General features: G+C 44.5%; 7 protein-coding genes and 1 non-coding gene across 18 annotated transcripts in view; 3 read left to right on the top strand and 5 right to left on the bottom strand.

The window, feature by feature from the left end:
* Nucleotides 1–30222: 30222 nt before the first annotated feature.
* Nucleotides 30223–42389, bottom strand: LOC128301424 (proton-coupled amino acid transporter-like protein pathetic). Its single transcript, XM_053037889.1, has 4 exons — nucleotides 42231–42389; nucleotides 32313–33325; nucleotides 32083–32239; nucleotides 30223–32019 (listed from the first exon to the last, which is right to left on the bottom strand). The coding sequence occupies exons 1-4, from the start codon at nucleotides 42282–42284 to the stop codon at nucleotides 31759–31761; spliced, it is 1485 nt and encodes a 494-aa protein (XP_052893849.1). The 5' UTR covers nucleotides 42285–42389; the 3' UTR covers nucleotides 30223–31758.
* Nucleotides 42390–53981: 11592 nt separating this feature from the next.
* LOC128301093 (proton-coupled amino acid transporter-like protein CG1139) lies at nucleotides 53982–68353 on the top strand. Its single transcript, XM_053037414.1, has 8 exons — nucleotides 53982–55149; nucleotides 65825–65892; nucleotides 65980–66378; nucleotides 66455–66623; nucleotides 66716–66907; nucleotides 66974–67152; nucleotides 67227–67402; nucleotides 67471–68353. The coding sequence occupies exons 2-8, from the start codon at nucleotides 65834–65836 to the stop codon at nucleotides 67722–67724; spliced, it is 1428 nt and encodes a 475-aa protein (XP_052893374.1). The 5' UTR covers nucleotides 53982–55149; nucleotides 65825–65833; the 3' UTR covers nucleotides 67725–68353.
* A 2832-nt stretch (nucleotides 68354–71185) lies between these two features.
* LOC128301159 (proton-coupled amino acid transporter-like protein CG1139) lies at nucleotides 71186–79023 on the top strand. 4 transcript variants are annotated; one of them, XM_053037504.1, is made up of 9 exons: nucleotides 71186–71255; nucleotides 75721–75925; nucleotides 76017–76289; nucleotides 76365–76449; nucleotides 76527–76668; nucleotides 76732–76862; nucleotides 76933–77111; nucleotides 77194–77369; nucleotides 77436–79023. In XM_053037504.1, exons 2-9 carry the CDS (start codon nucleotides 75789–75791, stop codon nucleotides 77675–77677), a joined length of 1365 nt encoding a protein of 454 aa, XP_052893464.1. In that variant the 5' UTR covers nucleotides 71186–71255; nucleotides 75721–75788; the 3' UTR covers nucleotides 77678–79023. The 4 variants fall into 4 exon arrangements, with proteins under 4 accessions (XP_052893464.1, XP_052893465.1, XP_052893463.1 ...); XM_053037505.1 differs by lacking the exon at nucleotides 71186–71255 and adding an exon at nucleotides 71420–71432; XM_053037503.1 differs by lacking the exon at nucleotides 71186–71255 and adding an exon at nucleotides 73592–73720.
* Nucleotides 79024–79262: 239 nt separating this feature from the next.
* On the bottom strand, nucleotides 79263–95656 carry LOC128301157 (nocturnin). 8 transcript variants are annotated; one of them, XM_053037497.1, is made up of 7 exons: nucleotides 94971–95656; nucleotides 83002–83160; nucleotides 80700–80932; nucleotides 80542–80625; nucleotides 80314–80435; nucleotides 79529–80248; nucleotides 79263–79454 (listed from the first exon to the last, which is right to left on the bottom strand). In XM_053037497.1, exons 2-7 carry the CDS (start codon nucleotides 83070–83072, stop codon nucleotides 79284–79286), a joined length of 1401 nt encoding a protein of 466 aa, XP_052893457.1. In that variant the 5' UTR covers nucleotides 83073–83160; nucleotides 94971–95656; the 3' UTR covers nucleotides 79263–79283. The 8 variants fall into 8 exon arrangements, with proteins under 8 accessions (XP_052893457.1, XP_052893461.1, XP_052893458.1 ...); XM_053037501.1 differs by lacking the exons at nucleotides 83002–83160; nucleotides 94971–95656 and adding an exon at nucleotides 89032–89163 and having other exon boundaries at nucleotides 79529–79703; nucleotides 79779–80248; nucleotides 80542–80607; XM_053037498.1 differs by lacking the exon at nucleotides 94971–95656 and adding an exon at nucleotides 89032–89099.
* Trnap-agg (transfer RNA proline (anticodon AGG)) lies at nucleotides 88199–88270 on the bottom strand. The gene has a single exon. It is a non-coding gene; the product is annotated as a tRNA-Pro (tRNA).
* Nucleotides 95657–96124: 468 nt separating the features above from the next.
* On the bottom strand, nucleotides 96125–97613 carry LOC128302496 (m-AAA protease-interacting protein 1, mitochondrial). Its single transcript, XM_053039331.1, has 3 exons — nucleotides 97185–97613; nucleotides 96812–97107; nucleotides 96125–96745 (listed from the first exon to the last, which is right to left on the bottom strand). Exons 1-3 carry the CDS (start codon nucleotides 97611–97613, stop codon nucleotides 96610–96612), a joined length of 861 nt encoding a protein of 286 aa, XP_052895291.1. The 3' UTR covers nucleotides 96125–96609.
* Nucleotides 97614–99909: 2296 nt separating this feature from the next.
* On the bottom strand, nucleotides 99910–115356 carry LOC128302683 (nuclear hormone receptor FTZ-F1-like). The gene is made up of 7 exons (XM_053039547.1): nucleotides 115290–115356; nucleotides 113244–113375; nucleotides 112926–113154; nucleotides 103283–103320; nucleotides 101834–101893; nucleotides 100709–100823; nucleotides 99910–100507 (listed from the first exon to the last, which is right to left on the bottom strand). Exons 1-7 carry the CDS (start codon nucleotides 115354–115356, stop codon nucleotides 99910–99912), a joined length of 1239 nt encoding a protein of 412 aa, XP_052895507.1.
* A 19761-nt stretch (nucleotides 115357–135117) lies between these two features.
* The window catches only part of LOC128304006 (photoreceptor-specific nuclear receptor-like), a 16222-nt gene continuing 7160 nt past the window's right edge, over nucleotides 135118–144179 (top strand). Inside the window, exons 1-5 of the mRNA XM_053041120.1 lie at nucleotides 135118–135184; nucleotides 137087–137218; nucleotides 137308–137536; nucleotides 141805–141908; nucleotides 144157–144179. The exon at nucleotides 144157–144179 is cut by the window's right edge and continues 37 nt beyond it. Of these exons, the coding sequence (XP_052897080.1) occupies nucleotides 135118–135184; nucleotides 137087–137218; nucleotides 137308–137536; nucleotides 141805–141908; nucleotides 144157–144179 (555 nt within the window). The remainder of the gene's footprint in view (nucleotides 135185–137086; nucleotides 137219–137307; nucleotides 137537–141804; nucleotides 141909–144156) is intronic.

The raw sequence follows: 144179 nt of genomic DNA, 5'->3' as shown, positions 1-144179 counted from the left end.
ACAAGATGGCGGACACAAGATGACGGACAAGATGGCGGCCAAGATGGCGAACAAGATGGCGGCCAAGATGTCGGACACAAGATGGCGGACAAGACGGTGGACAAGATGGCGGACACAAGATGGCGGCCAAGATGGCGGACACAAGATGGCGGCCAAGATGGCTGACACAAGATGGCGGCCAAGATGGAGGACAAGATGGCGGACAAGATGGCGGCCAAGATGGCGGACAAGATGGCGGACAAGATGGCCGCCAAGATGGCGGACAAGATGGCGGACAAGATGGCGGACAAGATGGCGGACAAGATGGAGGCCAAGATGGCGGACAAGATGGTGAACAAGATGGCGGACAAAATGGCGGACAAGATGGCGGACAAGATGGCGGCCAAGATGGCGGCCAAGATGGCGGACAAGATGGCGGACAAGATGGCGGACAAGATGGTGGCCAAGATGGCGGACACAAGATGGCGGACCAGATGGAGGACAAAAGATGGAGGACAAGATGGCGGACAAGATGGCGGCCAAGATGGCGGACAAGATGGCGGACACAAGATGACGGACAAGATGGCGGCCAAGATGGCGAACAAGATGGCTGACACAAGATGGCGGCCATGATGGAGGACAAGATGGCGGACAAGATGGCGGCCAAGATGGCGGACAAGATGGCGGCCAAGATGGCGGACAAGATGGCGGACAAGATGGCGGACAAGATGGCGGACAAGATGGAGGCCAAGATGGCGGACAAGATGGTGAACAAGATGGCGGACAAGATGGCGGACAAGATGGCGGACAAGATGGCGGACAAGATGGCGGACAAGATGGCGGCCAAGATGGCGGACAAGATGGCGGACAAGATGGCGGACAAGATGGTGGCCAAGATGGCGGCCAAAATGGAGGACAAGATGGCGGACAAGATGGCGGCCAAGATGGCGGACAAGATGGCGGCCAAGATGGCGGACAAGATGGCGGACACAAGATGACGGACAAGATGGCGGCCAAGATGGCGAACAAGATGGCGGACACAAGATGACGGACAAGATGGCGGCCAAGATGGCGGACAAGATGGCGGCCAAGATGGCGGACAAGATGGCGGACACAAGATGACGGACAAGATGGCGGCCAAGATGGAGGACAAGATGGCGGACAAGATGGCGGCCAAGATGGCGGACAAGATGGCGGCCAAGATGGCGGACAAGATGGCGGACACAAGATGACGGACAAGATGGCGGCCAAGATGGCGAACAAGATGGCGGACAAGATGGCGGACACAAGATGACGGACAAGATGGCGGCCAAGATGGCGAACAAGATGGCTGACACAAGATGGCGGCCAAGATGGCGAACAAGATGGCGGCCAAGATGTCGGACACAAGATGGCGGCCAAGATGGCGGCCAAGATGGAGGACAAGATGGCGGACAAGATGGCGGCCAAGATGGCGGACAAGATGGCGGACAAGATGGCGGCCAAGATGGCGGACAAGATGGCGGACAAGATGGCGGACAAGATGGCGGCCAAGATGGCGAACAAGATGGCGGCCAAGATGTCGGACACAAGATGGCGGACAAGATGGTGGACAAGATGGCGGACACAAGATGGCGGCCAAGATGGCGGCCAAGATGGAGGACAAGATGGCGGACAAGATGGCGGCCAAGATGGCGGACAAGATGGCGGCCAAGATGGCGGACAAGATGGCGGACACAAGATGACGGACAAGATGGCGGCCAAGATGGCGGACAAGATGGCGGCCAAGATGTCGGACACAAGATGGCGGACAAGATGGTGGACAAGATGGCGGACACAAGATGGCGGCCAAGATGGCGGACACAAGATGGCGGCCAAGATGGCTGACACAAGATGGCGGCCAAGATGGAGGACAAGATGGCGGACAAGATGGCGGCCAAGATGGCGGACAAGATGGCGGCCAAGATGGGGGACAAGATGGAGGCCAAGATGGCGGACAAGATGGTGAACAAGATGGCGGACAAAATGGCGGCCAAGATGGCGGACAAGATGGCGGACAAGATGGCGGACAAGATGGCGGACAAGGTGGCGGACAAGATGGGGGCCAAGATGGCGGACAAGATGGCGGACACAAGATGGCGGACAATATGGCGGACAAGATGGCGGACAAGATGGCGGACAAGATGGCGGACAAGATGGCGGACACAAGATGGCGGACAAGATGGAGGACAAAAGATGGTGGCCCAGATGGCGGACACAAGATGGCGGCCAAGATGGCGGCCAAGATGGCGGCCAAGATGGCTGACACAAGATGACGGACAAGATGGCGGCCAAGATGGCGAACAAGATGGCGGCCAAGATGTCGGACACAAGATGGCGGACAAGATTGTGGACAAGATGGCGGACACAAGATGGCGGCCAAGATGGCGGACACAAGATGGCGGCCAAGATGGCTGACACAAGATGGCGGCCAAGATGGAGGACAAGATGGCGGACAAGATGGCGGCCAAGATGGCGGACAAGATGGCGGCCAAGATGGCGGACAAGATGGCGGCCAAGATGGCGGACAAGATGGAGGCCAAGATGGCGGACAAGATGGTGAACAAGATGGCGGACAAAATGGCGGCCAAGATGGCGGACAAGATGGCGGACAAGATGGCGGACAAGATGGCGGACAAGATGGTGGCCAAGATGGCGGACAAGATGGCGGACACAAGATGGCGGACAATATGGCGGACAAGATGGCGGACAAGATGGCGGACAAGATGGCGGACAAGATGGCGGACAAGATGGCGGACAAGATGGTGGCCAAGATGGCGGACACAAGATGGCGGACAATATGGCGGACAAGATGGAGGACAAAAGATGGAGGACAAGATGGCGGACAAGATGGCGGCCAAGATGGCGGACAAGATGGCGGACACAAGATGACGGACAAGATGGCGGCCAAGATGGCGAACAAGATGGCGGCCAAGATATCGGACACAAGATGGCGGACAAGATTGTGGACAAGATGGCGGACACAAGATGGCGGCCAAGATGGCGGCCAAGATGGCGGCCAAGATGGAGGACAAGATGGCGGACAAGATGGCGGCCAAGATGGCGGACAAGATGGCGGACAAGATGGCGGCCAAGATGGCGGACAAGATGGCGGACAAGATGGCGGACAAGATGGCGGACAAGATGGCGGACAAGATGGAGGCCAAGATGGCGGACAAGATGGTGAACAAGATGGCGGACAAAATGGCGGACACAAGATGGCGGCCAAGATGGCGGCCAAGATGGAGGACAAGATGGCGGACAAGATGGCGGCCAAGATGGCGGACAAGATGGCGGACACAAGATGGCGGACAATATGGCGGACAAGATGGCGGACAAGATGGCGGACAAGATGGCGGACAAGATGGCGGACAAGATGGCGGACAAGATGGTGGCCAAGATGGCGGACAAGATGGCGGCCAAGATGGCGGACACAAGATGGCGGCCAAGATGGCTGACACAAGATGGCGGCCAAGATGGAGGACAAGATGGCGGACAAGATGGCGGCCAAGATTACGGACAAGATGGCGGCCAAGATGGCGAACAAGATGGCGGCCAAGATGTCGGACACAAGATGGCGGACAAGATGGTGGACAAGATGGCGGACACAAGATGGCGGCCAAGATGGCGGCCAAGATGGAGGACAAGATGGCGGACAAGATGGCGGCCAAGATGGCGGACACAAGATGGCGGACAATATGGCGGACAAGATGGCGGACAAGATGGCGGACAAGATGGCGGACAAGATGGCGGACAAGATGGCGGACAAGATGGTGGCCAAGATGGCGGACACAAGATGGCGGACAATATGGCGGACAAGATGGAGGACAAAAGATGGAGGACAAGATGGCGGACAAGATGGCGGCCAAGATGGCGGACAAGATGGCGGACACAAGATGACGGACAAGATGGCGGCCAAGATGGCGAACAAGATGGCGGCCAAGATGTCGGACACAAGATGGCGGACAAGATGGTGGACAAGATGGCGGACACAAGATGGCGGCCAAGATGGCGGCCAAGATGGAGGACAAGATGGAGGACAAGATGGCGGCCAAGATGGCGGACAAGATGGCGGACAAGATGGCGGCCAAGATGGCGGACAAGATGGCGGACAAGATGGCGGACAAGATGGCGGACAAGATGGCGGACAAGATGGAGGCCAAGATGGCGGACAAGATGGTGAACAAGATGGCGGACAAAATGGCGGACAAGATGGCGGACAAGATGGCGGACAAGATGGCGGCCAAGATGGTGGACAAGATGGCGGACACAAGATGGCGGACAAGATGGCGGACAAGATGGTGGCCAAGATGGCGGACACAAGATGGCGGACAAGATGGAGGACAAAAGATGGAGGACAAGATGGCGGACAAGATGGCGGACAAGATGGCGGCCAAGATGGCGGACAAGATGGCGGACACAAGATGACGGACAAGATGGCGGCCAAGATGGCGAACAAGATGGCGGCCAAGATGTCGGACACAAGATGGCGGACAAGATGGTGGACAAGATGGCGGACACAAGATGGTGGATAAGATGGCGGCCAAGATGGAGGACAAGATGGCGGACAAGATGGCGGCCAAGATGGCGGACAAGATGACGGCCAAGATGGCGGACAAGATGGCGGACACAAGATGGTGGACAAGATGGCGGCCAAGATGGCGGACAAGATGGCGGACAAGCTGGCGGTCAAGATGGCGGACAAGATGGTGAACAAGATGGCGGACAAGATGGCGGACAAGATGGCTGCCAAGATTGCGGCCAAGATGGCGGACAAGATGGCGGACACAAGATGGCGAACGAGATGGCGGCCAAGATGGCGGACAAGATGGAGGACAAGATGGCGGCCAAGATGGTGGCCAAGATGGCGGACAAGATGGCGGACAAGATGGCGGACAAGATGGTGGCCAAGATGCCGTACAAGATGGCGGACACAAGATGGCGGACAATACGGCAGACAAGATGGCAGATAAGATGTAGGACAAGATGGCGGGCAAGATGGCGGCCAAGATGGCGGACAAGATAGCGGACAAGATGGCGGACAAGATGGCGGACAAGATGGCGGACAAGATGGCGGACAAGATGGCGGACAAGATGGCGGACAAGATGGCGGACAAGATGGCGATCAAGATGGCGGCCAAGATGGCGGACAAGATGGCGGACAAGATGGCGGCCAAGATGGCGGACAAGATGGCGGACAAGCTGGCGGTCAAGATGGCGGACAAGATGGTGGACAAGATGGCGGACAAGATGGCTGCCAAGATGGCGGACAAGATGGTGAACAAGATGGCGGACAAGATGGCGGACAAGATGGCGGACAAGATGGTGGCCAAGATGGCGGACACAAGATGGCGGACACAAGATGGAGGACAAAAGAAGGAGGACAAGATGGCGGACAAGATGGCGGCCAAGATGGCGGACAAGATGGCGGACACAAGATGACGGACAAGATGGCGGCCAAGATGGCGAACAAGATGGCGGCCAAGATGTCGGACACAATATGGCGGACAAGATGGCGGACAAGATGGCGGACAAGATGGCGGACAAGATGGCGGACAAGATGGCGGGCAAGATGGCGGACAAGATGGCGGACAAGATGGCGGACAAGATGGCGGACAAGATGGCGGCCAAGATGGCGGCCAAGATGGCGGCCAAGATGGTGAACAAGATGGCGGACAAAATGGCGGACAATATGGCGGACAAGATGGCGGACAAGATGGCGGACAAGATGGCGGACAAGATGGTGGCCAAGATGGCGGACAAGATGGCGGGCACAAGATGGCGGACAATATGGCGGACAAGATGGCGGACAAGATGGCGGACAAGATGGCGGACAAGATGGCGGACAAGATGGTGGCCAAGATGGCGGACACAAGATGGCGGACAAGATGGAGGACAAAAGAAGGAGGACAAGATGGCGGACAAGATGGCGGCCAAGATGGCGGACAAGATGGCGGACACAAGATGACGGACAAGATGGCGGCCAAGATGGCGAACAAGATGGCGGCCAAGATGTCGGACACAAGATGGCGGACAAGATGGTGGACAAGATGGCGGACACAAGATGGCGGCCAAGATGGCGGACACAAGATGGCGGCCAAGATGGCTGACACAAGATGGCGGCCAAGATGGAGGACAAGATGGCGGACAAGATGGCGGCCAAGATGGCGGACAAGATGGCGGACAAGATGGCCGCCAAGATGGCGGACAAGATGGCGGACAAGATGGCGGACAAGATGGCGGACAAGATGGAGGCCAAGATGGCGGACAAGATGGTGAACAAGATGGCGGACAAAATGGCGGACAAGATGGCGGACAAGATGGCGGCCAAGATGGCGGCCAAGATGGCGGACAAGATGGCGGACAAGATGGCGGACAAGATGGTGGCCAAGATGGCGGACACAAGATGGCGGACAAGATGGAGGACAAAAGATGGAGGACAAGATGGCGGACAAGATGGCGGCCAAGATGGCGGACAAGATGGCGGACACAAGATGACGGACAAGATGGCGGCCAAGATGGCGAACAAGATGGCTGACACAAGATGGCGGCCAAGATGGAGGACAAGATGGCGGACAAGATGGCGGCCAAGATGGCGGACAAGATGGCGGCCAAGATGGCGGACAAGATGGCGGACAAGATGGCGGACAAGATGGCGGACAAGATGGAGGCCAAGATGGCGGACAAGATGGTGAACAAGATGGCGGACAAAATGGCGGACAAGATGGCGGACAAGATGGCGGCCAAGATGGAGGACAAGATGGCGGACAAGATGGCGGCCAAGATGGCGGACAAGATGGCGGACACAAGATGGCGGACAAGATGGCGGACAAGATGGCGGACAAGATGGCGGACAAGATGGCGGACAAGATGGCGGACAAGATGGTGGCCAAGATGGCGGACACAAGATGGCGGACAATATGGCGGACAAGATGGAGGACAAAAGATGGAGGACAAGATGGCGGACAAGATGGCGGCCAAGATGGCGGACAAGATGGCGGACACAAGATGACGGACAAGATGGCGGCCAAGATGGCGAACAAGATGGCGGCCAAGATGTCGGACACAAGATGGCGGACAAGATGGTGGACAAGATGGCGGACACAAGATGGCGGCCAAGATGGCGGCCAAGATGGAGGACAAGATGGCGGACAAGATGGCGGCCAAGATGGCGGACAAGATGGCGGACAAGATGGCGGCCAAGATGGCGGACAAGATGGCGGACAAGATGGCGGACAAGATGGCGGACAAGATGGCGGACAAGATGGCGGACAAGATGCCGGACAAGATGGAGGCCAAGATGGCGGACAAGATGGTGAACAAGATGGCGGACAAAATGGCGGACAAGATGGCGGACAAGATGGCGGACAAGATGGCGGCCAAGATGGTGGACAAGATGGCGGACACAAGATGGCGGACAAGATGGCGGACAAGATGGTGGCCAAGATGGCGGACACAAGATGGCGGACAAGATGGAGGACAAAAGATGGAGGACAAGATGGCGGACAAGATGGCGGCCAAGATGGCGGACAAGATGGCGGACACAAGATGACGGACAAGATGGCGGCCAAGATGGCGAACAAGATGGCGGCCAAGATGTCGGACACAAGATGGCGGACAAGATGGTGGACAAGATGGCGGACACAAGATGGTGGACAAGATGGCGGACAAGATGGCGGCCAAGATAGTTGCCAAGATGGCGGCCAAGATGGCGGACAAGATGGCGGACAAGATGGCGGACAAGATGGCGATCAAGATAGCGGACAAGATGGCGGACACAAGATGGCGGACACAAAATGGTGGACAAGATGGCGGATAAGATGGCGGACAAGATGGCGGACAAGATGATGGCCAAGATGGCGGACAAGATGGTGGACAAGATGGCGGACAAGATGGCGGCCAAGATAGTGGCCAAGATGGCGGCCTAGATGGTGGACAAGATGGCGGACAAGATGGCGGACAAGATGGCGATCAAGATGGTGGCCAAGATGGCGGCCAAGATGGCGGACAAGATGGCGGACAAGATGGCGGACAAGATGGCGGACAAGATGGCGAACAAGATGGTGGCCAAGATGGCGGACAAGATGGCGGACAAGATGGCGGACACAAGATGGCGGACAAGATGGCGGACAAGCTGGCGGTCAAGATGGCGGACAAGATGGTGAACAAGATGGCGGACAAGATGGCGGACAAGATGGCTGCCAAGATTGCGGCCAAGATGGCGGACAAGATGGCGGACACAAGATGGCGGACGAGATGGCGGCCAAGATGGCGGACAAGATGGAGGACAAGATGGCGGCCAAGATGGTGGCCAAGATGGCGGACAAGATGGCGGACAAGATGGCGGACAAGATGGTGGCCAAGATGCCGGACAAGATGGCGGACACAAGATGGCGGACAATACGGCAGACAAGATGGCAGATAAGATGGAGGACAAGATGGCGGGCAAGATGGCGGCCAAGATGGTGGACACAAGATGGCGGACAAGATGGCGGACAAGATGGCGGACAATATGGCGGAAAAGATGGAGGACAATATGGTGGACAAGATGGTGGCCAAGATGGCGGCCAAGATGGAGGACACAAGATGGCGGTCAATATGGCGGCCAAGATGGCGGACAAGATGGTGGCCAAGATGGCGGACAAGATGGCGGCCAAGATGGCGACCAAGATGGCGGCCAAGATGGCGGACAAGATGGTGGCCAAGATGGCAGACACAAGATGGTGGACAATATGGTGGACAAGATGGTGAACAAGATGGCGGACACAAGATGGCGGACAATATGGCGGACAAGATGGCGGACAAGATGGCGGCCAAGATGGCGTACAAGATGGAGGACAAGATGGCGGACAAGATGGTGAACAAGATGGCGGACAAGATGGCTGACACAAGATGGCGGACAATATGGCGGACAAGATGGCGGACAAGATGGAGGACAAGATGGCGGACAAGATGGTGGCCAAGATGGCAGACACAAGATGGTGGACAATATGGTGGACAAGATGGCGGACAAGATGGCGGACAAGATGGCAGGCACAAGATGGCGGACAGTATGGCGGACAAGATGGCGGACAAGATGGAGGAGAAGATGGCGGATAAGATGGCGATCAAAATGGCGGACAAGATGGCGATCAAGATGGCGGCCAAAATGGCGGACAAGATGGAGGACAAGATGGCAGACAAGATGGCGGACACAAGATGGCGGACAATGTGGCGGACATGATGGCGGACAAGATGGAGGCCAAGATGGCGGACAAGATGGTGGACAAGATGGCGGACAAGATGGCGGACAAGATGGCGGACAAGATGGCGGCCAAGATGGCGGACAAGATGGGGGACAAGATGGCGGACAAGATGGCGGACAAGATGGAGAACAAGATGGCGGCCAAGATGGCGGACAAGATGGCGGAAAAGATGGTGGCCAAGATGGCGGCCAAGATGACGGACACAAGATGGCGGACAATATGGTGGACAGGATGGCGGACAACATTTTGGTCCCGATCCGTTCCTGTGAAGACCAGCGTTGCTACCATCAAGCCACCATCCAAGTGCCAATAAGACTGGACTCAATATCCTGATTAATACAAATCTAGGAAGACAAGAAATGATCATTGAATCCACGAAGATAACAGCATAGAAAATGATACCATGTTTTATAGCAACTTATAAAGGTATTTAAAAAGCTGTGAAACTGCTTGATTCGCTGCAATTTTTCATGTTTTTTAGTAAAAGAAATGCGAGAGTGTTTCAGGAGCAGTTGATTTATCTCTGTTGTTTACTTCTCTAAAACATAGTCTGTAGTCATAGGAGTCTGTAGTCAATTCCCAATGGTCAAGATGTCATCGAATGCAAATAGGCAAAATACGTTATATTGCCATAAACTTCAGGAAAACATCTTTTGAATGAAAGGCTCGATTAAATCATAGGCAACAATCGTCAGTTTAAATCAAACCAGCAAAGAGAATTGACTTCCATCATCATATGGATCATTGTACTTCACTGGATATTTCGGGTTTGCGATTGCAGTCCATGTTTCACCAGTTCATGTTTAGGTCCATAAAATTAACAACTTCTACCAATTGGGAAGACAATCCCTTTTTAAACATCTTTAATTTTACGTACACTACGGAATTCTGTTGCATAGCCCTGTAACAGGGCCGATTAGCTAGTTATATAAAATTTGCGTTGTTTGCTTAATGGGATACTCAATGTTAAACAATCCACTAAATAATAAATAAACAAAAAAATCGAAATTCACAACTTAGTAACTCGCTCATTTTGTATTGCAAAACGTATGACGGGTGACTACCCCTCACAATGCATCAGAGAATGAGCGATTTACCGCCAGGATATACAATATGCGGCATATTCACGTGGAGTAATTTGATTTGATGAATTTTCCTCTGCATTCGGCTCCATCTGGGGATCATTCTCATTGATGATCTGTGTTTGTCCCCGTGCTCGATGGTCTCGGCTGTCTTCCTCGGCGACGTATCTTAAACATACCATGAGTCCAACCGGCTTCACCCCGTGGAAACAGGATCTGGTACTGTAGTGGACGCATCATCTGGTTGGTCTCATACACTGGCCTCAAGGATCCTGTTGCATGATGTTGCAGCACAATCTTCCGTGTATCTTCCGTGCTACCGGCGATATCGTCACAAACACACATGACCCACCTCACCTGCAGTCGGTGCGTTGTTTCGGCGCTGGTCAACACCTGGTATACGTGAAAGGAGGCAAAGGCGCAGCTCATCGCGAACAGACATGCGTTCATACGTACGACTGAACATCCATGTTAGGAGATTGTGTGTGATAAATACTCAGGATGCAGGATAGACATTAGCGATTAAGTTCACCACCAACTACTGGTGCTTGAGTGTTTTGTAAAGTTAAGTTAAGATCGAAGAAGTATAACTGAGTGTTGCATGGCGAATATCCCGGAAGCACAGCGAGCGAACCAATTCGATGGCAAAGTGCTCCTTGGATGCTGTAGTTGTAAATTCCACCACGTGCAGCTTCTCGAAGTTGGCGCACGTATGATTGTAGGTCCATTTAGAAGAGTACAGGTACAGTGGTAAATGGTGTTGGTGGTGATATAGCCAGTTCTGATATTAAATTTGAAGATGGTGAAGGCCATGGTCATTGAAGAACATGGTTAGGGACGGCCCAGCGGCGAATCAAACGGTAGGCGGAGTAGACCCCTTCTTACTGCGCTTTTCGCCTTGTCTCATTTCAAGTCCCCTCAATGTCCCCCTTCCCTCCTGCTTCGATTTTAAAATTAGAGGCCCCAACTATAATTCCGCCCTGGGCCTCCAAGGCGATTGATCCTCCACTGAAAACAAGTAATACATTCATAAGAATTATAATAAAACAATAGACAAATAAATCAATAATAAAATATTTATGAGCACAAAAACAAATTGCTTACTTTTTTCCTATAACTATTAAAGCAATAAATTAAATTTATGCACCAATTACTGATAAACCCACTTGGAATTCTAACTCATGCTTGTTCTGCACAAGTTCATTGACGACATCAAATGCTTAAACATTGCTTACATGGTATCACATTTCCGAGAAGATTTGCCAATAAAATGTCACATCTGATGGTGTGCCTCACGCTACATTAAAAACCGATCCTATCAATCACTGTGTACAACATAATTTACAAACAAAAAAACAAAAAAAAAGGCTCAACGGATGGTCGACGATGAACCATCCTCGATGAACTCATCTCCGCACGCCCACGGAACCCATCGACCTAATTACCCGAAACGCCGATGGGAAAACATTGATCGGCCGTAAAAAAGCAGAACACGAAACACGATAAACTAAATTGCCACCTACAAAGGCTGGCTGGCGGTATGGCGTATCATTGGAGATCGGGTTGAAATTAAATTAAATTATCATAACACACAAAGTGATGCCTTTTATCTGCCCGTTTGACGTTTGTGGGCAAAAGTGAGTTTTTACGATGGACGATGCCCATCGTCGGGGTCGCCGTGGTTCGAAGACTCAATTTTTGGACAGGTCGATCACGCTGGGCGGTTGCGCCTCGTTGTCACGGCTGGTAAGGGATTAGGAGAGTCGGTCCCGGGGGTTCTTCTTCTTCTACATAAAAATTGACATTTTATGAGCACACCCACATCCACAGGCTGGAGGACAGCATGCACGGGTCTTTGTTTCCACCAGCGAGGATCGTCAATCGGCGATCACTTGTCAATGAGTGGACCGTGATTGACTTTAATGAAGCGTTTTGGAGATAAAAAAGTGAACTAGCTGACATTTGTTGTTTCGCTGGAGATAAACAGTTGATGGCTTATTTAAAGAATAAACACATATTTTGCTATTCGGACAATGCATGGAACAGAGAGAAAAATCATGAGAGAGATAGGGAGAGAAAGTTGATCTCATTTCGTTATCCTATCAATTTTTTTGTATTTAGCGCCTTTTAACGTTGTTTCAATGCTGTCATTGTATCAATTTATTAGTTAAATAATAAATGTATATAAACAAACTGAATATTCCAAACTGTATGCCTATGGACCCTAACGAATTTTTGATCTTTGTAAAACAATAAATTTACTTTGTAAGGTCCTTATTGAGATGAGTCCTTCTTACGAGGTCTATTTATATTGGTTTCAATTGCACGACCATGGTGATTTGAGCTGAACATTTAATTCGACATTACATTGATCAAGGAATCCGTCGGTTAGGAAGGCTGATGAAGCCAAGCATGTTAAAAATGTATAAGCAGAGTACCATTAGATAGAATAAGGGTTCAAACCCAACCACCCATAGCAATGCTTGAAGCTCTTTTACTTCATTGATTTAATTTTAATAGAATTCAGTATTCGCTGAAGTTTCGTATTTTCGACGATGTTAGAGAATCGACATCCATACTATTCGGGGGGTTCCCAGTAGCTAGATCGCGCAGATCTGCAACCGGATGGTGACACCACAATTACTAATTAATAAAATAAGTTAAGCTCAAATCATAATGCCTCATGTACGTAAATTTTCACAAATCCTCAAGGTTGGTTGTTGGACTACTTTGATGTGTTTTAATGCTCGAAGCTGTATTAACCCAGGAGGATGTAACGGCCTCTTCGCAGAATGTTAAAATATATCTACATCGTGGAATTGAACTTTTCAGTTTCGCTTTCTCGTCTAAACCAGACGGACATAATGTAGATGAGCATTTAACTCGTTACGATTTGATTCTCCGTTCTTTTTTTTGTTCCCATTGTTTTCAATTGTGAGCTAGTATTTAAATATTCGCTTCTTGATTTTCTTCTTCAATAACATTTTATACAAAAAAACGATCTATTTTTAAGAATGCATACGGCCTGGCCGTTCTTCCGACAAGACACGATTAAATTAAAGCTCGAAGGATTCATCCAATTCTTTCGCTTCTTCGCACCTTCATCGAGATAAGAACATAAATTGCCAGGTTTTTGAGAGCACCGTGCTTATTTTTTCTATTGCAGCTCATGAAACGATTTTTTAATTATAAAAACAACGTTAAGACCTCAACTCTTACTTTAACTCAACAATTCATCTAATGTTGTTAAATATCTTTCAAAGCTAAACGAATATTAAATATCTATACAGCATTTAATGGCCAGAGCAATGTAGCTTTCGTTCTGATCTCCAACATAAAAACGACATGTCTCACTTTCCTATCCACCTACAGTAGCACCCGGTGACCACGCAACATTCAGCCACAGATACGTCCTGACTAAAAAGTACGCAGGCGTGTTACAGCTCTCACTCTCATCAGGTGCACGATCGAGGTGTGCTCGTAACGCGACAAGTGCACTACACCCGGATGACGCAGTTTCACGTATCCCACCCAGCTAAATCCGACTCACCCGTGAGTGCGTGATAAGTCGTGGCTATAATTTATGCAAAGCTGTCCCACAGCGTAGAACCACACGCCCCTGATGGGGGCCTAACGGATGGGATTTGCCTTTTTGTTTCGGGGGGGCCCCGGTGTTTTCTTTAGCCACATTGCATAACGTGTTCAGCTGCATGGGTGGAACATTGGATTGGCAAGTACCGGAATCGCAACGGGCTCTCTGCATTCGTCTTTCGGTGGGATATCTGCAGGCATATGTGTACCGTGTGTGTGTGTGTGGCTGGGTGGCACAGTCTTATCTATCACCTCGCAGACACCCAGCACCACGAAAGTGGCCGTTCGGAGTCAATGCACCGCACGATCGATTGCACCGCCGCCAACGCAAACATTCGGACCACGTATCGGACCGCAGGCTGAAACAGACATTGACACCTGTGTGGACAGTGGGATCTGCTGCAGCTCAATCGGTACATGGTTGCGTTGATGTTCTGTTTCGTGTTTCCGCCCTGAGTCGTTTTGGGGAAGGGCGGTTTTTTATTCTCCCCGTCCGTATCAAACTCACTCAGATAGGCGTAGTGGTGTTAGCAATAAGAAGGCAAAACTAGCTGGAACGAAAGCGCTGATAGACACCTAATAAAGTTGTTAAGTCGTTGGCGATGATGATGGCGATGGTGATGGTGATGGCTTTGCAGCGCTGTCTTTCTGCTGCGAAGAAAGTAAAGGAAAGAATCCGAACCGAACCGACGGTTCGATTAGCGACCTCCGGAATCTCGAAACACGTGCCCTCCTTAGTGCCAAGTGTCAATGTGAAATCGTTCAACCCACTATGGTTGAACAAAAATCCCGATAACAAAAAAAAACATCCCCCATGGCAGGAGAAATGAACCCATGGCAGATTCGGAACGGTTCGGACAAATGAAATCATAAATTCGTCACGGGTGGAATTTAATCCGAAATTTATTCCCTTCCCCGTGCCCGATCGGCTCGATGATTCTATTACGTTATCTAAACGCGAACGTGACCACAATGTGTCGATGCGTGATCCGCCTGCCCGTGATGCGTTTTCTTACGGCGTTTTGGTAGGTAATCCCGGTCGGCACGATTGAGCCTGGTGGGTTTTTCTCTAATGGGTACCGAGTTGGCAGATTTCCCCCCAACCGAACTAGCGACGCGGTGGCTCTAATCACAATATCCACGCGGACGTGGAGGAGAAAAAAAACGGGACAAGAATGCTCGTACGGTGTCGAATGGGTTGTGTTTTGTGATGCTTAAATTCCACAGCCGCTCGCACGAGAACCTGTTCGTAATCGTACAACAGGTGGTTTTTCGGACACCTGACCGAGCTGTGTGATGATAGTAAATTTGTCACTTTATAATGCTCTCGCTCTCCTGCTTCTCCTGCTCGATTTGACCGAACAGAGCCCAGCAGAAATTGAATTTATATATTTACATAGCGAGATGAAACGAAAGCTCTCCTTCGGTTCGATATCCTGTCCAGTTTCCAAGCATTTGCCGTTGCTCCAGAGGTGAGCGCTATGTCTTCTTTCCTCTAGCTGGTTGCGCTAGATATTTAAAGTTTTCATCTTCCTTCCTTCGGGGCGCGTAAATTGTGTCAAAAAAAATGCTAACACACGAAACAGCGACGGACAGAGGAAGAAACATTTCCCACACATTTCACGTGGGTGGTTCGAGCGATGGCCTTTTTCGGTGGTCCAGTGGATCGATCGGCGTATGCAAATGTGCAAACCGCATGCTACATCAGGTGAAAGTCGACGCGACACAACAACAAACCAGCAGAATGCATGATTGTGAGCCGATTTTTGGTCGTTTTACCATAATTGCTCGATCGGTTCGATGATCAACCCCTTGGCAATGACGACGGAAGGGAGGGAGGACGTTGGACGAAGATGGAAATGAAAAATAAACAAAACGAATCCTAACAAACCAAACAACACACGTTTGACCACATTAGGGGTGTGAGTTTTTGGAAGCTACCCCAAAACGGGAGTTGCAAAAAAAACCCCCAAGATCGTTTCGCAAATTCGCATTTGGGCTGAATGTTTTGTGCAGTTTTGATAATATTAATGCGATTTGTGTACAATGCTGACTGGGGGTGGGGAAAAGGGGAATTTCTTTTTCGTTTATGTGACCGCGAAACTCATGCTGGGAGGAGGCTCCTATGTTTACCGTTTGCTGCAGCGATTGATAAAACGATGATTCGACGAATGGTTGGGATATCGTTGGGAGCCGGAAATGCTTCGGTGGCCGCTATGATGGCGAAATAAATGGAACACAAACACCAAGTGCAGCGCGAAAGGTCACTGCTACTGTCCATGCAATGGTCCACTTCCTTTTGGGCAAAGGGAAAACAAACAAACTGTCGATGGAAAAATCAATCGATAATCCTGTCGAAAGGGAAACATCGTCAAAAAAAAACAACCCTTGAAAACAAACGCGCCTTGAGGTGGTGCTCTTTGTGTACGGTGAATTTCGTGAAAGGTTAACGTGCTTCTCCCTCACAAACATACGCCTCCTGCGGCACGTCCATCGTGACAACACTTGGCGACGTACATATACCGGAGCCAGAAGAATTGATAACGCTCACACTTTCCTTCCTCCCGGAGGGTAAAGATAACACACGAAGATATTCGATTGCAAATATTTGTCCCCGTTACCTTTAGATGGTTCTTCACACGAAGGCAGTAGGAACAGCAGTCAGTGCCAGCTCAGCCTACCGGCTAGGGGAAAGTCCTGTCCTGACCCTTCAGGCGACAGCCGCTCGTGCGTTCTAAGGTGCTGGCGCGTTCTAACCGCTCAATGGCAGCAAATCAATCATCCGTCAGCACTATGTCAGTGGTATTGCTGCTTGCCGATGCTGCCATCTTCCGACACCGGGCGATGGGGTTGCAAACGCATCTCGGAACGCACCCCCAGAAGCAGCGCGCAACAATAGATGTCTTAGATATCGATGGTCAAAGATCGGATTGGCACCGTCGATCGTGGCGGGATGGCGCGACTGCCAATAGCCGGGTTGTTGGGTCTTATCAGCGAATTTTTATCAACACGTCATCGACGTGGGGGATGGATCGACGGCACGGATGGGTGGACACGAGAAAAAAAGAAGTGGATAAAGAAGACGGAAACTATAAGCGTTCCAACTGCTGGAACGCGGGAGATACATTTTCTCACGGGAATTGGAACTGAGGAACCGAGCGCGCTTTATCAGCGATCCGTCGGTTGGGAAACCGTGGAGGAGTTGTCTAATGGGGGTGTGCTTGCAAAGGATGATGGGTGAGTTGGCGCGATAAGGGACAGAGCAAGGGCGAGGAATTAAACGGCGCCGCACCGTATGTGGTGGAATGTAAATGAACAGAACCTGAGAACTGGCGTGCCGTGCCGCTTATCGATTTGAGGTGATGTTAGTTTTCCCGCGACGTACGGCTTCTGTGTTGATTTGTGACTAACTCGCCGTTCGATATGAAGAAGGAACCGATAGTATCGAGAAGAATAAACCAAGCCATGTTCAACACACTCCAGCCGTTCGCCCAAGGTGAGAAGATCGATTCACCCTCTACATGGGTATCGTGAGAAAATGGTTCGATTTGGTAAACACCGAGCAAGAAAAAAAAACACACTCATACGTTAGCAAACATGATTTTAGGTTGTTTGCGAATGTTATTGGGTGCTCTGAGCATCAACTCAAATTGTGCTTCACATAAATTGGCATTTTAAAAATTCAAATAAATTGGCGTGTTTAAAATATACGCTAATAAAATTGCATTGTATCAGCATTAAGATTTAAAAAATATCTTTCGGAACTACAAACAAGTCTATAACCCAACAGTAACATAACAACAGTTTGGAAATCATGTGCTAGAATGCATAAAAAGAAAATAAAATCATGTTTAAATAAGGTACTACGAATGTTAACAAATGCCCCATTTATGACTAGACTTACAGATCTATATTGTTGAACCGGTCATTAGATGGCTTGGTTCTTAAAATTACAGAATGTACAAGAATCGCGTTATTACATTCAGAACATGAAACAATACGAAACATTTCCTTATGCATTTAATTAGTTTTAGTGTGTTGAGTTAGGCGTAGATTAAGTTTAAGATTAAGATTTATGGAAATGATTGTTAAAAACGTACTAAACTGCAATTATTGAGATAACTCGAAATGGCCTGAAGGTACAAATACTTAAGTAGAAATAGACGTTGAAAAGCAAGAGTGCTGTTTCTCGTGGAACTAAATTTTGTAACTGATCTGGGAAAAAAATAAATCAAACAAAATGGAAAAAAAAATATCTTTCGGAATATTACAGAGATACCGCAAGAACGCGTTGAATGTTGAAGCAATAATCTAATGAATAGCAACTATTTCAAGACAGTGGAGGATCAATCGCCTTGGAGGCCCAGGGCGGAATTATAGTTGGGACCTCTAATTTTAAAATCGATGCAGGAGGGAAGGGGGACATTGAGGGGACTTGAAATGAGACAAGGCGAAAAGCGCAGTAAGAAGGGGCCTACCCCGCCTACGGTTTGATCAGCCGCTGGGCCCTCCCTAACCATGTTCTTCAATGACCATGGCCTTCACCATCTTCGAATTTAATATCGGAACTGGCTATATCACCACCAACACCATTTACCACTGTACCTGTACTCTTCTAAATGGAGCTACAATCATACGTGCGCCAACTTCGAGAAGCTGCACGTGGTGGAATTTACAACTACAGCATCCAAGGAGCACTTTGCCATCGAATTGGTTCGCTCGCTGTGCTTCCGGGATATTCGCCATGCAACACTCTGTTATACTTCTTCGATCTTAACTTAACTTTACAAAACACTCAAGCACCAGTAGTTGGTGGTGGACTTAATCAATATTGTCTGTCCTGCAGCGAGTATTTATCACACGCAATCTCCTAACATGGATGTTCAGTCGTACGTATGAACGCATGTCTGTTCACGATGAGCTGCACCTTTGCCTCCTTTCACGTATACCAGGTATGGACCAGTGCCGGAATAACGCACCGACTGCAGGTGAGGTGGGTCATGTGTGTTTGTGACGATATCGCCGGTAGCACGGAAGATACACGGAAGATTGTGCTGCAACATCATGCAACAGGATCCTTAAGGCCAGTGTATGAGGCCAACCAGATGATGCGTCCACTACAGTACCCGATCCTGTTTCCACGGGGTGAAGCCGGTTGGACTCATGGTATGTTTAAGATACGTCGCCGAGGAAGACAGCCGAGACCATCGAGCACGGGGACAAACACAGATCATCAATGAGAATGATCCCCAGATGGAGCCGAATGCAGAGGAAAATTCATCCAATCAAATTACTCCACGTGAATATGCCGCATATTGTATATCCTGGCGGTAGATCGCTCATTCTCCGATGCATTGTGAGGGGTAGTCACCCGTCATACGTTTTGCAATACATAATGAGCGAGTTACTAAGTTGTGAATTTCGATTTTATTGTTTATTTATTATTTAGTGGATTGTTTAGCATTGTGTATCCCATTAAGCAAACAACGCAAATTTTATTTAATAATAATAGTAATTTGTGTTATGCACAGCCGGTTAGATTTGCATGGCTTTTAGCATTTGAAAACTAAAATCAAGTCAAGTTTTTGTGTTGAAAGACTACCTCCGTGATCATTCGCTAACGTCGATGTTTTAGGCGATGAACAAAAATTAACGGTTGATTTCTGTGGCGAGCTTCTACTTACTGAACTATTTCAACAATTGATTATGTTTTATAGTATTCTTTGATCCATGTTGATTCACTTTGATGATAGGTGCAGGGCCATGAGAGTTGACAAAATGCTGACAAATTTGTCCAATGACCAAATCAACTGGTCAACTGTGAAAACCATTATACCAAAGCCGCGCACAAAATTGTTTTCAGATTTCTGATACCAGGAGAGCATGTTTTTCAAGAGGTGACATATGCAGCCTGGGACAAATTTGCCCAGCATGATTGCTATTGCATACTATTAAACACGTGAGATCGCCGATGCAAGTGAGATGGATGAAATGGGAAGTATTCCTCATCTCTCTCTCAAACTTACCATCGACTGGTACGAAATTCCGTACAAAACCAGCTGTTTTCAAATTTCTGATACCAGGAGAGCATGTTTTTCAAGAGGTGACACCTGGTACCCGCCGAGCAAGATGGCGGTAGATGGCGCGCAACTTCTTATGCAAATCTATGCCAAATAGCCGTCAAATTGTCGTCAAATAGCCGTCCCACGGATCACCACCCACCTCCAACGGGTCACCATCCACCTCCCACGGGTCACCATCCACCTTCCACGGGTCACCACCCACCTCCCACAGGTCACCACCCACCTCCCACGGGTCACCACCCATCTCCCACGGGTCACCACCCACCTCCCACGGGTCACCACTCATCTCCCACGGGTCACCATCCACCTCCCACAAGTCACCACCCAACTCCTAAGGGTCACCACCCACCTCCCACGGGTCACCACCCACCTCCCACGGGTCACCAATCATCTCCCACGGGTCACCACCCACCTCCCACGGGTCACCACCCACCTCCCACGGGTCACCATCCACCTCCCACGAGTCACCATCCACCTCCCACGGGTCACCACCCACCTCCCACGGGTCACCACCCATCTCCAACGGATCACCACCCATCTCCCACAGGTCACCACCCACCTCCCGCGGGTCACCACCCACCTCCCACGGGTCACAACCCATCGCCCACGGGTCACCACCCACCTCCAACGGGTCACCACCCACCTCCCACGGGTCACCCCACCTCCCACGGGTCACCACCCACCTTCAACGGGTCACTACTCACCTCCAACGGGCCACCAATCACCTCCAACGGGTCACCATCCACCACCCGCCATCTTATCCGCCATCTTGTCCGCCATCTTGTGTCCGCCATATTGTCCGCCATCTTGGCCGTCATCTTGTCCGCCATCTTGTGTCCGCCATCTTGTCCACCATCGTGGCTGCCATCTTGTCCACCATCTTGTCCGCCTTCTTGTCCACTATCTTGTGGCCACCATTTGGTCCGCCATCTTGTGTCCGCCATCTTGATCGCCATCTTGTGTCCGCCATCTTGTCCGCCATCTTGGCCGCCATCTTGTGGCCGCCATCTTGTGTCCACCATATTGTCCGCCATCTTGTCCGCCATCTTGGCCGCCATCTTGTCCGCCATCTTGTGTCCGCCATCTTGTGTCCGCCATATTGTCCGCCATCTTGTCCGCCATCTTGGCCACCATCTTGTCCGCCATCTTGTCCGCCATCTTGTGTCCGCCATCTTGTCCACCATCTTGGCCACCATCTTGACCGCCATCTTGTTCGCCATCTTGTCCGCCATTTTGTCCGCCATCTTGTCCGCCATTTTGGAAGCCATCTTGTCCGCCATCTTGGCCGCCATCTTGTCCGCCATCTTGGCCGCCATCTTGTGTCCGCCATATAGCCCGCCATCTTGTCCGCCATCTTGCCCGCCATCTTATGTCCGCCATCTTGTCTGCCGTCTTGGCCGCCATCTTGTTCGCCATCTTGTCCGCCATCTTGTGCGCCGTATTGTCCGCCATCTTGTCCGCTATCTTGTCCGCCATCTTGTCCGCCATCTTGTCCGCCATCTTGTCCGCCATCTTGTGTCCGCCATCTTGTCCGCCATCTTGTCCGCCATCTTGGCCGCCATCTTGTGTCCGCCATCTTGTCCGCCATCTTGGCCGCCATCTTTGCCGGCATCTTGTCCGCCATATTGTCCGCCATCTTGTGTCCGCCATCTTGTCCGCCATCTTGTCCGCCATCTTGGCCGCCATCTTGTGTCCGCAATCTTGTCCGCCATCTTGGCCGCCATCTTTGCCGGCATCTTGTCCGCCATATTGTCCGCCATCTTGTGTCCGCCATCTTGTCCGCCATCTTGTCCGCCATCTTGTCCGCCATCTTGGCCGCCATCTTGTGTCCGCCATCTTGTCCGCCATCTTGGCCGCCATCTTTGCCGGCATCTTGTTCGCCATCTTTGCCGGCATCTTGTTCGCCATGTAGTCCGCCATGTTGTCCGCCATCTTGTCCGCCATCTTGTCCACCATCTTGTCCGCAATTTTGGAAGCCATCTTGTCCGCCATCTTGTCCGCCATATTGTCCGCCATCTTGTGTCCGCCATCTTGTCTGCCATCTTGGCCATCATCTTGTCTAACATCTTGTCCGCCATCTTGGCCGCCATCTTGTGTCCGCCATCTTGGCTGCCATATTGTCCGCCATCTTGGCCGCCATCTTGTGTCCGCCATCTTGTCCGCCGTCTTGGCCACCATCTTGTCCGCCATCTTGTCCGCCATCTTGTGTCCGACTTCTTGTCCGCCATCTTGTCCGCCATCTTGGCCGCCATCTTGTGTCCTCCATCTTGTCCGCCATCTTGTGTCCGCCATCTTGTCCGCCATCTTGTCCGCCATCTTGTCCGCCATCTTGTCCGCCATCTTGTCCGCCATCTTGTCCGCCATCTTGTCCGCCATCTTGTCCGCCATCTTGTCCGCCATCTTGGCCGCCATCTCGTCCGCCATCTTGTTCGCCATATTGTGTCCGCCATCTTGGCTGCCATCTTGTCCGCCATCTTGTCCGCCATCTTGTCCGCCATCTTGCTCGCCATATTGGCCGCCATCTTGTGTCCGCCATCTTGGCAGCCATATTGTCCGCCATCTTGTCCGCCATCTTGTGTCCGCCATATTGTCCGCCGTCTTGGCCGCCATCTTGTGTCCGCCATCTTGTGTCCGCCATCTTGTGTCCGACTTCTTGTCCGCCATCTTGTCCGCCATCTTGGCCGCCATCTTGTCCGCCATCTTGTGTCCTCCATCTTGTCCGCCATCTTGTCCGCCATCTTTGCCGGCATCTTGTCCACCATCTTGGCCGCCATCTTGTCCGCCATCTTGTGTCCGCCATCTTGTCCGCCATCTTGGCCGCCATATTGGCCGCCATCTTGTGTCCGCCATATTGTTAGCCATCTTGTCCACCATCTTGTGTCCGCCATCTTGTCCGCCATCTTGTCCGCCATCTTTTTCGCCATCTTGTGTCCGCCATCTTAGCCGCCATCTTGGGTCCGCCATCTTGTCCGCCATCTTAGCCGCCATCTGGTCCGCCATCTTGTCCACCATCTTGTGCGCCATCTTGTGTCCGCCATTTTGGAAGCCATCTTGTCCGCCATCTTGGCTGCCATCTTGTGTCCGCCATATTGTTAGCCATCATGTCCGCCATCTTGTGTCCGCCATCTTGGCCGCCATCTTGTCCGCCATCTTGTGTCCTCCATATTGTCCGCCATCTTGAACGCCATCTTGTTCGCCATCTCGTGTCCGCCATCTTGGCCGCCATATTGGCCGCCATCTTGTGTCCGCCATCTTGGCCACTAAATTGTCCGCCATCTTGGCCGCCATATTGTCCGCCATCTTGTATCCGACTTCTTGTCCGCCATCTTGTCCGCCATCCTGTGTCCGCCATCTTGTCCGCCATATTGGCCGCCATCTTGTGTCCGCCATATTGTTAGCCATCTTGTCCACCATCTTGTGTCCGCCATCTTGTCCGCCGTCTTGTCCGCCATCTTGTCCGCCATCTTGTCCGCCATCTTGTGTCCGTCATCATGTCCACCATCTTGGCCGCCATCTTGTCCGCCATCTTGGCCGCCATCTTTTGTCCACCATATTGGCCGCCATCTTTGCCGCCATCTTGTTCGCCATCTTGTCCGCCATCTTGTCCGCCATCTTGTCCGCCATCTTGGCCGCCATCTTGGCCGCCATCTTGTCCGCCATCTCGGCCGCCATCTTGTGTCCGCCATCTTGTGTCCGCCATATTGTCCGCCATCTTGTCCGCCATCTTGTCCGCCATCTTGTGTCCGCCATATTAACCGCCATCTTGTCCGCCACCTTGTTGCCGCCATCTTGTCCGCCATCTTGGCCGCCATCTTGTGTCCGCCATCTTGTCCGCCATATTGGCCGAAATCTTGTCCACCATCTTATTCGCCATCTTGTCCGCCATCTTGTGTCCGCCATCTTGTGTCCGCCATCTTGGCCGCCATCTTGTCCGCCATCTTGTCCGCCATCTTGTGTCCGCCATCTTGGCCGCCATCTTGTGTCCGCCATCTTGTGTCCGCCATCTTGTGTCCGCCATCTTGTCCGCCATCTTGTCCGCCATCTTGGCCGCCATCTTGTCCGCCATCTTGGCCGCCATATTGGCCGCCATCTTGTGTCCGCCATCTTGTCCGCCATATTGTCCGCCATCTTGTGTCCGCCATATTGGCCGCCATCTTGTGTCCGCCATCTTGTCCGTCATCTTGTCCGCCATCTCTTCCGCCATCTTGTCCGCCATCTTAATCGCCATTTCGTCCGCCATGTTGGTCGCCATGTTGTGTCCGCCATCTTGTCCGCCATCTTGTCCGCCTAATTGTCCGCCATCTTGGCCGCCATGTTGTCCGCCATCTTGTCCGCCATCTTGTCCGCCATCTTGGCCGCCATCTTGGACGCCATCTTGTCCGCCATCTTGTCAGCCATCTTGTCCGCCGTCTTGGCCGCCATCTTGTCCGCCATATTGTCTGCCATCTTGTGTCCGCCATCTTGTCCGCCATCTTGTCCGCCATCTTGTCCGCCATCTTGTTCGCCATCTTGTCCACCATCTTGTCCGCCATCTTGTCCGCCATCTTGTCCGCCATCTTGTCCGCCATCTTGTGTCCGCCATTTTGGAAGCTATCTTGGCCGCCATCTTGTCCGCCATCTTGTGTCCGCCATCTTGGCCGCCATCTTGGCCGCCATCTTGTCCGCCATATTGTCCGCCATCTTGGGCGCCATCTTGTCTGCTATGTTGGCCGCCATCTTGTCCGCCATCTTGTCCGCCATCTTGGCCGCCATCTTGGCCGCCATCTTGTCCGCCATCTTGTCCGCCATGTTGTCCACCATCTTGTCCGCCATCTTGTCCGCCATCTTGTCCGCCATCTTGGCCGCCATATTGTCCGCCATCTTGTCCGCCATCTTGGCCGCCATATTGTCCGCCATCTTGTGCGCCATCTAGGGGGTGGAGAGGGGAGGGGGATGGAAGATGTTACCTCTTGAACAGCATGCTCTCAGGGTATCGGAAATCTGAAAACAGCTGATTTGTATGAAAAGTTAGTTTATAAACATTGCATACCTTACGGCGAAAAATTGATTGCATAGTTATTGTTTATACATTGCATACCTTACGGCGCAGTACCAGGAGCTACCTCTTCCGTGCATGCTCTCCTGGTACTATACATTCGGAAACTGGTAGTTTTCCAAGAAATGGAATTTCGTAGCAGGTGACGGAAAGTTTGAGTGAGATGAAGGATGCTTTCCGTTTTATTGATATTACGCATTGCGTTGCAAGTTGGTTGCAAAGTTAGTGTATAAACATTGCATACCTTACGGCGCAGTACCAGGAGCTACCTCTTCCGTGCATGCTTTCCTGGTACTATACATTCGTACTATCATAAAGTATTTGGACAGTTTCTCGTGAATTTGAACGTAATTCTTCCCAGTTTTCCAAAGATATTAGGTTCTTAAGCTGGTTCCTACAATCCAGCTTCGAATAAGTAATAATCAAGAAAGACAGATATGGTACGGGAGTTAGTGTTTAAATATTGCATACCTTTCGGCGGTTTTCAATCAAAATTGCAGTACAAGGTGCTACCTCATTCGTGGATGTTCTCTTGGTATCGGCAATCTTAAAATAGCTGGTTTGTATGGAATTTCGTACCAGACGACGGAAAGTTTGAGCGAGATGAAGGATGCTTTCCTTTTCATCCATCTTCCTTACAAGAGCGTTCGCTTTCACGGGTTTGATAGTATGCAATACAATAGTGATGGGCAAATTTATTCCACACTGCCGGTGTCACCTCTTTAAAAACATGCTTTCCTGGTATCGGAAATCTGAAAATAATTGTGTTATTCATCGCCCAAAATATCAACATGAGCGAAACAGGTTTCTAAGAAATTTCTCTGATTGTTACCGTAAAGTAAACCGATTGAAAACTGTTCCTTGGGCGAAAAATCGTAGAAGGCGTTGGACTAATCAGGAATCGTAAATGTACGTAAATCGTAGAAAATGTGACCCAAGTAGTGGCGTTATGGTTCTCCTTAGCGCATACTAACGTTTATATACAGAGTAGCTTAACTATTAGTAGTTTATATATAGAGTAGCTGAGGTGTACGCAAGGGAGCTTTCTTTCCGAGACTTTGCTGGTGTTATTAAATCATGTTTGAAATACACCTCCCTTACATCGATAATGCCGTAGAAAAATTATAGGCCCCCCTTTAAAAATTCCGCCCTGGGCCTCCAAGGCGATTGATCCTTCACTGCGTTGAGATGAATGCAATAACTCCAGAAGAATATACATAGAGAAGGAGATATTCTTTTATAAATGGGAATTAATCATTTCCCTGAGAATGAAAACTAATGAGACTTAACAACCGTTTTAGAAAAAGTATTAAATTTGCTTAAGCTTTATGATAGATAACCTTAATTTTAATTTTTTTCACGCAGATTTTTTTCATTACTTGTTAAAAATGAAATGAAAAATGAAAATTGTTATGTTGTGTATAGAATAAACGAATGTTATACGAATAATGACATTTATTCCAATTCCTGTTATTAATCTCCTATTAATATTTATATCATTTTCGAGTTTCAAGTATGTTGTGCCAACTGCGGAAGGTGTGAAGAACATCAGTCCATTAAAGAGCACACAAATCGAATGATGTGTTTGGCAAACGTTAATCGTACCGTCCCTTAGATGGATGATATGCAAACGGCACGGCTATGTTTGCCAAATATTCCCACGAATCCCAAAGCAAACTGGACCACAGCAAGTGTCAAACTAAACAAAATCCTTTTTCGGACTACTTGTTAAACAAGTGTTAATTAATTTGCCTTCCATCTCTGGGGACAGGCTGACATACCGAGCCGGTGCGTGCCTCGGTTCTTCTGGAAGCTAAATCACGCATCAGTATTCCTATCCTATCTGCCCACGGAATCGATGTTAACCGATCAGATCAGCTATTGACCCCCCCCCCCCCCCCCCCCTTTTCGAAACAAATGCCACACAAGGTTAGGGCGATCTGGAGAGCGTTTGTCATGTTCACACTTTTGCTACGCCAACGCGAAAAAGCACCGAAAGTGGTGATCGAATTTGGGCGCTCTAGACATCTTCCATCCACTGTCCATGTTTGTGCTTCGTGCAGCGTGTGTGTTGTCCGCGCAAGACGAAAGACGGTTCTCACCCACGCGCCTCCATAATCTTCGTAACAGACGGTGACACGCGTTCCCAGTGTGTGGACCACTTTGGGTGTCAGTGTCAATCAAATAAAATCATAATCCCAAACCCCACCCGGTCGGTCCGGTTCGGAACGGTCGATCGAATGAAAATGAGTCTTGAAGAACGATTGTGTCCGATATCGGTGATCGGATATCTTCGCCCCAGCTATCGATCCCGTAACGGTGGGAACTTTCAATCGAATTAGCATCGTTGGGGGACGATTTGGGCTTAGCTTCTTTTGGCACTACGAACCGAGTGTACTATCGTTCCCGATATGGTCTAAAGGACCATACAGTTTGACCGTGGGTAGCAAGGTGTGGACCCGACCGACACGATCAAATAAGATCAAACGATTGATGAGGCTGAGATGAGCGTTCCTAGTCAGTCAGCAGACCGACCGTCTATCACCGCAGGGAAATCATCGCGGGCACAACAGGATCGCGAACTGCAAACAGCGACCAAATGGAAAGCTTCGCCAGTCTCACAACCGCAACCACAACAACCGCCGCCGACGGCTTGTACGATTTCCGTCGCGCTCGTTCGAAGCGTGGCACGGTTGTTCATGAGCATACAAATTGACTCATAAAATTAAACCGATTCGATATACTGGCGGCGTGTGTGGCTTCGAACCGTGCCGGGGATGTGGAAGTGACCATACGGCTGCTAGATCATTGCCAACCGTGTTTTACCGTACGTCTTCACCCGTAGTGATCCCCGCACAGCGGAGGTCTTAACTACTGGAAACCTTTCTGGCCTCCGTGGATCATTCGGTGCTTACTTGACTTATCAAGTAAATTATGATGCATAAATTCGGCATTTAATGAGCTGCTTACATTCGGCGAAATTAACATCATTTTATTTCTCATTCCCGTGGAGTTTGTTGATGAGGTGTTGGAAAAGTTCCAGGGGAGAAATGTTCCAATTTGTTTTTTTTACATGCCATTTACAGTATGGTACAAAGGTTAATGCATATTCCTAAAGGATATACATTCTAATAAAGAAATTCGATGCTTTGATTTTAGAACATAATATAATTTTTAAAGGCAGTTTGTAATCGCTTTTATGGCCATTCCTTTATGTTTTGCTTGTTTGTACAATACAATACAATACAAAATTGATCATGTGACAATCTGCTTAAAGGTATTGCGAATCGCTTGGACAGTAAGGGAAGGAAAGGAAAATAAATTGTACGGGGTTAGTGATAACGTGTTATTGCAGTAGTATAGCAGAAGCGATCGAGAAAGGACGTCTCCATACACGGAGCAATAAAAATATAGAAACGAAGGACACATCGTAAGGGTTGAATATTTTGAATCTTACACAAACATTACTGATATAGTGATATCTTCTTCTTCGGAAAATTAGCTTTTCCTGTACTGCGATTTGAAGTGATTTTATGCTAATTTGACTTGGGAATATATGTGTCGTAGATCAGAGTTTTCTATGCTTATATTTTAAACATAAAACTTCACATGCTGTTTATAAACCAGTTATGCGAGATAACTATAAGTTATGCATATCACCTGCATTCTCGGTTTATACGTTATCTAAGCCATATGCAGTGGCAGAGCTAAAGGTAGGAAGAATAATTCTCATCCGTCGTCTAAACGGGCGCGGCAGAAAGTAGAGTGTGTAAAAAATGTTTTTATAAGCAGAATGTGGTACAAATCCAGAGCTGGTAAATCTCAGGTCCCCAAAAGCGTAGTCACTAATACGCCACTAGAACAATAGCATGCCCATCGGATGGCGGCAGGTGGTGTTGATTGATGGTTTATGCAGGTGTTGAATCATTCTTCAAATGGCTATTATAGTTTAACTGATTATCTCTGCTGACGATTGTGCATCCTGACAGTAGAAGATACAAAAGAGAACCGATACGACAATTGAATGTATCAACGCATGAAGTCGGACGTACCTGAAATTCAAAGAATGCTTAAAAATTATTTTTCTAACCTTTTTGAAGTGGATTTCGAAATTTTCGCATTAAAAAAGTTATAACAGTTTTCCAGTTATTGACTTAATCTGACATTTTCAATAAGGTACTATCAGATTATTGGCGAGGCACGATGATGTGCTTGGTAGCGGCATCGGTTCTACACGACAGTATCTACGCAAAATCTCATCCGAACCGTTTGCTTTCAGAAAATACAGACTAAGGCCTAGCAATTCTAATGAGAAAAACCATATTGCGTTTGTGATTATTTGTGTTTAGTGTAGAATTTTCAAATAATAGCTTCTAATAATTTTGCTCGTTCAAAATGTTTTATTCCTCACATCAAGAGGCAACTGTTTGACATATCCCACATAACATAATAGCGGCTTTATGTTTTTTAGTAGTTAACCGACTGATGCATGTTCTTTTACTGTTAATCATTATTATAGATCTCTTGAAATAGTACTCATTCAACAAAATTTATTTAACATCTTAAGGTCTGGTACAGCGGCTATCAAACACATAGGAAAAGTTAACAAATCTCATGTACAATATTTGGTCAAATTACAGTTTGAAAAAAATGAAGCAGAAATTTCCAATTTCTTAATTAAAAGTAATCAGCTAGACAACGATTTAGCGCAGCTTTGCTACATTTTTTACATCAATCCGACTTATAGATCGATAGATAAAAGCTTTACAACACGTCAACAAATTTCCATAAAAAATGTTTCGCAAACCCGGGAATATGATTGTTGAACAATGTATATTTGTATGGTTGTCTTCCGTTAACGGAATATGTAAATAAACTGAAAAATATGCTTCCAACATATAACGGGCATTTTGGACTTAAACCGCTAAATGCGTTTTGTTCGTTTGTGTTCGAAAAGTCATGTTGCGAACGTGCTCCGGCACAGAGTTGCAGATCAGTTTTTTACACTGACATATAGGTGGCGTTAGTACAGGAGCACTGTCGCAGAGCACATGAATCAATTTGAATTTGATTTTAACGGTTTGTGATTCGGATTAATTTCGGTTTGAATGAAGTTTTCACATTTTCTATTCAAGTTTAGCAGTTTTTTTTATCACTTCTACGATAAGCAATAAGCAGAACTCGATATATTGAACTCAATTTCTGGACATGTAAAAGTCGATATATTTATTGAAGAATAGTCTGATATATTCATTCGGAAAATATAAACAAAGCATAAAGTCATTACTTACAGCGAACTACTAATACGTCTAGAAATCTAGAATTCTGCCCTTACACATTACACTACGTAGTCATTTGCAAAAACAACCATTTCAATGCACTCTACTATGTATAAGACCTGCTACGGTAGAACTGTTAAGCTATGAAAATACATGTTTTATTTGTGCGCAACGCCCTGGATATAATATTCGATGGAAGACTGTTTTCGGCTGACATGTTTGGGTGTAAAGTGGTTAAGCTTGTTGTAAATCTACCTGCTGCTACTGTCTTTTTAATAGGTCTAAATATTTGTGTTACGCTGGCAGCCCTCAGGAACTGTCACATTTACCATGTTTATCGATTAACAAGCTACTAAGTGTACTAAAACTGTAATGGCAAAACGTTCTCCGGTGCAAAGTCCGCTAGGAACATTCCCTCTCGCACGTTACGCCCTTAGGGTGTGTAGGTTAAAAACAGTAGATAAATATTCATTCCGACCAGTGTGACACTGAGCCTGAACACATCTCTTACATGCTACAGCAACACTCAACATCACATTTTCCTGTCCATTAAACACTGGGCACATGACTCTCGGTGGCCAACCATGCGAAGCTTCATCCACCCCATTCCTTTGTGTACGTTATCGGTAAACAAGTCTAGTGAGATTATTCTACTGCAATGGCGTTTGTGGCACGCGTATATTACTAGGTTGGTTAATTTCTTCCCACGTGTAACGTGGCTACAGCGTTCCTAAATGTCCTAATATGGGGCATAGTTTTATTCGATCCACACAGTGCGCATCGCAAACACAAAAGTTACACCAGCTATGCCTTTCACCGTCGCATTTTATCGCAGATATGGTTTTCCGAATCAGATTCGGACTGTGTGTACATACTTAACGATAACGAACAGGGATGTAATGGGACAGGTGTCTAGTGGTGAAAATGGAATTGGATTCGAAGGAACCCCGGGTAGTGGGGAGAAAACAAAACGGCAGATAATTGGGAGAAAGTAAAGGTTAAGATGGTACCGGTATGATGACTTAAGAAAGTAAGAAATTCAAAATGTTAACACAAGGAAGCGCACGCTCAGGCAGCTCAGGACCTGCTAGCGCAACTAAAACGACGTCATTGATACAACGAGATCCTACAGTTGATGAAAGACGGTAAAGAATACCAGAGAGCGGTCGGATGTGTGATGCAATCTGCTGCAACAGATCCGTTGCTCCTAATGCATCGATCGATCAAAACAGCTCGCAGACGATCGGATGCACTTCCGGTGCGGAAACTCGGGCTCAAGTCGTTCGCATCTACGGCTGCCGCGTTTCGCGGATCTACCCTACAAAAAGTATGCAGCTGATGGCAGAATCCAGAACACACGGCATGTGTCGCGCTGTGATGCACGGTATCCCGCCACGCCAGAGGAGTTCGAGTGGGATGAAAGGTGTTGACGGTGTGTCGGCAGCCTTACACTTCTTCGAGATGCTCCGAGAACTCCACTATGCTGACGTAAGTGCCGGTAACGAAACCGACCACACCGAACAGGATGAGAAACAGATTCTTCCACAGCATCCAATTGAATCGTCCGAAGCCGGGCTTTTCGTAGAACGTAACCAGCTCAATGACAGCGGGAAACATTAGACCAAGTGTGCTCAGACACACAGCCCCAATGAGTGTGATGAACGGTCCCAAGTTGGGTAGGGCGGCAGCAATTATTACGGTAAGGATCTGCGAGAAAATGGATCGTTCGTTAATGCTCGTCGGTGATATAATGTTCAGATAGCTACTTACCACTAGGCCAATTCGTAGAGTGTACTCAGCAGCGTTCTGGTGCTCGTTGAAGTTTCCTTTGATGTTTTTCCAGATGATCTCCATGGGCACGTAGAACTGAAGCGCATAGGTAAGGAAGATGGCTACCGCAATCATGAGCTTTACCATTTGAGCCAACCTGTTATCAAAAATCGAACTGCATTAGCACGCCGATACCTGCAACTATATGTTGAGCATTATGAGACACTTACACATCCTCCACCGGAAGATTCAACGTGATGCTGCCCTTGGTATCTTCTCCATACTTCAGGTAGCCCAAAAAGCCAACAGTAGCATACAGCGTAACCACAACAGACATTCCCGTATTAAGCACGCCCGGACATCCAATAAAGTTCTGCGGGTTCTTCATGTTGTTCTCCAGCGACATAACTACGCCGATGCCCTCCAGCGCGAAAATGACAGTGCCGAAGAACATTGGCATATGTTGAACTTCGGCGATAGCTTTACGGTCCGACATAGCTGGCAGATCGGTGACGATGTAGTACAGTGTGATTCCAACACCGGCACCAATCAGCACGTTGGCGATCAGCGAGAACGGTGTCAAATACTTCAGCTTGCGGATCAGGTTCAGCAGGATCAGTGGAACCAACATAATCAGGATGTAAATGCGCACATCCCAGTAGGAATGAGTGTAGTGGTCCACTACCTGCTTCAGATTGGTGGCCACAAACACGATGTAGATGCAGCAGCAACCGATCAGATCGATCACCAGGAACAGGTTGATGATGAACCGGGCAAGCCGAGAGTATTTCTTCAGCTGCTCCGGTCCGGCAAGGAACGCAACCTCCGCGACATCAGCAAACCCCAGCGATGGCATCTGTGCGCGCCGGCACAAGATGTGCGAACAACGCACCAGGATATGGATGCAGTAGGTACAAATCGCACCAATCGCAACCGTGGCAATCAACCCAAACCACAGCCCGGCGTTCACGAATGCTAAGGGCATGGCAAGAATTCCCGACCCGAGCGAACCCTTCAGCAGATGGACCAGCGTATCCATGTCAGTGGTCGGGTGCGTCACCTTGCGGTTTTCGAACGGGTTGTACGTGCCCGCCTCTTCGTCATCCTTGATCAGGTCCACCAACGGTAAGGTGGAGCCGGCGGCCGTCTGTGCCGGTACATCGTTTAGCTCGGACTTCATACGACCGAAAATGTATCCAGTGAGCTCGGACTTGCTACCTCCGGTGAGCTGCGGACGTATTTGCTGCAAAAAAACAAATAGAAAAGTTAAAAGGTTAGAAGAGCTAGAGCATTATCACGTACCAGTTTATAAATTTGAGTAGCTTCAAAGTTGCCAAATTCGAAATCGATATTTGTAGAATTTAGACACACTGAATTTGGAATAACAACAAGATAGAATTTTTTATTCCTGCACCAAAACCAAAAAAGACATTCTGACCTTTTTAAACCTACTTAGATTGATGACAGGATTTCTAGAATGCAGCTGTTTGTTTGTGTTTGAGCTTTATTTAAATTTATAAGCGAAGGTCACTAAGAATTAAGAGCATGCTGATTCAAAGTTCTTCTTACAGCTCTATTCTTGTGGATAATAATTACCGCGAGAAGGATCATTGTCGGACATTAACCCAGGAAAAAGTCTAGCAAATACCGTGTTTTTCACTTTTAAACCTTTGACCATGAATAATTTTGGCATGCACTGGCTACACTTGTCACAACCTTCCGATCTATTTGCAATCTGTAAGACCGGCGCATGCCGGTGACAATAATTCATCTGATTTGAGGTTAATGATCTCATTAACATGATTGCAAGATTACGGAAATGGGGGTCGTGAATCATAGCGTAATTTGAATCACAGACCAATGCTCGGTAGGATGTAACAACCCTAACAAGGCAATGAGTTTCTGCACACAACCACTACAGTTTCTTAGTCTCCTGATACGTCATCGTAGTATGACCTCGACCTTCCCTGGGCCGTTTGATTGTGTCTATGGTTGCTCGATCGTTCCGTAAACGTTGCCGAAATGCATTTGTTTCCCAAGAGAGATGCGTGTTTTGGTGGTAGTTCAACAACTAAAGATGTAGCGCAAGCGCATCCATCACCTGCACTTTGCTGAAGAATTTCTATCACATTCGGCGCGCAGGCTGCCTGATGCATTGGTTGCGTCGAGAAATCTAGGTCAGGCACGTTCCGTTTGGGCGTGGATGCCGAGATCTTGATCTGACTTCATCCGAAATCGTTGGGAGCCATGTGGTTGCTCAGTGAGCGCATGCGCAATTCGGCACGCATCAACACTGTGCACGTGCGATGTCTACGAGATCCACACGCAAAGGCAAGCATTAGAACGCACACGTGTTTGTTCGCATTTTAACGCTCAGCGCACGGAGTTCGAACGGCTAGATCCGAGAGACACATTTGGGGGCGAACTACATCAGCTAAATTCCTCTCGGATCAATTCATCTTTGGATGTGCGGTTCCATGGCATAAAACTTGGAGTTTTTTTTTGTACATAAAATGTAAACAAACCGAACCTCCTGTTGAGTGCGTTGACTGCGCTTTGCCCATCCGCAACGGCATCAAACCCAGCTTAAGCTGTTTAGAACCGGACTGGTTTGGTTTTTTGTTTCTTTTTCCGCATCCGCAAAAGCCAATAAAGTAACGCGCGTGCGTTTGGGATGTTTATTTTTAAGAAAAGCGTTGTACAAAACAAAAAATCGCAGCACTGAAAACCCGTCCGCTCGGTTTGGTCAGCTCGGTAATGTTGGTAACGCACCGAATGTCGCGTGCTCGTGTGAAATGTCGCTTTGTTAATTCCTTGCCACGACGTGATCCGGCCCTAGGTTAATTTGCTCTCATCAAGGCGTCGGTAGGCGGATCGCGGAACGATCGCGTGCACTCGTGTCTCAAGATCGCCAACAGATCTTGACACAAGATTGTGTCAAGTTTAAAATACGAATATCGGGGAGACATTGAAAATCTCTCAACCGAATTCGTGTTACACGTGCCCGCTCCGCGTTTGCATCCATCGCCCCGCTGCTGATACGGTCAAAACGATGCAGCAAACCGTGACACTGCTGGGAGAACTTTGTTGTCCTGTGCAGCGAATGGACAATTTGATACCTTCCCCGTACGTAAGGACAAAGTGTCATGCATCCCTGTGTCACCGGCGTTCGGGTTGGATGATTGGTTCTGGTTGGTATTTTGCGTTGCGTCCCAATCGTCACGTACATAACGACGCGCTTCTCCCTGATGTGTGATCTAAATTTGGAATATTTCCTACAGCCGGTGGTTGACTGTACGATGCGAAAACTCCTACGACGCGCTCAATGTCGCACCATAGAAAGATCTTTATTTGCCTCGCTGAGCTGGTGCCACAAATATGTGTGCATTTGTTGGGGATGTTTTTTTCCTACTCGCTTAATTTTCTCTACCCATTGATCGTACACTGATCAGCGAAAGGCAGCTGCTGGAACACGCATTCTTCAAGAACGTCAAACACGCTTCATCAGCTGGATCGGTCTCAATAATTGTTTATCCATTGGCGCCACAGGATTGTGACGCAGCATCATCACAATGCGCAATGGGTTGGGGTTGTGGTGGTGGTACGTGGGCCTATTTATTATTAAACGATCAAATCTGTTCCGCTCGAGATTCAATTAATGAAGACGGATTGCCAATTTTGTCGATTGAAGCGCAAGCAAAAATAGCTCTCATCGAAGGCTATTGACAGGAAGCGAATGGTTGGAATGCCAATGGCCAAGCACGATGGTACTGTTTGTGCCTGCGTTTACGTTATTTTAAGGATGCTTTAATTAATCATGCTATTGTTTTTTAACGGCCACCTTGCACTATAAATCATTCCCCAATCTGCCCACATCCGTTCGGTAATGATCGTAGAGAGGTGAATGTGAAGCAGTGTTATACGAAAGGTGTAGTGAATGGTGAAAGTCGGTAGGTTGTGTAGGATGTTAAGAAAATAACTTCCATTCATTTGAACAAACCTTCAGCAAAGCGAATATCATACTCGAGAGTACAAATGCACCTGCTCGGCCTGCCGGAAGATCAAACGCGCCTGGGCAAACCTTCGTGACATTGTTGCATCGCTGCAACTCTCACGATCAATGAAGTGTACTTCAAAAAGCGTAGAAATGTCTCACCTACACTTGGAATTAACACCATTTGGAAAGATGAAATAACCACAACGACACGTTTCACTGTTGAATTGCCATTTTCCGTTCCGAGATCGATTGTAGCGGATACATACACCATTCTAAACAGCTAAACAATAGCTCATTTGTAAGCACGTGGCTGATGAACATGAGTATTGCAATAGAGAAGCAAAAAAAAAAACGCTTGTAACAGCACAAATATTAATAGTGAAATAAACATGTTGTACCAGATTATTCACATTGGTGACGGTTTCTGGGGCAACAACCAAAAAAGAAATAATGCCTCCTACCGGGAGGTATGTGTCATTGTTGTGATTAGCGTATTAGTCATAAGTTTCGTTATTTGTTCGCTGTTTTGCTAGAAACCTAATAAGACCGATTATTCCTTCTGGGGCATATTAATAGCGCCAATCATTATCCGTATATCCATACGCATGCGAGAGGAGTTAAAGTAATCGCTTTAACAACGGCAATTATATGCCTCAAGCCGGTTTGAACTGGTAAGCACAGTACAAGTGGACGATTTACCTCACCCAAGAACGTTTCGCTGTTTTCTTCAACCCTCTTATAGTAAAGTACAATCGGTCGGGGTTTTTTTTTTCTAATGTGGGCTACTCCATGTGGAGATAAACGTGCTGAATAAGAGCAACTTCTATCCTCGACCCAAGTCCAAGTCGATTCAATATTATGCTTTCAAAACTATTCTAGTCTTTGAAGATCGTTTTAGAAGAATGATTGTATTTAGAATTTTACAAGTTCACTACAAAATGTTCACAAACTTTGAAGCAACTCACAAAACTGGCTTTAAAAGAACCTCGCCACATTCTCGTCTCTTGTTTCCTATCACATTTATTACAATCAGCAAATTCTTGCAACACTATCGCAAAACAATGTCCACAAGCTATTTCCTTCAATGAGCTTTAAAACCAAACCACGCCTCTCGCTAATAAAAACTGGAAAAGAAAATGAAAATCAATAAAGGCTTAGACACCTTGAGAATTCCGTTGACGTTCCAAGCTGAAACGTCTGAGCGTCATATGATAGGAAAGTTTTTAACACATGAAAAGGTGCTTAACTTTAAGTTCACATTTCCTTGCGTTTCTTTTCTATGTGTGCCGTTTTGGAGCTCAGGTTCAAGCGGGTGTGCAGTGTTGGCAGCTTTTTTTTTGCGGAAGGAAGCGCACTGAAAACGAAACCCACATTCCCGTCGTCTGGATACTGACTGGGCAATTAATATGTGCATTTACAAACCGGGTCATTGTTTTTACACCCCAGACAGGCAAATGCGTCGATAGAAGCGTTCTATAGCAGGCGTTAGGTTTTGGCGCACTTTATACTTCCTAAGTGATTCTTGATGATCGATGTTCGTTTTCAACTTTTAAGTAAATGTTTAACAGTAATAATCTATATTTTATTAGCTACTTGTTACTGCGTGTCTTTCCATAACAGGTATCATGTAATTCAATTGATTACATATTGCGTAAGACGCTTACCTACAATGTACCAATCATCGTCTGGATCGCCTTCGTCTAGTGCATGATGGAAAAGAACCTTCTCAGGGGTCCTTCCTGGTATCGAAATCAATTATCTAATTAAGAACTTGCGCACACCGATTCTGGCCTTCCTTCTTAGTGCCTCTCACCGTCCCAGCATTTACCCGTATCTGTGCCGCTAATTTTCTCCTCTTTCATCGCCAATGGGAACCAATTATTGAACCGAAGCCGATAGGTGTAAAGTGTTCCACACTCCCAGGTGCTCCCGTTGCCTAGGATACGGCGCTAGAAAACCTCCATCACGGGCTGAAGTGATGTGTGAACAGAAAAAAAAACCAACACGAAGGTTAAATTACAGGTGGTCGAGCACCTATCTCGCAATCTCTGATAACGCGCACTCGTCGCGTATGCATCGGCCAGCGAGCCGGTTTGAAGCGGCCTCACAAGTCGCACGTGCGGAGTGTAAAGTTGTTAAGCAATCCGGTCCCAACCGACCACTCGGTAGAAGCTCGCGCGACATCAAGGCGGATTCAAGGGGCATTTGTGGGCCACCCGGAAGGAGACGCTTTAGAAGGGTTTAGAAGCATGGCTTAGTTTATACGATGCTACCAAACTTAATTCCTTCCTGTCATCGCAACGGAAACTTCAGCGAGTATACTTAGGAAATGCGTCTTAATACGAAGTTCCCCGAGGGTGACTTCATATTGGGGTGACAAAGTTTTGGGGTTTGTTTGCCTCGTCACGATACGGTAGCGTTTCAATGTCAAAAATGTATCTAATTGAGAAGAAGGACAGTACTATGTACATAGGCGCCATTTGGTAGGGCCGCCGGTTTAGGTTGGGGCGAACTGTAGCGGCTGATAAGAATTGCTCAATTTTGAGCTGTTTTTGTTTGAAACTGTGAATTGGATACATCGACATTGCCACGCATTATGTGCTGCGATAAAAGAATACAATGTTGGACATAAATATGTTTTGAAGTTCAAATAAAAAAGGGCAATTCAAAAAAAAAGTTAGATCGCGGTGTATTTACTCTATCTTCAACTCTCCCCTTCGTTGACTCTATAATATTGGTCAACTTCAATGGCAAAGCGGAAAAAGTTCATTCCTTCTCTCCGGAGTAAAATTCCCCTCCGTTTCGAATTGGGGAAAAATATAATGCGCCATACCATGACCTTGCCGAACGACTCTTGTGTGCGTGTGTGGTCCATAACTCCAACTCCTGGAACTCACCCCCTATCATCAATAGCAATCAAGACACATTCGCTACAAGGTATTTGCCACACAGAAGGAAACGGGCAGGGACGCTTGCGCTTGTACCGTTCCTGCCATAACCACAACAACTTGTACGCCAGTGAGGTAGGCATGGCAGGGAAAGGACCAGCGGAATGGTTTCACTTTCAATATAAAACATTGCACGGCGTGGAGAGCCGCCTTCAAAGAAAACTAACGGCGCAGTTTGGTGTTTGGCAAAGAGGAGTCATACAAAAAATTAACACTGCTTCTGGACACGGATGCAGAGATTGTGGACCACATACACTGGAGCAGAAATTCGGGCAGGATGTATGATGCGGACAGAAAAAAAAAACATTCTCCTCAATCTGATTGTACCCTAACGTCCTTAACAAACCAACAACCCAGTGGATGAGACAAACGGCACGTATACAACCAGTACAAATGGCACAGTTACTCAATTACTGACATTTCGATGAATGAAGCAGTAAATCGAGGCAGACAGTTGCAATTCGCTCTCGGCGAACTCGCACAACGTGGCCAGCACACTTGGAATGAGCAACAAAAACTGGAATAAACAATTTAAACGACTGCTACAATTGATTGCCTGCAAATCGTTCGCATGTTGCAGCGCACGTGGAGCAAAGTTGATTGGAGTTCCCGCGCCACGTGGAAATGCAACGTAAAATTAGAATTGGAAGTATCGCTACGCTAGGGGAATTTGATATTTATCTTGTCACCTTCCCAACGACCCGTTTTGCTGCTGGCTAGACTTTGTGATCCTGATTGACATCCTCTAAAGGGATATCCCCTCCGGAGGTGGAGTACATCATCACGAACTACAATTTGCAAGTTGACACCTACCATCTCTACTTCAATGTGGTACTCTCTTTCAAATACAAGCCTTTCGATTAGTGCAATGAGTTTAGAACAAGAGTTCCATCGACATTCGTGAGGTTTGAGAATTCTCGTTGTGCAAGTGCATGTTGTCATTGGTCATCTTCTCATGCATCACATCGTAATTAGCGATTTGCGTTTTGCAAAGCGACGAACCTCGCTACCGATTGCGAATGATTGTCACATGGTCTCATACTATACGCGATCCACTTGGAAGATTCAGGCAACGTGCTTATCTCGTGCCCCGTACTACAAAGTGGCGTGCCAGAGAAAACGGTTAAAAATAGGCAACTCATAAATTGTGCCGCCTGTGTACGTCGTTTTGTACCGCTTTTCCCAGATATTTTCACCCGGTCCTTTGTGCCGGGGTTGTGCGGATAATTTGCGATCTCAGGCGTGCAAGGTCGTTCGAAGGATTTTTTCAACGCCAAAAACCGAAACAAATATGTGGCGTCGGCGTCAGATGGGACGGTAAATACGCATCGGAAAAGCTCGTATTCGTATCCCGGTTCCGATCAGCAGGGTGGGACGAATGGACTCGACCTGCAGAAAAAAAAAACCAAAACAGGACTCACGTCCGATCTGTGCGTCATCCCGCGTACGTTAATGTCCAAATCGCGCGAGCAAAAAGAAAAAAGAAACAAGAATGCAAGAGGCCTGTCATGTACAATGCTATTTTTGGTGAAAAGCGTTATTTACGTTTCGTCTACCACAGTCCGGCGTTAGTGATATTTTTACCCCCGCCATGGCAGTTGTCTTACCCCAGCGCAAAAAAAAACGGAATGATCGTTTGGGTAATAAATATACTAAACAGACACCAAACATTGTGCGGCCCTGTGCGATAATGCTGATCTGCAGAGAACAAACGATATTACATAATTCTAAGGGACACTACTGACGATATATTTATCCCGCCCAGAACGAAAGCAAACCGGCTCGATCTGAATCGTCACAAACATTGAATGCCATCCGGCTTTGCATCCGTAATACCGGTGCCAAAAGGAACGCATGAACCGTAACTAACGGCTTGGCTGGTACGATCGCAATTTACAATCACCTTCAACCTGAACACACCTGGACCAGGGTGAGCATGGATAGTCAGCAGGAAACACTCATCTTAACCACAACAAAGTTTATTAATCCGAACTCACTTATTGCAGTTGAACTCGCCCTACTACTGCAGCTAAAAATGGCAACAGTGATGAAAACAAGCATTCTTTTGCACCAATTAAGCATCCCGCGTTCGTCCATCTGTAGCTTGGTTCGAATATTGAAGAGGTTTATCAGCGTTCAATCAATCGATTCTGCTCGATAAGGAATGCGGACCCCACCGTATATCATGAATGCGTAAAAACGTGCACTGATTCTTATCTATCGAGGCGTGTGGCATTTGCTAGCTCTATTGCTCATTTGCTAGCAAATAGGCGGAAATGTGAGGAATTCGCCTACTAATGACATCGGCACAGGAAGTGCCCTTCCCCGAGCTGACGGATCGTGTGGTGCTACATGGTGCTACTGCAAGGTAATCCTACATTTTGAACCAGTTGTGCATTCTTCCACCTTTGCGCCGATCGGCCAAAATCAAAATAAACCGAAGCTTACTTCCGATTCGATGTTCGACACATTATTGCAACTAGACAACGGTGGATAAATTACGCACACCGGTAAGCACATTCGCCACTGGTGCCGGTAATGAACTTTTATGGCCCATCATCAGTAGATAGCAATCAGAGCTCCCCGGAAATTGAGGTTGCGAATTGAATTTCTAAGCTTTGGTACTTTTCCTAAGTAGTAGCCCTACATCTTCATGAAACTAGACTGCGTCGGACAATGATCGTGAAGTGCAAAACTTTTACCTTGCAAACCGTAGGTGACATCGTTTCCAAAGCATTTATGCATATTCAGAAGATGCCGCGAACTCGTGTTCAGTTTACTGCAATAATCGTCTCAGTTAGCGAGAAGCGCCCTTGGGTGAGTTAGTTCAAACATTTCAAACAAACATACGCGCCTCTGCGGGACGCATTCCACGTGATCTGCCCTGCTTCGGAAGAAGTGCCAAGCCGGAATTGCAGTAAGCGCATGACGATCCACGCTTCGTTGATGGTTAAAAATTCTTCGAACTAAAGCCACACCGGTAGGGCCGGTTAATGAAACCACTATGAACAATGAGAGCCCCAAGTCGTCCACTTGCTATATATAAACCGATATAGCAATTCGTTTCTCCACACCAGATCTCCACTGTTTACACTTATCAGCTTACAAACCAACACCTGAGCTCGCAAATAAACACTACCTTACTGCGCACTGTTAAAACCACCGTGGAAAACAAACAATTCCCCACATTCGCTACTACTTACGGTATACTCCAGATGCTGTACCCGGCCGGGTGTTTTCTTCTTGTAATTATCCATGGTTATTGCTTACAGCCGCGATCAATGCTTTGCCCGTCGTCCGTCAAACGATCAAGTGTCACCGTGAAGATGCACGACCAGAATAACCTAAGTATCCTCCAACGCGATGTTCAAATCTTCTCACCTCACTCACGACGCTAAAAACGGATATCGCACAATGATCGTGGCCTTTCTCGTGCTCACTTGCAACCTGCCACGAACCGCTAACTTTCTTTTCCTCTACCAACCGGCTATTTCCCACACCTCACGGCTCTTCACGGATGTGTGTTTTTTGTGTAGCACGTATTTTTCGGTTAATGTCGAATTTCCTCCCCTGGGTGCAGAGGAAATGGTGCACGGTTTCTTGTTTTTCGCTTTTCCTCAGTTTAATTTTCCACAATATTGTTAAAATCTGTGTAACGCTTCACGCCACACCGCAGGTCGGTCATAGGCCGCGGTTTATTGCGATTCGGAGTGCGCGACTTGCGGTTTTCCCCTTTGGGCAATGCGAGCAGTGTGCGTCCGTGTTCGGCGATGTTTCGCTGTACAATGGGATGCCGGGCACCGTGTGCAGCCCCTTTAGTGTCGAGCGACGCTGTGCGTTTGGGGAGAACAATTCGACACGTCGCGTCGCGTTTGCGCGGCAGGCACTGTCGGCGATAGTTCGCGTCGCTCGAAAGAGAATGCTCCACCAGGGATAGTGAGAAAATGACGTGTAGAGGTAGAAAAGTATTCATTCGGTGAGTGGGTGAAAATGTTTAACTATGACCATCTGGTTAGATAAAGCATTTAAAATGTAAGAAATGTGCACACAAAACGCAAGGTGATTCAAATGGTTGGAACTAAACACGTTTTCGAAGTTTCACGAATCTTCTCGAACATTCATTCGAAGCATTCTGCAGATTTTAACAATTCCCTTTTGAACGATATTTATTATTAAGTCTCTTTCCCATTTTCTATTCGTAAACATTCCCCTCCATTCGACACATACAACCTGCCGTTAAGCGGTTCATCTGCTGATGTGTTTTGGTTTTCTCTTCTGGTTGCAATATTTCCTGTGTTACGTCGCTGGTCCACTGAAGTATGCTGACATTATACAATAATATCAGAAATTTAAATAAAAGCTGAATTTAACTTTTATCACATATTTTTACTTCTTCGTTGTTTAATCGATCTTTAAGATTCTCATAAATATGCTTTACTTTTAATGCTTTTCAGACATTTTTATTTCATTTTTTGATAATCGAATTATGTATAAATAAATATAATAGACAAATAAATAAATAATTTATAAATTTTTCATTTTCTTGTACAAAATAAGTTATTAAAGCAATTCAGGCGCTTTATCTACATCATGTAAGGGTAGTAATGGGAAATAACCCACAAAGAACACTTCATGATGCAAGACATGTTTCTTGCAGTACAGATAAGATACTCTTCTTCATCAACTACAAACTAAATAAGTGGTAGTGTATATTATCTTGCTCAAATATTGTATCAGCTGTATTCATAGGAATGATAAATATTAATTTCATGAATCATTTCTCGCATTTCTTCAAATGGAATAACGATGATGACAGAGCACAAGTAATATGATGGGAGTCACTTATACTGTTTTATTGCTGTATTCCTTTACAGGACGCATTCTACTCGGCTTACACTCAGAAGAAAACGAACTAAATGCCCTTACGACGGCAAAACGACGTGCTGCTTCCCAACCCTGCTGGTACCACTCCATCCGTTTATGGTTTCAAAAATGCAAAAAAGGCTCAAATTTGACCATCCACTAGCCTTTCCCCACATTCGATCGTTTTTCGCGGGACGGTGCAGCTAGACCAGTTTGTTTTTTGCAACGAACATCGGTAATAGCCACAGAAATAAACGCCGGCCCCTGTGTTCGGACATAATAGCGATGGCAGAAAGCCCAGGGGAGGTAGTGATTGTGCGAAACGATTGGTGGGTACGTTCGGTACGGGAAGGAAGCTAAAACATTAACCCGCGGTGTCTAGGTTTCGGTGCGAGAGGATGCAACACCTGAAAGAAAGAAGGGTCCGATACTGGTTGAAACCAGTTTTGGTGCCAGTTGCTGTTCCACATTCTTACTTTTCTTAGGTACGTTCGGCAGGTTTCGGCATGGCATCTTCACGCCAAAGCAAAGTCCTTCATTCCGACCGACCCCAAGGAGCAGGTGATGAGGGCCAGTGTCAACGGGGGGGTTCGACAAAAGCATCACGGTTTCGTATGCGCTCTTTTCCAACCACTGTTGCTTCGGGGAAGATATTTTGGCTTCACAATTCGCACGGTGCTCCGCGGTGGAGCCTCAGGCCTGGGAACGAAACAGTGGAAAATTCCCAAAACATCGCGCCATGGTGTGCGTGTGCGGCCAGGTTGATTGTACTCTTGGTGTGCCCCGAAGGAAAGGGGAATTTTTGAAGCACGAAAGACTAACGCTTTGATATAGCGATACTGGACGGACCTAGTGACCGGTGATCAACACTATTGAGTGATCGATACGAGTATTTAAGCGAATTCACTTAACTAACGCAGAGTCCGTACCGAATTCAACTTGAAACAATCGAAGGCCTCAGCTTCAAGTTTCTTCATTTAGAATCGTTTTAGGAAAGCTTTTTTTTTTTGGCTGTACTTTCTTGGGAAGTACGAAAATCAGCAAATCAGAGCGCAGCATCAGTTCCACCAAGACGACACTGAATGCGGTACCAAAGGTCGATGCTGACCGATGTGTGCAGCTTGATTGCCAATCAATTGGCCGCCGGCAATGCTGCTTCGAACTGGCGCCGGTTTAAGGCGGATGGAAATTGGCAGAGTGGCCTGGACGAGATCAGATCTGCTGCGACTGGCTAGTCACGATCAATTTGTTCAATTGAGTTGCACTGGCTTTAGACGCGTATTGTTCGCAACATATTCTTGTGCATATTTGTATACTATACTTCATTTTTGTTTTAAATTTAATGTAATGCTTCAGTTATTTGCACAACTTTTTAATAAATCTCAAATATGTTTTATTTTTTTGTCTTTTGTTGACGTCTTAAATTGTAGAATAAACTAATCGCTTTTTTTATTTTCCGAGAGCAGCTTGAAAATTCTTAATCTAATTTTCGATAAAATTTAAAAAACACATTAATTCATTGTTATTGATTTATTATTACCACGTAGCCGGATATTCAGCCCTTACTACGGGGGTTTGATGCGGATGGGATTTTGCCTTGGTTCTATCGTGTGAAGACTGGCGTCCCTACCAATAAACCACCGGACCGCGTCATTTAAGCATTGTGTCAAGGTTGTAATAATTTGACAAAGTTTCTTAACTAGTCTTTTTGTGTCTTAACTTTTTTCCTAAGTATACTAATATCAAACTACTTGCTATCCCGTCGCACACGAACCCATTAAAATCGTATCCGCTGCACGTCGATCTTACCCCATGCACCTACGTTAGCATAAATTCATTCATGCTGTTCCTGCGTCGTAAGCACGTTTTGCTTTCCACGCGCATAACAGATCTTGAGGGCTTTGTCACACGCATCGTTTGCATATCTTATAAGTGCATCGATCACATTAAAATGGCGCTAGGGTGCAGGAAGCAGTGAGCATGTGTGTGTTGGGCGAAAACTTTCCATGACGTCACTGTTCGTTCCAAATGCTCCAACAAAGTTAAGCCTATGCTGCATACTGCGGCACACCAAGCACCTTCCCTACTGCTATCCCTTCCACGATCAGTTGAGTAAAAATCTTCGTCAAAGGGAGGGACCGACATCATCGTGCAATGTGTCGCGTAAGGTAACGCGACAATATTTCTATTTGCATTTGAAACGCCACAGAGCGCGAGAGAGAACCGTTGTAACAGATACCGAGCGTTCATTGAGGGTGCACTGTAAAGGAACTTTGGTCATGTAAGACTGGTTCAAATATGTGTATTTATTGAAAAAATAGAATGAAACGGTTGCTTTAAAACACCAAAAAAATACAAGTGAAAAAATCAATCAATGTGTGTTCAAAGTGCCAACAAATAATGTAAGTTTAAATCTTGTTGAAATAGTACTACTGCTAAATAATCAAAGAGGTTCCCTAGTTTAACAAAAGAAAAATGTTTATCCGAATATTTCAATCGCGTTGAAACTGTGCCCACCATTTATATTTATGCTGGTCCAATAGTAAATCATGAATGTGTTCATCGCGTGAATGTTCATTTCATAGAGAAACGGTGAATGTTGAGAAACACTGACAATGTACAATGGGTATTTTGTCATGTGTTAGTGGACAAATTATGTACTCATCAAGTTGTGAGCAAAAACTACAAAAATAATAAAAAATGTTTTCTGTAATTTCTTGTTACGTAATTTGTAAATCTACGATTTTCTGTATTATTTAATCAAGGGTAGCACGTACATGACTCATACAACTAAAATTTATTTTTTAATTACCATAATACATCTTCCTTGATCTAATACACCAGGGATAAAGTGATAATTCACGTTTAATAGAAGGGAATATGTCACAACCAATGTCAATTGCGTGTATTATAATCTGTATATTTGATCTACTACATCCCAGCGTACAGCGTAAAAATACTCTCTTTATTAACACGTTAAATGCCGCATCACCCGATTTTAGGTGATGGCTAGGGTTGCCGCCTGGCACTATCATCCAAAAATGGGTGATGTGCTATGCAAAAAGCCAAGCATGCTTTAACAACGGCCCACGTGATTTTTACGATTTTTGACACGATGCTGAATGTGTTAAAAGCTTAATTAAAGTGTCCTATTTATTTTTAATGACACCATTTGGTAATTTAAGAGAGCCTTTAGTGTCAGTTGGTCTCCTCGTTGATCATTTTAGTTCTTTTTTGTTGTGTGTTTAGTGTCCAAGGTACGGATTAAATCAAGTTGACAAATTGAGCGTTACAACTGTTGAAATTTGCATTTTATAGGAAAAAAATAATATAAAAAACCGTAAGAATATATTTTGCAATAAATTCGACCGGAACGGTGTATTGTTAGCAGCGTCGGCTTTCACACAAGTGGCCAAAACCCCAGTCAGACCCATCCCCCGTAAGCATGATAGACTATCCAACTACGGATAAATAGTAAATGGATAAATCCAGCTAAAGGGGTAAATAATAAAGCAAAGACCTCCTAAAACTGTTCTGCTAGTAAAGAAAATGTAAAATAACCGTGTCATTTGATATTTGAATAAACAAAGCAAAAACTTTTCTTGGAAAAAAAATGTTTACTCTTTAGAATTCTTGACTCCTGAAAATTGTAAACTACCAACAGAGCCTAATTTTGAGATTTTATTTATTTATTTATTTATTTATTTATTTATTTATTTATTTATTTATTTATAATTCATTTTAAATTATACATTTTATTGACATTTAGGTTGAAATGTTATACCCATTTAATATAAAGAGATTTACTATGCGAACAGACTGTTCTTATGGAAATAATAAACAGTTTATGCAGTACACAACAGTCTGATGCTTATTTATTCTGATGTTAGCTATAGCATTAACTATAAACAGTAGTGTTAACTTTGCATAAAAGGATTCTGCATTTGGACAACAATAAATGTAAATGTGAAAATGAATTGTTGTTTGTTGGTTTATTGCTACATATCACGTATTAAATTTAACATCGAATGGAAATAATATGATCTCTGCTCAGTTACAAGATCGACCCATGTATAGTAAGGTGAAGCGATTTAGTAAGGTGAATAATTAAAATAATTTAATTAAAATTTAATTTTAATCCGATTTTAGGTTAATGATTAATTATGAAATTGATTTTGTATTTTCATACCAAACCGTTCATTGGATTGTTTACATTGAAGATTATAATGGCATTGAGTCATATCAGAACCACATATTTTGGGGATGTACATTTAATACTCTTAATAAACTCTCTCCCTATTCTTATTACATGAATTGGATTACCCTGTTTAAAGGACGACTAATTTTTACATAAGTAATTAAGGTTTAAAGCAATATTCTGATATTTTTGTTTAACCGACATGATTTAATTTCTACTATTTGGTTTCAGAATACACACAAAAACCCGTTTCCATTAATATACGCTATTGTTTACTTAAAGCAAGTAAACTATCTCCTATTATCGAAAGGTTTAACGAACACTTATGCAACGTTCTGTATTTATCTTCTCTCATGCAGCCACTAAGCAAATACGCGTGATTGCTTCACGCAACGGTTCCACGCCAGTAACAAACTGGGCACATCATCTACGGTTTAAGTTTTCAAACAAGAACCCAAATTTTGTTCAGTACTTTTCCATTTAACTCGACAATGGCCTACTAACCTTGTATCTAACCGATAGCGACCTCTGAAGAAGCAGCACAGTTCACTCAAAGCGCTCACCTGCATGGCGTGATTCTGCCTGTCACAGCTATACAGCAGCACGCCATACAGTCTGCTATAGCACAACATCGTAGCCCGCAAAGGCAACCCGCATTGGCTGAAGGACTAGTTCAAGATCACCAAGATCGATATAGGTTGTAATACTCCACCAACAACAGATGCTCGATCGAAAAGAAATCATTAAACATACAACAAACAGAAACGATCTTCTGGAATACTGATTCATTCCTTCCCGCACCGACATTCTCATCCTGCAACCTTCGCGCGGTGCCTGTGCGCGATGCGGTAATAAAATTGCTGATCTTTCACAGATTTTGGTTAAAAACCACTTAAATTTGCATTTTATCCGCCGACACGAAGCGAGCGCTACTCACCTTCGGACGATCCGGTGATGGAGACTGCGAAACGGCTTAATCTTGGGAAACCTTTCACTGAAACGGTTGCGACACAAGCTTCAGCACGAATGCGATGTTAAACTTCACTAAACGGGTAACGTTGTCAGCTATTTTACACTTCTACAACACACTAATCCTTACGCGGAAAGAAGGAGTCAACCAGCAAGACAACCGATTTGGCGAAATGTCTGGTGCTGTATAATGAATATCCAGTGAGGAGAAATGTCTGAAACGGTGCGCTGTCGAGGCTCGACTGATCGACAACTTTAGGGTCCGTCCCATGTCCGTCGGCAACGGCCTGTCCTGTGTTCGTGTGTTTTGCCCAGCGGTAGGGGTAGTTGAAAATTTATGCACAACATTCCGCCAATACCACTCTACGCCCAGAACCTTAACATCGGCAGCCAACTTTCGGCGTGTGGTGCAAAAACCAGCAACATGAGATCCGATTGTGAGATTGTTGGTTGAATTATTTTGTTGTATTTTTCCTAATTATCTTTCGGTGTGTGCTGTTTGCAACCTCACCCAAAGCGTGAAATTTGATCACATAGTGCCACCGGGCACTAGAGCAAATCGTTTCAAGCTGCGTCGCGATCGTGATCCTCTTCGCCACTCATCTGTTGCTGTATCTGTTGGTATTGGTGGAACATCATTTCGATGATCATAAAGTTGCCGAATGTCGATGACCCACCATTCGCGCTGCCATCTTCATTCATCCCCGTCAACAAAGCGTGGAGTGAATAATTTTCGGTCGGTGATTGTTTACCTACAAGTGCAAACGGCCTATTGACGTGGGATCGCACCCCTTCGAACAAGGGCGTTCGTGTTGGTTTGATCACATTATACGAGGAGCAACAGCGGAGACCACCTACGGAATGGAACGGTGTCGAGGAAAGGGTACGCTCACATTCGGTGGGTTTTATGAATGAAATCGCATGCTCGCTAGGGCACGGATGGTATCCAGCATCGCGTCGTGTACTTTCACCCTGCACAATCAATTTCAATCTGGGCTAGTTGACATTTATTGCGTCGTTTTGTGTGCGGATCTGGCAAATTTTGGCAGAACGGGTTTGTCTATTGAATTAGGTGAAAATCACGGCACGAATTGTATGGCCACCGTACGCAGTCGCAAACTATTCATTAGACAATAGAACGTTGCTTCCTTTAACGCGGCTTTAATTCAATTATTTAGCATACAAATTGCATTTTAAGGGAGTAACATTAATAACAATTGCAAAATCACATTCGAAACATTGCTTTTAGAAGTTCCAATTTAAGCTACTAATTTAAATGTGATCGTTCACTGGAAAGTGAACTGTGAAATAGTGTCCAAGCGAACGAGACAATCAACAATTTATGTTGATTTAGTTGATCATTCACTATGCTTTTAAATTTGTAATTAAATTTAAAGAAATCAGAGCCTCGTATTAAATCAAATTTTGGCACAATAAATACATATGTTTCATCATATCATTACCATTGACTTTGACCGATCATGATTAAGACAAATTACGCAACCACTAGCACTTGATTGATTTCATATCAATCACACACGATGAAGCATTTGGGGAGGATTTATTCCAACATTCCGATGACGGAAGTAATGTCAACGAATGGCCTTTGATTATCAATTCAATCGGAAAACTTCAACAATGAGAACCGCCCCCGTCATGTTGGTGGACAACAGTGAGAAGCAATCTGCATACCGTACACTAGTAGCTGCCCTACAACAATACTAATGGTAATAAAATTTATTCAAACCGCCAGGTCCGAATCAGCTGATCTGCACCTTCCTGAGGCACTGTTGCTATTGCACCCAGCAAACAGGTAAAATATCAGCCAGCGCGTATGCAAATGCTGTTTGGCAAATGTAGCAGGGTTTAAGTCGATCGCAGAACACCCAGCCATACATACACACACATATGGGGCGGGTGCGTTCTGTTGAGAATCTCGTAAATCGCCAGATCTAGCCGACGATCGTGAACCGTCGCCCCCGCCCCAGTCCAACGGTTGCGATTTGGTGATTTGAAATTTAAATTTTAAATTGCCACTAAAAGCCACGAGTCACTTGCGTTACGGGTGCAGGGGGTTCTCGTCGCCACTGGTAGCGTGTCCGACGATCGAGCAATATTCCGGTGCCGGGGTGAGATTGGATTAGCTCGTAAAGGTTGTCAGCAAATGGGTGAGGTCCAGTTTTTGTCAGCTACGTTAGATAAGATTCGCGTGGACTTGGTTGCCCCAAACGCTAAGCTCCATTTCGCCGGCCAGAATATATAAGAACGACGTTGCAAGGCTTTTAGAAGGGAAACGGTCTTCCTCGAAATAGCCAATTAAAGACCTAACGATACTATTTTGCACATCATGCAAACATGCAATCATCAGCATCAGAAGCTGCTGCTAGATCCTTTCGCTTACAGCTCATCTGGCCAGCAGGTGGTCCACGGCATGTGCAACGAACTGTGCTCTATTGTTTCCCGGAATACAAATGCATACGCGCGCATTTGGAATTCCGCGACGGACGGACGACTAAAAACAAGCTCTAAGACCATTCAACAACATCCGGTTGGCGAAGTGCCACGCAGCGCAACGTTACCGCCGCTTGAATTGAACCTGATTCCGGTAAAATGCGAAATTGCCCTTGCGTACATTACGCTAACGAGATAAAGGTATTCAAATCTGTTGCTGGCACTGTGCAACTACGAAGATCGAAGGCGCTACGGGAGCTGGCGAATGTGGTCAGCGCAAAGGACAAAGCTGGACAAAGTCAAATCCATTTGTACCGCCTCGCCTTCAAGGACTTGGTGAGATTATTTAATGTAAAACATAAGACCTCAAGGGAAACAGCGATCGCGAGGTGCAAGGGAGGTGATCCTGTTTGTTCCCCCAAAAAGAAAAAAACATACATATGTTCACACCAAATGTATATTTCATCAAAATTCCAGCAACTGTGGTGGGATTGATATGGCCTCAAGATTAGCGCACTTATGCTCAATTGAGGGAAATACTTTCGCCTATTGAGCTTCGGACTCTGGTTGACTTTGTGGCATTGTGGTGGATATTTTTGGAACATACTCGACATTTTTATTACGACGAACTTGGATTTCGGCAATTGACGGTAACAACGCTCTCCATTAGCTGACGTGTTTGTAATATTAATTTAAATGTATGGTAAGTTGTGATTCTTGAGCGTAAGTGATGGATATTACACAATGTAAGAAGAAGTATAGATATTTTCGTTAACACATTTAGTGCACGTGATTTGGAACCGGTGCAGTAACTTCCTTGCATGACATTAGTCGTTAAACGAAAATGTCACCGGCTGTCCACGCGTACCGGATATTAATTATCCTCCACCAACTTCATGATGTCATGATCGACGAAAGCAATTGCCTCCATTGCCAACGCCAATGTCCGTAATGAGCTGCGTGCTAGTACTTTAGAAAGGGGAAGAAGTGCGGATGCCGCATGTAAAATGCAAATTCCGATCACATGGCATGGATTTGTCAAAGCGGGAATTTTATTCATTTTTGTCGTTACCCTTGGCCTACGTACACGAACATGACGGATAGGCCACGTTGTCCTAGTCGGTGCATTGTGTTTGATATTCGGATGTCTTTACCAACATCGACGTGATATCCGCGCGTTACCTTTACCGTCAGCACGTAACATATTAATATCCGACTAATATCACAAGCCCATCATCAGAATTCCTCAAAGACGGTGAAGATCATCAGCAGAAATCCTTGACGTTGAAGGAGGGTAAATTGAATGATTTGATGCGGAGATGAGAATGTATTCCCAAAAGACCGGTTCATAGTATTCATCCCATGAGCTTAATTTCGTACCCTCCATCTTCTTCAGATTACTTGTAGAAGTAGCATGGACACCAGTCCAGTAATCCAGGAGACAGATCAAGGGCTCCGCGGTATGGCTACATTGATGTATAGGTGAAGGTTACAACAATCAAGCGAATTGGTCTATCTTTGTTGCATAACACTACGGCATAATGGTTGATGTTTTTAATTCAAAAACAGTGAGCCACATATGTTGTGAAATGTCACCTTCTTGTTCAAAATTATACCTCATTTTCTTTCCACGAATTAATAAAATTCCCTTCCTATTGAATCTGGAGGAGTAAACTGGGAATAAAAGCAATTATAAATAACTGTGATAAGGGTGATCAATACTTCTGATTGAAACTGCAATGAAGGATCTTAAACACTGCACTCGAAAAATTCCATCAAACGAACCACTCGAACGATTAGTGATCTTATTTATCTGAACTGTAAAGTGTTTTCCTCCGAGGTTAACAACAAAACTGCATGACTTCCAGCGCCACTAACCTGCAGAGATACGCGCATCGTACATATGTCAGGAACACGTTACCTACAATTGCGTACACACCGCTACTTGATGACCATATCTTATCACGAGATTGTGTGGCGTTGAGAGAAATGGAGATGAACAAAGAGGGCTAAAAACAAATCAAGAAACAGAACATTGAACAACATTCTCGTACCAAATTATCCTCCCCACCTTCTGCCAATTTATGGTCCGCCTGACAGCGCGGAAAGTTTCAAGCCGGCATGACGCTCGCACCGAAAATGGAATGCAATTTTCGCCCATACCAAATTTGCATCTTTTTCGCTAATTTACCACGTGCATTCTTTTTTTTTTTGTTTTGTTGTATCTCGTCCCATCCACGTTAGGAGCCTTCAAGTGGGTAGTGATCTCTTTTGCGCGCACGTAAGCTTACTCTCACCGTGCCGTGCTTGCTCACCGTCTCTTTTACGCTTCACCGAGTGCAGCAAGAGCAACATTAGTAGTGTTGGTACAGGTCGTACGGCGCACGGCAGCAGCATCAGCATCAACAGCGCGGTTTACTAGCATTCGCTTTTCGGACTTTGCGGGTTTTAGTTGATCGTCTTCCATCGCTCCGTTCAGTCTCGTCGTCAGTACCGCGTTAGTTGGTTCGTGGGGCTTACGTTCACAAGTCGCAGACGACGAGCAGTCCGTGTGCGTGTGCTTTAAGCATTTTATCTGAACCGCTCTGTTCGTGTGCAGCGTACAGTGCAAAGCCGAGCAGGTGACAACCATTTTTACCCAAAGCAATCTACATCTTCCGAAATCGAGAGGAATCGAAGCTCAAAACAGGATACAGTGCGTGCTCCTCACCCTGTTGCTTTTGTTGCCAACAAACCTGTGCGGAATGCGTCAAATTAGGCTGCGTATGTGACGGAGCAACACGATTTTAGCCCAATTTCGGATCAGTGCTCTGTTTGCTGGTAAATTAGCGCTTTGCAGACAATAAAAAAAAATCGGACGCTTAAGAGAGCGAACAAACGATCAACTCGGCGGTGTAAACGGTTGGCGCTTCGTACTGATCCACCACACACAGTGTGTATCCTGCACGAGGATCTATTTTCAGCCAGCTCGGGACAATTTTAAAGGTGGTTGTGTTTGTTTCCCGTTGTGTTTAGACTGCTTTTTTTCTTGTTGGCATACGGTTGTTGTGTCACACTCGGTTTTCTCGGTGGGTGCGTCAGTGTCAATGTCGGTGGCGTACCGTACGAGGACTATTTCTTGTCGCTTGACCAACGCCACCAAAGCTAGCTTCCGAACGGTACCAGTCACGCTTCGAACGTGACACAGCCTGTGAGCGCATTTCAAGCAGCAGATTGTTTAAATCAAATATTTATTCCTTTAAGCCGAGGGGAAAGAGCAAAGAAGCGAACGCAAAAGAAAAAATAACACGAGCAAACCGCAGCAGCGCATCCGGATCCATCTAACCAGGCGTCTAATATTTTTATGGGGAAAAAATACAAGCAAAAAAGTAATTTTAAACATCCGCAACGGAAGCGTAAAGTCGTGCAGTGAAGTGTATCGAATATTTTACCGCGTGTGCGAGTGGTGGTGATAGCAATTTTACTACAAAGTACCAACAGTAGCGAGAGCAGCAGCGGGCAGTTTTAGCTTTAAATTAGTAGCTTAACTTTGCTTTGACACTAGACGACCGCCAAAATTGTTGAGGAGCCTCCAAGCGTGCACACTCTCTCGACGCATTGTATCACCGGAGTAGCTGAGGCGCAACCAAGAAGCCAACCAGGTAAGTTCGCCACCGGTGGACGACAGTGCACCGCAGCAGCAGCAGAACGCTCACATTGGAGCTTCTCTCCAGCGCGACGACGGCGTGTTTTCGTTGATCAAAATCCGTGCCCGTAGGTGTTGATGATGACAATCATAACGATGTTGTGTTGGTTGGTGGTAATTTCCGTCCAACGATAACACAGCAACAGGCGTGCCGTGTCCGATGGTGGATGGATGCGTGTCATTTTATGTAAATGAAACTCAACTTCCGATACTAAAAACCGTATCGTTCGTCTGTACGGCAACAACAGTGCCGCAGAAAGCTATTACATCAACAGTATAAACACCGGTTGCCAGCCAGCAGCGGTTTGTTCTATCGCTCGAGTGCAAACGGTTTATCGGTGATTTGATATCCGGCAGATTCGGATTAGTGCAGCAAAACCGCATCCGACAGTCTAACGACAGAGTGCGGCCGGGAAGTGTCAAACATTGTTGTTACAAAACAGCCACAATGATAGGTGGTGGTAATGATCGATCCGAAGTTGATCGGTTCAACTTCCACTTGCTGTTGATAGTGATTTATGGCCTGCAAACAATAAAAAGCTCTGTTTGAAACGGATTTGAAGCGGTTTTGTGGCGAAAAACAACACTATCATCGCTCTGCAGGTGAGGCTGAGTTCGATATGTGTGAAGTTCACATATTTGTTACTCACGTTTTGCCTGTCTGAATTGACTGCATAGTTTCATGGTTATTCAGAGTTTGTTTTTATAAATACTTTTGAGCTAAATATACTTCACGGGAGTTTTGTAGCAAAAAATTGAACAAACGTTAGCTTAACCAATTTGAATGTGATCGCGTAATAAATCATTCATGCTTCCATCGTTTGGTCATAAACAAACAGTTTTATTATGCTGTTTCGATCGAGCAAGTAAAAAAAAAGGTATTCCAAAAATATTCTAACAGAAATGTTTTCCACCACGTAACCGGTACCATTTTGGGAAGTAATGTTATTTATAGACCATTAACCGCAAAAACCTTTTCACCATCCTTCTGGCAACCGTACGCGGCGGTGAAACGCGTCGATCACTGCTTCACGCCCAACGTTTGACGCAAATGAGTGTGCAGGAATAACAAATCGCTTCTCGCCAAAAGAGAACGCCACGAGCACGACCCGATACCGGGGATACCCGGTGAACCAACAGCGAGTTGGCAGTGCTCTATCACCGGGACAGCACACGGGAAAAAGAAGGACTGGTCCAATCGGAAGTAACGGGGAGATGTTGCTGAAAGATCAGCTACGAACTTCTGACCAAAACATCCCCAAAAACAAGTAAAACCAACCTCGGCTCGCTGCTTCAATGACGCTCCACCCTGTGGACGATGGAATGTTTCCCAACCACACTGAACCCTAAAGCAACCAGGCGATACAGAGGAGGTGTCGTGTTTGCGTTGACAGTTAGGAGGAGAGACCTTGTCGAGCGTGATCGCAATGCAAATGACAGCTTTCGGGCTGCTCTGAGCGCCGAAAGCTTTCGCATCAAGATCGAGGTCGGTCGCATGACACGGCCAACGGCTGGGAATCCCCCCCGTAGACGAATGTCCCGAACAAGCGAGAGGATACGCGTGATTTGGATCGCTAACAATGCGCCGTCACTAGCGATCGATACACTGGCGTACGGTTAAAGTTGACCGAAGATCACGTGAACAACTTGCTTACGAACGCGGTGAGCACATTTTGGTAATTGTGATTATAATTAAAACATTTGCTGCTCGCACACCCCGTGCCAGTAGAATCTCAGAATAAAAGAAGCGCGTGCCAGCGGATATAAGAGATTCCTTTTGGTAAAACAAAACACCAACCGAACCATTATTGGGCAAAGTTCCACCGCTTTTATCGCCACTGCTTACCACCAAACAAGCAACCGGTTCAAATTCGTTCCGAGTGCTTTGCGTTGAAGAAAAGGAAACATGTGTTCGGGTGTATGATTGATGACTTGGGTTGCATTGTTTGCTAGCCGCTTGTGGTGATCGTAAATTTTCTTCGTCGTAAAGCAACTCTCAGACAGAAAAGTTTGGAGATACCTCAAGGATATTCGAACGGTGTCTGAACAGAAGAAGTGTAAAGTTTGATGCAGACCAAGGCTTTTGTATGATCTCAAGAATGGTCAAGGTAACCCCTTCTTGATAATCGAACACTATTCTTTAAGTCGCTGCCCATTTAAGCAATAGCCAATGATAGCTCTTGGACTGGTGTCTATATCTCCGGTTCTAACACGCAAAGCCCAGAAGTGTCAGTCAACGTAATCTAGCATCCACCTACTGTACTCGCTTTGCATGCAGTACCAACCTCGTCCACAACCAGGCGGAAATACCCCGAACTAAACCCGTTTCCACGAGTGTCTCGAGCATAACGCGGCTCGGATACGCCTATGGTCTGGGAATTACCGGGGCAAGGTCAACACAGCTATCCTAGGCTTTGACGGGCGACCGGCTTTGGCAAGCTTCCCACTCTAGCCACTCACCCTTTCTGCAAAGCAACGAACCAACGCTAACCAAAGCCGACCACGCGACTAATGCCGTTTGGGGTGAGACAATCCTAAAGATACTGTGCCAGCCAGCAGTATGCGCGTGGTGTGGATTATCACCGATTTTTACGAGAAGAAAGTGTCCGACTCACAAGCAAACTGTACGTACATGCGATTGTTTCTTTTTTGTTTTCGGCGCACAATTGTACAATGCCATCCAATTGCGTCAAATACTTGGGAAAACTGATTTTCTGCTTGTAATTAAATTTCGCGCCACAGAGATGACGTATTTGGAGGGCAATAAAAACAATTACCAAGCCATAAAATTGTGTCAGACGCTACGTCCATAAAATATTCAACCGATGGTTACTTTCATCGTACGGCCAACCGGCGTTATGGTATAATGGACGACAGCGCAATTTATTGTCCTTTTCACTGTTGTTATTATTTTTTGTAAAACTTGCGATTGCCTACCTAAAGCAATGAAAATTACAAAGAAAATAAGACATGCATTATCGTGGTTTTGCTGCGAAAAGTTTGTGTTCGCGCGATAAAGTAGCGCAACCCGATGGAGGAATATTATCCACTTCCATTAACTCACTCAACTCTTGCCGATTCCGCACAATGCGAACACCGAATCCTTTACGATCCTTTTCGCATTGATCTTGCTGCCGCTTGGCTTATCGCTATGAAATGAAAGTCCCCGAAAACTTGCCTTCTCTGCATACAGTGCTTAAAACTGCCAGCGCCATAATAATTGACTGGGTGTGTGCCGGTGTGTGTTTTTTTTTTAAAGCCAGCAAAACCCGGTTCGATCGTCCGTGCGGTTGATCATGCTGCAAAACAGCTTATTAGCGTTAATTTCGTCCCGCCTCTACACACCCGGATTTTTTGTCAATACAACCAGATCCATCCATTGCGATCGGTTTTTGCACGGTTTTCGATCAATGAACAGTGAGCAAATTTGAGTGCAGATGGGCAACCCTGAGTGAGGGTCCCCGTCATCACATTCACACGATGATCGCACTAAAAGCTGCTAAGGGATAACCAGTTTCGAGGGATTTCCACATATCCGTTCTCTGAAGGATTTTCCCCGCGAGTAGTTTCGTTTTATTAGTTTGCTATTTTATTATGTTAGTAAAATTGTACACCGAATGTCCCATGCCGACTGGAACAATCAATATTTACTGCTATCTTTACCAGAAACATATAGAGGGCAGTGGCTAATTTTTCTCCATTGTTTCGAGATAACAAGCTGGCAACCCTTCTTCCACTGGTAGTCGACAATAAAAGACAAAAGGTCAATTTTTATAAACCTTGCAGCGAATGAGTGTTTTGTTTTGGTTTGAAGATCGGTTCGAGTGGTTCGCTCCATCCAGGAAGTGGAAGCATCCAACCGGTACCGTAGGGTGTTGCAGACGTCTGGTCCAAACTGGTTGGCCGGTTAACCTTGGGCTTTTAGAAAACATTCCCCACCGGTCGGCTGCCGGCTCTTCAAATTGCATGCAAGCGAACCCTGAACGTGATGCTAATATCTTGGAACATGCCTTTACCGTACACCAACGCCAAAAGCACGACGAAGCGGCGACGAATGTCATGCCCGAATGTCGAATCCGCGCCATTGGGAGATAAGGCACACGCAGAAGATTTGCTGATGCTGAAGACTTACCCCCGTGCGGTTCTGACGTGTAGGACCTCGACACGCTCACTAGCTCGTCAATCAGCTCTTCCCCGACTCTTGGAGGTGGCAACAGAGGCAGAGGCAACTTTGAGATGGTACACAAATTAAGTGCACGTGAAGACAGCTTCATGTATTAACCGAATAAAGAGGTGTGGCTCGTGTTCTCAAAAACAAGCGAGAAGCAAATTCATGTTTAAAAAATGTTTTATTTTTTATTGAAATTTGTACACTTATTTACAAAAAATTTTAAGAGTTGTTTTTCATTTTGAGATTTGAAAGGATCAACTTGGTCAATACTTCCTGCCAGATACCATAACAATGTCATTTTTATTGCCCGAAAATCGTATAGATACGAATTAAAACCATTACCTCAACATAACATCAGGATTTATACATGTTTGATATTTATTTCTTTTTATTATCAAACAGGATTATTTTATCTTGATATTTTAAATTTCGTAAACGTAATACAAACTTTGTAATAAATATGTTCATTTAATATTGTACCCAAAAAATGTTCACATCTTCCTCGTTTCCAACACCGCTTGGTAGTTTCCTTCATGATTGGTTAATAATTTCTTACCCTCATTTTTCAACGCAACACCCTCAGGTGGCGCGTGAATGATGCCAATTTTGTGGCTGATATCTTGATCCACTGACTACCATATTTCCACACGTGCATTGGCTGCCCTCAGTAACGCCGGTACGATCGTACGATGCACTTCTTTAGTTTAAGCACTCAAGGAAGAAAAAAAAATACTCCCTTGCCGCAAATCTCACCGTTGACGTTGATTTTCCCACACACGGTTCGGCTGCAAGGCGGGGTTCCCAACACCGTCTCCTGGCATCAAAATGGACTACGATAACTGCGACGCAAAACGCAAAAACACTAAAGTATCCTCACTCTATCCCCCTTGTTTTCTTCCCCCCGCGATACTCCATCGTCCATCATCCTGAATGGGGAAAAGGAAAGGACGAATGGAAAAGGAAAAGAAAACAGCGCATCAGCTCAATAAAATTCTCCCCGAAATCAGCGAGCCAAACTTTTTTGTGGTGCCATTCACAAAGCCGAATGCTGTGCTGTTTATTATTTGCCAAACAAGTTGGGTTTTATTGGCTTTTTTAATAAATTTTCGACATGTTTGGCAGGGGCATGGGTTTGAAAGCAGCGATACATTTATTACTGCCTCGTCCCATTGGGTGGCTGTGGGGAAAATTGCAGCTGGGAGATGGACGATGGAAACGATGTAGATCGTTCGGTAATGATCGTTAGGAAATTATGATCTATAAATGAGTTTTTGAAATGAAATGGATTATTTGTAACCAAAAATACAATGAGTTTATAAAAAAATATTAAATTTTAAATAATGTGTTTAACATTCCTTCAGTAAAATTTAAAGCTTGTAAAAACTTCCTTCAGTTTTTTTAGAATTCCTTCACTAAAACAAAACTAAATACAATTATAAATTAAATACAATTATTTTACTTTCACGTTTTAGTTCTCAAATTTTTGACAGAACTATTTGTGAAAAACCCTTTTTTGCGCTTTTTTTTGCTTTTGGCACCCCATGGTATATTCTTCCGCTAATAGCGTACCCTGAGGCTATAATAAAATTATTTACAAAACCACACGCACCAAAAAAACACAAATACACACCCCGCACGGTAGCGGCCCGTACACAACATCGACGTCAGTTGCGTACCCCTGCGTTGATGATCAGCTGCAGGTGCCTTTTCAATTTGCTCGTTCGCGATCGTTTCAATCCGGTTTCAACTGGTTTTTTCAAAGTTGGCTCTCTCGTGAATATTTATGATCTTCGTGCCGCACACACACACACACACACACACACGCCCGTCCCATGCTTCTGGCCGCGGCACATAAAGACTTTCGGCAAAGCGATTGATCATATCATCAAACGTTTGTGGGGTGGCGGAAAATGTATCTTTTTTTTTGTTGGCTGGCGAAAGTAATGGCGCAGCAAAAGGTATTTCCCGGCCGCCATTAGTTTTGATGTGCGTAATTCGAAGCACCTGGTGGTGTTTGAAGAATGGTTTGTGTTTGGTTTTGTCATAGTGATTGAAGAATAAATCTACCTGACTCATTGCGTTCCTTTTGTAGCTGTTGAACAAAAGAGCCAATTGTATTCATTCTAAAGTCACACCTTTTCGTCTAGCTTCTAGAAAACTCAAAAACATTTCACCCCACCCAGAATCTGGTGCACCGTTTTTTGCTTTTTGTTTAATTTCTGATCACTTTACCGGATCTGCGTATGCTAATTAGTGACCATTCGCATCGAACTGCAAACCGTTCGGCCGTCGTGAGCCTTGAGCTGATTGGCGGGAACTTGCAGATGATTATTAGTCATGAACGGTAAAAACGCAGCAAAGAAGCCCGAAGAAAGGGAGCTCTGTACGTACCGGCGGCGTAATACCGTAAAGGTGGCACAAATTTGGTGCAAAGCGTAGTTGGTGTGTAACCCAACCAACTCCTAACCAAGAAATTGGTGCTAATGGCGGTCGGCGGATCCCCGGCAGAGGCTTACGAAGGTGTGAGTGCCAGCGCCATAAAAGACCAAACCGGGGGTTGCTACATTGTTGCATTTTTGTGGTCATGACTTTTCGCACTGTACAGGTGCGCTATTTGCTGCAATAATCTTATGTCCAAAATACACAATGAACTGGTTGTGACCTTCAGGATTTTTTTTTTTGCAATAGATGAAAGCTGCATTCACTTTCGTATCTTTATCCGAACAGATTGTGACAGAAAAAGGTTAATTTACGTGAATTTAAATTTTAAAGTTGTCCACGCTTAATCGCTCCATATTTTAAATACCACAACAAATTAAAACGATAGATTAGCTATCAGTCTAGGAGGGAAAAAAACAGCTCATATATCGCTTGTCCTGCTGGAACCAGTATTTGTACACCTTTGTTTGCGTTGATGTGCCATGATATGATGCGCAATGTATGCCTTTATCACGTTCAACAACCATCGCTTACCGTCCCGGGGAGCAATCCAGTGTTAAGCGTGGGTAAACAAACGGGTCAAGCTACCGTTTCGGTTTGGCAAATAAAAATGTTCACGGAAAGAGCAATCTCATCGCACGATTGCACCACATTCACCGGGTAAGCGTGCCGTACATGAGGGAAGCATTTTTATCCATCCAAGTGTTTACAACAACAACACAAGGGCTGTTTGAGAATAATTAAAATTTGCATGCTCCCTTGTTTTTGCTAACCATTTGCATGATAAAAGTTTGTCCTCTAGCGTACGGTGCAATGCTCCATCACAAATCACACCGGCACAGGCGGCGGATTTTTCACCGCCCAATGTCAATGTCACAACGGGCCGCAACAAATGCGACCGATCGTTGCATTACGGGCAGCATTAGATTGCAGTAATTAAGCGAACGAACGTTCCTCACCGCTTAAAATGGTGTCGTCGCGTGTACAACGCGCCTCTTATGTGCAACTCCTGCCGCAGTCTTGAATCAGCTGTGGCGATGCTTCCTGTCCTCCCGGTCGTTTTGTGGTGGAATGCATAATGAAGCGCAGAAGTGCAGCTGCGCGTGATTATTCAATTGTTTGACCAACGTAAGCGTGGTCCCGCGGAGTGCGTGGCCTGGGGATGTCATCGATGTGTAGTGTGCCAACCACAACGTCTTGCTGTCTAGGAACGGTGGCGAATTGATGGTGGGAGTTTACCACATTGCCAGCGCCTTGATTGGAGAGACCCTGATAACCGAATATAATGACAGGATGCATCGGTAGAATTACGAGCGATCAGCGCAATTGAGTTAGCCGGGTGACGCTGCCCCGGTTCGGTTGTCGAAGGTCGGCTAAACGGATAAAACCACAGTTCCTGCTTGACTGGCACCGGACCGCCACGTGCTCGCTCGATCGTGATCGTATTTCCATCGCATACGAAGCATAGGGTGGTAACTTTTATTATCATCGCAAATGAATTGTTCCGCCAGGGGTTTGGAACCCGTTCTGGGCTAGTAACCGCTTCCTAGACGCTACCTTTTTCGATACAAAGTGAACCTGTCCAAACCCGATGCAGTTCGCGCCCATGTCCTGACCATTCTAAAACATTGTTCGGTGGAAATCTTTCGGAACCGGTTCTATGCCGGCTTCTAGGCCGATCCGGATCCATCGAAGTGAACTAGATTGGCATAGCGACGTGCGACTATAAATCATTAATTGTGTGCTCTCGATTTCTATGTCTCCGCCCAATCCGGTTAACCTTCAGGCAGGGCAACATGTCAGTACTAAACTGCTATTTTACTCCGCTGAAGGTATACATCACCAGAAGGCAGATAGCGCATTGTTAAATTTTGTTTTTGTTTTATTCTTTGTTTACCTACTGATAATGCTATTGACCTACGCAGCATCCGTTCGAAAACAAAACCCATCGAACGGTGATGATGACGATGGTTACAAAGCCAAAGATGACAGCTGTACCATTCATGGAAGCTTACCTAGCAAGGGGTGAAATAGATAAAACGCGACATCTATAAATTTACCACCTCATGGTCTCTAGCTTTTGTTTTGATAACATCTATCAGAGAGGAACACCATACAAACATAAAAGAAGCGAATATTTGCGTATGAAAACTCTTAGATTACCGTGGTTGTTCCCATTTTTGGAGGTGTAATAAAGAGTTATAATCATTAACATTATTCTTTATCACTGTTGAGGCGCATTTCATACTTGATTGTCCACATAAAGAACAATTTAAACATAAAATAATTATATAAGGATAATGTACATTATAAAACAATCATAAACAAACAAACAGAACGGCCTACCTATTTCGCATTTTTATGTTGGTAGAACAACAAAGGAATACAGTATTTTCCCGAGTTACGCAAATAATGCGAGCCCGAGAAATTCGCGATATTTGAATGCCCTTTATAATATAGTCTATATTTAGTATTCAGAGATCGATTTCTTTTTTCACGTTAGGAAGCACGTTAATAATTGATATTTTTACGTTTATTTCAACAGTTAGAGTAAATTTTTACCGAAATTAATATTTTTTATATTAAAATGTAACGTATGTTTGGGAAAATTTGAAATATTACAAATAAAAATTTCAATTCTACAAACAAAATTACAAGAACAGTAAAAATTTTGAGATTCGCGTATCTCGAATTCGCGTAACTCGAGAGTCGCGTAACTCGAGAGCCGCGTAACTCGGGAAAAGACTGTAATTTGGAACCATTTTCGAACCCTTACTATCAATATTATTTTTTGTTTTAGAATATGAACATCTATAGTTATGTCTACCTGAGATCACGCAGTGTGCTTTTGCGTTACACTTGTTACACATCGGCTAGGAATGACGATCAACCGTATCAGCAGCTCAATCTTTATCAGCATCGAAACGACTATCACGTAGTTGAATTTCAATAAACAACCTTGATTGCATACTCTCAACTCAATATTTAGGATGGGAAGTTCCAAAACCAACGTTCCACTCATCCGGACTCAACCGATGTTCCAAAAATTCGACGATATCACCGAAATTATCGAATTTCGTCGACAAGTTTAGTATTCGAACATCGACAATAAAAACGCAAAGTTTTACATTTGCATTACCAAGACATGATTAATGCAAAAGATGTTCGATGTTTGTATGACACACCAATTAACACTTCGAAAAACATGGTACATCGAATATCCTGCTGCGCGAGACATTGTCCAAACGGAGATTCTTGAATTGTTGTTTACTGGTAATGTTATATGAATCGGCAAGATTTTATTGTTGATTTGCTAGGATCATAAAACAAATAATTTCTTATAAGCGGTTCGGTTGTAGAAAGAGATTTACCGGAATTGATCAATAGTTGAATTGTAGTGTTTCAGGGTCAGAATGTCACTCTCAGTATTAAGCTAATTTAATATTAAATTATATTATATTAAAATATAAAATAAAAGGATTTTTTAACCAATTTACATACGAAGTCAATAGAGGCATCTCGAAGCCACCTTAAATATGGTAAAATAGTTTAATGCCTAATGCAGAATATTTGAACCAAATAAAGCAATTCAAAATATATTACATAGAGTTCCAAGCTACACCCAAAAATATCCTTCTTACGGGTGCTTACCTTATATTTTCTGCGATGAATCTCTGATTGAACAGCCAAGAAAACAGCCTACATGATATTGTTTCCATTCATCTGTCTACCAATACTTTGCGCACAAAAAAACCAGTCTGTACAATATTTACCATGCACGGTAGTAAGGTGGTAAAACTCCAATTATTGAGCTCCAAAATTTGGTTCCGTTTATTTTTGTTATTAGCAGCACCGCACAGCGTTTATTTGTGGAAACTTTTGTTAAGCATCTCATCTTTTTGCCAGTGCAGTTCATCAGCATTCCTCACTCATTAGCTCCAACCCGACCGGTAATAAACGGTAATCAGCCTTCACCAGCGATGCTAATTAGGTTCTGCTCTTGTTGCATTTATTGTTGCAGCCCTGCACGATGACGGTTGATAAAGGCCACACCAATACCGCGTTCGTCGGTGACGAGGCAATCAATGGGTAAGTGTTGCACAATCGGTCAAAGGTTGTTCGCGGTTTTGGTACTGAGGTAGCGTGTGTCCTTTATTCTTTGCGGCCTATTTGCAGCAAGAAACCACCCCAGGCGAAGACAATCGATCCCAACATGTACACGTTGGAGATCCAGGAGAAGAAACCCGGACTAGAGACGGAGTACGATCCGTACCAGCATCGACACGTGGAGCATCCGACGACAAACAATGAGACGCTGATTCATCTGCTGAAGGGTTCCCTCGGTACGGGCATCCTTGCCATGCCGAACGCCTTCCATCATGCCGGCTGGACAGTTGGTGTGGTCGGTACGTTGCTGATCGGGTTACTCTGTACCTACTGCATACACCTGCTGATTAAAGCGGAGCACGAGCTGTGCAAGCGGAAACGAGTGCCGAGCCTGAACTATCCGGCCGTTACGCAGACTGCACTGCTCGAAGGACCGGAAGCGCTTAAACCATTATCCAAAGTTATAATGTAAGTAATTTCATAGAAGTAGAAGTCCGTTACTTAGTTTAACAAATTGTTCGCCTTCCCTCATCTACCTTTGCAGTCATATAGTAAACGTGTTTCTGCTCATCTACCAGCTCGGTACTTGCTGCGTGTACGTTGTGTTTGTGTCGTCTAACATTAAGGCCATTGCTGACTACTACACCGAGACAGATACCGATGTGCGGCTGTACATGCTGATCATTCTTCTGCCACTCATCCTGATCAACTGGGTCTGTAGCCACTCGCAGGAGCTACCTCTTCCGTTGCACTAAAGCACGTACTAATTCCTCGTTTGACTGTTACCGGATCTCCCATTGTGTAGGTTAGGAATCTGAAATTCTTGGCACCATTCTCGACGGTAGCTAATTTTGTCACGCTCGTCTCGTTCGGCATCATCCTGTACTACATCTTCCGCGAGCCCATCTCGTTCGAGAATCGCGACAAAGTCGGCACAATGAGCGGTTTCGCGCTCTTCTTCGGCACAGTGCTATTCGCTTTGGAAGCAATCGGTGTGGTGAGTAAGCAGTTGGGTGTGCTACGATATTCGACAATACGGTTACACATGTCTTATTGCTTTTAGATCCTGCCATTGGAGAATGAGATGAAAACTCCGAAAAAGTTCGGTGGTAGTTTCGGTGTGCTGAACAAAGCTATGATCCTGATCGTCACACTGTACATTGGAATGGGCTTTTTCGGATATCTGAACTACGGTTCAGCTATAAAGGGATCGATAACGTTGAATCTGCCTGAGGAAGAAATGTAAGCAGTTTGAGCAGCCATTGTAGCAGAGATCGTATGATTAAATGATTTACTTTGCTCTTCTCCTCCCTCAGCTTGGCCCAGTGCGTTAAGGGAATGTTAGCCTTTGCCATCTACATCACCCACGGGCTGGCGTGTTACGTAGCGATAGATATCACCTGGAACGACTACTTGAAGAAGAATTTGGGTGATTCTCCACGAAGCACCTTTTATGAGTACATCGCACGAACGGTGCTAGTGTTAATCACATGTACGTATAGGGTTATTTAGATTCCAGCCCGGATTTGCTCATCTAATGCACTTCTCCTCTCATTACAGTCCTGCTGGCAGTGGCCATTCCCAATCTGGAACTCTTCATTTCGCTGTTCGGAGCACTGTGCCTTTCGGCCCTGGGCATTGCATTCCCTGCATTGATACAAACCTGCACGTACTGGCACCATCGGCAGGGTATGGCAAAGGTGTGGATGGTTGCGAAGAACAGCGTTATTGGCGTGGTAGCCATGCTGGGGCTGGTGATCGGTACCTCGACCAGCATGATCGAAATCATTCACACCTTCGGACATGACGATTGAGGCTTGTGCGGCTGTGTGCGCTAGCAATAAACAAGCAGCGAAAATCAACATCCGCAACCAACATGAAGTATTGATTCGCCATCTTTTCACTCCATCATTACAAATAAGTATTACTCGACACGTAAACAGCGCACCTGGCGACAGAGAGAAAGTGCACTTTTGAGGGCAGGACTGTGAGGGGTGTGTTATGTGAATGTGTGGGAGAGAGAAAGAGACAGGGTGGAACATTTGGAACAGAAAGAAGATAATTGTTAGAGCCATAACCATTCCTATGCAAAATGCGTCGAGAAGTCAAAGCGTTAGCTGTAGCTGTCGAACTACTACCGAGCTGCTCCTGATCTCCTGATCATGATGTGACGGGCGATGGTTTTCCGGTCTGCCGGTCCATTTGCCGTCAGCTGTTCAATCATTTCTGTCATATGTGCTTTTATTTTAAGGTGTTCTTGCACATTCATTCAATGTTCCCTATGATCGCAACGATCGCAACTGTGAAGCGGTGGTGTATGCGCATGAAGCCCACCAGGACGAACATATCTATCTTGTAAGACTAGCTAAGCTAAGCGAAATGATCAAACGGAAAATTGAAAAGTTGTGTACATAGCGTAAGTGAAGTTGCAATAAACTAGTATTTTAAAGAAAACAGCTATGCTGGAGCGATGTGTTCTCTTTATGTATTGCAGTCCGACCGGCAACCCTGTCCTAATAAAAGTTTTTTCTTAACCTATAAGACAACCTAGCTGATTTATTGGTAGTTGGAGTAAGCCTGTTAGTACCGTATACATTTCATACATTCCGCTACGGGTGGTCTCCAAGAAGCTTAACCCATTACATCACAGCGTATTCAACTTGATACGCAAAAATACACTATTTAGAAAAGTTTACACGAATGCTTTAAATCAAAAGCGTGATGTATATTTCGTTCGACCTTTAGCTTTATCGCACCTAAATTTCATCTGTTGAAATGACAAAAGGCTATCGCCTCACGTGTTAAAACATTCTGAAAGTTTTCCAAATTATTGTTTATTTTTAGAGCATTTGAACAAAAATCGTGTTTAATGATACCAGATGATAATTTAAGAGTTCTTTAGTGCTAGTGCCACTTTGTAGGTCAATTTTGACCGTTTAAATCAGCGGCGGATCAAACGGTAGGCGGTGTAGGCGGTCGCAAAAAATTGTGTAGTAGTAACTTTCCACTTTCCACTTTCCATATGCAAAATTTTCCTCTTCCTTTCGAAGAAACTTGGTGAGCGAGAGTGCGTTTTTCATCGGAAAATGTATGCCACTTATTTTTGACCAAAATTGTTGTTTAGACTATTAATACGGTTAGATTAGTGTTTTAAGATGTAGTAAAAGACAATTTATTATAGGACTTGTAAATTCAGTTCACCAAGAAAGAAATTCTACAGCATTTCGGATGAGGAACGATGTAACAAAAGAATAAAAATCACTGTAAAGTTTAGCATTACACAAATAACAAAACAATAGCTCATAAAATATAAAAAGAAGCTAAAAGTAGAGAAAACAACTTGCAATATAAAAATAAATATAAAAAAGGTTACTTTAAGGTTAAGTTACCACAGAATTTTCGCTTGACTTGCATAATTACCAAATATTTTCAGTTCAAATTAGCTAAGTATCATAGGTATAGTGCAGTGAAGATTTATGTTTTCGTTGAATCAGATGTGCTTTAAAACACACTTTTATTAATTTCAACTATTCGACAACTTCAATACTAACTCACCTTCTCTTAAGAAAATGAAAACATATTACTAAAGGGTGCACTCCAACTCATTATTGCATCATTTAATTGTTGACGAGTGCAAAGCGGTGTCTTGATGGCAACATGTGTGTCACCGTACCCTGTTGAATTGTCACGAGGTTCACGTTAATTTCCACTACGAAACTATGCACTATCCGTGAAATTATCTTTCCCCTCCACATTTACTACTGCTGAATCTGCTGGCAACTGAATGTGCCGAGTCTAAAGTCGTGTTTGTTTAACTGTAGCTGTAAAATGTAGCACAAACGCTTCTTAATAATAGAACCATGCAGAAAATTAACTATTACATTATTTAATGAAAAAAAACATGTTCGTGTTTGTTTTTAGTATCTTTAATTTCATCCTTTATTAATACATTCCAGATTTACTTGACTGGTGTAACAAAGTACATGTGTGATATTTGCCATTTCACTAATTCGATGTAAAATATTATTTTTTTTTTATCCGAGAATACGCGAATTTGTATTTTTAGTTCCAAAGGTACGATACAAGATAACGAAATATAGAGGTGTATAAGAACGGCTGCGATTAGCCGGACATGTTGGAGAAATACGCAACAAACCGAACAGTATCGCCATCTGACGGCATCGAGGCTTCAAAACGACACCAAACACTAACTGTTGTGGTGTGATTTACTTTTTGCTTCCCTGTCCAGTAGGTTTGCTTCCCTTCGCTGCAGCTCCAGACTCTTTAGCGTTCGTGACCGATGTGCGAACTTTAGTGTTCGTAGCCTCCGGCCCACCGGCACTCGCTTCCTTCCCGGGTCCTTTTTTAACTTGTGATAAAATTATAATCTGTATCCAAAAGGATATGGTTTTGCAATGAAAGATCCAAGAAAATTATGAAAAAGCAAAACTGAACCTACATGTGTTTCCTTAAAAATATTTCGACTTCTGAACATGACCTAATTAATCGAATCGAACGCTTCTTAAGCAATAAAATTAATTTCCAATAGCAATAAAATAAAAAAAAATCATTTTTTTCCTTCGTGCAATTTAATGTATGTGTACAAGTGCGTATGTTTCATATTTTATTTATTTTTATTATTCACTATTTTTATTATTTTTATTTTTTTAGACGAACCATTTGTGATAATTTCCTAAAATAATAGTTTTAAAGAAAAAAATCTATAAAAGTGTCGATTACGATTGTAGTTTTTAAACGGCTTTCAGCGTTAAATAACGGTGATTTTTTAAATAGATGTGGTTGCAACTTCATTATGAAAAAAAGATTGCGCCTGTGTGTAGGCAATCGGAGAACATGTCTAATGAGCATCAATTCAAAACAACACTAGAATGGTTAAAATTTTAAAATAACAAAACCTATTATCGTAGTAGACAGTTCTCAATGTTTTGCTTATTTTCTATTGCATTATCGTATTGCCGAACAATAGTGATAAGACTCCGTGGTTGTATTATAAAATGTGCCATATAAGCTATCAACACTACGAGCCGCTTTCTAACAACCACAATCGCCGCGATAGCTTGAGTAATAGTGTGCGTGACATCTCCTGCCTTTTGCAGCCGACCGAAGCGCGCCGAATGAACGAGCAAGCACCGTCAGTCAGTTCACGAACGACCAGGCGTCCGCTTCAAGCGACGTCACCATTTTCTGTTGCGGCTGTACAGCGAAACGTTGGTGACCGGGAAAGGATACGGCTACGCGGATAGTTTTTGCGTGCTTTTTTCTCATTCCATTCTACCGGGACGGACTGCACTTGAAGTTTCCGGTTCGAAACGGCCGTGCGAGGGGTGTGTATTTTACGTTTATTTGTTTCGATCCTTACTTTCTTCGTTAAGCACGCGTACTTTATGGTGTTGTCATGCTGTAATGGGCTTTACCCGGAATATCCGCTCCGCAGTTTCATCAGCGCGCCGGGGGGTTTAACGCTCGTCAGTACTTTGTGCACGGTAAACGGCGAAACGACGGTTAGTTTGTGTGTGGTGTTCCCGAGGACGGCAAGGACTTTGGCACGTTTGACACGTTACATAATTTCCAACTGCATTTGCGGTGCATTCCGGTGTTTATTTTTTTCCTTTTCGCTGTCTAGTCGTCTCACTACGGTGCGGGCTGGCTTTTACCTAGCATATACGGGTGGGAGGCAAACGACAGAATTCACGTGAATGAAAAGATGGCAGAAAATATATATAGATTAATCTCGGAGACGGTTGTGTGGCCCGTGCGGGACCATCCCACGCCAGATTGGTGAGCTATGCGTTGTAAAATCGGTCACTGTATGAAGAAACATGGGCCTTAGCATGAAACGAACCAGAAATATGTTGCAAAATCTAGTCTCCCCAAGGATGTGGGTGGACTCACTGTGGTGGTAAGGCGCCGAACTGGAAGGGGGTGTTCGGGGGAGGACTTCATTCTCGTAAATCAGAAGATATAAAAAAAAACAGATAGCACGTGAAGTGAAAATCCGATGGGAGGGAGAATTGTGTACACCTTTTGGTGTGTCTGCGCAAGGAATCACTCACCCACACCAGCGCATACGCTCGGCAGATGAGTACGAGATGCTACCACACGGGATGTGTGTGAGGACGAGACATGACGCCTTTTGTTGTTGTTGTTTGCGTGAGCTCGGGCGGGAAATCAAATAAGCATCACGAGGCACAATACCAGTTCCGTTCCGTTTGTTGCTTCCGAGCTGCAAATCTTGATGGCAGTTTAATTTGTCCTGCGTTTCTTTTCGCCATTGTTTTGTCGTACGCTGTGACGGAGGAATGTCGAAATGGCAACAAGGTTTTAATTGGACAGGAGGCAATTAAATGATTGTTAAATTAATAACGAGACATGATTTTGTTCAAATTTACGAATTATTCCAATTTCTGCAAGTGGCTTGTTGCTAAAACGGTTTTACTTCAGTATTGGTGGAACTACAGAATATTATTGTGCGTGTTTGTGTTTGTAACCTTTTGGATAAACAATACATTCTTTTTAGGCTCTGAATTTCAATTTCAAACTTTTATGTACTGTGATTAAATGTTTGACTTATTCACCGAATATTCAACAATAAAACCAATTTATAAACGATAAATTTATGAGCAAAAAATTTGATGATATTCATTTTAACGCATTTAACTAGCGACATAAAAAACAAAATTAAAACAAAAGAAAATTAAAAATACAAAGGTGTTCAGCCCGAAGGTTAAAACATCAACATCAATCCAATGTATCCTGATTCAAGGGGAAATTTGTGCTGACATGATTAGAAGCACTCCCAGTAGTCGACCACTCACCCACACGGTTCGTGCGCCATACAAAGTTCACACAAAAGTGGCCCACAATTGGGACGCCATGCATCCTGGCAAACATCTTCAAGGCTGTATTGACTGCTGGGAAGTAATGCACCTAGCGCTAGTGGCGCTCAAAAGAATCAACAAGTAGTACATGTATCGTTCCATCTCGCGGGAAAAACCAAGTGTGTGAAAAACGCCACGTAACACGAAAGCGGGAAAACAACAAACATTGACGGAAACTTATGAAACCTCATCCATTGAACCTAAAAATAGTTCACACTACTCGGCTCAATTGAAGTAATTATTGACGGTATGCAGTGCATCAATCACCCATCAGGTTTGTGGTTCGAGTAGTGGCAACGGCTGTCGCTAGTGGCACGATGCAACGCTTTTGCAATCCTATTTGTCTTCGGGCCGCAATTGAGTTACAATCTACAACTATCGTATCGGGCATAATCAATGACGTACAGTGAGCAGAAGAAATTGAAACCCACATGGCTGAGCACCGAGCATCGAGAACACAATTGCAATAAGGGCACAATAATTTCTTTCAATTTACGCTCACCGTCACCTATCACTATCGTCACCAACCAGCCAACCAGCCGGTCAGCCGGTCAGCATCCAGTGCTGTATCGCATCCCATCCTTAACATCGACCCGTGGAGGCACGGCTCGGTCTCGATCAAACTAACGCGCGCTTGTTGCCACTTCACGACCATCGCGTGTTAAAAGCGTCGGTCAACCTCAGCTCCACCATCGTTTGCTGTTGCAGCTTCGCCAACTCTCGACGGAACCATTCGTAGAAAAATCCGGCATACGTTGCTCGCTTTGCGCTCAGATGGCTGACGACCGTCGTCGTAAGCGGAAGTGAAGCAATACCGTGCTGGATTTGAATTGTCCGCTGCGGTGTGAATCAAGTGTTCAAGTGTTCCATCAGTGCAGCGTCTAGGGATATAGGCTCGATTTGCTTTATTGGTGCGTAGTACGTCAGTCGTGTGATGGTGGAACTATTAATCATTGGAGAAGGCATTAGAAGGACGATTTGAAATTTAAAAGAAGGAACGTTCAGGTGCCAACTCCAACAAAGTAGTGTGTGATAACGACCGGAAGATCCAATATTACTCATTAGACTGTATTATTATACCTTTAAGTAATTGTTGTTTATGTTAGCTTCTTCTCTATCGGCACAACACAACTCCTAAAGGCCATTTCTGACTTTCTTTGCTTTTTATTCCCCGTAGCCAGATATTCAAATCCTACGTACGGAGGATTAGTTCGGATGAGGTTTTGACCGGTTTTGGCGTGTGAAGACCAGCGCCGGCTACCAATACACTACTGGGTTGTCCCCGGTTTATGTCAGCTAGATTAACTAATAGCAATTTAGTCTTAAAAATTAAATCATTGCTCTTGATGATTCTTAGACAAAAACGATATTCACATAAAATACTGAAAGAAGTGCTCAACTAAGTCTCTTACCTAACATGATACAGTGTATACAAAAAAGGACATCTCAAATATACAAAGTATCAGCTTACGACAACCCGCCACACCCAGTTCCTACCGACCAAGAGCACCGCGTGTATCCAAGAGGGGTCAATTTCTTTTAACAATGTTTCTAGTTTGATAAACCCATCACCCAGTCGAGTGCCCACCGGGTGCCGTGTGGAAGTCGCTTCAAGCAAATCAGATTGCATTACTGACATTGAAGCTAATTTTGGCACTGATGGCATTACAGTCAGCTCGTTTGCTTTTGTTGCTATCCTCCCCCATCCAACCCGTATTTTCGACCGCGCTTACCTTATCCGCGGGTTAGTTGGTGGTTAATCTATTTCAATTAGCGTCAATATTCGAGCCGGTTCTACTATCCGCTTGGTAGTTGTATCCCCACCAAATGGGAAAGTGTTTTATAGTGCCTGACGATGGTCAGCTAGTAGCGCTTGCCAAAACACACAGTAACATATGTGAGTAGAGCAAAGTACCTGCATCGCTCTGAACGAAGAATCTTTACATCGATGACCTAATCGATGCACCTTTGCCCGTTGCATTCGATCTTTGTGCGCAAGGGTTAATGCAGTTTTGTTTTGATGAATAAATTCAAATTTGTTGATCCATACCACAATTTACGGTAGTTTTCTGGATGAGGTTTGGAATGTTTACTGCTCCAGCGGTTACCGTTTGCAAGATCAACAAAGATTAATTAATCCATTAGATCTTCCCACACATGGAGCGATCCGGTGGTGTAGTGGAAATGGCGTCTACCTTTCACCCGAATGCCGGGATGGGGAATTAGATAACTCGAATAATAAAGTTAGTTATGAATACGAGTTTTAATGTTATGATTATGAATTACGGATAATTAAAGAAATAGAACGTCCATTGCAAACCTTTCAAACGTGCATCGTCTTCAGTGTGTATCTCACAATCGCTCCTTCAAAAAGAGTTATTTCAAGACCTCCTTTTTTCAAGCTGACTGGTTACACTTTTGAATAAGTGGACCAATTGAGGTACCTCTTTCGTTCGTGACCCAATAATGGCCACAACGCTTACTGACCTTCGTAGTTTCTTAACGAAGATAAAGCAACTTCTTTCTTACTACGCAAAGTACATGGAAAATGGTTTTAATTGTGATTAAATTAGCTTATAGTCTCTTCTACTATAAATCAACTCCCTGCTACTCCTACAAATTAACAAGCTGTCGTCGTAGGTTAAAATATGAGACTTCTTAATGGAAAGCTGTGCAATATGCACTCTATTTGGCACTCTGTATCATCTACCAGTTCCCCATTCGTTACGTGAGCTTGTATGTGAGCGAGTTGGAATCAGACTGCAAAAAAAAACAATCATTCCATTTCTTTTTCATGTAATCGAGAGTGACACAGGCACAGCAAAAACGTAAAAAATCCCGACCTACCAAACCAAACAAACGAGCTGCAATTGAGTTCACTTAACGCTGACTGATTTGTGTTCAATTGCAGTGAACTCTTGCGGTGAGCGGTACACTTCGACCAGCCAGTGAGTGAACAGCATCCCATCCCACCTCAAGATGAGCAGCTCTACCGGGGGAAGTCCCTCGAAGAAGGGCACAAGCGTGGACATGCAAATATTTGCTTCCAATGGCAATACGATCGTAGACGAGAGTTATGATCCCCATCTCCACCGAAACCGACCGCACCCGACGACGTGAGTATACAAAAGGGAGGGAAGGGAGGGAAGTAAACCCAGCCCCACTGATGCTTGTCACGCGTCACGTACTGTTTCCGATTCATTGCAGTAACTTTGAAACGTTGGTCCACCTGCTGAAGGGATCGCTCGGAACGGGCATTCTTGCGATGCCGCAAGCATTCTACAATGCCGGCTACATCTCCGGTGTCGTTAACACGATCCTGATCGGCATCCTCTGTACGTACTGTTTGCACGTGCTCGTCCAGGCGCAGTACGCTCTGTGCAAGCGTCACCGAGTGCCGATTCTCACCTATCCAATCTCGATGAAGATTGCGCTCGAGGAGGGTCCGGCATGTTTACGACCGTTCGCACCATACGCTGTGTAAGTGTTACTGTGTTGCTACCAGGCATTTCCACTGTACATTCGCTCATCTTGACGTACCACATCACATTCCAGTGTTATCGTTGATGGCTTCATGATCTTCTATCAGCTGGGTATCTGCTGCGTGTACATAGTGTTTGTAGCGACCAACATTAAGCAGGTGCGGTACAAATGATCTTAGTAAGGCAGACTTTGCAGCAATTTGTTAGATCTCTAATTCGGCCATTCTCTACACAGTTGGTGGACTACTATTGGCTGGAGCTGGATGTGAAAATCCATTGCCTGATACTTCTCGTACCACTGATAGGCATCAATATGATACGCAACCTGAAGGTCCTGGCACCATTCTCAACGTTGGCCAACTTGATCACCTTCGTCGGTTAGTGCGCCGCAACTTCCAGCAAACGGACATCAATAATACTTGTTCTATTCCCATTCACAGGCATTGGATTGATATTGGCCTACATTCTGGATGATATCCCACCGATCTCCGAACGTCAGCCAATAGCTGAGCTGGGCAAATTTCCACTCTTCTTCGGTACCACACTGTTTGCATTGGAAGCAGTAGGAGTGGTATGTCTTGGCAAACACTTGGGCATTGTGTGAGTTTTCCATTGATCATTTTATCCTCCAAACTCCATAGATTATAGCACTGGAAAACAATATGGCCACCCCGAAATCGTTTGGTGGTACCTGCGGAGTACTTAACGTGGGCATGATAGTGATTGTCTTCCTTTATGCCGGTATGGGATTCTTGGGCTATCTGAAGTATGGTGCTGAATCGGCGGGCAGTATAACACTCAACTTGCCACAGGAGGAGATGTAAATATGGCTTTCCACCAGTCTGCCCTACTGCCACCAGCAATGCTAAATGTGCGAACACTATGTCCTATTCCCCTTTCAGCATGTCTCAATCGATCAGAATTCTGTTCGCGGTGGCCATCTTCATTTCGTACGGTTTGCAATGCTACGTACCGGTCGATATTATCTGGAATGTTTATCTGGTGGAGAAGTACCGTGACTCCAACAACAAGCTGGTATACGAAATGTTGGTCCGAATCGTTGTCGTCATTACAACTTGTAAGTAGAAATTGTTGGGTTGTTGAAATCAACTATCTTCATTGTATGTTTCACTTGCTTTCACAGTCCTACTGGCCGTTGCCATTCCACGATTGGGTCTGTTCATTTCGCTGTTCGGTGCATTTTGTCTGTCCGCGCTGGGTATTGCTTTCCCTGCAATTATGGAGATCTGTGTGCTGTGGCCTGACAAGCTGGGTCCGGGTAAGATCACTCTCTGGAAAGACATCATATTGATCATCTTCGGTGTCATCGGTCTGGTAGCTGGTACATACACGAGCGTGCGGGATATTATTCTTAGTTTTATGTAACTCGTCCTAATTCGATGTATAATCTGCACAAAGAAGGGTTCTATGGCACAACACGGAAAGCTCTCGGTTAGATCGCAGAACGCCGCTAAAGCGAACAACTTACAGGAACTGTTTACCGAAACCAGAAACATAAACTATTTATAGCAATCTTTCCTAGATAAGACGGTTGTGCACTAAGCTTCCATAGATGAGGGCATTCCCTACGCCATTCGAGATTCGGATCCAACGGCAAGTGTAGTTCCTGTCTGCTGACTGGTCTGCCTCTTGCTGGGAAATTCGCGTGCTGGTAGAGAAAGAACATTTGTGACATATCATTTGTAGAATTGTAAAACAAATACTCAACTTACTGATTGTTAGCTTTAATTAGCGACTCATCTGCACAAGACATGCGGCTGGGTAGCGCAAGAAGGACGTCTTTTATGTAGTGCAAATGAAATTTTGTGTTTTTTTCTCACATGTTTGTTTCTACCACAAACCACAAAGCAACCTCAAAACGATGGGAAGACGACGATAAAGCCTATTTTGGTGTAGAGTTAGATTTGCATACAAACGCCAGGCGTTGAACACACGCGTTATTCTTAATGGCCGGTGATACAGTTAGCTTTGTACAATCACTCACAAACGTACTACAACGGCGATTGCAGATTATTGCAGCGGAAGTATTCGATTAAACAAGCTCTACTATGCATGTGTGTATGCTTTTACGCGGTGCTGATGCCACCACCCAAATAAAGGATATATTCACGCGACCAAACTTGGCCCGGCCGTAGACAGTCGCAGGAAAGAATCATGCAGAGAGGAGAAATTGTGTTTACGTTTTATTATAAATAGATTATTACCGTTACACACTATTAGGTCAGCATCCGTTCTCCACTGCTAAGTGATATGAAAATATAATTTTCTTCTGCCTCTATTACAATCTTCCCGATGGGCTCATCTTCATATGGAAATTAGTATTCTGCACCTAATGCTACAACATCTGTGTTATAAATATACGGATAATTTGTACACCAGTTTCATCCCCAGCCTTGCCGGCGATCGAAAGTGGAGTTATTTTTAATTCATTGTTTTTTTGCCGTCGGTTTCCGTGTTCCAATTGCGTTTTCGTTGCGAGATTACGTGGTAACCTCGGCCAATAGGAGGATCTTTTTTTTACTGTGTGTGTACGTGTACATTTTGTGTTATGTTTGCGTCGAGGGATAACATACAACAGAACAACGAAACCATTCTTAACCGGCTACACATTTGTTATGGCAAAAAATACATGTCAAAGGTATAATGTTAAGGAAAATTCAATGCAAAGAAAAGCAGAACGAAAAAAAACACATTATGTCGATTGTACCTAAATCCTACCCTGCCTGTTTTGCTTAATCCTGTGTCTGACACCTTTTTTATGCACTGCATTGTTTACACGATCACAGTAGCTATCACAAAAATAAAACTAAAAGCTCTTAAACTAAATGTCCACTCACACACGCACACACTGTAGGTAGTTCCATCGATAAATGGAGACACTAGCTTGCTAGCTGACGGCGGTAAAATGACTTTCATGGAACTGAAACCGACCTCCGACGCCGGTACTGGCATCCATCCTATCCGACTTGAACTACAATTGATGATTCGGTATCGAGTTGGAATCCTCCGGTGCTATAGTGTCCGCTGCAGGCTTTAGTTCGATGTCGCATACGAGCGAAAAATGATCGGAAGGATATTGGAAGCTAGGAGTGCGATCAACGCCGATTTCTTCGCCGGAAGGGAACATTAGACAGTTCTTTACCTGCAATTGATTTTAAATCGAGAACATCCGGTATTACTTTCAACTGAAAGCTACATTATTCCTGCCCCACTTACCGTCAACTTTTCCTTGGAATAAAACACATAATCGATCGTATGGCAGACTTCTCCCTCTTCGCGAATCTTCCACGTGGTGTACGGTGGTTCGTATGCAGCCGACTGTTCCGCCTTCGTCCTGACCCCATTGGAGAGTCCACACTCGTCGTTGATACTGTGCGCTGATCCAATACTGCTGCGGCTACACCGTTCGCCCGGTTTCGTGTTCAGTGCGTTCTGATTGTTCTCGTCCTGCGATTCCTCAGCCAACAGATCCGAATACGCGCTAGCCAATCCGAGCGGTTTATAGTTCAGCACCGTGCTATAGATTGGTTCGATCGGTTCCGCATTAAAGTCACCGCATATTATTACTGGTCGATTTTCCGCAACACCATCGATAAAGTATAGCAGATCCTTGCCCTGCTCATTGCGCAGCTTCGACAGCAGTGCTCCTTTCCTTGCCTTCAGATGTGTGGTGGTCACACAAATCTCCTGGCGCGTATCACGTGTCCGCAAAACAGCCGCTATCGCTACCTGATTGCTTTGAACACGCCACACCTCCAGCACGCGTGTAAAATGGTTAACCATCTCGAGCCGATCCTTCTTGTAAAACACGGCACAACCGTCCGGACCATTGTTACCATTGATGTACAGACAGGGCGAGTCAGGTTTGGGGAAGAACACACCTTCATAGTTTTGTGTGCTGAGTATCTTTTGCAGAAATTTGAAGTGATCTACCTCCTGAGCAAGAGATAAACAAACGATTCGTTAAGCCGTGTCGAAATCGTTCGCGCATTATATCGTACCTGCAGACAGATGATGTCGGGATCGTTTTGTACAATTTCTTCAATAAGCTGATATCGTCGACAATCCCACGTCAGTGCTTCCAGCGGACATCGGACGAATCCGTCGTTGTGCATACCGAGCGCTGCAAAGATAAACAAGCGAATCGAACAATTGCGTCAGTTAACACCGTAAGTTCGAAAGTAGATCTACTGGATCCTCGCTTTGAGGTGGAGGAACACCTTGCTTACTTTGTGAGAGCATGTTCCATTGAAATATTCGTAACTGTGAAGCGATCAGTGATGGTTCACTGCATGCTGAAAACGGAAAAGAAGCTGCAATTAAGACCTGCTATCCATTCTCCGCGTTGGCAGTAATCATTGTACACAAAAGCATGGTTTCCACTTACTCTTGGATATAGAATCTAGGTGGAGCATTTTGAACCCGTCCGTCAGATCGGTGCGGTTTATGTGATCGGTTGGTTTGAGAAATTTGCGCTTCACCAGCGGTGGTCGATCGTCACCACGTGCTATCCGGCAGTATTCGACGAGATCCGGCACGGACATACCATCGGTAATTTCCAGCTTATCATCCTGATAGTCCACGTTTTTGATTTGGGGAGCGGACGTGAATGAGCCCATTCTGTTGCGTGAAGGTGGAAGAAAAGCGAAATGATACACATTATTAAACTGGAGCTCCTCTGCCACTCCGCAACGGTTCCGATTTAATGATGGGTGTTGTAAGGTAAGTGCCCACTACCTTTGCAGCATCACCCGCTGTAGATGACTTTTCTTCAGTGCCCCATTCATTGGCACACCTCCACGAACGGAGGATGGCTTTTCGGTAAGCTGAATCTCACTGCCCGTATCTAGCATTGTTTGCGAATGTGCACGTCCGAATTCTTCGACAACCAAACCCGCACTAACCGAACGATCGCACTGCTAGACGAACACGTACCAAACACGGTTCTGGATGATCTATGATAGCGTGCGCGCATATTCCACCTTACAACAGCCGAGATGGAAAGAGTCCGGGTGTGGTGGTGCTGATCTATGTAGATCCTCAAGTAAGATGCGCTAGTAATTCAATTCAGTGACCCCTGTTAAAATGATACCACACATGCTTATCACGATTCGGGAGACTTTCTATGAAAGAGGGTAAACAACATATTTTGCTTAAAATATGCAAATAATTATCGCCCATTTCACGGCATAGACGCAAGCCAAACGTGGACATTTTGTGTAGATCTGTCCGATTCCGGTCTGTGAGCAGCTAGTTTAACAACAAAAAGTAAATATTCGAACTGTTTCTTATCCTTTTAAAAAATCGTTTTAACGCATCTTTTCGTTATTCAAGATTATTGTTCCTGAATGTTCCTTCACTCGTGTCGTACAAATTGGATGGGAGTACACAATGTGATAATTTTGCAAATTAACAACCAGACGTAAATGTTGGTTGTGTTTTAAAAAATTAAACCCAGTGAAAGTGTTGGCTCGTGTTGATCACGATCATGGCGGGTCCAAAATTGGCCATGTAAATACTAGTCCCGACTACAAGTACAGTCACACAATTCAACCTACCGTCTTATATTACACAGTATCACAATAAATAACAGACATAAATATCCCATTCAACCAAAAAAAAAACACGTTTCATAATTCAACCAACATTAACAGCCACTAAAATTGGCAGGATCAACTGAATTCGAAGGTCAAGGTAAAACAACCGACCCCGGGCCAAAGTGTGGGTGTGCGTGTGTCTTTTAAAAAAAGTGAGCTGTAAACATTTACTTGCGCTAGTGCAATTGTGATTCAATGTTTGATCGATGAAATGATTTTTTTTATTCGCATCAGCATGAAACTATTTTTTAACTTTCAACTTTGGATCGTGTGACGCGGGAATTCGATCTCGTCTGTTGTGCCCGCGAACGAACCTGCAACAAAACAAACGGACGATGATTACAACATCCAATGGGCGGTACACGGACAGCAGGTGCGCATTTGTTTGGCACACACGGAAAAACGACCGAAACCATTCCCAAAGTCCCACGCAATCGGTGGCAGGCGTTGTCCTGCGTGTCCTTATAATGTCCGCTATTACATCGAATTTGCACAAACTGCGTAGAAACAGTGGAGCTGTTTCGAGATGCAAAAAAAAAGTACAATCCAAACAATCAAGTCACAAGCACACTTTTCGGGAGTTGGAACTCAATCAGCTCGAGGTATTCGCAAACGGGCACACCGATTTCACCAACATGAACTTTTATTTTGAATGTTAAGTAAACGTCGATAGTGATTATTATTGCACCTTTTCCTATTCCACAAGTACGCACACACACGCACGACAGTAGTCAACACACGGCCGATCTTCCTTCTCATCGAGCACCGAACCGATTTTGCCGTGTTTCTGCACCGCAAGAAGAATCGCGATTTGCGGATCTGACACAGCGTCCGTTTACATCATCTGCTTCAGCGGCTCGAATGACAGCGGGCGAACGGAGCCGAAGTTTGACAGTGGCGCCGGAATGGAAACATTTCAAACTTTCGCCCTGGTGCACCGATTAGAATCGTATTTCAAAGGTCGTTGAATTCGCTCGACGCGTAATATTTTTCATTACACAGTTTTAAAGGGCATGCGATGGTAATTTCGAATAAAACTCTAAACATAAAACATTCCTTCCTAAAACAAACACTTTCTCTACCTTCAATTACCTGGGAATGAGAAGCAAATTCTTGAATCGCTTCGTTGTAAATACCCATGTCGTTCGAACGAGAAGATCCATTCTGGCGGAAGTTGAACACACGTTAATTCTCTGTGTGAATCACGTTCGCTTTGATTACTTTTGCTTCTTCTCGATTTCTTCGAGCGTGCTGTTTGTAAGAGGGAAAGTTATCTTATCGTTAATATACGAAAGTTTGCGTTAAATTAAGTGAATAACAATAAGCATTTATGTGAACCAATAGTGACAAATCAGTTTGCGTTTATATTTTCGACGGAAGTATTGTCTTTCTTGTGTTTACTCAATTTGTTTACTGCCAACTTTTGGTGTATATCCCGTAATTACATGTTACGCTTGATCATTTGCCCAGGAAGAAACCACAACTGAAGGAAATCACTTCGTTCTCGCTCGCTAACGCTAGAAGTATTCCTCCAAACACGTGTTATACTTCCGCAGCTTACGGGCAAAAAAAACTCACCAACGGCAGTAGCGCTAATGTTGCTACAGGATCATGTCATTGCCCCGACCGTCCACTGAACCTTCACATTTATTCGGATCGATCATTACGTCGCGTGGACTGTTGTCCATCAAACAGATGACTTCGATCATCAACGATCACGCTGGTACACGAAAGTGAATGGTTTTTACTAAGTTGGCCAAATCGGCACACCACGTCTAACCAATGCTCCAAAAGCCAAATGACGCAATGTCGATCGACAGGGAATTCCAATTTTTTATTGCAGTTTGCAGACATTGGTACGCGCAGCGAAACGACCGGAACTGGAGCGATGTTGTGCCGGGCCTAATAATACGTCCGTTATGATACATGATCTCCGATGTTGGTGGCACCTGATCGGCACCTGTTGGAATGGAAGGGGTTATGACCTAGGTCACGACCTGAAGATCGCAATCTCCAACCAACGAACGAACGGTTTAGTGCGTCAATCTATGGAAGGGCTATGCCGTGCGGTGCACCCAAACGCAATAGCGTGCCCGGGCGCCATACGGATATGTGTACGGAAAGCACGAGTATGTTCGTACGCGAGTTGCATACAGTCATAGGCTTTGGAACCGGTTTTTTTTATGTCGTACCCATTGATTTACACTGTTTTCGTTCAAACAATGTTGTTTTTTTTTTGTTTGTTGTTATCAGTACATCAACATTGTGATACCGTTGATTGATGAGGTTACACGCTACAGTTAACTAAAGAGGAGCTGCATAATTGTTTTAACGCCTAATCAGTGTCTAATTCATCATAGTTGCATTCTGATTTAACATTTTGCAATATTGGATACTCCGAGTTTAATTGATTTCCTTTAAGAGTTTGAATTAATTTATGACAGTAGTGTAAGATGAAAGAGTCTAACCCGCTGCATTCTCTAGAGAATATACTACCAGAAAATAACCAATTTCATTCGATGGCACCACATGTATTACCACAAGTTCAACTAATAATTATAAGGACTTCTTGGGCGTAACGACCTTTTAAGAAGGCACATATGCCTCTGCTCATATCTAGCTTACTAATAAGGATGAGTTTTATTCCTACGTAGCCCGGATAGATCTCTTCTACGGGAGATTCTTCTTCTTTATCGGCACAATAACCTCAAGAGGTCTAGGTCTAGGCCTGCTAATATCCGGCATTCTTAGACTTTATTTCTTATCCCGCAGCCGGATAGTCAAGTCCTGCGTACAGAGACTTGGTCCGGATGGCGGATTTTGATATCAAAAATATAAAGATCGAAAAGCTTGAATAATGGATTACTTCAAACGATAAAGTTTTCATTAAAGAATTCGGGATTTGACAGAAAGAGAGTTAAAAGTCATTAATAAGGTTGGACAATATTCAAAGTTACCCAATACAGTAGAATGTCGACTATCGGGGACCGTGAGCTAACAAACGACAACCAGTAGAATACTTTTAACTTTTTCAACCGATCAACCGTTTGACCCGAGAGGAACTTGAGAGTTTTCTATAAAGTGTTCTTCAAGTAAACTCCCTGGAAAATGTTCCTTATTGTTACTAAAAAATCTCTTTTAATTTTAAGAACATATGAATACTTTTAAATTGGGCCCGTCATCTTCATCTTCAATTATTATACAAACAAAGCTGAAGAGTTAGTTATCCGTGGACATAAATTAAACGGCATGCGCCCGATCCGCATTTGCTAGGATAATCGACGTTCGACAGTACTTCACGTAGAATTGCCTGAAATCTAAAACTTCTTACGAAAACCAGAAAAAAACGAACGATACTTAGTTTCGGACCCAATAGTTACATCTACATTACTTGGTGAAATACGGTTAGTTAATTCTCACGATCACTTTCGATCGAAAACGTGCGCAAATATTTTCGGGATGGTCATTATGGTTTAAAAATATCTCAAGGTGCTGACATAGAAAATGCGCCATGAGCAATTGGCCGGTCCGGTTTCGCCGATTGCATCCCATCCAGCCATTTCAAGGACCGCCCTACGGATCGCGCGCACATGGGCATAGTTGTAATTTATTTTTATGGGCACCCCCCCCCCCCCCCCCTCCTCCCCTCCAACACTCACCACCTGTTGGAGAGGTCACGAAAACCGACAGCATTTCGGAAGAATGGTCGGCTGTGTGGCCGCCCGAGGGCGATCGTTTTATGGATCGTAGCCGTCCGGCTGGAGCGCAAGCGATCTTGCAAAATATCGTCAAGGTTGCGCGGGCCGACCAGAGCCGGCCCGGCTCTAACTGTTCATTTACATCTCCCATTCCGCTTCCGCAACGCGGGACACTGCACCTTTCACCCCACCGGTTTTCGGACCGCGGTACGGACGCGTCGATGCGGCCGGTCGGTGGGTGCATCGATCTGATCGGTGCATTTCTTCCGTGGATGCATTTTTTTGATTAACGATCGTGGTATGAGTGTACCGTTACTGGAATCGGGAAATCGATGCCTTCAGCTGGCGGGGAAATAACGTAGCAAATTCAGTACAGTACAGTCTCCCATCGCCCACTTCTCGATCCCGATCTTCAGTCACGATTGAGTGTGCGATCTAATGCTGCAGCGCCTGCTGGCATTAGTCAACGCCAATAACGGTAAGAACGCGCCGGGTAAACACAATGTTGGTGTTGTGCGTCGTGTTCTATTCTAATCGAAACCGACACAAAGCGTAATAAATTTTATTCGCCCAAGACGGAAGCGTACGGGCCTCGAACTTCAGTGCCGAAGGAATAGAAAAGATATTTTTGTTCTCTCTCACCTCTCTCTCTCTCTCTCTCTCTCTCTCTCTCTCTCTCTCTCTCTCTCTCTCTCTCTCTCTCTCTCTCTCTCTCTCTCTCTCTCTCTCTCTCTCTCTCTCTCTCTCTCTGCTGGTAACGGTTGTGTCTAACTTCCAACTTTGATCTTAACCCTTGGCAAACGTGCATCACCGAAGTCATCCAACGCAGGTGGCGACCTTCAAAACTGACCGATTCCCGGTTGTTTACGCCAAGATACAAAAGAGTCCGTCCGGATCACGTGGTGTTCGAGCCGCGATCGAACAAATGACACCACGTGCTCAGACGTAAAGTCCCTGAAGGAGGAGTACGGCAAACCAACAAGAACCTTACCTTCCTAAAAGATCCAATCAAGCAAAAAGCTCCCTTCGAATGACTCGTCATAAAGCAGAACCGAAATCCACAAAAAGCTTCACCGTAGGAGCAAAGGACGGAAAAACAAAAATCCATTCGAGTGGCAGAGTATCCCGAAATGACGAAGGGTAAAATATACCGCCAATGGTCAGGAAGAAAACCTTGGGTTTGCAGTACACATTTTGCGTCTTTGGACGATCAAAGACGTCGATTGTTTTGTTGCAAAATCGGGACAAAACACACCAACAACTTCGTGTTGCTTTGCTTCAAAAAGAATGACAGTAAAAAACCTTCGGTGGAGGTTGTGTGATATAAATATAACTAAAAATTTCAAACAGCATGCTCAACGGTAAACACAGAAATAAATCAATTAAACTAATCGCCACGCTAGGTAGGTAGCGGGTTAATATATTATTTCCGATGGTTTTATTAACAACCTGCCGCCATGATGTCATTGTTTCTTTTTTGTCGTGATCAGTAAAAGCTCATTTTAACTTTTTTAGCTCACGAAAATCCAAAGAATGGTAAACAAACCTCAATTCTGACCGGTAGAACCACTCGATTGTGGCGTCTTTGGCGCCGCAGAGGTTAATGATCCTGATCAAAACATTAGCCACAACAATATTCGACAATGTCCGATTAGCACCCTTCTAGTTACAGGTGAACATTTGCATAATCCCTACTGTGCCGTACGCTTCGCCCATCGGGATTTGTTTGTTTTGGAATTTTAAGATGTTTTCTGCTTCACCTAATTCTGCCTAAACCGGTTGGAGTCAGATTTCGGACAAGCATTCCCCTATTCCCTTTCCAAAATATCCTCTCACTTTAACGGGAAGAATGCGAACATGGGGACAAAAAACAGTCAACACGTCGCAAAAATCTGCCAGCTTCGGTTCCGAACTCAAAACCAATGAATCATTTTACCTTGGTCGTTGTTGTGCGTGCTTTTCTAATTAAAATGCCATTACAGTAAAAATCGCCACCGCCACCTCAGGAACGACGGTACGACGAGGATGAAAGGGAAGGGAAGGGGCGCGGTGGTGGTTTGTTTATAACTTTTGGGACCTTTCGGCTTGCTGGGGGTTTATTTTTTCTCTCTCTCACTGATAAATGATGAATTTTAAGTTTGCTTTATTTTTGGAAACTTCTTGAAAACAACGCAAGACGTCATTTGGTTGTGAGATTGTCCCTGCGCAAATCGGACCCGCACGGTTGACTGAGTAGTACATAAGAATTAATGACACGAACCATCATATCCTAGGATGGGTGAGTAATTTCATCGGTTGGGCTATATTCTAGCAAACGGTGAACTTCTTCTATGCTCCAATAATGTAACCGGCGTCAAACCTCCTCTATATGAGGTAGAATATAATTGTTAGCAATACTGTTCACGGATGGTTGCCGGTGTTTGTTGATCGGTGACGATGTTAGTCAGCGAAACCGCGTAAAAATATCGTTCCCAAACAGTAGAAAATAAATACAAGCAGTGCAGTTTCATAAAACGTAACAAAAATCAATGGACGAACAATCAAAATGTTACGTCAAGACACGACACGACAATAAAAAACTTCCGGAAGGTGGGCTCGTCCGGGATTTGAACCCGGGACCTCTCGCACCCTAAGCGAAAATCATACCCCTAGACCAACGAGCCCGTTGAATGAACTGCCGCATAACGCCGTACAGTATCTACGCGCCTGTCGCACATGCGCCTACTTCGCTCTGCGCTATTGGAAAGCGGCACAAAAGCATAAATGCAGTGCAGAAGGCATAGCCCGCCGCGCTGTAACGTATGGGAAATCTTTATTCTGCACTTTTTCCGTTACGTTGCGCTAATAAAGTTACACAATGGAATAATGGTCCAATGGGTAAATAAAGGGTAGTTTAATGAGAGCAAAATGCATCCCAGAGGAGACGGATCAATTAATCTTTCACCTCATTAGCCGCACCGATCTGTCTTACACACAACGAGCAATCTGTCGTCACATCTTTTATCAACAAAGCACGGAAAATACCCAACTTCCCCTTTCATGGAGCCATCCTCCACACTGTCTTTTCGTCTTTGTGCACTTCCTTGCAAACGGTTCCTTTCTCGATTGCGAAATGCCATTTAATCATCCGGTTTTATTGCCCGGCGGATGTGCACATCATTGTAAGTGACTGCAGAAGTACACTGGAAAGAGCACCTTCACACTTGACAATCTATCGCACGAGAGAGAGAGAAAGAGAGAGAGCGTTCTAAGCGCAAAAAGGGTAAGAATATCCACAGGGACACGGACGCTTCCCTTTCTCTTTGTGAGCTGATCATCATCACCGCACGATTGCTGGTGACTGATCATGGTCAGTGGAACTGCGTTGAACATGGGATAGTAGTTACTGGTTCCCCCAAAAACGCGCTACCGTTGATATACGTACCTTACCAAGTACATGAGCAGTTGCCGCGGCGGAATGCAATCCAATTCGTCGATCGGTCCGGTACCGTCGGGCGGGTGGTACGGCTCACCGAAGCTGCCCTCCATTTCCAGCTTCCTCGCCGCCAGCCGTCTGTTGGCTGCGACCGGCGTCATCATCGACGCCTCGAAGATGGCCAACTTTCGCTTAAAGTACGCACGTGTGTCTTTCTCACTGGCGAACCGGCTCAGGTCGATTTCGTCGTCATCGGTTCGCACCGCAACGTGCGCACCCGCGGCACCGTCCGACTGTGCGCGATGGGTCGCCAGGACGCCACCGTCGGGGAACGAGTCTTTGCGACAGTTGCCACGCAGGAACCCGACCGAACCGTCCGGCAGCATCCGCGTGATGGTGCCCATTTTCTCCGTCAGGGCTTTCGGGCCAAACCGGCCCACCGGGAGCAGATCCATCACGCGCGCGCGTGTGTTCGGTTGTTGGGCGTAAAGGTGGGTACCGATATACAAAACAAAATCCCTGGCACTCTTATGCACTGCAGACCGAACCGATCACGGGCACTGTCAATCAGCGTTCAGGTGTCCTGAGCTAGCAAGAGGATAAACGTTCCAAGCGCCAGGTTTCACTCAATTAGTCACGTCTTTACCACGTTGTTATGTGTTTGCGTTATTGGACTACGCACGCGATTTGCTTTTTGATCGAACGTTCGCGTGTGATGTTCGCTAAACGACGGCCCACAAGTGACTGGCAGCAGCGCACCGAACGCCGAACTAGGCCCGCGTTCACGATCATGCCTTGCCCGGCATCGTCTCTAATGTGGACCGCGTCCGATGGGGGATATATCTAGCTTGTACACGCGTGTGCCTTTTTGTTTTGCTCCTCCACCGTGTGGAGTTTGTCTTTTTTGTTTTGTTTTGTTTTGTATTGCTGCTGCTGATGTTGTTCGCCGCGAGTATTTCGGGCCCGGTTCGCAAAGAAGTGGGACGCGTACGGGTCTCCACGGGGCCAATGGACGAGGGCTGGTGGTGGTAGCAGAATAACCGGCCGCCCAGATGTTTCGTTTCTCGGGGCGCTACGATACTTTCCCAAGATCAAGGTCGTTTCTTGGTTATAGCGACTGCTCGGGCTGATCGTGGTTCCGGTCGTTTCGCCGTACACCGAAAAGTAATAAAAACACGCGCACCCGTTCGTGGAATAGTTTCAACGCGATTTTCACTCGAAGGACATTTTTTTTACGATCATTCACAAGAATTCTTTCGTTCTTCCTACTTTCCTGAAGAGTTTTCCTATTCCCAATGGAAGCGAGTCGCTGTATGAAGCAAAAACTTGCTTTGCACTTGATCGCATCTAATCGATCTCGATATTGCACATCAAGATTCACCTTACGTCACTCGAGCTAATCCCACGGCACGACTAGGCACGATTTCAATAATCGATGTTGTAACGAATGCAAGGTTCGCTATGATTGTTTGTTTGTTCTGTTTGTTGGCGACCAATCGGCCAATCTTTGTCACGAACGGCGTGGCGTTTGCAATTCTGATCCACCACACCGCGTTCGGCCAAACGCTCAGGTCCCGATCAATCACGCTCAATGCATTAGGACGCATTAGTCGCCATCAGGGGAGTTATGATTATACAATGGCTTCTTCTCTAATGAATTGCGATTATCGCCGAGCTGGTGTGATATTACGTCCAATCGACACGGGTTTCAACCCGATAAGAATACTCCAATGGAAGGAAATGTTTTTTTTTTGTATTGATTCCACTATTATCGTTCCTAATTGCGGCCAATAACTTGTTCCTCACGATGCAAATCTGCAAACTTCCGTCATTTAGCCTGTAGCTTCTTTATCCCGACAAACAATGCTTCAATAACGTTTAGGAGTTGCACTTTGTTTGAAGCACGACTCTAAATTACTTCCTAAGCGTGGCACTACCTTTACATACGGGCTTCTCCTCACTTAACCACAACGCACACCAGTCGCTAGAAGAGCATCAAGTACTGAGCAACTGAGCTGAGCAACTCAACAAGTTTAGTGCGCGCACTAAATAAAAGCGGAAGAAATTAAAAGGCACCAACACAACACATTGCTTCCAACTTGCTCAACTGGACGTCCGTGGATAGGAGGGTGTAATCGGGTCGATGGTGTGCCGGTGGTACTTGTGCTCACTTTTGCTCAGAAGCTAGTGAACGCGTTCGACCAATATAGGAAAAGCGAGATCACAACGCGAGAGATCACTCGATCGAGAACCGAACTGTGATACTGAACGCGCACACGGCGCAAAGCATTGATTTTATCCATGTTTGTGATCAACGGTCTATGGCAAGGTTGAGAAGAGGAGGCACTGTAATCCCTCTAGAGATATCTCGTAGTCCTGTGATGCTGTTCTTCATGCTGTAAAGCGTGATCGTTGAAGATTGCGGGAGAAAAAGAGATAACACGGTTCGCCGCCATCACGGTTCAAAACGTGGGGAACAGCAAGAGAACTGTATAAACATTGGACATCGTGCTGTCCAGACTGTGCCTACAGAACGTCATGATGGATTGGGTTGAAGATGCAGGAACTGTATGTATAATTTGCATAAGTTGTTTACAGGATCGTGCTCGGATCTTGATCGAGATTGGATTAAATAGTTACAGGTAGTTGCGACTATACAGGAATACCCAGCATTCTCACGTGGTTCAAAGATCACACCAAACACCTCAAAAAATTCCAGAATATCTACCTCGGCCCGTCGTGTGTGTCGTTGCCCCAAATCGTTACAAATATTGAAAACAAGCTAAATCACGTAACAGAATCGTCGTAAACACCTACCGCTATGTCTACGACCAACCGACAATAACATACACCCGCTATCTCTTCCCCGGCTACGGTCAAGTTACTCCACAATTACTCTCGGGGGTTTCGGGTAAGTAAACAACGTGGCCCTGTAATGGCCATCTAGTGGCCGCTACCAGAAAAAACTAGTAGCCGCTTGAAGCCGGCTGTTATGCTTATCACCGGCATGAGCTGGCACAGCAGACTTTATGCCTCTGGTCATCGTCGATGCTCCATTTAGAAGGGTAGGAAAAGTCCCAATCAAATGTACCCACAGCAAACTGTGTGGGACCAGTAACATGGAAATCTGGAATGGCGCATGGTTTCTATAGAATGAACTATGGCACAAAGGAATTTTATCAAACGAGGAAGCTTCTCAGGCACTTGACGGCAGGTGTTCAAGAAGTGTGCGGGTGGACTACAGTTATCAATCTTTGGGGAAACAGAACGGTAACTCCAGTGAGGGAGGTCTGAGGCGATTCCTCAACGTCGCATGCATTATGAATCAGGTCACGTTTTTCTTGTTGGCCGTATGTCCACCTTCATTGTTCGTCCGACGGTTGGGACGATTTGATAAAAGTGAGCGCACCGTCACGATTATGCTTAATCACTTGCGCACGGTAGCGTTCTCTGTGCCGCATGGTGGCAACTGTTGCGGGTTCTACCATACATCAATACACAGCCCGTTTCACCTTGAAAACGAATCAACCCCTGGGGATCTCTTCTTCGGGAGCTCAGTCCTATTGCAGTAACAACTGATGGTGCATCAGCTTTCCGAATTCGATTGGACATGTTATCGGGCACGTTGAATCATGCCTGGATAGAAGCAGCACGATCACATTTCGTGTCCTGAGCTGTTGACGAAACATCAGCACGATATGAACAGAACAGAGATCGTTCGCGATCTTTCCTATCTGGTGCCTTTCATTTGACCGTTCCATCGATTGGATGCGTAATAATCAACGGATAGGAGCTGAGGTGAAACCCTTTTTTTTGTTTGTTCGCCTCCACTGAAGAGTCGTCCTGGGGAGATTACACACGATTAAGCTGAGAACGTTCGTTATCTTACAAAGTGCGAGGGGTTCTGTTTTTGCTTTCATTTCGACACCCGCTTTGAAGGTGCAAAAAAGCATATATGCTCCATCATCAACTTCAACTGCCAGACAGTGTCTGTAAGAGCTGTTGAAATTTTACTTTACTATGTAAATGACTCACTAATGAGGGGCACAGAAACAAGCGAGTCATTTGAGCGATGATTATGCACGATTCTTTTGTGGTGAAAAGAGTTTCCCGGGTTCAAAATACAGGATGCAAGAAAAATAAAACATAAAGACCAGAAGTAGCAAAAACCCAATATCAATTGAATCATTTTTTTTTCTTGCGTGTAGGTATAGTGATTTGCTACTATTAAGCAGCCAGAAGGTGTTGAGAGAACACACATTAAACAATTAAATGCCTTCCAATTACACACAGGCACTGCCGATTAATTATCGCGACGCGTCTTCTTACAACCGATGCCGTTTGAACCGGTTCGCGATGGAAAGCAAAAGAAACCTGCCAGACGGTTAAGTGCGCGATAAATTGCAGCCCTGACGTTCATTATTCCGATCGGCTCTTCGTTCATTCCAGCACAGTGGCGCGTACACGCAAACACGCGCGCGGGTGATGAATCGGTTTCCGCCTTCGCGCATCTTGATCGTGTTCCAGGAGGCAGAGCGACGTTCCGCTGCCGGGTCAAAGAAGGTGTGACTATATCGTAGGGCTGCTGCCTGCAAGTTGGTTGAACTTCCTGCTTTATCGTTTAGTTAGCGCCGCTGTTACTAATTGCTTGAAGGTCAATGGGAGAAGAAGTTTGCACAGGGAGAAAATACCCAACGAGTGGAGTGGACAGTGCGAAAAGAGAATGCTGGGTGGAGAATTTAATGCGCAATTCATAATTTTGCGGTATTTTTTTCTAATTTCAACATTCGCATGGTAGTCGAATCTCGGACAGCTCTACATGTTTGTGCCAATGTCCGGTTTTTGGAGATAACCTCTCGTAGCGGTGTAGGTCAAACTGAACCCACAACAAGCAGCGATAACAGCGCACCGTAGGCGTGCGTCCTTGGGAGTAACTTTCGGAAGTTTTGTTTTGGCAATGCGTTTCCTTGAACTGTGTTTCATTCACTCCCTTGCAGTGGAGTACTTGCAAGGGTTGGAGGTAAGTTCATTTTATTGAGCGTTGAGATTGATCTCAAGTTGATCATACTTCCAGAAACGGGATTGGCTGTCAGTAATAACGGAAATCGTTGTAACTCAGTTGTTAAGGGTACTTTAGTCTTGGCTAGAAGTTCCGCGCTACTAATTCTCGTGACATGAGGACACGATTACGATCGAGTACTTGCGTTCCCTCAGTTTTACAACAAAAAAGAGTTTAATGGAGCGATTGAGCTACTTGCTTGAGGCGAGAGCAATATGCCGAAAAAGGAAACTTGCACTGCTTGTTGATGAAGTCAGTTCAAACTCAATTCACTTCCACTTTACCGATACTTACTGATCGATACAGGTCACAACGACGCATTGTGATTCGGAGCGATGGGAGAATCTGGATTTTAAGAGCCTCGATCACTTTTTATGCTTTAAGCTTTAGCGTTAGCGTTCTTTTAACTTTAGATTCAAGATAAAAGATTCCATTTCTTCCTCTGCAGATCAGATTCTACTCACAACATTGAGCTACACAATTGACCGATCTCATATGTGATGGCTGCAGACCGGTTATAATAGCTCAGGTATCTGGCTAATAGGAAAACTGATAATACAGATGAATTGGCAGACTGATCGTAACGAAATTGAAATTTAAAACCGGCATTTTCGTCAGTTCTAACCGGTACAGACCGGCTCTGCGTTCCTCTGCTGGTATACAACGGACTCTGATAAGCCCGGTTCGTCGGTCGACATTATCAGTGGGCTTTTTACAAGCCTCAAATAAACACAAGTACCCTATGCAGGGAATAGGCACGCTCGCAAACCGTACGGCGTGTGTGAAAACAATGGCAGATATCCTTGGTTCAACAACGCGATTTGTCACGATTGGTTCACATGGTGCTAGTTGCTCAGCGAAATTAAAAAAAAACTGGTGCACTACTTACCTGTTGGCTCTGCTGGGTTTCAGAGAAATGGTCCTGTCATTACCGGTGATTAATCAAAACACACTGGTGAAGATTTACGGCAGCAAGATTGCAGTTGCTACTAAACTTATCACACCTGAAGCGTCAATCGGTTGATATCACCTTGACTCAGTGATCTTTCGACTTTGTTCCTGGCGTTTCTGACAGATGGTTGATATTATATTTAACACTAACCAGAAACTGCACACACGGCTCACTATGGCCACCCGGTTTCGGTGGCTTAAAGGAGCCACGAAGCTACGGAACCGCACAACCGCTCGGTACGAGGCGTTTGGACGAATTGAAACAGCCCGGCCGGTACTGGGCTCGTTCCAACTACGGAGGACCCACGGCTTGTTTCTTATCAGCTCCAGAGAGGGAAATTATCACCGGTCGGTGTGGTCGCGAGAATATACAGCTGATGTTGATGGTATTCGTTTCATGCAGGCTCGCGGAAGACATAATCAGTGAGTTGGTGTTTTTTTTGTTGTTACTTGCAAAGATCCCTCACAATACTTTCCATTACAGCTGTCCCTTGAGCATATATGCTAGTGCAAAAATTCATTCCATTGTGTCCAGTGCGCAGAGTTCCAAGTAAAGGGAAACTCCACTCGCGCCCGCTTGTAGTTGTAGCTGGACACAGTGCCTAAGTAAAAAAGAAAGTACGTAATATTCCATACGCCACGTTAGTGGGTCACACATTTGCAAAGATTGTGTGAATAGCTGTTGTGTTGTAATCATGTTTAGAAATGTTTGTCCTTGCTATAGCCTTTCAAGAGCTTCCAGCGGTCTTCTTCAGTCACGATCGTTGCGCATGAGAAGGCGTAAGATGATAAATATATGTTTACTATAATTACGCATCTTGGCGATGATTACTATCAGGAATAGCGGCAACAATTGCAAGATAATGCGCTACGCGTACGAGTATTCTAAGCGGAACTGGGCCGCACTGTGTGTGTCCATCCGTCGACAGGTGATGTTTCTGATATGATTAATCTAGCCAGACAGCACAAGTGAATGACGCAAGAACTGACTTGTGCGACTTGCAATTCAATGAACCGCAATTGCACTTGGAGTGGGTGTAAAAGAGCTATTCCAAACACATTACAAACTCAAATCTGGCCATCTGCTGCTCTTCGTGGTCCGTTTCTACTGCCTTCAAAGAGCAGTCCTTGGACTTGGGTAGCGTTTGATAAGAGTAACTATGTATTGCTCTGCTCTCGAATGGGTTTGATGAACTGTGTGACTGTTCTAGGTCACACAGATAAGTTTTCGTCAAAATTATTCAACACGAAATTGGTTTGGTTCAATGGTAGATAAACGGCATTTCACTAGCAATATTCAATCACTTTACATGTTACGAAGCTGGATTGGGCCAGTTTAACATTTTGCTGAACAACTCGTTTGCAGCGTTATCACAATATTGTCTTCAGTTTCTTATCGGAGATGATACTAGAATAGCCACTTGTCACATTTTTTTGCTTCACTAATCATCCTCAGAGGGGACAAAAACTTCTTCTTGTTCTTTATTGTTTCTACATACAGGACGTATTTGCGGCGCTGGTTCCCATCGAATTCCTGGTTGAGGTGCTTGTTGTTGTACATTAACCGATCGGTACGGTCATTCTTCGACGTAGTCACTTGGCTTGAAATGGTTCACTACATTCACAGTCCAGTCCGAGTCGACGCCTTTGGTAAATTCCTTGATAAAACGATAGTTGCAGATGCTTATTTTGTCCCGGAACTCAGGAAGAACGCTGTGAGAGAATGGTAAATCGATCACATTCTGATATCTGTACGTCCCCAATTGTAAACCTGCTTACCCAACGTTCAGCGGAACTGATTCACCACGTTCAATCATCCCTTTAAGACCTCTGAGCACGTGAAAAACCATCGTAATTTCGACGAACCGTTTCTGACTGTCATCGTTCGATTCATCAAACATGACGCCAACTTGGTAGGGAAACGAGAAATACACATCTTCCTTGTCCACTTGTATGTCATATCGTTCGGCTACGGACATTTTAGCAATCGACTGCTTTAGGTCATTTATCGCGGTTCGGTCAACCAGTCCTTCTAGTTGTTTTACCTCTCCTCCGGCAAGCGATGAGGATACCACCTATAATAATTGATTCAAACACAGTAGTATGAGCATTTAGCATGTCTGTACGCTATTATCTATGTAAACCAACAAACCTGCAGTGCTTGTTTCGCTCCCTGGATGAAATCGGGAAGAGCAAACTCACGGTCAAAGTACGGTCTGATAATAAAGTGAACCATTATCCAGTTGCGGATGGTTTTTATCACCGACGGCCACACCAGTTGCGGGAAATCCATCAGCGTTAGAGGTTTGCGAATCCGTTGCCGGGAAGATTGTTCATCGGTGGAATTCCATCGCGTTTGCACAATGTTGTGATTGTTGTTGTTTACCGTCGAAGAACCGCTGAGAAGACCGCTCGTGCCTGGTGACCACACGGCCGCAGTACGTTGAACATATGCGCCACATAATGGCAATTTAGATCCTACAACTTTGTGACTGTTTGCAATGCTATAAAAACGCGAAAAACTATGAAAACTTCGGGTAAATAGCTTGAACTTTACCACACCACTTTGAACAACAAACATTGTCGATGACGGATAGCACGAAAACGCTTGGCACATGTCATTAAATGGAAACGCTTCAGCTGTCGTGATGAGAAAACGCATGAGTATAGGTTGTGTACTAAAAATATGTAAGGATTCAAAAGCGCCGTTAAAATTATGTTTTTACTTCGGATGCTGTATGGTTGGTCATGTTGTACAGCCGAAACAGGTGCAGTAACAATTAAAAAAATATGCAATTCAAACAAATTGTTTAAATTGACCAGCTCTTTTCTAACAAGAAATCAAATATGTGTAGCTTCGGAATAATTTCGATCGACTTCAACATTTTTTCATCTGGCGGTAGCCCAATGTCTGAAAATTCAAGCCGCGTTGAGAGTTTTGATTCAAGCCGCGTTCTCTTGAGGGAGTTTTGTATAAAGCTGGTTCCAGATAATTTTCAAATGCAGTACTTAAAACCATAATTTCGCAAACAAAATTTACCTGATTTTTATGCCAAGGAGAAAATATTTTTTTAAAATAATAATTAGCTTGTTTTTACAAATGAATAAATATAAGCAAAAACAAATAAAGAAAAATGTTTTTGATGTTATAATAGTTATCCTTAAACAGAATTTGATTCTAGATATTCTCTAATGTGCAAAGTCTATAGTATTTTCTATAACCTGTAATAACATTACACACTACAATGGTCGAATGCAACATTCTCGAAAATTACACGTCAATTCAGAATGCAATTTTCAAAATTTCAGATTTTTATTAGATTTCATTTTATTTGATACTGTTTTTGAGAAGTTAAGTTAAGTTAGTTTTAAGTTATCTTACCCGTTTGACCATTATGCTTTTCTTAAACTGATTTGTTTAATTTTTTTTATCACACTTCACACACAATAATTCAAAACATTGAAAATTTTCTCAAATTTCTACCATTTACCATAAAAGTTTTTACCATTCCAGCGATCTATTTCCAATTATGCTGCAAAATAAAAAAAATCCCAACTGACTCCCAATCCACATTTATTTAGTTAAGAGAATTCATCAACCACTTTTCGGCACCAGTTTTACAACTGTCAGAAGCTGAGGACGTGATGAAAACTCGAATCAAGTTTAACGATTAAACAATTACCCTTGGATGTTTTCTTGTTGCGTTTTGCGAGGAGTTTTTATTTCTTTTTGTTACTGCTCAGCTAGAAAAGGGTTTGTGTTGTCATTCTTTTGCCAATATGTTGTAGCGGATCAAACTTTAGACGATGTGTCTAATGCGTTTTGGATAAACCTTTCGGGAACAGAAATTGCACTTCTGAGATTTTCTGGAATAACGATAAAATCCCGCAGGGTGATTGATTAAGAGAATGATTCACGGGGGTTATGAGTAAGGGTTCTCAATTAATCATTAATTATAAGTTAAAAAGCAGTTGACATTAATTGTTTTTAAATTTTTATTAAGAGACTTTCAGAAACTGAACTGTACAAACTTTACCGAAGAATAATGATCAAAATCGAATCGAATGACAACACAACACAACATCAACACAAATCGACATCAACTGTATCTTCAAATCCGATGTTGGACACTGGATAATCTTTTTTGTAGAAGTTACTACGCTGAATCACGCATGAAGTTCACATTCTGTAGGGTGGCGGTCATAACTTTCATCATAATTGTCAAACGCACTCGGACAAATCACGACAAAACAACATTGACTATGCATAATCCTCGGATATCCCTTTTCCAGACGACGGAATCATTTAGCATAACAGCATAATGATTTACCGGCTCTACCCTCCCTTGCTTACGAAACTTACTGAACTTCCAGTCTATCTCTGACCACACTTTTCGTTTCGTGTACCCTTTTATGCGAAGGGATAGTACGACCCCGATACACAGCCTCTTAGCAAAGTATGACTCGCCCTGCCACATCACACACGCCAAGCCTACTAGTTCCGACGCCCGATCCGACAAACGCTACGAGGGTCAATTATTTATGCGATATTAAACCACCCCGAGAAAGTGACAAATAGTTATTTTATGTCCTCTGGGGTAACTCTTCTGCACCTAGCGCCGATCCGTTGGTTCCACTGTGTGGTACGACCTCTCATTAGTCAAATTAATTTTACCCGAAAATTGTAGCCTTAGTAAGAGCTCGTATGCCATCTCCCTACACAATGCCCGCCGATCAGCGAAGTAATCGATTAAATTATGACTATATCATTTTATGACTTTCTCTCGAGATCCCGAGATGAAATCCGGGAAGGATGCGGATTGCGCAACAGTCGAATGTGATTAAAAGTGATAAAAGTTCCATCAAATAAATTGAGCTCACAGTCGCACGAGACACTTACCGTCGTTATCGTTCATGTTGTCCTGTTCCAGAATAGGACTCGCCGATCCACACGAAGAGGAGCTGTGTTGGGGATGCTTCTCGGCACTCATGCCTGAGCCGCCAGTTGGACATCCACCTGTTCCGAGTCCATTCGCTGATGTCCCGTGCGCTGGTGAACCTGCCCCACTCGGTGACTGATCGCCGGCCATCGAATGGTTCGAGGACGACGTTTTATTGAGGTTCTCGGTGGAACCAGACGAAGGGTTCTTGTTGTTGTTGCTATCTCCACTGCTGCTGTTCATCGGAACTACGGTGTCTCGGTCCCGTTCGGAGCCATTTCCTGCCGAGTGCATCAAGCCGGGCGTTCCGTTGTGTCCCGACATGCCGGCACCGTTGAGATTCATCGACAGTCCGTTCGCTAGACCGTGCATAGCGGCATGGTGCGGATGGTGGGGATGGTGGTGCGGGAGACTATTTACCAGCGAAGACACCTGGCTATGATGGTGCAGAAATTGACTGGTCGGTAAGGCGGGTGTTGGCAAGATGCTTGGACCGTAGCGCGACGGTGAAAGTAGTGCCAATGAAACTGGAGGCCTGGAGGATGAGAATGTAAACGTTTTAAGTTCAGTGCGATATTCAAAATTACTAACAAGGACTTGGACTAGGCGGGTAGGATAGTATTCCAGATCCAACTAACAACAACATCAAATTAACCTTTGATAAGAGTGTCAGGTACTCTAAAATACACATCGGTAATGCAATTGAGGAATTCTGACACAAAATATTCATTCTCACCCAAACACTCCGACGGCAACGGCTGCTTCTCGCAGGGCCCGACCCTGCTCCATATCCCGCAGCGCTTCCGGTCGGATTGTTGCTGTATTTCGTGGTTGACGCTCATTTTGTACGGCTGAAACGAAATAAAGGAATCACATCAGACACGAGACCGTGTGAGAACTTTTTGCACAAGATTTTCGCTAATTGTTAGGCAAGGATCACCCATGAAGGTTCGCACCGTTTAAAAATCCTCTCCGGGACATGTCGGGAAGGTCGGTACCATTTTTATGCATAATTAATTTCGCCATATTTGCACCCGTGGGCGTGCGTTTTGGCAGTTGGTTAAGTAAACGGAACAATTTGTTACTCTCTGGGAACAGTAGGGCTACATACATTGGTTGTTTCAACTCCTCATTAACATTCGCACAGAACCCGTGAAGTCTTTTTTCCTCTTTTCCCTTAAACATTTCAACGATCTTGCCATTTTCACACCTCATAAGTGTCCACATACGACCATGGCACGGCACGTGGCCAAGCCACGGCGTTCGGGACAGCAGGAGATCCTCCAAATTGTGGTTAAATTATCCACAACCCAGAGGAAACCGCTAACCCGACCGTTTTATGCAAACGAACTCTCACGACAACAGCTCGACCCTTTTCGGGAACCGATCTTTTGACATGATTGCTCATACAACCCGCAAACACCTCGCGCACGTACAGCGAAATGCCGTGCGGCGATGTCTTGTTAGCACAACCCTCCTTCAGCACTCTCGTCACATCCGAAAGACAAACCAATTTGTTACACAAAAATAATTAGAACATTGTTCACGTCATTCGCCTCTCGAAAGCCACGGCGAACGCGTGCCATCAGTTTGTCCCGGCCTCGAGAACCTGTGGCATCAGTGGCCTTGGTCGACGATGGCCATCGGTGGTGCTTGTTATGGATGCTTTACTGAAAATCGAAAGTATGAGATCATTTGAATAAACATACATACAAAACGGTTCGCCCTGCAACGGGGGCGCTTGAGCAAAGCATGAGAAGGGGAGGGAAGGCCGTATGACAGTTTGTCTAACCTAGTGCGCTGAGGGAGGATTAAAAAACATAAAACAGTAAAGTAAGTAGCAGCTGGTGACGGTGGTTACCAAATACGTCAATAATTCCTTTCATCTGCTGCCTCAAACTCCCTACGATGCACTGTATTGCTTTTGATGCATGGGATGAAAAAGAGAGATAGAAAAAAACAAATACAAATACGAAAGTAGCACAGTTACGATAACAATTTGGCTCAAAATGCACTACAAATAATCATTCTGGCTGTGCAGGCAAAGCAAGAGTTGACATTCAATATCTTCATCCCAAAAGCTCAGAAAACTGAGGATATTATTTTAACGGTGAACGTTGTACTAGCTATTAATGTAAGGAGGAATTTTGACAGGTGTACCGCAGCATTAGTGCCGCTGTACATAAGTAAGAGAGAGCGTAGGAGAAAGAGAAGCGACGATGTGATGTGATGTGACGACGGGATATAAAAACACGGAATTTGAATAATAAAAAGGAGTCGCGATCACGTAGCGGTGACAAGACGTTCACTGTCCGGTTGTAATTATTTCCATCACTAATATTCGAAACTTTACATTTGGTGAACGTTACATTTGGTGTCAGAAGTGGGATAAGAGTGCCTATTGGACAGAAGATCGTATCGATTCCTATTGGATAACAGAAGGATAGTGGTGCCTTGTGGATAACAGTTGGATAGTGGTGCCTATCAGATAGTTGCGCGTATCGGTGCTTATCAGATAGTGGTGCATATCGGGAGTTATCGAACAGTGGTGCGTATCGGTGGTTATCAGACAATAGTGTGTATCAGATACGATGGATATCCCATCAAGTGTAGAAGAATTAGTGGAGCAGTTTACTCGTACCGGCTTGATAAAAAGGTGTGAATCCTTTGGACTAAGCACAAACGGCACGAAGGAAGAGCTAGCAGGCAGGATAATAGAGCATAGTGAAGGGGCAGGTCAAGACACCACTGGGGTGTGTGATTTTTTGGATGCGGTAGCAGGGTCCAGCATGATGGCGCATGAGAACGTCGATCGTGAGGTCCGGGGCGTGTCCATCTCCTTCAAAGATGTGCAGGACTATTTGCCTACTTTCTCCGGAACGGAAGACGTGAGTGCGTGGGTTGTTGAGTTTGAAACGAGTAGCAAACTGTTCAAATGGCGCGACCTGCACAAGCTTGTCTACGCAAAGCGCGTCCTGGTAGGTGCTGCTAAGGCTTTTGTGAAAAGCATCCCAGAAGTTTGTTCGTGGGATGAACTGAAAAGTGCACTCGTAGACGAATTTGAAGAAAAGGTGTCCAGTGCAAGTGTTCACGAATCGTTGCGTAAACGAAACAAAAAGGCGGAAGAAACATACGCCGAGTATATTTACGCTATGTGTGAACTAGGCAAAAAGGGACATGTTGATGAAGAATCCCTATGTGAGTATGTAGTGCAGGGAATTGACGATAAATCTTCAAACAAAGCGTGTTTGATCGGTACGAAAACGGTAAAAGAGCTGAAAAGCCAAATAAAAACGTATGAAAAGCTTACCGCGCTGATTCGAGAACAACGATCGAAGCGACCAGGTACTGGATCCCAGACGGAAACAAACAACAGACGCCAACTGTTAGTATGAAATGCCGTAAATGCGGGAAAACGGGGCATATCGCAAAAGATTGTCCGAACAAAGCAGATGGTCCTGTGTGTTTTGGGTGCGGCAAGCCAGGCCACCGTGCAAGGGAGTGCAGTGAAAAACCTAGTGCTTCGGGGAACGCGAACCTAATCAGTGGTGGTAAAGGAGGAACGGTCACTATGGAAATCGGAGAAAAAGAGTTGATCACTCTTTTTGACACCGGCAGCCAGTATAATCTGTTGTCAGAAGGTGCTCTAAAGGCTATTGGTGGTTTGAGCGTTACACCCACCGAAATGTGTTTTAACGGATTCGGAGGAAAGCGAACCGCAGCTTTGGGCACAGTGAAATCGAAAGTGACAATCGATAACGACGATTATCCGGAAATAGAATTTTACATAGTTCCCACTTGCAGCATGAGCTATAACGCAGTGCTTGGGAGAGAGGCGTGGAAAGTGATGGACGCTACTGTAACACAACACGGGATAGAAGTACGCCCCAAAAAGAATAAAGAAGAGGAGCGTGATAGTGACGTGTTTGTGTGCGAAACGGAGCAAATAACGGTTCCACCTAAGTTTCGTGAAGAGATCGCTAGTGTGGTGAACCAATACGAGGAAACGCGGTGTAAGGACAATTGTCCAGAAAGCCCGGTGAAATTAACAATAGTGCCAAACGAGCGTATGATTCCTTTTCGACACTCACCAAGCCGATTGGCATACCCAGAAGAAAAAGCGGTGGACGATCAGGTGGAGGAATGGAGAGTGAAAGGAATTGTAAGAAGTTCATCCTCGGACTTTGCCAGCCGTGTGGTCGTAGTGAAGAAGAAAGATGGTAGCAACCGTGTGTGTATAGATTATAGGAAACTGAACAGTATGATCCTAAAGGATGGATTCCCGATTCCAATTATCGACGATGTTTTGCAAAAACTCCAGGATGTGAAGTGGTTCTCTGTAATGGACCTTAAAAATGGCTTTTTCCACGTTCAAATAGAGGAATCAAGTAAAAAATACACGGCATTTGTAACCAAATCAGGGCTCTACGAATTTAATCGAGTACCATTCGGATTGTGCAACTCTCCGGCAGTGTTTATGCGTTTTGTGAACTTTGTTTTTCGGAACCTGATAAACGAAAATGTGATGGAAACCTACATGGATGATTTGATAGTGTTCGCGAAGACAGAAGAGGATTGTTTACGCAAAACTAAAAGAGTGTTGGAGACGGCAGCTGCACATGGGCTCGTGGTGAATTGGAAAAAATGTAAGTTCATGCAGCCCTCGGTACAGTTTTTAGGACACATCATAGAAAACGGAACGATTTCACCGAGCTCTGAGAAAATCAAGGCTGTTACGAAGTTTAGTGTGCCGAAAAACGTAAAAGCAGTCCAAGCCTTCCTAGGCCTGACGGGGTTTTTTCGAAAATTTGTGAACAACTACGCACAGATTGCGCGTCCACTCACCAATCTGTTGCGTAACGGCGTGGAGTTTAAAATGGAAAAGCAAGAGTTGGATGCGTTCGAGCAACTAAAGCAGATACTGGCAAGTGAACCAGTGTTGCGGCTATACCAGAGAGAAGCGGAGACAGAGCTCCATACTGACGCATCGAAAGAAGGATATGGTGCGGTTTTACTTCAACGTTACGATGGTAAGTTTCACCCTGTATTCTTCTGGAGTAAGAAGACAACGGATGCAGAGGCACGAAAACACAGTTATGTTTTAGAAGCCAAAGCGGTGTATCTGGCGATCAAGAAGTTTCGTCATTATTTGCTAGGTGTTCAGTTTAAGCTGGTTACGGATTGTAGTGCGTTTAAGCAAACGCTTCAGAAACCAGAAGTTCCACGAGAAGTGTTGCCGTGGGTAGTTTACTTGCAAGATTTTTCTTTTGAGACAGAACACAGATCTGGGACCAGGCTCAAACATGTAGACTGTTTAAGTCGCTATCCGCTGCGTGTAATGATCGTAGGGGGCGAGGTAACAGCGCGAATACGAGATGGGCAAAGAAAGGATGAGATGATAAAGGCAATATGCGAAATACTTGCTAATCAACCGTATGGAGCATATAAGCTCAAAGGAGGTTTATTGTATCAAACAGTTGAGGGTATTGACTTGATAGTAATTCCTAAAGTAATGGAGAGAGAACTCATAGTGAATGAGCATAACATTGGACATTTTGGTATACAGAAAACTATACACAGTCTAAAACAAAAATACTGGATACCGCATGTAGAACAGAAAACCAGACGAATTATTGAGAACTGCGTGAGATGCATTATTTACAACAAAAAAACAGGGCTCAAAGAAGGATATTTACACCCTATCGAAAAGGGAGATAGACCGTTGCAGACGTTGCACGTAGATCATGTAGGGCCAATGGATGCGACTAGTAAAAGATACAAATATGTTCTAAGCATAGTGGACGCATTTTCGAAATTTGTATGGTTGTATCCTACAAAAACAACAAGTGCTGAAGAAACAGTTCAGAAAATAGAATGTTGGTCCACCATATTCGGAAATCCAGAGCGAGTAGTTAGTGATAGGGGGACAGCTTTCACTTCATTGCTCTTTGCGGAACATATGAGAGCTAGCGGAACTGAGCATGTAGTTTGCACGACAGGTGTTCCTCGCGGTAATGGATAGGCAGAACGAGTTAACAGAACAGTTCTGACAGCACTTGCTAAACTCTCTGCGAAAGAACCAGCGAAGTGGTTCAAATGGGTTGCGCAAGTGCAACGTGCTGTGAATGCGCATGTTAATTCGTCAACTAAGAAAACACCATTCAGGTTAATGTTTGGGGTTGAAATGCGAAACGGAAAAATGGATGATTTAACAAAAATAATCGAGGAAGAAATGTGCGAAGGATTTGAAAAGGAAAGACAAGAAATCAGAATGGAAGCTAAAGAGGCTATAACGAAAGCACAGCTAGATTATAAAAAGCATTTCGATAGAAAACGAAAACCAGCAACAGAGTATAATGTGGGTGATTTGGTAGCCATAAAGCGTACCCAGTTCATAGCCGGCAAGAAATTAGCAAGTGAATTCTTAGGGCCGTATGAAGTAATACAGGTTAACAGAAATGGTCGGTATAAAGTTCAGAAAGTAGCCGAGGGCGAAGGACCATCTAATACTTCAACCAGTGTAGATAACATGAAATTATGGGCATATGTGGCCACTAACCAGGAAACAGAATCATCTGATGACGAAGATGAAGGAGAGGAAAATAGGGCCTTGTAGAGGACTGTAAACAAGGCGTCAGGAAAGGCCGAATGTAAGGAGGAATTTTGACAGGTGTACCGCAGCATTAGTGCCGCTGTACATAAGTAAGAGAGAGCGTAGGAGAAAGAGAAGCGACGATGTGATGTGATGTGACGACGGGATATAAAAACACGGAATTTGAATAATAAAAAGGAGTCGCGATCACGTAGCGGTGACAAGACGTTCACTGTCCGGTTGTAATTATTTCCATCACTAATATTCGAAACTTTACATTTGGTGAACGTTACATTAATTTTAACAAAACTTCAGTAATTGAGCTATTAATTCGATCAACTTGTTTCATGACTTTCCTATCTTACTTTTCGAAAAAATCCCGGTACTCGATGATACTCCAATATCAACAAGTAGATTTCTTTTCAAATTTCCCAGCCAGATTATGTCGCCTTCCCATCAACAGGTGCTCCCTTCTCACAACACATTCTTTCTTGCATAACAATCTCCTCAATTTTCTTACCGAAGCTTTCATCCGACAGAAAAGAACCGGGTCTAGAGCGGCATTCTCGCGTTATAATCTTTTCCGATTGTTTTCTGGTCGACCTACAGTAAGCCGAGTTCCAGTATTTCTCCAGTTCTTATCAGTTTCTCTTGATGGATCATTTGCAAGTTCTTAAAACGTAATTTGTAATGTGTATTTAATAACAAGCAAAAGGTAGCCAAGTGTAACATGGAAGACGAAGTCTGCTCTTCTCACATTTCTCATAACGCCCAATATTGGTTCAGCTTTACTACACGCGAATGTTGTTTTGCAGCTTCACTACGGAAACAATTGGAAGTGTTTCGGAGTGATTCGACTCGTGCGAGTTTTGTGCCTCATTTGCGTGTGCCGTGAGCGTAATCAGTCGCCATTGCCGCTCGACTTTGATGCTACCATTAATGAGCAAACTGTTGATGGACCCCTGGGGGCACCTTGTGAGCTTGTTTCAACATGGTACGACCTTCGGTTGGCAGCTGCGGGAGGATGAAACCGCGCACGTGTCTTGTAAAATTTACATCACCCAAGTGTGCAAACGAAACAACACACAGCCACACACGAAATTAACACTCCGGAACGGGTGTGATGATGGAGGACATCCACAACAATGTTGATCATCTCCAATCACAGCATGAAACAAGTTTTTCCTTTGACGAATTGCACGGGCATTTACTTCTGTATAACTTTATTCGAACAAACACCGTGTCATGTCCGCAATGTTTCTAACAGGACAGCTTTTGATTGAACCAACTAAGACCACAAGAAAACATGGCTTAGAACTCTCTAATCAAGTTTTGTATTCCACTGTCGTTCGCTTTGGTGTTAGCCACACTCATGTGAATATAGAATGTTTTTCTTCGTTATTTTGGCGGAATTTCCCTTCTGTGTGGTTTGTTTCGCATTAGTCGCTGGATTTTATTTTGCAAATATTACCAACGGCCCACGGACACCTGCAAAAGCACTTTGATGAAGCTATCGGGGAAGTGGAGAAAAAAGCATCTCAAATTGCAGCATAACGACGTAATACAATTGTCACAAATTTTATTTCCATCGTCTTTTGAAACGAATACGTACCAATTATCGGACACAAATGCGCTATGAGCTTCAGTTTCTGGATGGATAGCTTAGGTTATGGCCTGAATTGGGTAAGGCTTCATTCATCTCGCAATAACACACTTTTTTCACCACAACTACATAATGTCGCACAATTGTGGTCCGGAATTAGACCCACGAGTTTTCCGAAATATTTTGCATTTGAAAACCCGAAAAGAATCGAGTAATTAAATTGCTTTGCCTCGAGTTCTTACGTGCACTAAACACATCACGATGAGATGTTGCTATGAGCTATGAAATGACGAATTTGGATAACTAACTCGATGACAAAACATCATTTTTTAGAGGACCCTTTTCATTGAACAATATTTTCAGATCTTAAATTGGATTTCCATCGCCAAATGTCTACAGAAACGAACTTGTTAGTCGAAAACTTGTCCTCGTCTTTATATTAGTTCCGTTTTTGAAATGTGTATTGGATTTCAATTTTGAATCTCTAATATAATAGTTTGTAATATTTACTGAAGTTTGTGGTTAGAAATTCTGGAATACTGTTCTAAAAATATTTTCACCTTCAGTCTTATTAAGTTACGCAAATTTAAAAAAATGTTTACGTTCTATTTTATATGGGATTCATAATCATAGCCAACTCTTAACAACTAGTATGTTCTTATGTATATTTATTCACACCTTGCAACGATGGTCCAGAAACGGAACAGATTTCGTGACATATGTGACCCCATGACACTATTATTTTCGTGTTAAAGCCACAAGCCCACACAAATTCACAGTCACCAAGCGTGCAGCGATTATAGCCCTTCCAGGGAGCACGCAAGGCAAATGCAAAGATACGCACCTATTCGCATCTATCCTCTCGCACAGCAACCCTCCTGTCTGTTTGATGCTCTTCCTTTACCATTCTAAATGAACAGAATTACAAGTACTCTCTCAGAGTTCCTCCGTTTGAACAAAAGAATGTTTAATACCGGATCAACTCTTTGCATTTTGGTGGCCTGGCATCCCTTCAACGTCCCATCGAACACTCGAATCAACGTTCCTCCAAATCAACACGCATCCTGGCATTTCGGAGTATTCTAAATCTCATTAGACAGAATGCCACCGAAAGGGAGCTGTTCATTGAAATTGAACTGTTCGCATGAGTCGTCCGAATGCCAAACGTTCACTCGTACTGCCTAACGCTCCACTCGGGAGGGACTGACGATAGAAACGAAGGACGGACGACGACCATGCAAAGTTCAATGTGCCAAAGTGGAAAAGCGAAAACACAATTTTCTTTCCAATAAATTGAATACAATGAACACTGGTCGATCCTGGGGAACATCAAACCAACGCACAGTCGAAGGTCCCAGCTGATGCCTTTGCCTTTTTTGAGCGGATTAAGTGTTGGCTGGTGTGGCGAGGTGATAGAGAGTGATCAAATACGCTTTGCAAGTGTTGGCCTCCAACGTTCATGAAATGTTCGATCCTTGCCGTTCGACTACAGGCAGACAACAAAATGGTGGATACAATCAGGCACAAAGTGAACAAAAAATAGAATTTGCGTTTAATTTCCACAATTGAGGACATAGTGGTTTTGATTTTGCGGACTAGAGCTGGTATATTAGACGCGAACGAAACGAATTACATTTTAATGTGTAGCTATTGATTGCAATATTTCTTAATTTGCTAAATGAAACTGTATTGACATTAATTTGTGTTTATATGATCGCATGGCACTATTAAATTCTAAAATTCATTGTAAAGATTAGTTTCAAATAAAAAAACAAAACTACAATGAGAATATAATACAGTCTAAAAAGTAATTGTTCTGAATTCGCTAATGAGACAAACTAAAGAAAATTTTCAAAGTATTTAAGAGCAATCAAAAACTGTTCATAATACTCCGGTGGAAATATTCATTCCATTCACTCAATCATTCAAACGAAGGTTACTTCACCTGGGTTTAATACGATATATTTATTCCCCCTTATAATTTTAATTTAGTTACTTCCCTATCCATTACCAGTAAATAGCGTTTAAATCTCCTATCATCTCACAAACAATGAAAAATTATCCTCCTCTCCGATGAGCATCAGATACGCCGTGGTCGAAAATTCTCCATTCTTGGTCCCATTTGGTCAAGTGTATTTTTAGAAAAACTTCAATCCTTCCCCTGAGACACAATCATCAAACCGTAGGAGAAAGACGTTTAATCCTCGATCGGTCAAAAGCATCTGTGATACCTGCAGAATCATCTCTGATATCAGATCTCCTTCTCAGTTGATATTCATTTGTCACTTTTTATTCCCTCCACGAAAGTACAGCGAAATGACCCTTCAACCCCCAAAGCTGTCGTCTTCTCAACAGTGCGGTTACAGTTCAAATCTATTGTGGCGAAATACATTCACTGAATTTCATCCACCCCTTTGATCTTACTCTTCAAACCTACCATTTTGTGCAAAATGCACAATAAATCGTCTGTTTATTTACACGTTCGTGATGGCAAAATAGCCTGTCTGAATATTCAACTTCGTTCATACCCGTCACTCCGATCATTGGCCAACAGCAGACATGCAGAAGATCTAATGGCTCCCCGACGGCTTCATTTCACTGACACTGACGAATAAACTTCTGCGAGTATCAACTGTACCGTCCATCCTCTACTTCGAAAACCCTTTCCGTCCATTTGTATCGAGCCGTCACGTCTCTCACTCTTGACACTATCAAGCTAAACACTCGATACGACTACATTTCTATCAACGAAACGCATGCTCAGCGCACCACAAATATCAAAACGTTGAATCAAAATTTGAGTCCACTCTGTTTGCCATATTCCACAGCTCCCCTGAGTTGGCCACGGATTACAGCGGGATTACGGGTTTGTGTGATTTATGGAACCAAAGCTCCGAAAAATGATAATGTTCTTGCTGCTGGAGGCCCGATTCCCCGGACGATTCCAGCACTACCAGGGCTCAGGTGGAAAAGTCGATCGAGTTTATGCAACACTGGGACATGAAGCAGATTACACGTCACAATGGACCAGGACCACCCTTGGTAGCTATCGTCCTTTGCTTTCATATCGCGATGATAAGATGGAGCCACGCTTTTTCGCTTTTTATGTTGCCTCATAAATCTGCTCCAGATGTGCTGAGCGAGACCCATCGACAGGGGAGGAAGTCGTCGGGTATCACCATTTGCTTTCGAAATTGGAAACTTTGAAGTAATAGCACTTCGGAAAACTTCATACTTTTTCGAGACATTGTGGCGTAACGTTCTGCCTTCACCTTTCGTTGTCATGATTTCCTCAAAGCTCTCTTGAATTGTGGCTGCAAAGAGTTTCAAAGTGTTTCCAGAACCTTCATGCTGAGGTCTTCTTTAAAAGGAAGCACCTTTAATCTTGGGCATCCGAAGCATATGTTTGATTTACAATTTACCAGACTTTTAAAACCATGAAATATCAATTAATCATAACACCATTTAGTGGCGGGGTAATCGTCTCATGCAACGCCCTACGTCCGAAAACTGGTTCCTTTTAATACCTCGCGCATTGTAGACAACGAAGCGAAACCCAACCTGACAGAAGGCAGAAACCTCGATGCAAAGGATCAGTGGTGAATCCTTGCACAAATCCTACACCAACTGGTGCTAGTTTACACCCAGCGAAAGAGCTAGGGACCGTTTTTTGTGTGCTGGTCTTCCCTTTATTAAATATGCCACATATTCTTCATGCTGGTCATTGTCAATCGTACCCAAGAGTAAAGTGCATTAACTTCACCACGCATTCGGCGGCATCATCCCGGACACAATTGAATGGTAACATCTGATCGATTTCCGCCTAATCTGTCGTCTACCGGGAACAACTGGAAACTATTGCTACTTCAACTACCCGACTCGACCTGGGACCCGTTTCCGAGGGGTGCCGGGTGAATTGTTGATTAATTAGAATTTAATTTATTGAGTGGCACTCTCGCACTGGCGCTACCGACAACAACCAACGCGCACCCCTGCTGCAACTCCTATCCGACCAGTCATCAGTCACGCCAACTTGGCGGTGTGCATTGATTCCGAGAGGGGTTTTTACGTTAAACTGATACGGGGATTAAGTTGTAGCATCTCGGGCGCACTCGGAAATCTGCCACCAATGCGCGTGAGTCCTTTCCTCTGCACGGTGAGGTGAGCAATAACAACAGAGAAAAAACCAAACCAGGAACTCATTTCTATTCTAGGGACACGAGGGTGCTTCTCGTAGAGGCAGTGGTAAATATTTACCAGATTTTGTTTGCCCGACGCGACCTCGCCGGAAGGCATTAGCTTGAGGGACCACACTGTGTCGCTTTTCCTCCTTTGTTTGATTCGATTGTTATCGGCTAACGAGGAGGTGTTTTGATCGGAAAGCTATTGTTGTATTTGCGAAGGAAATCGGGATGGTTTGTTGTCTTTCGAAAGCACCAACATCAAATATGATGTATGTCGACATAACAAACGCGTGTCGGGATTAGGACTACAAATCGTTTCTGTTTGACGGATTGTGGTGGTGTGGAAAAAAATTTATGACAACATAGCTTAGTCAAGCATGAATATTCAACGGAATACTCTTATTTAAAGGACCATCTAGATGCCGAAAATATAAAACGCATCTTTGTCTTTCAAAGGCTCATATACACTGAGGAACAACACCATGACGATGGAAATTAAATATAAGTATCGTTTGAGCAATCAAACCCTGTCCTATGATGCATTCTGACAGTCACTATATGCATTTGTACTTACCGGTAAATCAATTTCCTCCGGACACTGCGTTTGAAGAACCCGGAGCATCCATTGCATGCCAATATGCCGTAATGCTTTCCGGAGCTCGTATCTCCACAAACGACGCAAATCAGACCGAGGTTCTGAGCCTTCCTGGCTGAGGAGCTCGAACTCTCGTTTACATGCTGGGGAGGCCACGGTAACAGTCGATTCTGAGGTGAATAACACGAAATGGGCGAGCCTCGGTGTTCTGTGGACGAGAGTGAGAACCCAATAAAGTTATAAATTACGATCTTGGCCATTTTACAAAGAATGCACTGACACCACACTCAATCTCACCTCCTTTCCCGGACATTCCATTCTCCATGCGGGCTAGTCCTCCGTGAGTAGCATCATCAATGCCGAACGTTCGACCTCCATCATCCTTCTCAAGTTTATCGTAGAACTCCGCGATAGAACCTTTACTGAATCCTGAAATGAAAGCCATTCGGGAATGATCGCGATCAGCACCTCTTGTGTCTTGTGCGAATAACACCGCTCTACCTCGTGTATCCTTAATTATCATCTCTACTCGTTTATTTGCCCAGATACTTCTGTTCCTTTCCTCCCAGCCATAGCACTGACCTCGACACGTCACCTCCAACTTACAGCGGCCCAACAGCCATCTTACTCGACTCAACAAAAAGTGGATCGGGCAGTTAACAAACACACATCTCTCGCATACCCTTACGCCGCTTCAAGAGCACCACACCGAAACGTCTTCCGCTACGAATAAGAAATTAACTGCTGTTTATTCAGCGGTCAATTCCCAAACAGACTCGGTTACTTTGTGGTGGTGTTATACGTGGCTTCTGGAAAAATCTCATTACTTGAGTATGATTTCACAAACATTGTTTATCACGTTCGACCGTATCGAGTGTCCTCAACTAATTTGTAAACCAATCTCACCTTAATTGTGATGCAATGTAGGTTCTTCAATCTAATTTTAATGCGATTGAATGTAGATCAAACTCTTACCCATACCCACTTGCTTAAGAAACGCGACTGCCATCACGGAATGCTAATCAATTACGTCTGCCACCAAGCAGAAGCTAACACCGTCGACTCCGCGTGAATTCTTTTCGCCTTCAATGAGAACAGAGGAAACCATTTTGGTTTCAACACTTCACTTCATGTATCGTCACATTGTCTCTAGCTTAGGAGGAATTTCAAATTTGCAACTCATCTTTAGAACATCTGTAACAACAAGCCGTTCGCTCCCATTCAGAGGCCCACCGTCGAGTTATGACAGACGAACAAAGTCACCGCGTAAAATTAACATCCTGCTCAATGGCGAGACAATCGCAACACACAAGACCAGATCATCTTTTTTGTAGCGGTTCACTTTTGCCGAATGGGGGCTCAACTATGCGCTCCTTGTTCAACAATGTTCCAGCGATATTTTAACACGCATCAGCTCTCGAAGTGCGATCCAAGCGTTGATTCAACAAAGATCCACAAGAACGAGTGAACCTTTCAGAGGTCTTTATTTCGAAATTCCTAAAGCACGAAGCAGCTTTGAGTACCTCAAAATACCACCAACAACTGAATCAATACGCTGTTGGATGACATCAGAACGGTGGAATTACTTGTCATCATCTCGTCGCCGTGACAGTTGGTAACAGTGTTGCTACCGAAGTCGAATGGAGTGGTTGAGACTATTATTTGGAGGTTGTACGATGATCATTTACAGTTTGATTTTGTTCAATGTTGGTTATTGTCAAATCGACGCATGGTTTACAATCTTTAAACAATTTTTTTTTGTGAAATTCAGGAAACGTATAGCTGATGTGTGAGAAATGGTTTAAATTTGATTAACTTACTTTTCATCAAAAAAAGTTATAAAATAACACCGAAATTCCCAGACAAGCAAATTTAGTTTGATAAAATATCGATCTTATTTGTCTTTTGATGAATCCGTTTCATATATTTATTTCGTGCTCAAGTGCTTCAAGATATTTCAAGATTTCTCTTGTACAAATTTAACTTTTCATCTCATTTATCTTTTGATATTACTTTGAGCTCTTGTTCTTAAACAATATGCAAAGTTTTCTAGCGTATTGTACCCAATTAACTTTATTCTTTACAATGAGATTCAATAAACGCTCATTACCGATCAACCGATAGCTGAGGCACGACTTTTTCATTTATGTAGAACATCTTGTACAATACTCTTATTTCATTGTCTTAATTCAGATTGCTAAATGAAATTCTAATTTAAATCATAAATCTCATCCAAACTGTAGTAAATGCACTTTTGAAACTGAATTATTTTTATTCACAGAGTTTGCAATGTGGATAATCGATTACCTTTCGTCATCAATAGCCTCCGTTTAGCTCACTTACCACTCTTGTTATCCTGCAGTACGGTCGAGCTGTCCATGTTACCGTTTTTCTTGCTGAACCGAAACATCCAAAACCACTTGCACAAAAGCTCTGTCCCGACGGATGTGCTCCTATCAGCATCCCATTGACTCTTGGCGTAGATGATTAGACAAGTCTCGTTCGCGGTTGTATGATTTCCAAGTGCGTGGAAGAACAGTACGCAACTTCACGAGTGTATTCGCTAACAGTCTATTAATCCATGCTGTCAAATGTGGCTTCAGAAGCGGATTCGGAAGGCTTAGCGACACTTTTCACTATCAAACGAACATTCGTTTACTGCACTGATTTGCTAAAAGGTCTTGCTTCCTCCACAAAAAGGCATATCACGCGTATTGAAATAAAAACTACCGTAGGCTACGGAATCTCACGTACTTCCAGAGCCACCAGAACCCGTATCGCACGCTGTCAGTAGTGCGGGAACATTCTGAGTTCTGTTCGAAACCCAATTAACTTCCGACACGCTCAAACCGACCAATGCACTCACAGCAACATACAAAAACTGCAATTGCACACCTCGGAGCAACAAACAGTACGATTTGCGACAATTGTTTTTTTATTGCACAACGTATTTTTTGTCGTCGAAATTGCTTCGCCACTTTGTCACTTTGATGCGTGGTGTCTTCACAAAACTGCCCCGTTCGACAATAACACAATGCGTTCATCCGACGGTATGTCGCTGGGCCTCATCAACACCTTCGGCGACTGTCGTTCGTTCTGCTACTAGAAATCACTCCGTCAAATCGAACACACCGAACACACCAGCCAGCACCTTCGCCAGTTCCGTTGACACAACTGCCAATCTTTCGACACCGAGGCCTCGTCACACTGATGCTTGCGCTGCTGCCTGACGGGCTGCTACTGCTGCCCGTGTATTCTCGCTGACAGCAACTGACGATCGGGGCGAAAATTCATGCAATCGGAAATCTATGATTCGTCCTCTCTTGATGTCGAAAGTCCACATTTGTTACCTTTGCCACTTGTAAGCCCTAAGCTAACTCCTCCCTTATTGGTCGTTTATGTACATGGTGCGCGCGGAAAAGCGCGGTGAAAAGCGAGACGTCGGCCAGGAGTACTGGCGGTAAACGTTTTCCACCCCTCGCGAACTTCGCTGGGAGGATGCTACGGTAGTCTCTCTGGCTCTGTGTTTCCGTTCACGTCGAGGGTTCTTTCGCTCACTCTGCCTGCTAACACTGCGCCAGTCAGACCATCCGAATGCAGGGCTACATCAAACGGTAGCGATATTGTTGCTTTTTGTTGGCCGTTATCGCTCTCGCTTGCTCGCTATTTTCCATCTCCCGAGATCTGTTCACTGTGGAGCTGTGTCGGGCGAACAAACCCTCGGTACAGACTAAAGGCCAAGTGAACACGACATCATACGATGCAAGTGAGTGTTTTGCAGAGAGCTTAGTCGATCACGATTATGACGGGAACTGTGACAGTGACCTCCGAATTGTTTGTGACTGTGCCGTAATAATGTTTGTTGTATTAAGTTTAATTAAAGTCATCATACATTATATTACAAAAAATCATGTCAACTAAGCTGTTATCCCTTATAGGTTTATAATTATTTACTCTTCTTTGTGGATATTTCATAAAATACTCAGTCGCTCAATGAGTTTAGTAGTTAGAGAATATTTGTTACCACTAAGTCAATGCCATAATAACAGTTTATTTATTTAAACGTACTTCGGGATGTTTCTAAGTACACTGCTAGACAGACGTTGGGCTCTAATAACTTGTAGAACTTTATTGAAAACTGCATGAAGAAAGTCGCGATATATTCGTAAAAATAAATAGGATGATCAGACCCTCTAGAAACCACAACAGCTCTCGCTCCATACAAAACTTCGACTAACAATTCCTATCTGACCCATCCTTTATTCGTCACTGTAAAGTGAACGCTTGGCAGTAGCCGTAGATACTGTCGTAGTTCTGCCACAATGTTGATCGATGAATCCGGTTCATTCCGCTTCCCAAACATCTGGACTCCTGCAACGCACCATCAACTGTGTATACATAAAATACTTTTTTCATTGTTTATGACGGCGCGAATATCTGTCCACCACACAGTCACGGTGAGTGTACTACGATGACATTTATTACTAACGTAGAAGTGCCGTCTTTTGGTCCGCTGTCCGCTACCGCTTCACGTTCGGCCTTATTCCAGCAAGCAGCAGCACGGCTTTTACTCTGTACATTTTGCTTTTCCCATGATGTCATCTTGCCACCGGCCATCACAGTGCGAAGGGTTATGCGCATGCCATTTCTCGGTGTGTTGGGCCCAGTGTCAGTGTATTCTCTCCTCAACTCGAAGCGATGAGAAGATTGTGCATGCATGCGAGCGAAAGAGTCTCACACGAAGAAAGTGAAGTTGTGTTCCCAGTTTCTCGGGTTTGCGGATGAGTCGTCGCCATTTGGGGTTCTGTTGAGCAGATGCAGGACGTGGAGTGGCTAGAGGATGACTGCAGAAGAAGGAGAAGGATGCGAGTAGTCAGCTGAACTATGACAGGCGCTTTTTCCTGGGTTTGCACACTCCGCAGCGTACATCTCCTGCGTCTCTTGGGTTTCTTGTCAGTGGATCGTTCAGTGTGTTGGATCGCCGTCATGTTTCGCGCTATGGCTGGTGCAGACACGCCTCTCAAAGTAGGCGGAGCATACGCAACGAGCGCACTCATTTTGCTCGCCAAGGGAAAATCGAATCGCGCTTTGTTCGTCTTTCACGGTGGAAAACCACTGCCGGCGCTTGCTGCGGGTTCATGCAAGAGAGCAAGAACGATACAAAAAGTCAGCTTATGTATCTACCAAAAGCCTAACACCATAAAGTGGGATTTCGTGCGACAGTTGCTGTTCAATGTGGCACCAGCAGCACATAAAACCGTTGGAGCGGGGCGGTTAGTAAGGTTAAACATAGATCGAAAAAGCAAAGCATAAATATTCAACATTGCACGGGATGTGGGTCTTGCGGGTCTTGATTGTTTACTGAGCCCCGTTTTATTTTACTTTCCGTTTTTCTCTTTTCCAAAATGGAAAACCTCTTGCTGGCATTCGTTCGGTTCGGTTCGGTTCGGTTGGAAGTGGATTGAACTGATTTCTAGTCGTTATCAGACCCTTTCCTGTCCGCCAACACTTCCATGTGTTCGATGACGCAAAAGGCCCACAATCACCGAACAAGAGTCAGCGGTCCATCCTCAGCCCACTTGCAAAATGGGTTGCTCATTGGATCCCTTATCGATCCATCCAATCCATTCTCTCGAATGCGGTCAGTCATTTAGCGTTTTACTCTTTTTGTGTTGATGTATTGATTTTTCACTAAAATAAACTCAATTTCTCCTTCGTTCTTGTGCTTTTCGGAAGGTCGAGTTTTTTGTTTGTTGTTTAATGACTTTTTTTCGCATGCCACTTATTTGCAAAGGCTCCGTCTGTCCGTTGGTCTTTGAGATATAGCTTCAAAATCAAAAAGAGTTCAGGGAGAATCGGCGTCAATTGTCGTTCGTGTCGTTCGGCTGAACGCCGACAGCCAGGCCTGCAAGTCGAACGAAAATGGTCCACCAGGACGTGACTCTATTGGACATCGTGTTGCACTTGCATTCTGTCGACTTGCAGCTTGCAGATTGATTTTTTACTGCTACTCTTTCGGCACGGCGGTTGTTCAAAGAACAATCGATTGCACTTTGAAATCCGTGCCGTGCGGATTGAACGGACATGTGTAATTTGCGGACCGGAGACACCTGATAACTGATGCCATTTGCACCGGACCTCCGAGGCTTGGCAGCAGACTTCGTAATTGGGTTTGCTGCATCGTCGATAAACTGATTAACGGCAATCATCATGCTGCTGACGGTGGCCGTTGAAAGAGTCTGAAGAGACCGTCCGATGCAAAACACGATCGAAACGTGCAGTCTTGCGGCTCGCGGCCCACATACGTTTTATTCGTGCAATGATGACCATTATTGAGATCGAATGCTCAGCATGCGAACGTGGGACGCCGGCCATTCGCGATGAGCCCACAAATGGACTGGAAAATTAATCGACGCGGTTTCAGTTTATTGCGATTTCTTTTCAATTGTTCTTGTGTGATGGAGGATTTTGATGACTTTTTTCCTCCCGACCGGTTGTTGATTCAGTTTGAACTGACCGTTAAATCAGTGGTACGGCCATTACTGCTCCGAAATAAACAGAAACGTCAACAATAAGTTTGTTCGTATTCTTCAACACTTCGACGAACTAAGAGCATCCAAATATGTTGATATTTCGATATTTCACGCATTGAAAGATGAATAAATTTCCGGTTTTCCAAAGTGTCTTTAACTAATTACATCCAATAGCGGAACCAAAAAGCATTATCATTCGAACACGAACCCCACGCGGATGGTTGATGGCAGATGTAAATTCACTCTTGAACCCATTTATTCCCGTTCCCATTGCAAGAGATACCGAACGGGAAACATTATAAATCTAACCCCTAATACTACTTAATCTTTCCTCGCGCTTGTTTTGCTCAACTTGCCACCCGCACTCCGCACTAGTTGGCGGATGTTGGCGCTTGTTCACTAAATCGGGTCCTTGCTCTGAAACTCCGCGCTTTATGTGTGCGCTTGCTTGCCATCAGTCAAATATGTAGTCTCCCTCATTGTATCCGTTCATTTCCTTCTAGCACACACTCTCTCTCTCTCTTTCGGCTGCCAGGACCGGTTACGCTAGACGACGAGCATAACAAACACCAAAGCCCCAGCAAATCACCATGACGACGAGATGAGAAGGGAAAAGTTTTCCCCAACATCATGCGGGTCTGCCGGTTCTAATACCTTCTCCCTCTCGGTTCATCTCTCTACCTCTCTCTCTTTTCCTCTTTTCCTTCCTCCATAGCCAGAACACAAATGTGGCCATCGTAAACGTCAGGACAGCGAACCAAATGGAGACCATAACGTTCCAAACGTAGCAAACGGTAATACGATGCAAAAGTGCCATCAGAGAGCTGTTGTGGGCTTAAACCGGAGTTGGGCGTTCGCTTTTATCGCTGCCCACCCATCACGGGACGCCTCACGTTAATGGAATATTGAAAATTTGTCACAGATGTTTAATGGCGGCGGTTTAATCTAATACATAAGCACCATGGAATATAAATTATACATAAAAGATAACGTTAGAAAAATAATTCCTGTTGATTGAGTGGCACCCGAGCGAGTGGCACGGAACGATAGAACGATCCCATCGTCGTTTTCCAGCACGATTCGCGAAAAGCGACGGCATGAAAGAGCGACTTCCTCATGCACGGCGTGGAAGCAGGAGCCATCATGCCAAGGACAGCGACGTGGAGTCGACGACCGGGTGGAGTCGAGTCCGCACCTACGGCAAGTACGGCGATGATGAAAGACTCTGCCGAAACCCAACCAACGCTCAGGACGCTCAGGGCTAAAGGACGAACTTATATTGAATCGATCTGTGCCCGAAATGGTCGGCCATTTTCCGCACACCCCCAGACCCGCTCCAGACCACGATGACAAATGTTCGTCGATGTGCCGTACAAGCTTTTGACTTCATTTGCATATCCTTCGTTCCAAACGGTCCTACGCTGGTCGAGAGACATCAGTGCGATAGGCCTTGACTGCCGGCTGGCTCGGCGCTGGTTTTGCATACAGATGAACGTTGGCTTCATGTGCACTGAACCGTGCGAGGATTGCAATCGAATAAATCCGGATTGCTTTATGATTGATAGGGCAAAAGGCTTGCTATTTTGTGCCCGATATGTCAGGTGTAATCGAGAGTCGGCAGTGCATTTGTATCGATCGACAGCGGCGTTGTTCGTCGGTGGGCGTCACATTGTTTCTGGCGTGCTGATGTGGTGCGATATGTCGTAATTGGAGTACTGTTTGCAATTCTGAATTCGCCGGATGCGAATGAACAAATTAAACGTGCTTGTTCAGATGAATCTTATCTGCCGATTGGAACAATTGGAATTCTCGTGCAGCAAAAGTATTGCCTATTGCCTCGCAAGGAGGTTGATTTCCAGGAATCAGAACTTCCAACAAACATCCACTGTGAGTTCTACATTATTATCCAAATATGGACACATCACACGCTTATGATATTTAAACATTTCAGAGGTAATGCCCTTCAACGAGTTTGTTGGTTTAAGACACCCAATCCCACAGTCGAGCACATTTGTTAATACAATTCTGCGAATTGAACAATCTCGTCCAATTTCCCAGTCCCCTGTTGGGGGAATCGTTTTTGTTTACTTTGCACGCTGAGTAAATGATTAGCTAACGATGGCTTTCTCAAAGCGGTTGGCACGAGGTTTTCGCCCCTTCCTCCCTGTATTATGTCCCACTTCCTTCAACCGACCCTCACACGGACAATTAAATCCGCTAAACGTGTTGTTTCAATTCAGCCCAGTGGCCGTTTCGCGTTGCATGCGACGTATTGTGTCTTGATTGGCAGCGACCGTTCTTTACATCATCATCATCATCGTCATCGCTGGTTAGCAGTTTTGCACCAGTCCCCCGCAGCATCCAGAAAGGTCAAAATCGATATTGAAATAGTGCACACGCCTCGAGACCCCACGCAGCCTCGAGACTCGTAGAGCCGGGAGACACGGGAAGCGGAAAAACAAACACTTCAACCCTCGGGATTGGGACCTAGAATCAGTCAGTCAGTCAGGTTCGTCCGACAGTCAGTCAACCAGTCAATCTGCCCACCTTTGCCACGGCTGCCGTCAGTTCCACGGGAGGTTTGTGTTTTGGAGGTTAGCCGAACGGAAGCCAAACTGCAATAGCAACCACCGCCGTCGTGGCGCATGCAGGGATGTGAAATGAATTTCATCAAATTTTTCCATTCCTGTTTTTGACGCGTTAACCCTCCTCTCGCAATCCGCCTCATTTCACTCCGGCCATCCCACCGGTGTTCTGGGTGTGTGCCTTTTTGGTTGGCATGTTTGCGTTCGCATGGGTGGTTTCGTCGGTTTTTGGGACGTTATCAATTCTATATTTCATTCACGCCGTTATGAGCATTAATAGTCTGATTTTATTATACCAACAAATTTTCGCACAATGCCATAACGAGAGCGGTTTCCCGTCGTTCGGTTGCGACCGTTCGCCACACAACAGGAGGAGGCAAAACGGGAGGATGTATGTTGTGTTGCAGGGATGGTCAGGATGCAGGAGATGGCATACACCTAATCGAAATTACGCACGCGTGTCGAACATATATGCACAGACCGACATACTCCGTTGTCATATTATTCTAATACAATTTTAAAACAATGTGACTGAACGAAAATTCCATATTGAGCGAGTTTACAATAGAAATATGCTGCATAAAAACGTCTAAGAGAAGTTGAAGATATTGGGAATTCATAAGAGAATTAGTTAGTTTATAACAACGCCAAAACGACACGATTTAAAGAAACATCTGAAAGATGTACTGCCTGCTAGTTGAAATGTGACTCATTTGTGATATTTTCTAAAAAACCACGCATTCTGCAGTTGTGATTTGGTCGACGCAATGATCAGGACATGCTTTTGATAGACGGCCATCCATTTGCACGAATTGATCCAAATGGGAAATCACTCTGTTATGACAGTGCTCTGTCCGTTTCAAACCGTCCAGACTCGCCGCACCCTACCGAGTCCTGTCCGCAGCAGCAAAGTACTCTGCTGTGTTGTGCATTTCATTTTTTTCAACATCTTTCCACTTTCCAGCGTTAATTTGCTCGAATTTTCGTGTGGGCTGGCCAGTTTGATGAATGCATTCTGTTTCTGACCGCCGTCGGCAATATTCCTATGGTTCTGCCATCAACAGCTTATAAGATCTCGTTTGGTTGCAGAGTGGTAAGGATAGATAAAGACACAAACAGAAAGCAATCATTTCGCTAAAACAAAGGTCAGCATATTCCGCTCAACTCGCACCAACAGCAGCCCAACTCGATGGAAGATCCATGCGCTTCTCCATCGCGAGCCATCTTTAGTCTGAAGTTTGTTTCCACCGAATGTCCCAACCCGTGGCGCATCACAAATGCTGAACTTAACTCACCCGATTGACAAAACTGTAATTTATGTTGATTGAATTACGTCGCTGTGCGTCGCCATCGTCGCTTGCACTCGCTCCGCCGACTTCTGGCGAGATATCGACTGGAATGTCAAGCGAAGCTGTCGTCCGGATTTGGCACTCGAAACAGGCACACGATTCGCTGAGCCGGAGGCAACTTTGAACTCAACAAATCAAATCAAAATAAATCAAATCACCGACAAATAAAAAGGAACCGAATGCCACGACCGAGGTACGAACGAGCTGGATGAACTTTTCTCGATGGCGTATGCGCTCCAACAATTTATTCCTACTGTGCACGTTGTTGTCGGTTGTTTCTTAGTTTGCTATTAGACTAAGACCACCGGTTACTGAGGATTAAAAGGAATCGTTTGCGTTTTTTTCCGAAACACAGGTTTCATACTATAAACACTTTAGGTTTCTGCTTGTATCTACTGATAGACTAACTGAAACATTTCATAAAGTATAACTAAAGTAAAATGTATGATTATTTAAATTATTCACACAAGATTGGTATCATGAATGGGTTCCGTTTAAGGAGAATAAATAATATCAATTAAAATGTTTGTGTCTACGGCATTGGCTGGCAAAGTTGGGTTGGCGAGCTGTTTGAGCATTGGCAGTTTGATTATGGCTCTTCGTCGAAAATGATTAAACTCATAATAACATTACTGAAATTTAGCAAAAATTGAAATTGCATTTTTTGCATGTTGATTATTTATGAGGATAGTCTATTAAATTCTACACATTGATTATATTTGGAGATCAATAAGAATTGGGAAAGCTTCTATTCTGATTCTGTCAGACCCAGGCTTCCAGGTCGCTTTTCCCAACACTAAAGCGTCAGAGCATGTTTCAATGTTCTAATAATAAAGATAGTGAACTGCGGTTTATTTTTTAAAATGAAAACGATTATCATTGCTGGACAGTGCTTCAGTGTGTCATCAATGGTTTCAACGAAAGGATAAAGTGACACTTGAAAGATAATTTCATTTCTCATATGAGTTTGATATATTGTTCATACATGAACGTCGATTGCAGTGATTCGTTTAAAATAATTTGTAAAAATACAATTATTTCGTCTTTATTTATGCTAGGCTAGGCTTAGGACACTTAAAACCTTAGGCCGTATTGCAATTTTTTATTATACATTGCTCTTTGCTACGTGAAGTCGACTTCTGGTCTATGTTATTACAAGGACATTTCTAACGAAGTTTAAGTTCAAAGCAGTTAGTATTTAAGAATCTAATACTTCTTATTGCTTTACGAAGCACATTCAGAATTGATAATATTTCATTTTTTTCGACAAATAAAGTAAAATTGTATGAAAAGTAATTTTTATAATATTAAAATAATACACGTTTTAGCAACAATTTGAAATAAGACAAAAAAAACAATTGAATTTCATATACAAAACTACACGAACTATAAAAATGTTAGTGTATGCGTATCTCAAATTCGCATAACTCGAAAAATGACTATACTCAGATAGTTTCTCATTTAGTAGACGAACGTTTGCAATATTTGATTAATTGGATATATGGATAGTTGATATAATCTCGAATGTAAAATTCAAATCCAATAATGTTATAGGTGTTGATTTATTTACACAAAACAAAAATATGTAGTTTGAATTGGTTACATTGGATCTATAACCGTTTTAAGAATTATTCATTGACCATCGCCTGTTTCATGTCCTGGGATGGATAAATTGGAAATGTAGAATGGGGCACTACAAGCGTGTACTTAATACCGGTTTCACTACAGATAATGTGCAATTTAATGATGCGAAAGTCAACATAACCTTATTAATGACTAACCTCTTAAGATAATTTGGTATTTTTTGTTTTGCATCGAATAAAAAACGGAAATATGCGTTTGTAGGGCTACAAACATCATGTGCAATATGTTAATCGAAACAAACAGATAAAGTGGTCAAACTAAACATTGACTGGCAAGCCATTTCTGGTTTATTAAACTTATTTTATTACGTAACCGGATAGTCTTTCCTTTCTGCTTAGAGAAATGTGAAGAGTTGATTGTGAAATAAAGCTGATTGTAGATTTACGCGGTCACTCTTAAAATTGAAACATTGTCTTTTAGTGATTTTAGAAAACTCGTTGATGGTTACACCTAGTGTACAACGGAAAATAGCGTTTCATCGTATGCGAATCAGGTATTTTAGTACAATCTATAAAATATTCCATAACTAGTAATATCCACTATATTGGCCGAGTACACCCGGGAGACCTTTCACTGATTGGAGGAAAAAATGCCTTCAAAGGAATGTGAACTGTACATTAAATTAAGTCTAATTATAAGACTTAGTTATAAGCTTCTACTAGTATTAAGCAATACGATCTAGCCGTCTCTTTAGAATAAAAAAATCTCCACTACATTAAATAGACCACAGTCCGTTCAATTTTCATGGCTGCATCCCAAGTTTGATCTATTTCTTCTATCTTCAAACGGTAGGACAGTATGAGAGTTTTGTTATTACTTGTAAACGAGGAATTTTCCACATGTTTAATGTATTTTATTTTGTGTTCATTTAGGTAATTTAACACAGTGCATTTTTCGGTTATTTCTTTTCGTTCTATTTTTTCCTAAATGCTCTTTGTTGGTTTCTTCGAGTCTTTTTTCTTGTATTTTAATGCGTTTGATTGGTTTTAGATATTTTAGGTTATTCTATTAACCCATGACAAAGATTGGTTCCCTGCAGAAATTATAATCCAATAATCCTTGCCTCGCTTATCTTTGACGATTACAGTGTTTGAGATATCGATGAACATAAAGATTTTAAATGATTTGTGCCTAAGAGGACCTTATTCATGATCTAGGTGGAACTTTCTTTTCAATGAAGTTAATGTAATGCCCCGACCTGTGTTCGAATCTCCCCCTCCCTTTCCATCCTGGTAGAGAGGATGGGACGCGCAGCCATTCACAAGTAAGGGGCCCAACAATCACATTGGCTTAGGGCATCGAAAGGGCTTGATCTGCCACTACAACTAAGTGACGTTGATGATTAACTCTCCAGATTTAGCATTCAACTTTTATGGAAGGATACATCTTGACAATGACCATCGCGGTACTTTCTAATCAGCGTTCTGAGAACCGAACCCTAGATCTAAACACCTAGCTTAATCTAAATATCGTTCAGAATAGTTTTCAAAGTTTGGTCTACGTTTATTGAACATTGTGGTATTCCTATTTTATTAACATCATTCTTTCAAAATTACCCTCTATTCCCCAGTCATCTCCGATGTCCGTAGACTCCGTCCATTGCCTAATCAGAATAAACGCGTTAGTAGTTATCTCGACATGCATTCTGCTTATTCGGTATGTTTAAGTAATCTTTATGCAATAGGTATATTGTACTGTCAAACCGAGAAACAACCGACTACAACGTGCACAGTAGGAATAAATTGTTGGAGCGCATACGCCATCGAGAAAAGTTCATCCAGCTCGTTCGTACCTCGGTCGTGGCATTCGGTTCCTTTTTATTTGTCGGTGATTTGATTTATTTTGATTTGATTTGTTGAGTTCAAAGTTGCCTCCGGCTCAGCGAATCGTGTGCCTGTTTCGAGTGCCAAATCCGGACGACAGCTTCGCTTGACATTCCAGTCGATATCTCGCCAGAAGTCGGCGGAGCGAGTGCAAGCGACGATGGCGACGCACAGCGACGTAATTCAATCAACATAAATTACAGTTTTGTCAATCGGGTGAGTTAAGTTCAGCATTTGTGATGCGCCACGGGTTGGGACATTCGGTGGAAACAAACTTCAGACTAAAGATGGCTCGCGATGGAGAAGCGCATGGATCTTCCATCGAGTTGGGCTGCTGTTGGTGCGAGTTGAGCGGAATATGCTGACCTTTGTTTTAGCGAAATGATTGCTTTCTGTTTGTGTCTTTATCTATCCTTACCACTCTGCAACCAAACGAGATCTTATAAGCTGTTGATGGCAGAACCATAGGAATATTGCCGACGGCGGTCAGAAACAGAATGCATTCATCAAACTGGCCAGCCCACACGAAAATTCGAGCAAATTAACGCTGGAAAGTGGAAAGATGTTGAAAAAAATGAAATGCACAACACAGCAGAGTACTTTGCTGCTGCGGACAGGACTCGGTAGGGTGCGGCGAGTCTGGACGGTTTGAAACGGACAGAGCACTGTCATAACAGAGTGATTTCCCATTTGGATCAATTCGTGCAAATGGATGGCCGTCTATCAAAAGCATGTCCTGATCATTGCGTCGACCAAATCACAACTGCAGAATGCGTGGTTTTTTAGAAAATATCACAAATGAGTCACATTTCAACTAGCAGGCAGTACATCTTTCAGATGTTTCTTTAAATCGTGTCGTTTTGGCGTTGTTATAAACTAACTAATTCTCTTATGAATTCCCAATATCTTCAACTTCTCTTAGACGTTTTTATGCAGCATATTTCTATTGTAAACTCGCTCAATATGGAATTTTCGTTCAGTCACATTGTTTTAAAATTGTATTAGAATAATATGACAACGGAGTATGTCGGTCTGTGCATATATGTTCGACACGCGTGCGTAATTTCGATTAGGTGTATGCCATCTCCTGCATCCTGACCATCCCTGCAACACAACATACATCCTCCCGTTTTGCCTCCTCCTGTTGTGTGGCGAACGGTCGCAACCGAACGACGGGAAACCGCTCTCGTTATGGCATTGTGCGAAAATTTGTTGGTATAATAAAATCAGACTATTAATGCTCATAACGGCGTGAATGAAATATAGAATTGATAACGTCCCAAAAACCGACGAAACCACCCATGCGAACGCAAACATGCCAACCAAAAAGGCACACACCCAGAACACCGGTGGGATGGCCGGAGTGAAATGAGGCGGATTGCGAGAGGAGGGTTAACGCGTCAAAAACAGGAATGGAAAAATTTGATGAAATTCATTTCACATCCCTGCATGCGCCACGACGGCGGTGGTTGCTATTGCAGTTTGGCTTCCGTTCGGCTAACCTCCAAAACACAAACCTCCCGTGGAACTGACGGCAGCCGTGGCAAAGGTGGGCAGATTGACTGGTTGACTGACTGCCGGACGAACCTGACTGACTGACTGATTCTAGGTCCCAATCCCGAGGGTTGAAGTGTTTGTTTTTCCGCTTCCCGTGTCTCCCGGCTCTGGGAGTCTCGAGGCTGCGTGGGGTCTCGAGGCGTGTGCACTATTTCAATATCGATTTTGACCTTTCTGGATGCTGCGGGGAACTGGTGCAAAACTGCTAACCAGAGATGATAATGATGATGATGTAAAGAACGGTCGCTGCCAATCAAGACACAATACGTCGCATGCAACGCGAAACTAACCCCGGCCACTGGGCTGAAGGTGAAGTATTGAAACAACACGTTTAGCGGATTTAATTGTCCGTGTGAGGGTCGGTTGAAGGAAGTGGGACATAATACAGGGAGGAAGGAGCGAAAACCTCGTGCCAACCGCTTTGAGAAAGCCATCGTTAGCTAATCATTTACTCAGCGTGCAAAGTAAACAAACACGATTCCCCCAACAGGGGACTGGGAAATTGGACGAGATTGTTCAATTCGCAGAATTGTATTAACAAATGTGCTCGGCGGTGGGATTGGGTGTCTTAAACCAACAAACTCGTTGAAGGGCATTACCTCTGAAATGTTTAAATATCATAAGCGTGTGATGTGTCCATATTTGGATAATAATGTAGAACTCACAGTGGATGTTTGTTGGAAGTTCTGATTCCTGGAAATCAACCTCCTTGCGAGGCAATAGGCAATACTTCTGCTGCACGAGAATTCCAATTGTTCCAATCGGCAGATAAGATTCATCTGAACAAGCACGTTTAATTTGTTCATTCGCATCCGGCGAATTACGAATTGCAAACAGTACTCCAATTACGACATATCGCACCATATCAGCATGCCAGAAACAATGTGACGCCCACCGACGAACAACGCCGCTGTCGATCGATACAAATGCACTGCCGACTCTCGATTACACCTGACATATCGGGCACAAAATAGCAAGCCTTTTGCCCTATCAATCATAAAGCAATCCGGATTTATTCGATTGCAATCCTCGCACGGTTCAGTGCACATGAAGCCAACGTTCATCTGTATGCAAAACCAGCGCCGAGCCAGCCGGCAGTCAAGGCCTATCGCACTGATGTCTCTCGACCAGCGTAGGACCGTTTGGAACGAAGGATATGCAAATGAAGTCAAAAGCTTGTACGGCACATCGACGAACATTTGTCATCGTGGTCTGGAGCGGGTCTGGGGGTGTGCGGAAAATGGCCGACCATTTCGGGCACAGATCGATTCAATATAAGTTCGTCCTTTAGCCCTGAGCGTCCTGAGCGTTGGTTGGGTTTCGGCAGAGTCTTTCATCATCGCCGTACTTGCCGTAGGTGCGGACTCGACTCCACCCGGTCGTCGACTCCACGTCGCTGTCCTTGGCATGATGGCTCCTGCTTCCACGCCGTGCATGAGGAAGTCGCTCTTTCATGCCGTCGCTTTTCGCGAATCGTGCTGGAAAACGACGATGGGATCGTTCTATCGTTCCGTGCCACTCGCTCGGGTGCCACTCAATCAACAGGAATTATTTTTCTAACGTTATCTTTTATGTATAATTTATATTCCATGGTGCTTATGTATTAGATTAAACCGCCGCCATTAAACATCTGTGACAAATTTTCAATATTCCATTAACGTGAGGCGTCCCGTGATGGGTGGGCAGCGATAAAAGCGAACGCCCAACTCCGGTTTAAGCCCACAACAGCTCTCTGATGGCACTTTTGCATCGTATTACCGTTTGCTACGGAACGTTATGGTCTCCATTTGGTTCGGTGTCCTGACGTTTACGATGGCCACATTTGTGTTCTGGCTATGGAGGAAGGAAAAGAGGAAAAGAGAGAGAGGGAGAGAGATGAACCGAGAGGGAGAAGGTATTAAAACCGGAAGACCCGGATGATGTTGGGGAAAACTTTTCCCTTCTCATCTCGTCGTCATGGTGATTTGCTGGGGCTTTGGTGTTTGTTATGCTCGTCGTCTAGCGTAACCGGTCCTGGCAGACGAAAGAGAGAGAAAGAGTGTGTGCTAGAAGGAAATGAACGGATACAATGAGGGAGACTACATATTTGACTGATGGCAAGCAAGCGCACACATAAAGCGCGGAGTTTCAGAGCAAGGACCCGATTTAGTGAACAAGCGCCAACATCCGCCAACTAGTGCGGGGTGAGGATGGCAAGTTGAGCAAAACAAGCGCGAGGAAAGATTAAGTAGTATTAGGGGTTAGATTTATAATGTTTCCCGTTCGGTATCTCTTGCAATGGGAACGGGAATAAATGGGTTCAAGAGTGAATTTACATCTGCCATCAACCATCCGCGTGGGGTTCGTGTTCGAATGATAATGCTTTTTGGTTCCGCCATTGGATGTAATTAGTTAAAGACACTTTGGAAAACCGGAAATTTATTCATCTTTCAATGCGTGAAATATCGAAATATCAACATATTTGGATGCTCTTAGTTCGTCGAAGTGTTGAAGAATACGAACAAACTTATTGTTGACGTTTCTGTTTATTTCGGAGCAGTAATGGCCGTACCACTGATTTAACGGTCAGTTCAAACTGAATCAACAACCGGTCGGGAGGAAAAAAGTCATCAAAATCCTCCATCACACAAGAACAATTGAAAAGAAATCGCAATAAACTGAAACCGCGTCGATTAATTTTCCAGTCCATTTGTGGGCTCATCGCGAATGGCCGGCGTCCCACGTTCGCATGCTGAGCATTCGATCTCAATAATGGTCATCATTGCACGAATAAAACGTATGTGGGCCGCGAGCCGCAAGACTGCACGTTTCGATCGTGTTTTGCATCGGACGGTCTCTTCAGACTCTTTCAACGGCCACCGTCAGCAGCATGATGATTGCCGTTAATCAGTTTATCGACGATGCAGCAAACCCAATTACGAAGTCTGCTGCCAAGCCTCGGAGGTCCGGTGCAAATGGCATCAGTTATCAGGTGTCTCCGGTCCGCAAATTACACATGTCCGTTCAATCCGCACGGCACGGATTTCAAAGTGCAATCGATTGTTCTTTGAACAACCGCCGTGCCGAAAGAGTAGCAGTAAAAAATCAATCTGCAAGCTGCAAGTCGACAGAATGCAAGTGCAACACGATGTCCAATAGAGTCACGTCCTGGTGGACCATTTTCGTTCGACTTGCAGGCCTGGCTGTCGGCGTTCAGCCGAACGACACGAACGACAATTGACGCCGATTCTCCCTGAACTCTTTTTGATTTTGAAGCTATATCTCAAAGACCAACGGACAGACGGAGCCTTTGCAAATAAGTGGCATGCGAAAAAAAGTCATTAAACAACAAACAAAAAACTCGACCTTCCGAAAAGCACAAGAACGAAGGAGAAATTGAGTTTATTTTAGTGAAAAATCAATACATCAACACAAAAAGAGTAAAACGCTAAATGACTGACCGCATTCGAGAGAATGGATTGGATGGATCGATAAGGGATCCAATGAGCAACCCATTTTGCAAGTGGGCTGAGGATGGACCGCTGACTCTTGTTCGGTGATTGTGGGCCTTTTGCGTCATCGAACACATGGAAGTGTTGGCGGACAGGAAAGGGTCTGATAACGACTAGAAATCAGTTCAATCCACTTCCAACCGAACCGAACCGAACCGAACGAATGCCAGCAAGAGGTTTTCCATTTTGGAAAAGAGAAAAACGGAAAGTAAAATAAAACGGGGCTCAGTAAACAATCAAGACCCGCAAGACCCACATCCCGTGCAATGTTGAATATTTATGCTTTGCTTTTTCGATCTATGTTTAACCTTACTAACCGCCCCGCTCCAACGGTTTTATGTGCTGCTGGTGCCACATTGAACAGCAACTGTCGCACGAAATCCCACTTTATGGTGTTAGGCTTTTGGTAGATACATAAGCTGACTTTTTGTATCGTTCTTGCTCTCTTGCACGAACCCGCAGCAAGCGCCGGCAGTGGTTTTCCACCGTGAAAGACGAACAAAGCGCGATTCGATTTTCCCTTGGCGAGCAAAATGAGTGCGCTCGTTGCGTATGCTCCGCCTACTTTGAGAGGCGTGTCTGCACCAGCCATAGCGCGAAACATGACGGCGATCCAACACACTGAACGATCCACTGACAAGAAACCCAAGAGACGCAGGAGATGTACGCTGCGGAGTGTGCAAACCCAGGAAAAAGCGCCTGTCATAGTTCAGCTGACTACTCGCATCCTTCTCCTTCTTCTGCAGTCATCCTCTAGCCACTCCACGTCCTGCATCTGCTCAACAGAACCCCAAATGGCGACGACTCATCCGCAAACCCGAGAAACTGGGAACACAACTTCACTTTCTTCGTGTGAGACTCTTTCGCTCGCATGCATGCACAATCTTCTCATCGCTTCGAGTTGAGGAGAGAATACACTGACACTGGGCCCAACACACCGAGAAATGGCATGCGCATAACCCTTCGCACTGTGATGGCCGGTGGCAAGATGACATCATGGGAAAAGCAAAATGTACAGAGTAAAAGCCGTGCTGCTGCTTGCTGGAATAAGGCCGAACGTGAAGCGGTAGCGGACAGCGGACCAAAAGACGGCACTTCTACGTTAGTAATAAATGTCATCGTAGTACACTCACCGTGACTGTGTGGTGGACAGATATTCGCGCCGTCACAAACAATGAAAAAAGTATTTTATGTATACACAGTTGATGGTGCGTTGCAGGAGTCCAGATGTTTGGGAAGCGGAATGAACCGGATTCATCGATCAACATTGTGGCAGAACTACGACAGTATCTACGGCTACTGCCAAGCGTTCACTTTACAGTGACGAATAAAGGATGGGTCAGATAGGATTTGTTAGTCGAAGTTTTGTATGGAGCAAGAGTTGTTCTGGTTTCTAGAGGGTCTGATCATCCTATTTATTTTTACTAATATATCGCGACTTTCTTCATGCAGTTTTCAATAAAGTTCTACAAGTTATTAGAGCCCAACGTCTGTCTAGCAGTGTACTTAGAAACATTCCAAAGTACATACAAATTAATAAAGTGTTGTTATGGAATTGACTTAGTGGTAAGAAATAACATCTAACTACTAAACTCATTGAGCGACTGAGTATTTTATGAAATATCAACAAAGAAAAGTAAATAATTATAAACCCATCTGGGATAACAGCTTAGTTGACACGATTTTTTGTAATATAATGTATGATGACTTTAGTTAAACTTAATACAACAAACATTATTACCGCACAGTCACAAACAATTCGGAGGTCACTGTCACAGTTCCCGTCATACTCGTGATCGACTAAGCCCTCTGCAAAACACTCACTTGCATCGTATGATGTCGTGTTCACTTGGCCTTTAGTCTGTACCGAGGGTTTGTTCGCCCGACACAGCTCCACAGTGAACAGATCTCGGGAGATGGAAAATAGCGAGCAAGCGAGAGCGATAACGGCCAACAAAAAGCAACAATATCGCTACCGTTTGATGTAGCCCTGCATTCGGATGGTCTGACTGGCGCAGTGTTAGCAGGCAGAGTGAGCGAAAGAACCCTCGACGTGAACGGAAACACAGAGCCAGAGAGACTACCGTAGCATCCTCCCAGCGAAGTTCGCGAGGGGTGGAAAACGTTTACCGCCAGTACTCCTGGCCGACGTCTCGCTTTTCACCGCGCTTTTCCGCGCGCACCATGTACATAAACGACCAATAAGGGAGGAGTTAGCTTAGGGCTTACAAGTGGCAAAGGTAACAAATGTGGACTTTCGACATCAAGAGAGGACGAATCATAGATTTCCGATTGCATGAATTTTCGCCCCGATCGTCAGTTGCTGTCAGCGAGAATACACGGGCAGCAGTAGCAGCCCGTCAGGCAGCAGCGCAAGCATCAGTGTGACGAGGCCTCGGTGTCGAAAGATTGGCAGTTGTGTCAACGGAACTGGCGAAGGTGCTGGCTGGTGTGTTCGGTGTGTTCGATTTGACGGAGTGATTTCTAGTAGCAGAACGAACGACAGTCGCCGAAGGTGTTGATGAGGCCCAGCGACATACCGTCGGATGAACGCATTGTGTTATTGTCGAACGGGGCAGTTTTGTGAAGACACCACGCATCAAAGAATCGAAGTGACAAAGTGCCGAAGCAATTTCGACGACAAAAAATACGTTGTGCAATAAAAAAAACAATTGTCGCAAATCGTACTGTTTGTTGCTCCGAGGTGTGCAATTGCAGTTTTTGCATGTTGCTGTGAGTGCATTGGTCGGTTTGAGCGTGTCGGAAGTTAATTGGGTTTCGAACAGAACTCAGAATGTTCCCGCACTACTGACAGCGTGCGATACGGGTTCTGGTGGCTCTGGAAGTACGTGAGATTCCGTAGCCTACGGTAGTTTTTATTTCAATACGCGTGATATGCCTTTTTGTGGAGGAAGCAAGACCTTTTAGCAAATCAGTGCAGTAAACGAATGTTCGTTTGATAGTGAAAAGTGTCGCTAAGCCTTCCGAATCCGCTTCTGAAGCCACATTTGACAGCATGGATTAATAGACTGTTAGCGAATACACTCGTGAAGTTGCGTACTGTTCTTCCACGCACTTGGAAATCATACAACCGCGAACGAGACTTGTCTAATCATCTACGCCAAGAGTCAATGGGATGCTGATAGGAGCACATCCGTCGGGACAGAGCTTTTGTGCAAGTGGTTTTGGATGTTTCGGTTCAGCAAGAAAAACGGTAACATGGACAGCTCGACCGTACTGCAGGATAACAAGAGTGGTAAGTAAGCTAAACGGAGGCTATTGATGACGAAAGGTAATCGATTATCGACATTGCAAACTCTGTGAATAAAAATAATTCAGTTTCAAAAGTGTATTTACTACAGTTTGGATGGGATTTATTATTTAAATTAAAGTATCATTTAGCAATGTGAATTGAGGGTATGAAATAAGTGTATTGTACAAGATGTTCTACATAAATGAAATAGTCGCGCCTCAGCTATCGGTTCGTCGGTAATGAGCGTTTATTGGATCTCATTGTAAAGAATAAAGTTAATTGGATACAATACGCTAGAAAAATTTGCATATTGTTTAAGAACAAGAGCTCAAAGTAATATCAAAAGATAAATGAGATGAAAAGCTTGATTAGCGCAAGAAAAATTTTGAAATATCTTGAAGCACTTGAGCACGAAATAAATATATGAAACAAATTCATTAAAAGACAAACAAGATCGATATTTTATCAAACTAAATATGCTTGTTTAGGAATTTCGGTGTTGTTTAATAACTTTTTTTGATGAAAAGTAAGTTAATCAAATTTAAGCAATTTCTCATACATCAGCTCAACGTTTCCTGAATTTCAAGAAAAAAATGTTTAAAGATTGTAAACCATGCGTCGATTTGACAACCACCAACATTGAACAAAATCAAACTGTAAATGATCATCGTACAACCTCGAAATAAGAGTCTCAACCACTCCATTCGACTTCGGTAGCAACACTGTTACCAACTGTCACGGCGACGAGATGATGACAAGTAATTCCACAGTTCTGATGTCATCCAACAGCGTATTGATTCAGTTGTTGTTGGTTTTTTTGAGATGCTCAAAGCTGCTTCGTGCTTTAGGAATTTCGAAATAAAGACCTCTGAAAGGTTCACTCGTTCTTGTGGATCTTTGTTGAATCAACGCTTGGATCGCACTTCGAGAGCTGATGCGTGTTTAAATATCGCTGGAACATTGTTGAACAAGGAGCGCATAGTTGAGCCCCCATTCGGCAAAAGTGAACCGCTACAAAAAAGATGATCTGGTCTTGTGTCGATTGTCTCGCCATTGAGCAGGATGTTAATTTTACGCGGTGACTTTGTTCGTCTGTCATAACTCGATGGTGGGCCTCTGAATGGGAGCGAACGGCTTGTTGTTACAGATGTTCTAAAGATGAGTTGCAAATTTGAAATTCCTCCTAAGCTAGAGACAATGTGACGATACATGAAGTGAAGTGTTGAAACCAAAATGGTTTCCTCTGTTCTCATTGAAGGCGAAAAGAATTCACGCGGAGTCGACGGTGTTAGCTTCTGCTTGGTGGCAGACGTAATTGATTAGCATTCCGTGATGGCAGTCGCGTTTCTTAAGCAAGTGGGTATGGGTAAGAGTTTGATCTACATTCAATCGCATTAAAATTAGATTGAGGACTCTACATTGCATCACAATTAAGGTGAGATTGGTTTACAAATTAGTTGAGGACACTCGATAAGGTCGAACGTGATAAACAATGTTTGTGAAATCATACTCAAGTAATGAGATTTTTCCAGAAGCCACGTATAACACCACCACAAAGTAACCGTGTCTGTTTGGGAATTGACCGCTGAATAAACAGCAGTTAATTTCTTATTCGTAGCGGAAGACGTTTCGGTGTGGTGCTCTTGAAGCGGCGTAAGGGTATGCGAGAGATGTGTGTTTGTTAACTGCCCGATCCACTGTTTGTTGAGTCGAGTAAGATGGCTGCTGGGCCGCAGTAAGTTGGAGGTGATGTGTCGAGGTCAGGCTGGGAGGAGAGGAACAGAAGTATCTGGGCAAATAAACGAGTAGAGATGATAATTAAGGATACACGAGGTAGAGCGGTGTTATTCGTACAAGACACAAGAGGTGCTGATCGCGATCATTCCCGAATGGCTTTCATTTCAGGATTCAGTAAAGGTTCTATCGCGGAGTTCTACGATAAACTTGAGAAGGATGATGGAGGTCGAACGTTCGGCATTGATGATGCTACTCACGGAGGACTAGCCCGCATGGAGAATGGAATGTCCGGGAAAGGAGGTGAGATTGAGTGTGGTGTCAGTGCATTCTGTGTAAAATGGCCAAGATTGTAATTCATAACTTTATTGGATTCTCACTCTCGTCCACAGAACACCGAGGCTCGCCCATTTCGTGTTATTCACCTCAGAATCGACTGTTACCGTGGCCTCCCCAGCATGTAAACGAGAGTTCGAGTTCCTCAGCCAGGAAGGCTCAGAACCTCGGTCTGATTTGCGTCGTATGTGGAGATACGAGCTCCGGAAAGCATTACGGCATATTGGCATGCAATGGATGCTCCGGGTTCTTCAAACGCAGTGTCCGGAGGAAATTGATTTATCGGTAAGTACAATTGCATAAAATGACTGTCAGAATGCGTCATAGGACAGGGTTTGATTGCTCAATCGGTACTTATATTTAATTTCAAACGTCATGGCGTTGTTCCTCAGTGTATATGAGTCTTTGAAAGACAAAGATGCGTTTTATATTTTTGGCCTAGGTGGTCCATTAAGTAAGAGTATTCCGTTGAATATTCATGCTTGACTAAGCTATGTTGTCATAAATTTATTCCACACCACCACAATCCGTCAAACAGAAATAATTTGTAGCCCTAATCCCGACACGCGTTTGTTATGTCGACATACATCATATTTGATGTTGGTGCTTTCGAAAGACAACAAACCATCCCGATTTCCTTCGCAAACACAATAATAGCTTTCCGATCAAAACACCTCCTCGTTAGCCGATAACAATCGAATCAAACAAAGGAGGAAAAGCGACACAGTGTGGTCCCTCAAGCTAATGCCTTCCGGCGAGGTCGCGTCGGGCAAACAAAATCTGGTAAATATTTACCACTGCCTCTACGAGAAGCACCCTCGTGTCCCTAGAATAGAAATGAGTTCCTGGTTTGGTTTTTTCTCTGTTGTTATTGCTCACCTCACCGTGCAGAGGAAAGGACTCACGCGCATTGGTGGCAGATTTCCAAGTGCGCCCGAGATGCTACAACTTAATCCCCGTATCAGTTTAACGTAAAAACCCCTCTCGGAATCAATGCACACCGCCAAGTTGGCGTGACTGATGACTGGTCGGATAGGAGTTGCAGCAGGGGTGCGCGTTGGTTGTTGTCGGTAGCGCCAGTGCGAGAGTGCCACTCAATAAATTAAATTCTAATTAATCAACAATTCACCCGGCACCCCTCGGAAACGGGTCCCAGGTCAAGTCGGGTAGTTGAAGTAGCAATAGTTTCCAGTTGTTCCCCGTAGACGACAGATTAGGCGGAAATCGATCAGATGTTACCATTCAATTGTGTCCGGGATGATGCCGCCGAATGCGTGGTGAAGTTAATGCACTTTACTCTTGGGTACGATTGACAATGACCAGCGTGAAGAATATGTGGCATATTTAATAAAGGGAAGACCAGCACACAAAAAACGGTCCCTAGCTCTTTCGCTGGGTGTAAACTAGCACCAGTTGGTGTAGGATTTGTGCAAGGATTCACCACTGATCCTTTGCATCGAGGTTTCTGCCTTCTGTCAGGTTGGGTTTCGCTTCGTTGTCTACAATGCGCGAGGTATTAAAAGGAACCAGTTTTCGGACGTAGGGCGTTGCATGAGAAGATTACCCCGCCACTAAATGGTGTTATGATTAATTGATATTTCATGGTTTTAAAAGTCTGGTAAATTGTAAATCAAACATATGCTTCGGATGCCCAAGATTCAAGGTGTTTCCTTTTAAAGAAGACCTCAGCATGAAGGTTCTGATTCAAACACTTTGAAACTCTTTGGAGCCACAATTCAAGAGAGCTCTGAGGAAATCATGACAACGAAAGGTGAAGGCAGAACGTTGCGCCACAATGTCTCGAAAGAGTATGAAGTTTTCCGAAGTGCTATTACTTCAAAGTTTCCAATTTCGAAAGCAAATGGTGGTACCCGACGTCTTCCACCCCTGTCGATGGGTCTCGCTCAGCACATCTGGAGCAGATTTATGAGGCAACATAAAAAGCGAGAAAGCGTGGCTCCATTTTATCATCGCGATATGAAAGCAAAGGACGATAGCTACCAAGGGTGGTCCTGGTCCATTGTGACGTGTAATCTGCCTCATGTCCCAGTGTCGCATAAACTCGATCGACTTTTCCACCTGAGCCCTGGTAGTGCTGGAATCGTCCGGGGAATCGGGCCTCCAGCAGCAAGAACATTATCATTTTTCGGAGCTTTGGTTCCATAAATCACACAAACCCGTAATCCCGCTGTAATCCGTGGCCAACTCAGGGGAGCTGTGGAATATAGCAAACAGAGTGGACTCAAATTTTGATTCAACGTTTTGATATTTGTGGTGCGCTGAGCATGCGTTTCGTTGATAGATATGTAGTCGTATCGAGTGTTTAGCTTGATAGTGTCAAGAGTGAGAGACGTGACGGCTCGATACAAATGGACGGAAAGGGTTTTCGAAGTAGAGGATGGACGGTACAGTTGATACTCGCAGAAGTTTATTCGTCAGTGTCAGTGAAATGAAGCCGTCGGGGAGCCATTAGATCTACTGCATGTCTGCTGTTGGCCAATGATTGGAGTGACGGGTATGAACGAAGTTTAATATTCAAACAGGCTATTTTGCCATAACGAACGTGTATATAAACAAACGATTTATTGTGCATTTTGCACAAAATGGTAGGTTTAAAGAGTAAGATCAAAGGGGTGGATGAGATTCAGTGAATGTATTTCGCCACAATAGATTTGAACTGTAACCGCACTGTTGAGAAGACGACAGCTTTGGGGTTTGAAGGGTCATTTCACAGTACTTTCGTGGAGGGAATAAAAAGTGACAAATGAATATCAACTGAGAAGGAGATCTGATATCAGAGATGATTCTGCAGGTATCACAGATGCTTTTGACCGATCGAGGATTAAACGTCTTTCTCCTACGGTTTGATGGTTGTGTCTCAGGGGAACGATTGAAGTTTTTCTGAAAATACACTTGACCAAATGGGACCAAGAATGGAGAATTTTCGACCACGGCGTATTTGATGCTCATCGGAGAGGAGGATAATTTTTCATTGTTTGTGAGATGATAGGAGATTTAAACGCTATTTACCGGTAATGGATGGGGAAGTTACTAAATTAAAATTATAAGGGGGAATAAATATATCGTATTAAACCCAGGTGAAGTAACCTTCGTTTGAATGATTTAGTTCATCGAATGAATATATTCACCGGAGTATTGTGAACAGTTTTTGATTGTTCTTAAATACTGTATAAATTTTCTTTAATTTATCTCATTGGCGAATTCAGAACAATTACTTTTTAGACTGTATTATATTCTCATTGTAGTTTTGTTTTCTTATTTGAAACTAAACTTTACAATGAATTTTAGAATGTAATAGTGCCATGCGATCATATAAACACAAATTAATGTCAATACAGTTTCATTTAACAAAATAAGAAAATATTGCAATCAAAAGCTACGCATTGAAATGTAATTCGTATCGTTCGCATCTAATATACTAGCTCTAGTCCGAAAAATCAAAAGCACTATGTCCACAATTGTGGAAATTAAACCCAAATTCTATTTTTTGTTCACTTTGTGCCTGATTGTATCCACCATTTTGTTGTCTGCCTGTAGTCGAACGGCAAGGATCGAACATTTCATGAACGATGGAGGCCAACACTTGCAAAGCGTATTTGATCACTCTCTATCACCTCGCCACACCAGCCAACACTTAATCCGCTCAAAAAAGGCAAAGGCATCAGCTGGGACCTTCGACTGTGCGTTGGTTTGATGTTCCCCAGGATCGACCAGTGTTCATTGTATTCAATTTATTGGAAAGAAAATTGTGTTTTCGCATTTCCACTTTGGCACATTGAACTTTGCATGGTCGTCGTCCGTCCTTCGTTTCTATCGTCAGTCCCTCCCGAGTGGAGCATTAGGCAGTACGAGTGAACGTTTGGCGTACGGACGACTCATGCCAACAGTTCAATTTCAATGAACAGCCCTTTTTTGGTGGCATTCTGTCTAATGAGATTTAGAATACTCCGAAATGCCAGGATGCGTGTTGATTTGGAGGAACGTTGATTCGAGTGTTCGATGGGACGTTGTAGGGATGCCAGGCCACCAAAATGCAAAGAGTTGATCCGGTATTAAACATTCTTTTGTTCAAACGGAGGAACTCTGAGAGAGTACTTGTAATTCTGTTCATTTAGAATGGTAAAGGAAGAGCATCATACAGACAGGAGGGTTGCTGTGCGAGAGGATAGATGCGAATAGGTGCGTATCTTTGCATTTGCCTTGGTTGCTCCCTGGAAGGGCTATAATCGCTGCACGCTTGGTGACTGTGAAGTTGTGTGGGCTTGTGGCTTTAACACGAAAATAACAGTGTCATGGGGTCACATATGTCACGAAAACTGTTCAGTTTCTGGACCATCGTGGCATGGTGTTGCTTCTACCAATGAGTTTGAATTACAGTACGTTGGTGCATTTAATCTGATGGTGTTAAGTGTTGGTCACGATTTTAATCCTCATCGGTACGCAGAGTTCAGAGGTTTTAGATACCAAGGACAGTATTAATTGTAGGCGTATAATCCAATGAGCTAATGTGTACATGGTTTTCGTCATTACAGATGCCAGGCTGGAACGGGAAGCTGCACAGTGGATAAGGCGCACAGGAATCAGTGCCAAGCATGCCGATTGAAAAAATGCCTTACGATGGGAATGAACAAAGATGGTAAGTTTGTAGCAAACGGTATCATTTTATGCAACATATTTGGTCCGAGTATTTTATAAGGCTAATTGACAAATGTTGGGATGTATTATGTACCTTTCAACGATAAAGCTATTCTGTTCACTTTGTTGTGTTAGGAAACTTGAATACTTTGGGTTTAAATTGGCTTTGAAACCCTTTGAATTTATGACATACAGATCGTGTAATGAAAATCTTAAACAACATGCAATTTGGTTATCTATAAAACTTCACAGATACAATGTTGAAAACTTTAAGTGTTAATCGATATTGATGCTACTGTATTTGCGATATCAATTTCTGCTTTAACATCATAGCTAAGCTACTCTAAAACAAGCTTTCAATACTTTTTCTTTGAGTTTGGAAAAGCGCTATACTGAATAAACCTTCTCATTTTTAATGCGCTTAGCTGGAAACCAATCAAATGGTACTAGAAACGTAGCTTATAAACTCCAAAATATCCTTACTAATTGAGTTACCAAGCATTAGAGCAAATTCGTCAATCCGTCGTTCTTAAACGTGATGTCGTAGAACACTGGACATTGCAATTGAATTACGACCCCGTACGATTTCGCAATGCAAAATGCTTTGTACCTGTATTGACGCATAAAAAATGGTTTTTTGGGTGTGTGTGTGTGTGTGTGATCAATTTCAAATCCAGGCCAGACTACAACGACTTGCTGCGAATAGTTCAATCAAAAGCATTTAAGTTTGTGGTGAAAAAAACAATTGTCCTGTGGGAAAAGAAAACATTAGCATAGCGTTTAAACATAAGCTGAAGGCATTCACATACTAGAGCGCATTGCGCATCCATCGCTAATAATTGATTTGTATTCGCCTCGCCGGATATTTCAAACAAACGTTTTCATAATTGTACTTCACTCTTTGTCTACAATACAGGGAATGAAAATGGTGCATTTCTTGTTGCAAAAACTTTTGGAATGGATTGTTTAAAATGGTGATCATATTGCTGTTAAACTCCGTTGGCAAAGGGAATAAGAAACTGTTAGGCAAGCAATCTGTAAAACAATTCAAATTAGAGACACTTGAAAACATATCAACATTTAGATGAGCATTTTTAACACTAATGCAAACGGTAGACGAACGCAAAACTTGATTAGAGAGTTCTAAGCCATCTTTTTTATCTTAGTTGGTCTAATATAAAGTACAGGGCTGTGTATAATCAAATGCTAAAAAATGTTGCAATCCGTCAAAGGAAAAACTTGTTTCATGCTGTGATTGGAGATGATCAACATTGTTGTGGATGTCCTCCATCGTCACACCCGTTCCGGGGTGTTAATTTCGTGTGTGGCTGTGTGTTGTTTCGTTTGCACACTTGGGTGATGTAAATTTTACAAGACACGTGCGCGGTTTCATCCTCCCGCAGCTGCCAACCGAAGGTCGTACCATGTTGAAACAAGCTCACAAGGTGCCCCCAGGGGTCCATCATCAGTTTGCTCATTAATGGTAGCATCAAAGTCGAGCGGCAATGGCGACTGATTACGCTCATGGCACACGCAAATGAGGCACAAAACTCGCACGAGTCGAATCACTCCGAAACACTTCCAATTGTTTCCGTAGTGAAGCTGCAAAACAACATTCGCGTGTAGTAAAGCTGAACCAATATTGGGCGTTATGAGGAAAGTGAGTTGTTACACTTGGCTACCTTTTGCTTGTTATTAAATACACATTACAAATTACGTTTTAAGAACTTGCAAATGATCCATCAAGAGAAACTGATAAGAACTGGAGAAATACTGGAACTCGGCTTACTGTAGGTCGACCAGAAAACAATCGGAAAAGATTATAACGCGAGAATGCCGCTCTAGACCCGGTTCTTTTCTGTCGGATGAAAGCTTCGGTAAGAAAATTGAAGAGATTGTTATGCAAGAAAGAATGTGTTGTGAGAAGGGAGCACCTGTTGATGGGAAGGCGACATTATCTGGCTGGGAAATTTGAAAAGAAATCTACTTGTTGATATTGGAACACGGTGGGTACTGGGTTATGAAGTTATGGTAAAATTGATTGCTAGTACAACGTTCACCGTTAAAATAATATCCACAGTTTTCTGAGCTTTTGGGATGAAGATATTGAATGTCAACTCTTGCTTTGCCTGCACAGCCTGAATGATTATTTGTAGTGCATTTTGAGCCAAATTGTTATCGTAACTGTGCTACTTTCGTGTTTGTATTTGTTTCTTTCTATCTCTCTTTTTCATCCCATGCATCAAAAGCAATACAGTGCATCGTAGGGAGT

The sequence above is a fragment of the Anopheles moucheti genome, chromosome 3 (genome assembly GCF_943734755.1).
Source record: "Anopheles moucheti chromosome 3, idAnoMoucSN_F20_07, whole genome shotgun sequence".
NCBI lineage: Eukaryota > Metazoa > Arthropoda > Insecta > Diptera > Culicidae > Anopheles > Anopheles moucheti.
Note: the sequence above shows the minus strand (reverse complement) of the source record. Positions and strands in the feature narration are given on the sequence as shown.

Coding starts and splice junctions, on each gene's coding strand:
- LOC128301424 (XM_053037889.1), bottom strand. CDS start 42,284: ATGGATAATTACAAGAAGAAAACACCCGGCCGGGTACAGCATCTGGAG. Junction 33,326..42,230: donor TACAGCATCTGGAGTATACC/GTAAGTAGTAGC, acceptor GTTTTTTTGCAG/CAAATACGTCCGCAGCTCAC. Junction 32,240..32,312: donor AATCTTCCGGTGGAGGATGT/GTAAGTGTCTCA, acceptor TTTTGATAACAG/GTTGGCTCAAATGGTAAAGC.
- LOC128301093 (XM_053037414.1), top strand. CDS start 65,834: ATGACGGTTGATAAAGGCCACACCAATACCGCGTTCGTCGGTGACGAG. Junction 66,908..66,973: donor CTTTGGAAGCAATCGGTGTG/GTGAGTAAGCAG, acceptor TATTGCTTTTAG/ATCCTGCCATTGGAGAATGA. Junction 67,403..67,470: donor GGTGCTAGTGTTAATCACAT/GTACGTATAGGG, acceptor CTCTCATTACAG/TCCTGCTGGCAGTGGCCATT.
- LOC128301159 (XM_053037504.1), top strand. CDS start 75,789: ATGAGCAGCTCTACCGGGGGAAGTCCCTCGAAGAAGGGCACAAGCGTG. Junction 76,290..76,364: donor CCGTTCGCACCATACGCTGT/GTAAGTGTTACT, acceptor ATCACATTCCAG/TGTTATCGTTGATGGCTTCA. Junction 76,669..76,731: donor CAACTTGATCACCTTCGTCG/GTTAGTGCGCCG, acceptor TCCCATTCACAG/GCATTGGATTGATATTGGCC.
- LOC128301157 (XM_053037495.1), bottom strand. CDS start 89,477: ATGGATCTGCTCCCGGTGGGCCGGTTTGGCCCGAAAGCCCTGACGGAG. Junction 80,608..80,699: donor CCTAGATTCTATATCCAAGA/GTAAGTGGAAAC, acceptor TTCCGTTTTCAG/CATGCAGTGAACCATCACTG. Junction 80,249..80,313: donor CCGACATCATCTGTCTGCAG/GTACGATATAAT, acceptor TCTCTTGCTCAG/GAGGTAGATCACTTCAAATT.
- LOC128302496 (XM_053039331.1), bottom strand. CDS start 97,613: ATGTTTGTTGTTCAAAGTGGTGTGGTAAAGTTCAAGCTATTTACCCGA. Junction 97,108..97,184: donor GAGCGAAACAAGCACTGCAG/GTTTGTTGGTTT, acceptor CAATTATTATAG/GTGGTATCCTCATCGCTTGC. Junction 96,746..96,811: donor TCAGTTCCGCTGAACGTTGG/GTAAGCAGGTTT, acceptor ATTCTCTCACAG/CGTTCTTCCTGAGTTCCGGG.
- LOC128302683 (XM_053039547.1), bottom strand. CDS start 115,356: ATGTTTCGGTTCAGCAAGAAAAACGGTAACATGGACAGCTCGACCGTA. Junction 103,321..112,925: donor CGGAGGAAATTGATTTACCG/GTAAGTACAAAT, acceptor TCTGGGATCCAG/TACCTGGTCGCTTCGATCGT. Junction 100,824..101,833: donor AGGAATTATTGACGTATTTG/GTAACCACCGTC, acceptor ATTTCGTTTCAG/CCGTACAAAATGAGCGTCAA.